The sequence below is a fragment of the Grampus griseus genome (genome assembly GCF_964374135.1).
Source record: "Grampus griseus genome assembly, chromosome: 13".
Lineage (NCBI taxonomy): Eukaryota > Metazoa > Chordata > Mammalia > Artiodactyla > Delphinidae > Grampus > Grampus griseus.
In genome coordinates, this window is record NC_139007.1 from 64181460 (window position 1) to 64325638 (window position 144179).

Consider the following 144179-nt stretch of genomic DNA (forward strand, 5'->3'; position numbering starts at 1 on the left):
CAGCTTCCTACCCTCCTAGTTTCCTTCCCGCCCACCTTTCCCCTCTCTCTGCTTAGAAATAGATCTCACGCCCACGCCTCCTCACCCATCACTTAATACTGTCTCCAAGTGTCTGTAGTACCAAGGATGACTTCATTTGTGCTCAGCAGACAAAAGATTCTTAAGCTGAGTGATCCACCCTCTTTACAGGGTGGCAGATGGATTTGAAATACTCGGTTTTTATTTCTGTCACGCACACAATGTTGTCAACCTTAGTATCGAAAGCACTGCTGGGTGAAGATCTTAAATATTGTTTTGTAATCTCAGCAGCTAATCACAGGTACTGGGAGATAGAGCATCAGTGCAAATGGTTCTCAGTGCTCTTTGACTGGTGTTGGGCAAGTAGATTTCTCATCTGTGCCAATCATTCTCGTTTTGTGCCTTTTTATCTGCGGGGATTTAACGTTATCCTTTGCTATCTGGTGTTAGTCTCAATCACCGAGCTATGGAGACCCTGCTGTCACTCACTTGACTGGTTCACCCAGGCTGCCCTGAACCTGTTGATGAGGAAGCTGGTCATGGTACAAAGAGCTGGAAAATGCCACTTCCCTTTCACACCTCTTTGAATATTGAAGAAAAATACTTCCTTCATAAAACCAACCATAGAAGCATTTACATTCTTTTTGCTTTTCTTTCCCTTCAAGACAAATCTTGTCACCCCTTTTCATTAAGTGGATTAGCAATTTAAGACTCTTTGATACCAGATGTGTGAATTATGTTGACAACCTCTTTTTCTGTGTGTCCTTTCTTTTTCTATTATCAGGTAGAAATCTAACTCCTGACCATATCATTTTTTTTAAAATGCAGTTTAACATGGAATCAGAACTCATCTCCCAAGAACCCCCTTTGTTTTGTGGTCTTGGGTTTCCGGGGGAACCTACTATAAACTTGATATAACTCTAACCTCTCATCGATTCTATGGGCACCCACCCCTCAGGTTAGTAGACTCTTTTTTTCCCCTCAATTTATTGTTCATTATATTTAATATTAAAGGTGAGCTGAGATATGTACCCTGTAGAGAAAATGAGAATCTTTCAATTGAAAGTGTCTTGATTTTTTAATGTGAATTTTGCCATGGTGAGAATGCCCTTTTAAAACAATATTGCATCCATAATAAAAATTCGAGTTTTAAGAAGGTTAGGTGTTTGCAGCAAAACTTGCATATTTCCTTTGGAAACTGAATAGAAGTTCCCAGAATCTCTCCTCAATGATGACATCTGCTCCAGCAGTTTTTTGGGGGGTTTTTTATTTGGTTGCACCAGGTCTTAGTTTTGGCAGCTGGACTCCTTAGGAGTGGCATGCGGCCTCCTTAGTTGTGGCATGAGGGCTCCTTAGTTGTGGCATTCTAACTCTTAGTTGCGGCATGCATGTAGCATCTAGTTTCCCGACCAGGGACCAAACCCAGGCCCCCTGCATTGGGAGCACGGAGTCTTATCCACTGCGCCACCAGGGAAGTCCCACGCGCCAACGGTTTGAACAATGAAATTGCAGTTGTGTCCCCTCTGTTCTCCCATAGAACTTTATGCATATTTCTATCACATTATAATGAATTTTTCTGCTTAGGCAAAACCATGTAAAATTGCTTTTACTGAACTGGACTTTGATGATAAGACATCAGCTCACACTGAGATGTGCTATAAGAAATAGCCCCACTCCTTCACTACAAGGATATTATTGAGGACGCTCTTCAGGATATCAATAGTATTGCATTTGTAGGATCCTTGGGGGTTTGATTGTTTGGCCTTATATCAGGACTAGCTATATTTTTCTTGAGTAGTTATTCCGCTTTTATCTGGTGGAAGCTGTGGATTGTGTGACTGACCATGTTTCTTCTTTTACAGAGATTGCTAAAAAGCTTAGAGCCAAATTCCTAGTGGATCCTTAGCAAATACATGTAGGCCTTCATTGTATTTTTTTTTTTTTTTTTTCGGTACGCGGGCCTCTCACTGCTGTGGCCTCTCCCGTTGCGGAGTACAGGCTCCGGACACGCAGGCTCAGCGGCCATGGTTCACGGGCCCAACCGCTCCGCGGCATGTGGGATCTTCCCGGACCAGGGCACGAACCCGTGTCCCCTGCATCGGCAGGCGGACTCTCAACCACTGCGCCACCAGGGAAGCCCCTTCATTGTATTTATTTTGTGTATTAGTCCACCTCTATTGTATGATCCCATCATTGCTTTCCCTTTGCCCTTTCTCATTTTCTTCTAATATACTTCATTTTCTTATGCTGCACATCTCTTTGTTCTCTGTAAGTCCTTTTGAAGAAAGACATGAGAATAAGGACATTATCTGTGGCCTTCTCTCACCAGGCTCTGAACTCCATTAGAGTGGACTGGGTTTGTTTCTTCATCACTGCAGTTGGATGTGGCACAGACCTTCATTATATGCTCAGTAAATATTTTGAAAATAAACCAAATGCAGTTGTCATTATAAAATAGAAAAGAATCAGCTGGTAATTTGATCCATGCCTGTTTTCTCTTCTGTGGTAAGACAAAGGGAAAAGACTGTGAATCAAATTGTCACCTATAGACAAGAAGTCAGAAGATATCCCACACATGAGTTAAAGGTAAATAGACGGAGCAAACCTAAAGTTCCTTCTGTTTAACCTGTTCATGCTATGGTCATGACACCTTCGTGACTTATAAATGAACGGTGCTTGCTAGCCATCTATTACAGAGCTTTGCATAAAATTGGTACCAGAAAAATACATGTTGAGTAGTTACATCTACTTCTTTGGATACTAGGTTAGGAAACAGAGTCACCTAGGAGGCTGGGCAGGAAATGTCTGGCACTTCTTTCATCTCAGACTGAAACCTAAAAATGTCTTGAGAAACCATTGAACCCAGGATTGTTGGCTTAATCCAGAGTTGGTACAAAAGATATCTAGCTCACTGGGCAGCATCTTTTAGTGGCAAAATGCCCAGTGTTAACTAGAGCTTTCAAATCTTGATTAATAGTAAATTAATTTTGTTCTTTAAAAGCAAACAAACCGGGCCTCCCTGGTGGCGCAGTGGTTGAGGGTCCGCCTGCCGATGCAGGGGACACGGGTTCGTGCCCCGGTCCGGGAAGATCCCACATGACGCGGAGCGGCTGGGCCCGTGAGCCATGGCCGCTGAGCCTGCGCGTCTGGAGCCTGTGCTCCGCAACGGGAGAGGCCACAACAGTGAGAGGTCCGCGTACTGCAAAAAAAAAGCAAAAAACCAATAGGGTAAATATTGGGTTCTTTTTTACCCTTATGGGCTTTCCCAGAATGGAATGTGCTACCAATTTATTTGTGGGTATTGAAATTCATGGTATCCATCTAAATCAAATAAGATAGTGATGAGATTGCCTTTCTTTAAGGTCAAAGATTTTTGTCTTTAGGGCCTATGATTTCTTCCTTCAAAATGTCTGTCATGTACATCCTTTCCTCTGGTTTCCCCGTTGACCTCCTAATCCCAAACTCTCATGATCTCATCCCCAAAATGATACAGTAGATTTTCTGCTGGCTTCTGAGTCACCACTTTTTCTATCCTATCAGTCCTGAATGTTACTGAATGTCAGACTATTCTTCCAAAAATACTGTTTTCATGGCATTATTTTTTAATCTAGTAACTTGCAATAACTTCTTATACCCACACAAATCAACTTCAAACTCTTGGGCAAAGAAACTATTGCTTCTTATTATCGTCTCCCATTCTGGCTGCCAGCTGTGTACACCAGAGTGCACTCTGTTGCAATCTTCGCATCCGTGTGTGTCCCTGGTTTTGACTGTCTCTTTAAGGTACCCGTATTTGCACACAACAGGAAGTAGTGTGTGGTTTGTTCTTGGATGAGACTAAAGTTGTGTGCTGAAAACAGTTTATCCTTGACCTAGAACCAGCACTGCTTTTAGAAAAAAAAAAACTTGTTTACAGTTAAAAAAGTAGAATGTTAAATAGCATTTACAGTTAAAAGGAGGGCCTTTGAGTAGCAACAGTGAATATAAACTTCAAATGTTCCTGCTAATAAAAATAATAGCTATTGTTTATTGAGAGCTTACTATGTGCTGGGCACTACACAAAAATTATCTGTCTTAACTCTGAAATAGATACCATTATTATCCCTATTTCACAGATATGTTGCCGAAGGTCACACAGCTAGTAAGCCAAGCCTGAAACCTGGGAAGTTTGGCTCTGTGCATAGTCTCCTAACCACACAGCTCTAATAACACTTAATAGAACCTAAATCCAGTGTCCCCTGAAACCTGACGAATGGGTGCTCTAGGAAATAACAAAGAATGTTTTGGGCTTATGTGCTAGAAGCAATTCCATCTATCTGGGAAAAAATTTTTTTTTTCTGGGGAGTTCCCCAGTGGTCCAGTGGTTAGGACTGCACTCTTTGACTGCCAGGGGCCAGGGTTCGATCCTTGGTCAGGGAACTAAGATCCTGCAAGCCAAGTGGCCAAAAAAAAATTTTTTTTTTCTGAACAAAAGCATGCCTTAGCATGGGCCCAAAGCTGGCCTAGGTGGTTGTCTCCCCACCCCTGCTTCCACTTTAGCCTGGATCCTCTAGTTATTGTTCAGAAGTTACATTTCACAAAGAAAACCCACAGTTTAGGAAGAGCAATATTTTATTCCAAATCAGACCGTTCGCCTCAGGACTACAGATTTGAGAGTGCTGTGGCATTACTTTGGAGTGGAGCCCATGCTGTGATCCTCTGTGGGAGCCTCTTGACTAAACCCAATTTGACAGTTTTAATGGTGTAAAAAATGGCACAAGCCAGAAATACTGGAATCAATGTCTCGGCATTTCAAGAAGCTTCTGATAGAAATGTGATCACAGACAGTACATAAGTAGAGACCCCTGACTAGGTGGTCAACGGAACATGGGAAAGCCCCTGCCTAGAATTCAGATATAAAAGGACGTTTTACATATGTTGCCTCAGTTGCCTATGACAGTCTAACCAAGTCCTACTGATTCACAGAGCCAACTGTCACGCCTCTTTATAGCCTTGTGTTCAGTGGCTCATGTTGGCAGCCTGAACTTGGCCATGGTAGGAGCATTTATACCTTGGGCAGGTGCAAACACTGCAAGTCAGGACTCCTTCCCTTCCCCTCCTCAGTGGTTAAACAAGAGCACAGCATTGAAACTACCCCAAGAGCTGCTTAGAACAGCAGCTAGGTACCATTTCTCACAATCCTGTGGCTTGAACGGGCTCATCTGGACAATCCGCTCTATATGGTGAAGCTGTGGTGACTCACACGGCTGCATTCAGCTAGGATAGGATTTCTCAACCTTGGCAGTACATTTGGGGCTGGGATAATTCTTTGTTGTGGAGGCTGTCCCGTGCATTGCAGGATTAACCACATCCTTGGCCTCTACCTACCAGATGCTAGAAGTGACAACCAAAAATGCCCCTGGGGGCAAAACTGCTCAGGCTGAGAACCATTGAGCTAGGAGCTTAGCTGAGGCTGGAAGACAGCTTCTTATCTTCCAGCTGTCCAAGATCCTTTGTTAAGGAAAAATGTATTCCTGAAACTTGTTTAAGATGGTTAGGCAGACTTTATTCAGGGGGACTACTACAAGGGAAGAGAGATTGAGCTCAACTCCAAACACAACAAGAAAAACTAGGAGTTTATAGCCGCAGAGCTCGGTGGGGGTCAGTGGATGGAAAATTACTGAGAGAAAACATCAGGGGTAGGGAGAGTCTGGCTAAACCAACTTGATAGGATTCTTGCTGAGGGCAGGCCAGGGCAATAAGATACTAAGGGTGGGATATTTTTGATAAACTGGCCTAATCAACAAGAGGACCCTGAGGAGTCTGATTCAAGGTTGGTCAAAAGCAAAGAGTCTTTGTCACCTCCTCCATTGGACTCTCATCATTCCACAGTCTAGCTCAGGCTCCTTCACAGCATAATGTCTGGCTTTAAGAGAGGATGAGCAAACGCTGGGATGGGAACTGCAGCAACATCAGTTTTGCTACATTTTTAATTGGCCAAAGCAAGTCACAAGGCCAAGTCAGACTCAAGGGGAGGGAAATAGACTTGGCCTCTTGAAGAGAGGAGTAGCAAACTTGTGGTCATGTTCAGTACATGCAGTACCATATTTACATTCAAGCACTCAGAATGAATATTCTGCAGAAGGAAAGGAAATCTTGAGAGAGAATTCTATTCACTATTAAGCAAAATTAACTCCAGCAACATACATAACAACCCTTATAACTGGACTAAAGGTGAAACTGATTCTTCATGTGATGGCAAAGAAAAGAACTGTTATCATACTCAGAGGGTACAGGAGATTTATTTTCAGATTCTAGAGTATTTATTATAGCAAAAGTTCTGAACAAAAGTTGGACGCTACTTCTGGTTGTAATATTGGTAAAGATGTCTCCCCATTGGAAAAAAAAGTAGTCCTTAGTAGGCTGTGGACACTAATTGTTTTGTTCTTCAATGGAATAATGATAGCATAAATACATTTCTGAAAATGGAAGCAGTATCGTGAATGTTCAGCTGTTTTACATAATTTAGAATTAGTACTTAATGCATCCTTATCATTATAACAGCTGGAGTTTATAGAGTTTTTAAAGATCTTTCCCAAGACATTTTCCAAAGAACTGGTTGCATACAAGAGGGATCCATTGTCTACCTTTCATTTGAATTTTCACCATTGTATTTATTCACTTGAATGCTAATGCTAGAAGTAGTTATTTTTTGCTCAAAGGCACTATTTTCCCAAAAAACTATTTAGCAGAACTCTAGTTTTACAGGATGTTAACGGTATTACATGTAAAGGAATTTATAGGTTGTATAGACTTGGGAAATTCTAAGTTAGGAGTAAGCAGGTTTCTTTACTGCTGGACGTCTTAGGGTCTTTACTATAGCAATGTATATCATGACTCATAAAACATGCAGTGTTTCTTACACTTATTTAACCATAGAAATAGAGGCACATCTTTCATAAGCAGTGTTTCTCAGGATACCCTTGGTAGAAATTGTTCTAAGTGGAAATAAAGGAGGAAGAGGAATCTTGAGAGAGAGTTCTATTTAAGATCAATCAAAATTAACTCCGGAAACAGGCACGCAGTAACCTTAGCACTTAAAAAAGTTGTGTCCTTGAAGCAGGCATTCGGATCCAATAATGTACTATACTGTGTGTTTGTTCTAAACATCAGTAGTGGGTTTTTATTTTTTTTGCGGTTCGCAGGCCTCTCACTGCTGTGGGCTCTCCCGTTGCAGAGCACAGGCTCCGGACGCGCAGGCTCAGCGGCCATGGCTCATGGGCCCAGCCCCTCCGCTGCATGTGGGAACTCCCCAGACTGGGGCACGAACCCGTGTCCCCTGCATCGGCAGGCAGACTCTCAACCATTGCGCCACCAGGGAAGCCCCGTCAGTAGTGTTTTGAATAAGACGACTGAAACAGTTTAAACAAAAATCATTTTGCAAAAGTTTTAAATTCGTGAAATTTAGTCATCAAAGATTGATTAGTTGAAACAGTAATTTAAAAAGAAAGAACCAGAACAAGTCAGTACCTTTTCTCACTCTTTTTGTCATATTGCAAATAAAAATTGTTTATATTTACAGTGTACAGAGACCGATGTTTGGATATACGTATACATTATGAAGTGATTACCACAATCCACCCCTCTTGTCTTATAAACTAAACTTGAAGCCCTTAGGAATTAGAATTTGGATTGCAAGCAATATATTAACATACTTGTGGGCAACTTCTCAGATGGTTTTCAATGATCCCCATCTCCTGGTATTCATGTCCTTGTGTGATCCTCTCCCCCTGAGCGTGGGCTGAACCAGGGACTTGCTTTTAAGGAACAGAGTGCAGCAAAGATGATGGATGTTACTTCTGAGATTAAGTTGCAAGAGACTGGCTTCTGTCTTGTTTACTCTCTCCTGCTGTCTCACTTGCTCACTCGGATGAAGCTGCTGCCCTCTTTGGGGACTCACATGACAAGGAAATGAGAGAGGCCTCGGGCCAGCAGCCCTGAGGAATTGAATCCTGCCAACAACCTCAGGAGCGATCCTCCCCCCAGATAAGCTTTGACTTGACAGGACTGCATCCCTGCTGACACCTGGACTGGAGCCTCATGAGACACTCTGAGCCTGAGGACCCAGCTAAGCCATGCCTAGATTCCTGATGCAGAAACTGAAATAATGCATGTTTGTTGTTCTGAGCTGCTAAATTGTGGGGTAATTTGGTAGGCAGCAATAGAACTAGTGCAGTATTAAAAGAGGTATTTAGAGAAGACCAATGCTGTATTATTTAAATCAAACCTTGTAGACAGTTGAAGGAGAGACAAAAGCATAGTGGTGAAATCGTGCTTTAGGGTGGCAGTGTAGAAAAATACTGATTTAATTGGGAAGAAACAAAGAGGATCTTGAAGATGAAATCTAGGTGATGAAAGAGTCTTGGAATTTTCAGTGCCAGTTTGGGAGGAGATATAAGGTGTCGAAAGTGATATTAGCGTGGTCACTGCAATTGCTGAAGAAGATATGGCTGTCATAGGGCTCCTTGCTATACAAAAGCTAGTCTCCTTTGGATTAAATATTACACTAGCTATGGGAGAAGGATGTTATGTCTACCAAGAACATAGTACTATGGTTTTAGAAGACTCTTTCTTCCCCCACTTGACCTCTGGTTTGAACTATTCTTTTCTGGTGTTCTTCTATATGTTCTTTTATTCCACAAATATGTGTCGAACACTTACTATCTGCGGGGCACTGTTTTAGGCCCTGAGGATTCAACAGAGACATCCTCACCCTCTTGAAATCTACATTCTAGTGAGGAAAGACAGTAAACAAAGTAAATAAACATTAAAATATATCATATAGTAATAAAAATAAAAATATATAAAAAAAGTAATAAAAAATATATCATATAGTATTACTATATCATATAGTAATAAAAATAAAAAGTAATAAAAATAAAAATAAAAAAAAGTAGCATAGTAATTAAGTACTATTGGGGAAAAAGAAAGCAAGGGAAGGAAAGAGGGCGGGTGAGTTCTAGCTTTCTTAGCAGTTATCAAGGTTTGGTCTGTAACCAGCTGTGTGTCCACTGCTGCACTGGGCCCATTGTGATCTGATTGTTCCAGCTCCACCTGACAAACACTAGAGTGTCTACACCTTCCTCTCTCCCCTTTGTATGCTCCATACTTATTCTTGCTTTCATGCCTTTTAAAAAGGCTGATCTTCAACACTTTCCAATGAAGACTTCTTTGACAATGCTAGCCTCTGCTAACCTATCTCCTGGGGACCTGAGGGGACCACTGTATGAGAAAAGAAGTGTTTCCATTCAGGTTAATAGGTGATTAATTTTTTTTGTTTGTTTCATATGTGTTTGTTGTACTTGCAAGCAAAGCACTCTTGATGGTAGGCTCATCGGAGGAAATATAAAAGATGAGATATGGTGCCTATCTTCAGAGAATTTAAAATATAATGGGAGAGAGAAAATGCTCTCCCTGTGGTGAGAAGACCTTGGAAAGAGAGCCTGTATAAAATCTGATACTTCATGGTATGGTATAGCAAGTGACTTTCAGACTTTTTTGTTGTCATTGTTCATTTGTCTGCACCCACAATGAGAAATGGACTTTACATCATGACTCAGTATATATATATATATATATATATATATATATATATATATATATATATATATATATATATATATATATATATATATTTGTTTGGGTTTGTGTGTGTGTAAAACTAAATTTTACAAAATAATATGTATGTTTTACAAAACAATACTTAATTTCTATATGCAATGCATTCTGATATTTTCTCTTCTATTCCAATTTACAAAAAATCCTTAGAGAAACCCTCTGAATTAATTTTAAAACCTGTCAGGAGAATATGACCCACAGTTTGGAAAACATTGGTGGAGCCAGGTGGTAGGCACACAGAGGTGGAAAATGAGAGTATGGGGTGGTATGAGTCCAGGGAAATCTGTCTTGCAAACGATTATACTTGACCTATTCCTTGAAAGGAGCATCCTGTTTAGATTACTGGGGTCCAAGACAGTGTTAATGCTGAGTTGCGACAACAGTATGAGCAAAGAAGTCACTGAAGTGGAGTCAGCAACCAGTACAGGGGTCACTGAGAGCAGAATTCTGACCTTTTATGTGACTGCTTTTGTATATTATGGAAATAATGTAAAAGTCAAACTAAAGGCCTGAACAGAGATTTTGAGGGGACATATTTGAGAAAAAATTACTGTTGATAATTGGGAATGACCTAATAGGAGAGCAGATCTATGACATTTAATAATCCATATTATTATTTATATTAGTATTCCATTTTTGTCAAAGTTCTTTGTAATCACAATTATCATTATTCCTCAAAGTAAACCTGTGGGCAAAGGAGAAGCTACTTCCAGAGGAAGAAACTGGTGCAAAGAGATAATATACATTGTTCAAGCTATATTTACTTAAAGTGATGTTAGCAGATCAAGCTAACTCTGGCCCAGATGAGTTAGTTCACCCTGAGAGTTCAGAAGACAGGGACAAATTTCAAACAAAAAAACCAAACAGAATAAGAACATTGAAACAATGACCACTTAGTCTCATCCAGCCCTGAAGATTAGCTTGTTCCTTTTCTCCAGGGTGTAAATTGTTTACTTTCGGTGACCTTAATTTGTTGCTGTGTTTTATTGAATTTTGCAAAGACCTGGGTGATGGAGCGAGTGATGATGTTTGGAGAAAGGAAAGCTTGGGTAGAGGTACGATTTTTCTGAAGTTCATTTCAGAGCACATGAGTTGATCAGGGAAATTAAAGAAAGAGAAGCCAAGTGTGGCTCTACAGAGCTCAGTGGCTTCCTCAGTTTTCCTAGAGTTCTTCCCCCGGAAGCATCTGAGGGGAGGGCTTTGTGACATCTCTTCCATCTTGTGCTTTTTAACCTGGTTCTCTCTTTCTTTTCTTTCTGTCCTTCCTCCGTCCCTCCCTCCCTCCTCCCTCTCTTTCTCCTTCAGAAATGGTGGGGAAAAGGGAAAGATAAAAGGGCTAGAACGGTAGGATTCCTGTGAAATTCCGCATGTTTTATGCAAAGTAGAAAATGGAATCTTTTAACTGTACTTAAGTTTTGTTTTTAACATCTTGAATTTAGTACATTTTCTTTGTTGTTGCAATAAAATCAGAACTATTGCCTGTGTGTCAAATTTGACTAAGGCTAAAAATAGACTAGCAAGGTTGGGCATGGAAGAAGTGGCCCGCTTCTCCTTCCTCCTTTTCATTTTGTTTCAGTTTGAATGAGAAGGAGGTGGCTTACACAATGAACAAGAACAGCAACTGGCTGGGTGTCTGTGTGCTTTGAGCCAATTATGATATTTTTGTGGGAAAGTTTCCAATGCTGAAGTCTCAGTTATGTAGAGGTGGGAGGCAGCTGGTGGGAATGTCTGTCTGCAGGGTACATGCACGATTACTCTGATTAAATATGGCATGAGAGCAATGCGCTTATTCAAGAAAAGAATTATCTAAATTTTCCTGTACTTTAAAGCTTCTTCATCCTCACCGTTAAAGAAAAAACCAAAACTCAAAACACTTAAAGAAAAAAAAAGTCAAAGCCAAAGTTACCAAAATATTTTGAGATCTCTCAGCCATGTCTAGTGAGGGATATCAGTAATGAAATTAATCTAAGTCCAGTGGCCCACATTAACTCACTACATTTCTCCACAGCACCAATACCCTCCCCTTGAAGTCTTCCTTTCATTAACTACCATCATCCTTTCCTCTAGTATTCGGAATTTCTTAACTCTCTCCTTCATCCCTCACGTCCAAGTGGCCACCAAATCCTGCTGCATCTACTACCTTCAAAGCATTTGTCCATTTAGTTATTCATGTATTTGTCATGCATTCATTAAATACCTACTGTGTACCATGCACCGCATTAGGTACCATGGATATAGTGAAGACTAAGACAAACAGCTTCTGCCATCACAGAGCTTATATAGTCTAGTGGGGGCCCAGACAAGAGACAAGTAAATAGGCAATTTCAATACTGTGTGTGCAAGCTCTTGTGGTGGGCAAGGTACAGGGAGCACATGGGGATGAATCTAACTTTGGGGTATCAGAGAAGGCTTCCTAGAGAATTGATGATTTAGCTGAGACTTTAAGGTTCAGAAAAATATATCCAGAAGAAGAATGCTTTAGGTATCCTCCATTCAACAAAATTTTATTCAACACTAACTGTGGGTCAGGCTTTATGCTAGACTCTGCAGAATTAGTTAGAAAGATAGACAATCCCGGCTTTTCTAGTGCTTAGGGGAGTTGGGGTGGGAGAGAAATAGACATGAAAGTATAGGCACAAAATATCTATTATAACTATGAGGTGGCCCTCTATAAAGAGTCATTTTCCTCAAACAAAATTAGGGAATTAAAAGATTCATCACTTCCCTACTGAAAAGTCCAACCACCAATTGCTCCTGAGTATCCAGTGCTCTTTCCTGTAGCTCCAGGCTCTGGAACAGACTCTGCTATAAATGCTATAAATGCTATAAATGCCCAGAGTTCCCAGTCAGAGTCTCTGCGGGTACCTCCCTGTCTACCTCTTTATGCTTCAGAACACAGCCTAAGATTCTTTACTGGAGAGCTGAGTTAATTAAAGAAGATCACACTACATAGGAAGGGAGAACTGTAAATTGTCAGCTAACATAGTTTTCGCTCCATAGTTTATGGGGAGAGTACTTAATTTATGCACTCAACAAATATATGCTAGCTGTCCGCTGGGGTGCCCAAGACACATAAAATCTCCTACCTATGGAGCTTTCATTTGAGAAGCAGATAGACAGGAAATAAGTAAACTTATACTTTGACAACATAATTAGAGATGGATGAGGTGATACTTCTGATAGCTCTTCTGGGGAGGTGTGTCAGTTATATCATCATGAAGGAAGTGATGTGTTTGAGCTGAGACCGGAGGGTTGGGAAAGAGCTGGTTTTCCATAAAGCAGAAAAAGAGCTGCAGAAAAAGAGACCATGTGAAACTCTTCCCAGGGTCCCCTGCCCCTCAAGTCCACCTGCCCCTTATCACAGGTGTCACCTTCTAATCTCCACCTGCTCACAACAGTGGCCACCTATCTTTCAGGACAACTCAGTCCTATCCAAGGGGATTGGGTTTCCCCTCCAGGCACTACCTCCAGGAAATACCTGCGATGTTCAGTAACATCCCTGAATGGTGGGTCCTGTTTGAGAGAGCGGTTTCACCACTAGGCTGTTACGGCCTTCCATTCACGGACTCTGCTGTGCTCTCCCATTGTCTAGGAACTCAACTCTATTTCTTTAATTTCTGAATCTACGATTGTTTCTGAATGGCAAAGCCTTTCGATGGATGATTAATTAGAAAACCTCTGCTTTCCATTCCTGTTCTGGTTGCCCGCCTATTTTTCCCAGACCATATTGTTCTAAGCCTCAGTTGCATGAAGGTCAGGAGGCCCCCGACTAACTCCAGATGCCATTGAATTGGCGTTCGGGGCCATTTCAGGAAGGTCGGTCCGCAGGCGCCGGGGTGCAGCAGGGCCCCGGGAGCGAGGGCGCCCCGATGACGTCACTCCAAGGTGGCCGGCTCAGCGCGGGGCGTGACGTCACGCGGGCGGGCCGGGCTACCGTGAGGTCACCTGGTGGGCGCGGCCAGGCCGAATCCCCAGTGTCGTCACGGGAGGAGGCGGGGCCAGAGCGTGTCAGCGAAGCCGAATCAAAACAAGCCCGAGACCCGCCTTTTCCCTCCGGCTCGGGAGCGTCTAGCTTGCGCCCCGAGCCCGCGGCGCCCGCGCGGCTGCGAGCCTCGGGTGGCCGCGCGCCGGCTCCAGGAAGCCGGGGAGGGCGCGGCGGCCGGGATGGCGCGGCGCGGGCCGCGCGGCTAGACGGGCGCCAGAGGAGCCGCCGGCCCGCGCCCTCCGTTCTCGGCCTCCCGGACCGGGCGCCGAGCCGCTGGGAGCCGCCTTCGCCGACGCGGGGCACCTGGACACTCGCGAGATGCCCAACCCCAAAAACAGTAAAGGCGGCCGCAAAAACAAGCGCGCCAACAGCAGCGGGGACGAGCAGGAAAATGGAGCCGGCGCCCTGGCAGCGGCGGGCGCGGCGGGCGCGGTGGCCGGGGGGGCCCTGGCGGCGGCGGCCGGCTGCGGAGCGGCGGCGGCGGGCGTGCCGGGCACCGGGGGCGCGGCGGGCGCGGGAGGCGCGGGGCCCGGCGCCGCGGCCGCGGCGGCCGCCGCGGGGACTGCAGCCGCTGGTGACGCCAAGAACGGTAAGACGGGGCCGGAGGGGCGAGCGCCAACTTACTCGCCGACGGGGACGGCGCGTCGGCGGGGCCCTGGGTGGCGCGGGCGATGCGTGGACAATGCGAGAGTCAGGAAGTGCTCACCCCGCCCCTCCGCCCCGCCGCGGCTGCCCCTTCCCGGTCCCCACGCCCGGCGGCGGCGATCGATCGGCGGCCCCGGCTCGGTGTCCGCGCGGCGCACAGGTCGCGCGCCCCGTGCAGCCTGCGCCCCAGACTCCAAGGGACTCCTGGGTGCCTGGCTGCGGCGGCGCTCCGCTCGGGCCCTGCCCTTCGTGCCCGCGCTGGCAAAGCCGAGCGTGTGCCCCGGACCGGGGAGAGAGAGAGGAAGGAAGGAAGGGAGGGAGGAAGGAAGGAAGGAAGGCAGGCAGGAAGGAAGGAAGGAAAGAAGGAAGGAAGGAAAAAAAGAGCTGCCCAAGTTGAGAAGAATGGTCCGATTGAAAACTTAGGCACCAGTTCCATCTTGCCTCTGCTCCCCTCACCCACCCGCCTTCCCCTCCCCAGAGTGAAGGAGAGCCTAAAATCCCAGAAAACCGAGGCTTGTTGTGTCGATTGCCACAGGTGAAGAGGCCCCAAGACATTTTTACTGTAGGGTGTGTGTGTGTCGCTGGGGGTGGGGGTGTGCTCTTTAATTCTCTTGCTCGCTTGAGGAAGGAAGAGAATCTGAACTTGACTTCCGTTCTCAGCCCGGAGTTAAAAAAAAAATCATCCTCTATTTAATTCTGCTTCACATTTTTAGAAGGAAGCCTAATAATCTTAGGTAGTGCCTGAATGCACCTTCTGAGGGTGCATTTAAGGAATAGTGAAGATGTAACAGGATTGCTGTTGTCACTGCAGAGACATAATTTTAGTTATAGGGCAAACACTTTTTCGGGCAAACACTTTTTCGGAGTTGGACTGTTCTTTGAATTCCTCTGGTCAGGCAGTTTTTCAGGACAGGGAATATAGGTGTATTTTAATGAAGGGGGATTAGGTTCTTTATATCTGGCTTTTAACTTGTAGGTTTCAGCTTTTGAAGCCATTCTTTACGCAGATCACTCACTTTTTAAACAGGTTACCTGCACTTAGAAGAACCTGACAGTGATCTGAACAGAGGAGATTAAAGGTAGCCTGTTAGGAGCAGAACCTTAGGCCCCATTGGCTGTGTCTCTGCAATTTTGAAATGGGAAGTTTTTTTTTTTTTTCCAGAAACATCCCATTTGTGAATGTTTGAAAATACAACTTTTGGCCAGACTGTATTCTCCATGTTCTTTTGTTTTCCTCGCTCTAAACTTCATTTTGGTATTGATGTGGCAAAAGGAAAGAAGACAGACTCCTGGCTCAGCCATTTAGAGTTTTGTCATCTTGGGAAGGATGGTTTTTCTGAGCCTCAATGTCCTCACCTGTAAAATTGGGGAAAAGAATTATATACTCATTGTATTGGCTCCCTCATAAGGTTGTGAGGCTCAGAGTGTCCCTTCCCTACCCAGCCCCCAGTACTTGTTTTAAAGGCTTGTTACATTTGTAACAAGCTTAGTAAAGTTTCTCAAGAAAAGTAAGTGATCAGTGAATGATAGCTATCATTCACTCATTCAAAAAATATTAAACATTTACTGTGTTACAAGTGCTGTGTTAAGTATTAAAGGAGAGGTGGCAATCAAGAGAGGACATCTGCATGGGTCTGGTATTCCCAGGGTGTTTCTGGCTTACCCTGCTGTTTTATTGTCCGAGTGGAAGCTTCAGGTTGACTGTTTCCTCTTCTTCTTTCTCCAAAAGATTAGGCCACTTTAAGGCGGTGTGAGGAAGTGTTTTTCTCGGGCTGGTGGTGTCTCCTCATTCGTAAACATTAAGCTACTGGTTATGGTGTCCCTATTACTGCTCTCCTCTGAAGTGGCAATCTAAGGTATATTTAGCAGTTCTGTATATATCTGTGTGAAGGTATGTATTTCTGATTTGGAGCTTGTTTTATTAAATGAATGGGGTGGGGGGAAGGAAGAAATGGGGCAAACACTGCAGTAATTACAGTTAGAGAAGGTACAAACTTGAGTTATGTTAGAGCAGTGAGTTGAATTTTATGTTGCCAAATTCTTGGTTCTGACCTGGTGTGAAGTCTCAGTGAATGATGCACCTTAATTTGAAGAACCTTTCACTGCAGTTGATGACAATTAACATAGATGCTGAGGCCTCCTGTGTGCAAAATTGGTAAATAAGGAAATTATAAATGCTTTTTTCTGTTGTTTGTTTTTTGCTGTTTAAAGCTGTGCTTTATAATGTAGGGGTGGGAGAGGTGCCATTGGTGAATTTTTAAAGGAAGGGGCAACTGATATGTGCAAGCTCTCAGAATCAACTGATAAGGCCCAATTATTTTTAAATTTAAAAATGACATTAATCAACTATTATGGTATTTCCAAGTATATTTCAATATTTTATTTAGCTGTGACATTAGATTTTGTGATTATAAATATTACCAATCAAACAGTTATTCCAAGGGTGTAGTAAATCTACATTCTATTAATCTTTTAAACAGTTTGTTCTCACTGTTCGAGTCAGTTGTGATCTGCATCTGCAAACATGCAAACTTAATGACTTCACCTAAAGTTAATAGTGTTTGTTTGTAGTTGTATGGAGTTTATAGAATGGTTTTATGTCTTGTGGTTCTTGGGCAGCATGGACACCAGGGTAGGATAATATTAGTTCTTAGTTTTTCACTGTTAGTCAGTAGTTATAAATAACTACTGATTCTATAAAAAAAGATTTGCTAGTTAGGGAAAGCTTGGGGAAGCCAGGGCGGGGTTGTAATTGAAGGAGTTGAACTAGTTGCAGTTGTGCTCCTTGGGTAAGTTGCATGTCAATTGTAGGGACTTTATAGCCCTAAAAAGAAATTTATTAGTATTTTTAGAAATGAAGCTTTATTTTAGATATGAAGGTTTATTTTGTTTTTAGATATGAAGGTTTATGAAGATTTCTGTGGGGACTGGAGTAAAAGCGCTGTCCTCTTCCGATATAGTAAACATCTGTCTGCACATATTGCAACATTTTGATTGTAGGTGGACAAGACTTGCCAGTCATTATTTTTAGGATCTAGTAATCATGTAGTGGGTTATACCCGCGTAGTTTCATTCTGGAATTCTGGTTCCATTAGGCCACTGCTTTTTTGCTTGAGGCCTAAAAATATATGAACCTTGGTCGTAGTATCTACTTTTTAATGGGCCTGGATCCCAAGTCCTTTTATAAATTCCTGTTTTATGGATGACCATGGTTCACCACTCCACTCATTCCTGACTGCCACCAGAACCCCTGGGCTGCTGAGTTTGCCTTCATTCATTCAACAGTTCTTTGTAGTAGATGGAGTCAGTTTACCTGGTGATTGACCTTGCATTCAGTAGACCTGGCTCCTCAAATTACTTGCTCTGTGATCTGGGGCAAGTCATTTGACTTCTCTGAGCCTCAGTTTCTGCATATTTAAAATGGGATTATAGTACCTACCCATACATACATAACAAGATATCTATATCTATTATGTATTATTTATATATACATATATATACATATATACCCACACACACATATATATATACATATATATACACACACACACAGTGACTGACTTATATGATATGAGCTTGCTAAGGGGTAGCCACTTGTCTTAGATTCTGGAAATAGCGTTTGAGACAAAGATTTACCTGCCAGAGGTTTACTGAATGTGTTCTTGGAATCGTTACTGGTGGGGGAGTGAGGGAAGCAGGGCCGGGCAGAGGGAGGAGTTGAACTGTGATGCAGTGATTACAGGTAGCTCTGGAGCTAGGATGGTCCTGCAGAGTTATCTTACCTTGAGGCATGAGGGCGGGCCCTCCTCCCCCTCCCCCGCCATGGACTGGTGAGTGACCTGGGGGTTGGCATCTCTTAGCTGGAGAAGAGGGAGTGACCTGGGGGGTGGCATCTCTTAGCTAGAGGGCCTCCGTGCAGAGGGAGCTGAGAGCCTTCAGCGGTGAGTGAAGGAGAGCTGCTGGTCATATTAGGTTCTTCACTCAGACCACTAGTGCCATTCACCTAAAATGCAGGCGTGGGACAAATAGTTCTCAGGAGCGACTAAATCTTCGCAGAACAGGCCAGGAGGTAACCATCATAATACAGTAACATTGTTTTGATGGAAAATGTGTTCTGAATTTCATACGTCTGCTTACAAATAGATTTTTGGAGTGCCACCTCTTCCCCGTAAACACGAATTGTATTTTTCTCATACTTAGGCCATCAAACACACTTTTATAGTCCTAGGTTTGTATTATATTTTAAATAGTTTCTCTTTTCAGGTGTTTACTTAAATGTTTACTACATTTATTTATTTATTTTTAAAGTTTCTTTATTTTATTTATTTACTTACGGCTGCGTCGGGTCTTCGTTGCTGCGGGCTTTCTCTAGTTGCAGCGAGCCGGGGCTACTCCACGGTGGTGCGCGGGCTTCTCATTGCCATGGCTTCTCTTGTTGCAGAGCATGGGATCTAGGCGCAAGGGTTTTAGTAGTTGTGGCGCGCCAGCTCAGTAGTTGTGGCGCACGAGCTTAGTTGCTCCGCGGCATGTGGGATCATCCCGGACCAGGGCTCAAACCCGTGTCCCCTGCATTGGCAGGCGAATTCTTAACCAGGGAAGTCCCTCTTTACTACATTTAAATTACCTATATCCATCAGAAGGAAAATGCAGAATGTTTGCCTGCTATTTATTTTAAAATCAAGGAATATTTATTTGAGGGTCTAAGATATATAGAACACCATTGTCCTCTTGGAGTTTTCTTACCTTATTTAAAAGTTAGTTTTTTATGTCTTTAAAAATATCTGCTGGCTTTAGACCTTGTCTTTTGAAATCCACCTTTGTAATGGAGATTGGTAGAAAATATTCCCTCATCCATCAAAGCTTCATGTTGTGTACTTTGTATATTATAGTAAGAACCATTCCATGCTCTGCTAATGGTGTCTTATGCACAGTCCTTACTCTTTCTCTTTTTACTTGTTACAGGACCTGAGCCTTCAATGTCAGCTTTCTTATAAGTCCAAGAATATATATCATTCCATAGAGAATTGAAAACAGGAGATAAAGTGGGAAATATCTTGCAGCTTAATCCTCCTATGAACTTACTGCAGGCTGTTAGCTATGTACAATTTAAAGAGTTTGAAGGTATCAAAAGGAAGACTTTAGGAAAAAAGGTCTGTGTTGATTGATTTTGATCACCAGCTCCTTGGAATTTTTAAGGAGTTGATTTAATTAAAAATATTTCGTTATTTTATTATTTTGCCAGTAATAGAATGGGTGTAGTGGAAAAAAATTTTTTTTAAATAGAGAAGGTAGGCAAAGTTCTCTTTGACTTTCTAGTCAAGCATGTAATCCTACCACTTAGATCACCATTGTGATACATATTCTTATAGCCTTTTAAATTTTTTTCTTACAGACTTTTAAAAGTACATATACAGTTTTCAGGGAAAAAAAAGATCAGATCATATATTTTATAATCTGCTTTTAACACGTGTAATATTTTGTGGACATTTTAGCAGAGCGGTAAATGCAGGTGCATCACTATTTTTAATGATTGCCTCATATGCCATCTTATGTCTGCATCTTGGATAAACTGATCATTCTGCTGTTGTTTGATCTTTAAGTTCTTATTTGTACATCTCTGGGCATTATTCAGTTACTTCTTTAAGATAAATTCTTACCTGTAGACTTGCTGTGTCAAAGAATATGCACATTTTTATGACTTTTAATGAATACATGCTTACAGATTGCCCTGTGGAAGGGCTGTGGCCAGAGTGCCCTTTCCCCACAGCCTCTTCAGTTCCTAGTTCTTATTGTTTTAAAGGCATGCTGGAGAATTGCTGATACCCCCAAATGTAGCAGCAGTAGGAAGGCCCCATGTGGATCAAGAGCCTGGAGCAGATGCTGCCACACTTTTCGAAGGCTGCATTTATTTCCCCTGTGCTCTCTAGTGATTTGCTGGCTCACAAGGATTCAACGAAGTACCTAATAATGGTGAATGACATTTTAGCAACTGGTGATAGTTAGTGAAGATGAAAGCATAAGCCTTTGAAATTCTGTCTGCACCATTATTCTAATCTTAAGAAGTAAGGCCTAGAATTTTTAAAGTTTTAGTCAAAAAGCATGCTGTTTCAATAGACCTAGGTGTAACCCAAGGTGCCACAACTTACTGGCAGAGTGACTTTGGGGCAAGTGACTTAACCTCTCTCGGCCTTCATTTTCTAAATGCAACCCTTTGGAATGTTTTTGCAGATTAAGAAAAACAGTGTATATGAAAGATCTTGGCATAGGGTCTGGCAGATATGGACACTATCAACAATATCTTTTATAAGTTTTGTGATTTGTTCAGCCTTATCCAATTACAAAGCTTGTTAAACTATTCTGTTGAAAACAGACACTGAGAGACAGTAAGATGGTTTCTGTGTTAATATAGAAAAAGACTGTGGTATCATACAGGTTCTTATTCAGGCATTGATTTGACTATACAGGGTCTTCTCTTCTTCCCTCATCATCTCTCTCTGATCATAGTTTACCTTGAAAAATCAGATGATTTAGCCAAAAGAAAAAAGTTAAAAACATAGTGTGAGAACAGTTTCCTCTTCCTTTCTTCATTCATTTATTTATCCATCTCATATGTTTTGAGTGCCTGCTATTTGTCAGGCACTGTGTCAGGCTCTGGCATTACAAGGACAGAAGAATTGGGCCCGGGGGCTTACGGTCTAGTTGGGAGTCTTTATGGAAATAAGTGCAAGTAGGTTATTGCGTGTACTACACAAGGGCAGCTGTGGAATAAAGAGCAGGAGCTTGTGAGCTGGTCACATACTGGATTAAAGCTGGGGATTGTGTCTGAGGACAGGGGCAAGTGAACTGAGCACGTGGAAGTGAAGGGTAGCTCAGAGGAGGTGAGGCACTGAGGGTGTTCTTTCGGGATGAGCCGGGGCTTAATATTATTGAGAAGTAAACAAAAGACCCTCCTCTCTCCCCAGGTAACAACTTGAAAGTTCATTCATTAGCTTGTGCTTTCGTTTGCTCATTCACTATTTTGTTCATGTATGCACTCATGCATTTACTAAACATTTATTATGTGCCTACTGTCTTCTATGACTGGAAGTGTAATGTCGAATTATACTTGGAGGCCTCAGAATCTGCACCCCCCTGGGCTTATGGTGGAGCTGGGACAGAGACATACAAACATTGGGAGGTGTGATAATGAGTTATGGGTGCCCAGTGGAAGAAAGGACTCGTTTCCTGGAAGAGGGGACATTTGAGCTGAGTGCTGCAGGAAGAGACGCAGTAGCTCTGAAAGCAGAGGAAGGATGTTTCAGCAGGAGGTGGTGGGAAAGAGCCTTGAGTTCTGGTTGCTGCCAGGAGTCTGTGGCTGGTTTGAGGTACGGTGGTAGGACATGGGACTGGAAAGGGAGTGGGGCCAGACAGTCAAATCTGGATGTTTTCGTCACCAGTGCAGAACCATCCCTGAGGTTTATAAGCAAAGGCATGGTCAGCTGAGCCTGCAAGGGGGGATAATCATACGTTGTTGGCAAGCTTGTAAAGTTATTGTATATTTTAACAGAATGAGTATCTTTTGGCAATCTTCCTTTTAATACAGCTAATCAAGGTTTGGTGGTACAACTTGTTGCAGACTGTTGATTGTGATTTTTCAGTAAAGTAGTGGGCACACTGCACACACTGCCTTTCTGCACAGCAAGATGAAAGTGTCACAGCACCCAAGGCTGCTGTTTGGAAAGTCCGTCCTAATTTGTGGGCACCAGCATCCTGATGCTTTGCGAGCCATGGGAGGTTAGCTAATTGAGGTGAACTTCAGAGAACCTAACGCCAAGGGAGGACTTGGGGCCATCTGAACAGAAGGACTTTCTCTGGAGGGAGGGGCTGTCCCTGTGGTTTATTTTTCATATCTTGGTAGAAGAGTATCTGTCTCTGTGCCAGGTTGGACTAATTATCTTTGTCATTTTATTTTTATCCTCATCGAATCAGTTTTAAAACGATAAACTGGGGCTTCCCTGGTGGCACAGTGGTTGAGAGTCCGCCTGCCGATGCAGGGGACACGGGCTCGTGCCCCGGTCCAGGAGGATCCCACATGCCGCGGAGTGGCTGGGCCCATGAGCCGCGGTCGCTGAGCCTGTGCGTCCGGAGCCTGTGCTCCGCAACGGGAGGGGCCACAACAGTGAGAGGCCCGCGTACTACCGCAAAAAAAAAAAAACAGAAACAAATGATAAACTGGTGAGGGGGGATGTCATTGTTTTCTACAAAGTGACTATGTGTTTTTTTTGTTTGTTTGTTTTGTTTTGTTTTGGCGTGTACGTGGGCCTTTCACGGTTGTGGCCTCTCCCGTTGCGGAGCACAGGCTCGGGACGCAGGCTCAGCAGCCATGGCTCACGGGTCTAGTCGCTCCGTGGTATGTGGGATCCTCCCAGACCGGGGCACGAACCCGTGTCCCCTGCATCGGCAGGCGGACTCTCAACCACTGCGCCACCAGGGAAGCCCTGACTATGTGTTTTAAATCTGTGTGTTTCAGAAGGCTTTCACTTCTCAGTGGTTGGTGAAATAGTAACTTGCTTTATTTAATCAACAGGATGCTTTAGCTTGATTGTATTTGAGAGGTTTTTATAAACTGGCAAAAAATAAGTAGCATTTTTAATACTTAATAATTATATGTTCTGATTTATCAGAAGTAGAAAGAAAAAACAAATTATTTCTGCTAAATTATACTTAAGAGGATAATACTTGAAAACAATAAGAATTAGAAATGAAAGATATTAAGAGGAAATTTAAAGAAAAGTGAAGGAAGAGGAAAACCTAAAAATGAAGTGTTAACTGTTAATCTTATAACTGTTTAGAATAATTAATAAAAATGTTAGCATGGTTCTCATATGCACATATAGTGCAGTGTATTTCACTGAATTAAATTGTCAGGGAGGAAAACCTTTACCCTCTTAGGCTTATGGATTTGGGGCCTGCAAATTAAACTGACAAAAGACAGAGCAGCAAGAGAAAAGACAGATTTACTCACAGAAGAAATGTGACTCAAAGGGGTGGTTATAATTTGTGGCTTATATACCATCTTAATAGGTGAAGGGGAGGGGAGAAGGGCACTTCTAGGAAAATGAGTGGCTTCTTAGAGTAGGAGAGGGGGAGAAAGGACACCTATAGAAAACAAATGACTTTTTTTTTTTTTTTCTGGTACGCGGGCCTCTGTTGTGGCCTCTCCCGTTGTGGAGCACAGGCTCCAGACGCGCAGTCTCAGTGGCCATGGCTCACGGGCCCAGGCGCTCCGCGGCATGTGGAATCTTCCTGGACCGGGGCACGAACCTGTGTCCCCTGCATCGGCAGGCGGACTCTCAACCACTGCACCACCAGGGAAGCCCACAAATGACTTTTTGAAAAGATAAATGGGCCCTAAGAGAATAGATGGGCGATGATAGTTTCGTGACAATGTCTGTTTAGGTGTGGTGTGGAGAGTTATCTCTGGTGGTAAAAGTCAGTCTTCCCAGGTTGCTTTTTGGGAGGGGCTTTATGACAATTGAGTTCTTTTGAGAGGCTTTGCTTTTAGGCAGATAAGCGATTTCAGGAACTCAAATGCCTTAAGTTCAAAATAATTTTTAGCCCACACTGGCATATTCTGGACCCCTTCAAAATTTGTTGCAGTTCAGTATCACCCCTGTAATACCAGTTACAGATAGATAGCAAAAGATAGTGTCATAAATCCGGATTTCTATTTTTCATTTTATTGGAAATTTATTAGAAATAGATGGCCTTAAGGCATATGCCTTTATAAAACTGATAGAATGACTGTAGGCAAAAGTTAGCAGGGTATCAAGTTGCTCCTATAAGTGACGGAGATATTTGTCTCCCTCACTTAAAAAATGGATGTTTTTCCCAGGGGTTAGCATAGGTTTGATATCTTAGATGATGTCCCTTCAAGTTATAAAAGCATCTCAGGAGAGTCTTTTGATGCTAGTGTTGAAACTAAATCACAAACTGTTTTAGGTTTCTAAATGAGCACTCCTGTGTGATGACTATGTCAATATAATATTTAGTAGAACTGTAGTATTACAACATAACTTCTTATTAAAGTGACACATTACTTGTTATGCCTGACAAACCTCAGTGTCTGGGCAGAAATGGAGACTGGGGTATGGGGGGAATCAAGGTCTGGCTATTTTTGTTTGTTTGTTTGTTTTTTGCGGTACGCGGGCCTCTCACTGCTGTGGCCTCTCCAGTTGCGGAGCACAGGCTCCGGACGCGCAGGCTCAGTGGCCATGGCTCACGGGCCCAGCTGCTCCGCGGCATGTGGGATCTTCCCGGACCGGGGCACGAACCCGTGTCCCCTGCATCGGCAGGCAGACTGTCAACCACTGCACCACCAGGGAAGCCCAAGGTCTGGCTATTTTTGATTGGCAGCAGGTGCAGTCTGTAATCTGAGAGGCTGAGTCTGGGATGCTTGGTGACTGTTGTTAACGAACAGACACAGTGCTGCCAGAAGCCATGGAGAGAGCCTGACACTGGGAAACGGGAAGCATGCTTCCGTGGTAGAGGCAGAAACAAGCACGTCTGATACACAGGGCAGCTCCAAGAATTCTTCTGTTTCCAACTCCTCAGATCTGTTCTTATTGGGCAGTGCTTATATATTGGAGTTAACGTTAGCCCTATAATGATATGATTCCACTGTATTAGGCATTTAGTTTTACAAATGCCGACGATGTGTTGCAGTTCAGTAGGAAATTAGGTAAGATACCTGGATGGTAGGTGTGTTGGGGCTACAGAACCCATGGACCCATAGGAAGGAGGAGAAGCTGTTGCCAGCGACAGGAACAGTGATGATGCTGACTCCCTTTATGGAGTGCTGACTGGAAGCCAAGCGGGACACCTAGCCGTCTGCGGTCTGCATTGGAGGATGGTGGCATTGAGCTCCAGGGAAGCCTCCTTCCCTTTTTGCAGAAAAGGCACACTCGTGTCCGAGAGATGTGCCTGACCCTGCTGTGGCAGTTGGATCCTATGTGATACTGGCTCCATCTTGACTGATACGCAGACATGTGTATGAATAATGAACAAGTATTTAAGTAGAGGGCTTAAATTTAGTATAAAACCATTAAGGAGGCAATAGGGCTATTTAAATTACTTTTAGAAGGCCTCATGCTTATTATTCTGGTACTTGAACTGAAATTGAATTTGTGAAACATGAAAACACTTGACCAAGGAAGCACTTAGCTGACACGTCGTACGCTCCTGGTCGTATGCTCCTGTCAATCTGATCCTTCTCGTTATGACACGAGGACTTCCTGGTCTTGGGATTGTGGCGATAGTGAACATTTGAACTGACACTTCCTGTTCTTAATGGATCACAGTTCATAGTGAGGATGCGATTATCTTCTTTAGGCTACAGTCCTAGAAGTGAGATCACTGGTCAGCAGGCGTGTGACTTTCAAGGCTTTGATACATGTTGCCAAACCGCTTTCCAGAAAGGGTTTCCCTGTTTCCACTAATGCTGGCCCTGCATGGAGTGCTTCTTTCTTCTCACCCTTCCACAGGGATTTTGATAGCCATTTTCACCTTTGCCAATCAGATAGATGAAAAATCACATCTCGCTGTAATTTTTATCTGCATTTATTGGATTGCCAGCCAAATGAATGTCTTTTTATATGTATATGATTCATTTGTATTTTTTCCATTTGTGATTTTTGTCCATTTTACTGATGGGATAGTTGTATTCTCATTGTTCTAAACAAGGTCATTTTATATTTAGGATACTTTTTGACATATGTTTCCCCTGGCTTATTGTTTATCTTTTTGCCTTGTTTAAGGTGTTGCTGATTAGACATGTTACAATTTTGTATGATCACAGAACATCCACATAGAGATAGAACCTCAAGAGAAAGGGGAGAGTGGAGAAAGTTGTCTGTGAAATTACTTGTAGGAAAAGCAGTTTGGGCCTGGCATCAGGGTAGTGACTGAGTTCATTTGGGTATCAGTGCACAGTAATGCTGTTACATTTGTGAGGGTCTGTTTCCTTTTTGTATTTAATTTGCAAAGCTCTGTTTCTGGGAATTGGTTACAGTTCCTGCCGCCCTCCTTGACCTACTCCCTGACCACTGCTGTCTGGTTGACAGCTGAAGCTCCTGTGCTCAACACCTGTCATTTCCTGCGCATTCCTAAAATCCCCTGCGGTTTTTATTCGAGCCAGTTCCAAGGACTTTGAAACTTGTAGATAAAGACTTGTTATTTACTTATCGCCTCTGCTACAAACTGAGGCCTCTTAAGGCTAAATTACCCATAACTTCCTTGTGATAATGAACTTAAATCCTGAATCATAAGAAAGTTCTCACTTTTGTCTTTCTGGCACTTGTGCTGAAATTACATTTCTGTGTTAGTAAAATGAGAATGTGGTACTGAATTAAACCAAGAGTTTATTTGCACCCTGTGTGTCACGCTGATCCAGTCTGCCCTGTGCTTCTCAAATGTCTGTGGCTTGGAAGAGGTTCCCAAACGCATTGCTTGTTTAAAGAGTGTGAGATTTGAGAGACACAGGTCATAGCTTGAGGTCTGCCATTTTGCAAGGCTGATGAACCTTTCTGACCCCAACTATTCTTATCTGTGGAAAACGAGGATAACATGTTATTGTTTGTGACTAACTCTTTGCAAAAAAACCATAGATCTGTTTGAAAAAGCAAATGGTTGTGTCATGATTTGGGGTTTTTTAGTGTTTTCCAGTTGGGTGTTTGTTTTTTGTTTGTCATGTGGTGGTGTGGCTGCTTCCCTTAGTGATGAATGCACACTCCGATTTGTTGAAAGAACCCAGGGCCAACCTGGGCTTTGCCCCACAGAGTTTGAAGTGAATGTTACTCTTCCAAAATCCTTATTCTGCTTCCTTGGGGGAGCCTTTAGTTTCTCTACAAGTTCAGGTCTGGGAGCTCTCGCTATGTGGATTTTCCCAGAGAATATGCAGTGCTCACCTGCTGGTCTCAGGGCAAGCCCAACTCCTTGAGTGAGCTCCTTCTAGAGTTTCTGACCCCACTGTGGGGAAGGACTGTGGAGGCTGAAGCCTTTGGGAGGATGCTTTCACCAGCCTGAGGAGAGCTGACTTGTGTATGGTTTTGTTGTGATCTGTGAATCATCTGTCCCCAGGTTTCATTATAACCGCAGACTGTATTGTGATGTTAACCATTTGATTAACAGAGCCTTACTCTTGGCCTGTTGTACTTCATGATTTACACTGGTGTGCCTGTATCTGTAATCACACTTTCTTTAGTTTGTATCTGCGTTCACTTCAGGCCTTTCTGCTCTTTATCTGCCTCTAGGGTCCTATGGAGTAGGAGTTTGTGTTGTAAAAGCACGTGGAATGCTTACTTAAGACTTTCAGTTGTTTCCTTACCTCCCTTTCACATTTTGCGTTTTAAATGTTTAAAGAATTGTGAATGTACCAAACCGTATTATGGATTTTATCAAAATAACTTCTTCAGGCACGTGATACTGGGTATGTATCTGTATCAGTGTGTTTATGTAAATGTATGGATGTGTTCTTTAAAATCATTGTTTTTCTTGGGATTTGGTTGATTAAAAACAAGCCTCCTCTTTGAGATAGTCAGATTTGAAATTTTTGACTTTGGAATATATCAGTTTTCCTCATAATTTATTTTTTAATGTTCCATGAGATATGTGATCTAAAGATGACTTGGAAGAATTTTTAAAGAATTAATTTGAAATGTTTTTCTCTTGACAGATTTGGAAAAACTGTTTAGAATTCATATGCAATATAATCATATACATTTGTATATATTTATATATTTTAATAGAACTATATTTAACTGGACAAATTCTCTTATGGCAAAAGACAAATTTCTCGATATTTTTGGCTGTGTTGGGTCTTCGTTTCTGTGCGAGGGCTTTCTCTAGTCGCGGCGAGGTGGGGCCACTCTTCATCGCAGTGCGCGGGCCTCTCACTAACGCGGCCTCTCTTGTTGCGGAGCACAGGCTCCAGATGCGCAGGCTCAGTAGTTGTGGCTCACGGGCCCAGTTGCTCCGCGGCATGTGGGACCTTCCCAGACCAGGACTCGAACCCCTGTCCCCTGCATTGGCAGGCAGATTCTCAACCACTGTGCCACCAGGGAATCCCTTCTGGATATTTTTGGTAACTCTTTTATAAATGAGTTTAGAAATGAATAGTTTAGAAATGAATTGTGTTTTTTAATAAATTTATTTATTTTATTTTATTTTTGGCTGCGTTGGGTCTTAGTTGCTGCGTGCAGGCTTTCTTTAGTTGCGGCGAGCTGGGGCTACTCTTTGTTGAGGTGCTCGGGCTTCTCATTGAGGCGGCTTCTCTTGTGGAGCACGGGCTCTAGGTTTGCGGGCTCAGTAGTTGTGGCTCGCAGGCTCTAGAGTGCAGGCTCAGTAGCTGTGGTGCATGGGCTTAGTTGCTCCGTGGCATGTGGGATCTTCCCGGACCAGGGCTTGAACCCGTGTCGCCTGCATTGGCAAGTGGATTCTTAACCACTGTGCCTCCAGGGAAGCCTAGAAATGAATAGTTTTGAGTCTTTGAAAATAGTCATACTATGAAATTATATCTGTGTTCCACAAAAGTTAGTAATTGGAAAAGGAATGAATGTCTAGTTATAATGACATCATTGGCTTAATATATCACTGGGCTCTAAACGTCGAGCTTCCTCTGCAGTAGGAACTTTTATGGCATGCTCTCCTGAAAACAAGTCATATTATAACAGCTGTGTTGAGTGTGTATATATGGTGAACTACTGGGCTTGGACATAGACATAATTTATTTTTGAGTTTCATTTTCACTTTTACTGAGGTCTGTATAAGACTTAGACACGCCTCTCCTTTGACAAGTCTTTCCTTGTTGCAACAGATTCTATAAGTTGCTTGTTGGTTGCTGATGCATCATTTTAGAAATAGGCTGAGTGGTGTGGCCCACAGGCAAAAGCTTTGTCTTTTCTCCCTAGATCACAGCAGAGGGACGGCCAGTGTGGGAAGGATTGCTGTAAAGCACGGGTCCCCAAACTCCGGGCCGTGGACTGGTATCAGTCCCGGCCTGTTAGGAACTGGGCCGTGCAGCAGGAGGTGAGCGGTGGATGAGTGAGTGAAGCTTCACCTGCCGCTCCCCATTGCTCCCCATCGCTCGCATTATCGCCTGAACCAGTCCCCCCCACCATCTATGGAAAAATTGTCTTCCAGGAAACTGGTCCCTGGTGCCAAAAAGGTTGGGGACCACTGCTATAAAGTATTTTCCCAGGTTTATTTTGATGGGAAGGCAGGGGAGCTGAAAGAGTATATTTTTCAGGGAGTTCAGCAGGACAAAAAAGGCACGTGGAAAACAAAGGAGTGTAAGGATTTAGTTTAGTTTAGGGTACAGATAGAGTACGGAAATGAATTTAACCATGTTGTGCTGGGGGTTTATTGATTTACATACAGTAGTAACCCTAAAAATCTTCTTGGGGATTGGCATGTTGACCCAAACAGGATTCAGGAGAAGCAGGTTGAGCTTCTGTTTCTCAACATCAGTGCTCTTTCTGCTGCCCTATTCGATAGTCTCCATCCTGATAGAGTGCCGTTTCTTTACATGCTTTCCAAAAAAAGTTGCTTTATTCTCATTAAGAAACGAGTAAGCCTTTGCTCATGGTTTATTTATTTATTTATTTTTTGAAATTAGCAGTTCTGTTAGCTAGAGTAGATTTACCTCATTGTCTATCTTTGTTTTTAAGGAGTGCAAAGATTGGGAAACCTTTATATTGTAATTGGGTGTAAACACTTGCTTTTTTAAATAAATGTATTTATTTCATTTATTTTATTTTTGGCTGTGTTGGGTCTTCATTGCTGCATGTGGGCTTTCTCTAGTTGCGGCGAGTGGGGGCTACTCTTCATTGCGGTGCACGGGCTTCTCATTGCCGTGGCTTCTCTTGTTGCGGAGCACGGGCTCTAGGAGCGCGGGCTTCAGTAGTTGTGGCTCGTGAGCTCCGGAGCACAGGCTCAGTAGTTGTGGCGCATGGGCTTAGTTGCTCCGCGGCATGTGGGATCTTCCCGGACCAGGGCTCGAACCTGTGTACCCTGCATTGGCAGGCTGATTCTTAACCACTGCGCCACCAGGGAAGCCCTAAGCACTTGCTTCTTTAACTTGACTTTCTGTAGACCTAGTCTTTAAATAATTCTGAGGATTAATATGGACACTGACCATATTGAATAAACTTTTGTGTAACCAGATCATAGTAAGCAGTTCTATAATTTTGAATGAGACACTATTCCAAATTATAGAACTACTTACTATGATCTGGTTACACAAAGCTGTTGGTCCCTGCCTCCTCTCCTTATAAACTGGCTCTGTGTTCTTTATTGATCTGTGTGCAGTGTGGGTGGGAATGGAAGAGGGAAGGCCCCTTACCAGCTGAATGACTTGGGCAGATCACTAAAGAATCCTCTTGTGGGCTCAGGACGTGTTTGTAGAATCTGAACCAAGGGATTGTCTTATTTCTATTCTGGTATTTTGTTTTGTTTTGTTTTTGCGATACGTGGGCCCCTCACTGTTGTGGCCTCTCCCGTTGCGGAGCACAGGTTCCGGACGTGCAGGCTCAGCGGCCATGGCTCACGGGCCCAGCCGCTCCGCGGCATGTGGGATCTTCCCGGACCGGGGCACGAACCTGTGTCCCCTGCATCGGCAGGCGGACTCTCAACCACTGCGCCACCAGGGAAGCCCTATGTTGGTATTTTTAAGAGACATTCAGGGAAAACTATGAAACCATTATCTTCATCCTGATATTCAGCCTAAACCAGACATATTTTGGGTCCATGTCCTTTTAGGTCTTGACATGGCCTTTGGTAGACAAGAAAAATATGAATTTTCTACTTTAAAGTCATTATTTATACAGATTTCTTACTGATGTCAGAGTGTTGGAGCCAGAATGGAAATTTAAAAATGGGTAAAAGAGAAGGCTGTAGCTTTCTGTTTAGTTTGAACTTGAGGCTGGGTAGGCTTGTGAGTTTAACTGAATGTAAGAAAAGAGTGAGTCTAGAAGACTAAATCCAACATATTAAGAGAATGTTAAAACCCCAAGTTGTTAAATATAGTTGAAGAGCACATTGTTGTTTTGTTTTTTGGTTGAGGGAGAATGTGAGGCTTCCATGTTTATTTGGATAGATTTGTCTGAGTTTGTCTGAGTGAAAAGCCTTGTGTTTAAATCCTACTCAAAGCATAAAAACATGTTTAACTGAATGTAATCTCCTTGTACTCAACTTGCTACCCTCTTTGGAACAGTCTCACACACTAAAATAACATAAGGGAGGATAAACTAAATCAGAGGTTAAGACAGATATGCTTAAGTGAGCTTTACTATAGCTCCCATACTAATTAAAACAAGTTGACAAAATGTTTTGAAAGTATTAGCTTCCCTTTTGTACAGGACTTAAGAGTCTTTTAAAATTTTTTAGTAGAGAAAGATCTCAAAATATTTGAAAACATTTACTTTAAAACTTTTTTAGTTTTCACTTCAAATACTCACCAATTAATCAAGAAATGAGTTTTAACCCCCTGGTGAGTTTGAGGTATGGTGTGGGCACAGTGGTCTGGGTCCACTCCTTCCCTTTCTGATCTGCACTCTGCACTGCCCCACAGGGAGGGATGGCAGCTGAAGCAGAGGCTTGGGGCGAGGGCGTGGTGGGTGACCAGGTGGGAGATCCAGCCTGGGGACCTAGTTTTGGAGCTCCTTGATCATAGCCAAAGGACATGGGGCTTCAGTCTGGGAGTTTCCGAGGTTCCTGAATGTGTGTATGATGTCGTCAAAGTGTAATTTTTAGAAGGCTGACTTGAAGGTGGTGATAAAACTTTTTTGCTTGTGTATCCTCTAAAAGAATTTGAGAAAACAAAGTTTCTTTTGCATATTAATACTGTCACACCCAGTTTTTTAAAAGGTTTAAGTAAATGCAGAGGATACAGTCTCCAGTTTATTGTAAATGGTGTCATTTTAATGTATTTAAACAGAATCCAAATATCATAGTAACTTGCTAACCATTATCAGCCATTTAAAAGATAATGGTCAGAAATTTTACATTTTTCTTTATTTTTAAATTCTTACCCAGAATCTGTCTGATCCGAAGAAAGAGTATCGTCCTGCTTGAAACTCTCTTATTGATCATCTTATCATTTTTCTGTAACAAAATATGTATTTAAACTTAAATCTATATTAAGAAGCACTTCTGGAATGACAGAAGAAGGACATCTAGAAATCTGCCTTTCCATAGAAACAATGAGAACACTGGCAAAAATGATCAAAATCAACTTTTCAAAATTCTAGAAATTAACTAAAGGCTTGCAGTAATCCTAGGAGTGTTTATTTGGGGAAATGATTGAATTGTAGTAAGAACAGTGAATTTTGTTTTCTATTAACTTGCTTTATTTTCCCATTCCTTCTCCCTAGCTCTGTGGTAGCTTTGTTTTTTAAAAGTTATATATATATTTGAAGTATAGTTGATTCACAATGTTGTGTTAGTTGCAGGTATACAGCAGAGTGACACCTGAATCACTCTGCTGTATATATGTGTGTGTGTGTGTCTATGTGTGTGTGTATATATATATATATATATACACACACATACGTATGTATGTGTGTATATGTATATACTTTTCAGATTCTTTTCCATTATAGGTTGTTAACAAGATAGTGAATATAGTTCCCTGTGCTATTCAGTAGGACCTTGTTGTTTATTTTTTATATAGTAGTATGCATGGTAGCTTTAAAACAAGCAACCTTGTAGTCACTAGAGGGAGAAGGACAGGTTTGGAGCTTCCCCAAAAGCCCTAGCCCTAGGGAACTCTCACCATTTGACCTGGCTCAGAGGTCGCCCAGTGTTCTAAGCCCTCTTAGGCTGTCTGCTGAAAACACTCAGCAGCAATTATTTATCATTGCAACTGCCTGCAGCAGTGATACCAGTTGGAGCAAACAAGAAATGGGTCAAAAAACTTAAAAAGAATGTCTTGGAAGTAGGAGGTCCGTCAGGGACTTTGAGAAGCTCTGGTATATTCCTGGTGCTCTAGAGGACTGTGCACATGGCAGCGCTCTGAGCATGTCCAGGAAAGACTTGAGGAGGCCCTCATTCTCACCTCTGGCTGACCTTGAGGCTCTGAGTAAGCAGAGAGTAAAGGCTAAGAAAGGTTGTAAACTGTTGAAGCATTGAAGGCTTGCCCAACACACACACAGCCCCTTGGCGAAGGATGGGACACTTATTGGTTTAGGGCATTTAAGGAAGTCTCTGTCCAGTTATTAGCTGACCACTAAGCTAACTGAGCAGAAACTTCAGTGGCTACACGTGATGAAAAAATAGAGACTTTACAGAATTAAACGTCACTAAACAAACAGCAGTAACAACAACAGAAGCATATCCTGCAAGGAGAGAGAATCTGATTTTGAGTTGCCACTTTATGTTATTTAAAGTGTCCAGTTTTCAACAAAAAAGTATAAGATACTCAAAGATATAGGAAAGTATGGCTTACAAATTTATTCAACACTTGCAGCCTCTATGTTAGACTCTGAACGGGGCACATAACAGGTGTTTAAAAACGTTATTTGAATTGACTTGTTATTAGCTGATTTTCAGAGACCCCATGTATTTTCTTTCTTCTGTAGTTAAGTGTTTAACCCTAAGACAAACCCTGGTGTTTTTATTACGTCTTCTAAAACAGGGTCTTTATTAAATGATAGCTACTAAAAGAAGCCATACATTTGCCCAAATGAGTGTTTATTAGTATCCTGGAAAATTTGAAGGCTCTTTCTTTAGGTAATTATGTATAATAAACCTGCTAAGAAAACTGACTTATTCAGAGACCAGATCACTTAGAAATATTTCCTATATGAAGTTTATCTGTATAGTTTGAGTTTTTACAGCATTTTGAGAATATAACTATTGTACTGTTTTGCAGATGTCCAGATCTCTAGAGACCTGTAGTCAAATACTCATATTATCCTGTATTTGACTTCTTTATAGTAAAGATTCAGAAGATTTTAGTGTGTCAGACCTAGTAAACTGGTGTTAAGTCTACTTATCAGGATATGCTGATTAAAAAAATCTGGCCTCAAATCCATAATATTTGCAGATGAAAAACCTTTACCATTTTCATGATCAATTGCGACGATGGAAGAAATTCAGGGTTGTCGTGCACTGTATTGATGTTCCCTGATTCATTCCAGGAGCAGAAGGAGGAAAGCAGAAATGCTGATGGCATCACATCTGTGCACAGAGTGGAACAATATATCCTGGTTCCAAATACTCATTTGTGTATATTTTTCTATATTTTTTATCATTCTTTTTTGTTCCAGTGTCTGTAAAAAAGATGAAGCAAACCTGCTGGACCCGCAAGCTTCAAAGCCCTGTGTCACTGCAAGGAGAAGATGTTCACTGAATTTGCTTTGATGCTAAGCAGGGGGGCAAGGGATGATTAATATCTTAGAGAATGTGGTCAGAATTCCAAAAGGTGTTGACAGATTCCTGCCATGGCTAATGCTGAGCTGGCCAGTATTCAAAGAGTGACATGAGGAAGGGCAACCCATAAAGCAAACAGTTGTTTACTGGCAATTGTAATTGCCAAAAGGATGGGTTTACTGTGGATCTCGAGGTTCAAATTTAACTGTTTAAGAACTTGGTTAGCAAAAGCAAGGGTCTTTTGTTGTTGTTCACTGTGGAAATAATATTGCATCTAGAGTAGGCGTGTGCGTGTGTACACGTGCATGTGTATGAAATTACATTGATAAGGTGATATCTAGTTATTCATAGATATGCTCATGTACACATATATATGACCACATGTGCCTTATTTCACTTGGCACCTGGTATAAACTTATTTTTTCTTATATTCTTATATGTGAGTACATGTATCTATGATTAGTTTACCAATGAATATGACTTTTATGATTAAAACAAGTTGTCATTATAACTGCTAATGCCATTAATAAAATCGAGATGACTACAGTAATCTGCTATTCTTGCTATTAAGTTTTTACATTGGCGTTTTTTCAGTAGCCATCCTAGGAAGATGGGGTTGGTTGGATTCTTGTAGTTGTCAGTGGTGATGTGACCCTGCAGCAGGTTCAGATTGTGTGGCCACATCTGTAATACTTGCAATTTCTCAGTTCATTGCTCTCTTTTCTGCCTCTCCCCTTAGAGCTAGTCTCTGCAGTGAACATGGGATTCTCCTTTTCATATTTTCCAGAACTGAATTCCTGGGTTTGCTAGGTGAGGGGGGAGAAGGGGAGAAGGGGAGGTAATTAGGCTGCTGTTGGGAAGAGCTAAGCGGAGGCAAGACTGGGCCCACATGAGGATGACAATGCCCGGAAGAGTCTAGACTTTGTGGGTTAGAGCCCAGGAGAGAGACCCCCCTCCACACACCCCCAGAAGAAGACAAGGCGGGGTGGAGTTGGGGGGGAGTCTGAGCCCACTTCACCATGTATAATTTCACCAGTGAGGCTGGGAGCAGGTGATGGGGGAGGCACCTGCACGGTCCAGGTGGGGCAAGGAGGCGAGAGGGGCCAGGTTGGCTGGCAGAGCCAGCCCGAGATGTGTCTGAGAGAAGCCAGGTGGGCTGGGAACAGTAGAGGCCTGGGTGTGAATAGCAGAGTGGGAAGCTGGGCCCAGGGGAAGTGGGTGAGAGGCATGGGCTGTGGGATGGGGGAGAGGCACGGAGCCGATGAGCAGAGTGGCTCCAGGACCCACCGCTTGTGCCGCAGGCAAGGCAGAGGGGGCAGCCTTTCCTGAAGGTGCTATGTCTGTGGAGCTCCCGGGGTCGTGGGTCAGCACCGGCCTCCCCTCTCACTTTGCACCCTGCTATGGCCGACTTTGGAAAGTGAGAAGGGAGGGGAACACCTGGGCCCCCATCAAGTCCAAATTTTGACACGTATTAGGCAAAGCTGGTTTGAAGGTTATGAGGAGAGGTGGGGAACGGATTTTTGTTTTGATCATTTATAGCCTCCTTCTTCTAAAAATAAAGTGGCTTTCAAAAATACATGTAATACTATAAGAAATAATAAATAAGTGAGAATATTAGTAATAGAGATGATACTGTTGGGAAAAATAAAGGACGTCTTGAGGCTTTACAAGAGGTAGGTCACAAATGTGGCTTTCAGATTTGTAGCACACAGAGGAAAGAGGCAAACAGAAGAAGTGGCCTGCACTACAGTGTCCATCAGATTAACAAATGAAGCAAAACAAAACCAGTGACTTATAAGATGTTATAAAATACTGAGCAATGTCCATGACAATGTCCCTTCATAAATAAAACAAATTTATTAGGCCTGCTCACGTCATTCAAAACAGCCTGTCCAGGGAATAAAACAATGTGGTCCAAGTAACCAACTCTGGGACACCTGGCTTAACTAAGGGATAGCTTTTATCTAACGCAGGGCTCACGCACCCAAATGAATCTAGGGTCCTGGCATATGAGTAAGTATATGAATGGGGCTGGAGTGGAGGCCTGGATGACCCAGAGAGGGCATGATACATCTAAAAGGCACTTAACACTTCATAACAAAAAACCCTGTACTGGTTTAATAAGGCATTGCAGGCCAGACCACCCCACTGGAACTCTGATCTAGAGGAATGTGTGGACATCATCTATGGACTCTTTCTTAAAAATTGTTTCTCTCAGTTGAGCTTTTGGAAGACATTGAACAGCAGTGAGTTATGGATCGTATTCTTTGACAGGTACCTGGTCTGCAGATAACCCATGTTGCCAGTTAATCATGCAGCCATATGTTTTACCTGTTGGACAGACTGAGGGGAGGTGAAGCCATTTGTCTTTAGCTGAGGGCTTTGGGAATCCAGAGGCAAGGGGAGGGGCCAACTCCACTGTGGCCTTTGGTCTCCAGGCACCATTCTGGGTGCATCAAGAGAGAAGTAGGTTAATGTTTTGAGCACACTGTGCTTATAACTTAGGTGGTAAAATGGGAATTACATGTAAAAAATATGATTTAGGAGTTTTGATTATGGCCATATTTTGAGTATTTGTGCAGGTAAAGGGGAGGCCACTGACAAGGATAATCAAAATCAGGTTCTAGAGTGTTTCAGAGAAGCAAGGAAAATGCTTTAAATTTGGATTATAGTACTTGAGGATGACGTGAGGTCTTTTCTGGAGTCTTTGACAGTGGGATAGTTTAACAACTGGGCAGTCTCTTTGCAGTTATATGCGTGCACACATACAGGCACACATGCACACACTAGTGCACATACACATATACTTAATCTGGAGTTCTGTTCCCATCCTATGGTATTGTGGTTTGGTTCCGAGGGCTCTTGGACCGACGTCTCCTTCAGGGTGAGTGCATGCAGTACATGAAATGCTAGGGTGCTGTGTAGTTCTCCCTGATACAGCGCGCTCAAGATCTAAATCTCCAAGCAGGAGAGAAGGCAGGCTGCTAATTTATTTCCTAGTACAGTGTGATCCCATTATATGCGAACTGAATTATGCAAATTTCAACTAATGACACATAAATAATAATAAAAGCTTCACATTATATGGAAAATTTCAACAGACACATTCCCCCAAGTTATGCATCAAGCCATCTCATATTTTCAAAGCCAGCAGGTCAACTGAATTATAAAAATGCTTTGTTACCCAATGTCATTACCTTTTCTTTTAAAGAGAAATACCTACTAACCCTTGGCAATATTATGTGAACTCTTGTTGTTTATAGAACTTTTTCATGGATTTTGGTGACATTTGTGTTATGATTTTAAAATTAACTTATAATTTAAACCTTTATTATAGCTTTCAAAATATCCAAGTATGCTAATACTGGTGCTGAAAAACATCCTGAAAATCTGTAACTTTGGAACAGAAATGTGATAAAACACTATGATATGCCATGCTGTCAATTTATGAGGCACAACTGAGAAATATTAGAGGTAATGCTGATATTAAAAAGCACCAGTAAAGCAAAAATACAGCACACGGCTGCAGATTTATGCATTCTGAGGATGCATTTCCCCACACTCTACCCCCAGACTAGGGGATAATCAGTCTTGAATTATGTGAGTTCTTTAGGAACACATCTCATGAATCAAATACAGCCATGCCTTTTATGAATCCCTGTTCCAAGCTTGGAAAAGATTGTTTAGGTTGAAAAATACACATAGCAAGATACTTATTTGTCTGACACTGAGTAGAAAATCTTTAAGGGGTTAGAAGAAGTTAATTTTCCTTCTTCTTTAAAACTTGTCAGTAGATATTTAGTGAATTATTTTACGCACACCACCCTGCTTTGTTCGTTGTAGGGAAGCAGAACATTTCTTGCACTTATTTACAGACGGAGAAAGGAGGACGGTCACTTCCTGGTTGTAGCTTTGCTCTAAACACTTTCAAAGTCCTTTGGTTTTTCCGTCAGGTAATATAAAGTGATAAAGCTGTTAATAATAATTGCTTACATTTAACTGGTGCTCATTATGTGCTGGACACTGTTCAAACTGCCTTAATAACTCCTTTGATTTTCATGGCAACCCTTTCAGGTAGGTGCTCGCTCTTATTTCTGCCATTTTACAGCTGAGAAGATAGAAGCGCAGGGAGGTTAAGTGACTAGTCAAAGGTCTTAAAACTAACAAGTTTAGAGCTGAGAGTCGATGCAGGCTGGCTGGCTGGCTCCAGAGTCCGTATCCGCAGTCACCATGCTCTGGCCTTGCAGGAAGCTCAGCGATGAGGACCCTCTGGTCAGAACCGTCATACCCGGAGGGGAACTTGCTCTGCAAACAAGGGGATGTGTTCCCATGTAAGAAGAATTACTGTATGGAACAGATCCCTGTCGTAAAATAGTTGTTCAGAAACCCTAAAGTTTGCACTTGGTAGCTGGATGCCAAAGGAGGGTAGAATAGATTATGGTAAGTCTGAGGAAGTGAGGGTGAGGGCCAGGCTCTGCCCCAGAGAGAATCCTGTGCTGAGTCTAGAAGGCCTGCTGCGACTCAGGGGCGGAGCAGTGGGCTGTACTCCCCAGTGGCCACCTTCCTCCCCTGCCCCTCCTCCAGCACCCAGTCGCTGCAGAGTCCTAAATCCGACTGGGCCGTACTTGCCTTCAACAAGACGTTTGTTAGGCACGATACAATCTTCACGGTAGTGGGTTTACAATGATGAAAATGAGCGAGTCCCTACCTTAGGCTTTGTCTAGGAAGCCTCATGTGACTTCAGAAGGCCCTCCTCGCCCCTCCACCCCGCCGAACTCCCCATCTTCTTGTGATGCCTGAAACTACTTTAAGAGTGGTGAAAACAGTAAATTTCACAGTTGAGAAGCTGAAAATGGCAGTGTCTGCTTTGGGGGGTTGCTGTTAGCGTGGATGAGTGTGTCAGGGGCTTTGGGTTTGTTGGGCAGCCAGTGTAAATGACTACAGTCAGGTCCTTCCCTTTTACTGGGTGGGGGAGGACCGAGGCCTGAGTGGGGAGGAAGGATACAGGATGAGAAAGAGAGTGACAGACATTGCCCAAGTGACGTCAGCCTCATTATCTTATTGTCCAGACTTGAAACTACTTGAGATTTTTGCCCAGAATAAGGTGAGCCCTGATTATTTTCACTTGGGCAGGGAGAAATACAAGCTGAGTATGGAATATTTGGCGGTGAAGCCGTAGAAACAGGTACTGGAGTGTTCCTATACATTTTTTTTTTTTTTTTTTTTGCGGTACGCGGGCCTCTCACTGTCGTGGCCTCTCCCGTTGCGGAGCACAGGCTGCGGACGCGCAGGCTCAGCGGCCATGGCTCACGGGCCCAGCCGCTCCGCGGCATGTGGGATCTTCCCGGACCGGGGCACGAACCCGCGTCCCGTGCATTGGCAGGCGGACTCTCAACCGCTGCGCCACCAGGGAAGCCCTCCTATACATTTTTTAAAACCATGCTGACTTTGTATAAAGGAACCTTTTGTCATTTTGCTTGTTAGTCAAGCTATCACAGCCCAGACTAATGTCCCAGGGGAGGTGTGTAACACAGGACCTCACTGAATGTGGGATTCCCTTCTTTCCACTTCCCCCTTAAAGGTTTGGTTGTATCAGGTGTTTGTACTCCATTTATACCTTTGTGGGCCTGCTATTCTTAAGAGCTAGGAACTTTGTAAATTTAGAAACAGCTTTCAGGAAACAATCAAATACATTTCTATAATATGGCTAATTTGTTATAGGTGTGATTTTTGAATGCCACCAGTCCTGTTTTTTACAGTTAAAAAAATGTTGGGCTTCCCTGGTGGTGCAGTGGTTGAGAGTCCACCTGCCGATGCAGGAGACACGGGTTCGTGTTCCAGTCCAGGAAGATCCCACATGCCGCGGAGCGGCTAGGCCCGTGAGCCATGGCCGCTGAGCCTGAGCGTCAGGAGCCTGTGTTCCGCAGTGGGAGAAGCCACAACAGTGAGGGGCCCACGTACCGCAAAAAAAAAAAAAAGTTTCCTGTATGTTTCTGTAAATTGTAAGACTTAGGAATTTGAAAAAGAGGCATGACGTTATTCATTTACTTACTTTCTAAACACCTAGTCTGTGAAATGTGAAAATACTTTTAAAAGAAATATCAAGTCCATCTCAGCATTTAAAATTTAAAATTTGGGGTATCGTGAATACAAAGGTACTGCTAGGTCATTCTTTAAATTTGATTTCCTTAGTCCTGGGTTAATATCACTTTGGTTATTGCCATTGCATTACAGAGTCACTGCCTTTGAGGCTGTTCCTCTGAAGGATTAAAGATAAAAGCAACTGAACTTCGTTTAATTGACTAACATTTTAAGATACTAAAGGTGTCTACATTTCAGGTGACTACAGTTAATTTGCCCAGTATACATACCACTCTTCTACTTTTCAGTGTGCTTCCCTGCGCTAGTCTTTCTGCCTAGGATTACAGCCCTCTCTCTTCCTTCTGCTCTGCTTGTCATGTGTGGGTTTCATGTGCCAGTGTCTTTTCGATGCACCTTTATTCAGCACTGGATGTGTGCAAGGCATGAGCCCAGTGGTGCCAGGAGCACAAAGCTGAGTAACAGGCGTCCTTTCCTGAGTCATCACCCGGTGGGGACCAACCACAGTGGGGACTCAAGTAAGGTTCAGTCCAGAACCTTCCTGGGGGTGGGGAGATCAGGATGCAAGGGAAGAGGGGAGTCCTGGCATCTAGAGATGGGCCTTGAAGACTGGGAGGAAGGGGAAGAGGTTTACTACGTGCCAGTCCCTGCTCTAAGCACCACCTGTGTATCTGTATATTTCATCCTTTTAAGAGCCATATAAGGTACATTCAGTTGTTACCTGCATTTTTTACAGAGGAAGCTGACACAAAGAGAAGTAAAGTAACTTGTTCACTGAGCACACAGCTCATCAGTGGTACTGCTGGGGTTCTAACCGAGGTAGTCTGGTTGCAGAGTCCACGCTGTGAATTGCTACACTGGACGGTTGGGGTTTGGAGAAGTGAAGATTAAGCGTGTGACACCCGGGAGGTAGATGGGGAAGCCACGGTGATCACGGGGATAGACAGGTCAGTTTGGGCCATTTTGCTAAGTTCCTGGAATCCGACACTGAAGGGGATGATTTGTAACATAGCCATAGGCTTTGTGGGTCCCATCATCTCTGCCGCTTCGTTTGGTGGCATGTTGTATTATATGAGGCGAGTCTGTCTTCTTTTCTCTGTGGTATTCAGTATAACCTAAATCCCGTGATAGTGTTTCGAGGGCCCTTTTGGAGCTACCACCTGAACTTGTTGGTTCAGTGGCTCCATCATATTTCCTAGTTCACTGGAGTGATTCATTTTGTGTGTTTGTTTTTATAAAGTGAATGGTGTGGGTTTTTAAAAAAAATTTCATTTTATTTATTTTATTTTTGGCTGCACTGGGCCTTTGTTGCTGTGCGCGGGCTTTTCTCTAGTTGTGGCAAGTGGGGGGTACTCTTCGTTGCGGTGCTTGCACTTCTCATTGCAGTGGCTTCTCTGTTGCGGAGCACGGGCTCTAGGCGCATAGGCTCAGTAGTTGCGGCTCGCGGGCTCTAGGGCGCAGGCTCAGTAGTTGTGGCGCACGGGCTTAGTTGCTCTGCAGCATGTGGGATCTTCCTGGACCAGGGCTGGAACCCGTGTCCCCTACATTGGCAGGCGGAATCTTAACTGCTATGCCACCAGGGAAGCCCCAGGAGTGATTCATTTTTAAAAGAACCCTGAAACTGCCTTTCATTACACCCACGTCTCAGGAAGACCTCATACTACACTGTTACAAGTACTGACATATGGCTAATTGCACTGTGAAGGATTTGGACTTTTTGAAGCTTACTGGTATGTTTTTCAGCAGAGAACGGATAATCAGAAAATAAATTCCCTTGGTACAACATCACACCAGAAGAAAATGGTGAATGTTTTTGAACCCTGTCTGGTGTTATTCCAGTAGTAGAAATCTCCACACCAGAAAAATCGTACCTTTGGCGTGAATGGGCTAAGGTGGGATGGTAGCTTTGACCTCACACTTGGCCGTGGGCTGGAATCCCACAGACCGCTAGCTGACTTTCTCTCTCTCTCTCTGTTTCTCCCCAGAAGCCCCTTGTGCCACGCCGCTGATCTGCAGCTTCGGGAGGCCGGTTGACCTGGAGAAGGACGACTACCAGAAGGTGGTGTGCAACAACGAGCACTGCCCTCACAGCACCTGGATGCACCTGCAGTGCTTCTACGAGTGGGAGAGCAGCATCCTGGTCCAGTTCAACTGCATCGGCCGGGCCCGCAGCTGGAACGAGAAGCAGTGCCGCCAGAACATGTGGACCAAGAAGGGCTACGACCTGGCCTTCCGCTTCTGCTCCTGCCGCTGCGGCCAGGGCCACTTGAAGAAGGACACGGACTGGTACCAGGTGAAGCGGATGCAGGATGAGAAAAAGAAGAAGTCGGGGTCGGAGAGGAACACCGGGAGGCCCCCCGGTGAGGTGGCAGAGGAGGCCAAGAAGTGCCGGCCGCCCACCAAGCCCCAGAAAGGCCTGAGCCACGACCTGCCCCGCCGGCATTCCATGGACCGGCAGAACTCCCAGGAGAAGGGCGGCGGGGCCGCAGCCTACGGAGCGCGCTCCCCCTGCGGCTCCCCGGGCCAGTCCCCGCCCACCGGCTACTCCATCCTCTCCCCCGCCCACTTCAGCGGCCCCCGCTCCTCCAGGTACCTCGGGGAGTTCCTAAAGAACGCCATCCACCTGGAGCCTCACAAAAAGGCCCTGGCGGGGGGCCACGTGTTCCGAAACGCCCACTTTGACTACAGTCCGGCCGGGTTGTCAGTTCACAGGGGGGGCCACTTCGACGCGCCCGTGCAGTTCCTGCGGCGCCTGGACCTGTCCGAGCTCCTCACTCACATCCCCCGGCACAAGCTGAACACTTTCCACGTGCGGGTGGAGGACGATGCCCAGATGGGCCAGGGCGAGGATCTGCGGAAGTTCATCCTCGCGGCCCTCAGCGCCAGCCACAGGAACGTGGTGAACTGTGCCCTGTGCCACCGGGCACTCCCGGTGTTCGAGCAGTTCCCGCTGGTGGACGGAACTCTGTTCTTAAGCCCCTCGAGACACGATGAGATCGAATACGATGTTCCCTGTCACCTCCAAGGTACAGGTGTTCGCTCACCTTGCCTGTTTTCTGTTTGTGAGAAGTGAAAAGCCAACAAGAAGGGATGGCTCTGTTGGGGCTTAATTTTAACTGATGACGTGTTTTTGTTCTAGTCAGGAGCTAGCTAACTTTTGAATGTTTCAGCTCTGCCCAGTGAGGTGGTGTCCTTTCCTCTGATGTCACACTATACCAAGTACAGTGGTCCTGGTGGGTAATTTTATGTTTCTGTCTTGCTGTAATTTGAAGAGAGGATTCAGGTGTATAGTTTTTCGTAATTGGGAGGAACTTTAGAGAAGGAGTTGCATAAAAATGTTTCACTTGCTATAAAGTAGGTGCCTTTGAAACCTATGTTACTGTGCCCAGCAAGCTGTGTATTCTCTCTGATCCTTGTAAACATAACACAGCGAGGGAAGGGTCAATGTGTTTTTAGATTAGTTGAATTAATCTTGAAATGTATGAAAGGTGAGACTTTCTTGATAGCAGCAAAAGGAAAATGAAAGCTCAGATATTACCCTGGTGGAGAGGCGTGGGGAGCTTCTTACTATTAGCGCTGTGGATGACGTACAAAGACTGGGACATTTCAGCCAGAAAATGAATAACGGGGTGGGTCAGTTGACAGAGAAATCTGTCAATTCATGTAAAACTACTGAATTTATATAAATATGGGATCCATGACATATAACCCGTTTATAACTTTAAAAGTGTGCTTTAAAAAGCCTATAGTAAAAATGATATATCTCCACCTATCTTCTTCCCACCCACCCCTGCTGTCTCACTTCTCAGAGTGAGACACTTTCAAATCTTAACTGATTCTTCAGGTTTTTACCATCATAATTTTAAAGCTGCTATCTTCATTCTCCGATTTTACATATTACCTCTAGATTTACTTTTAAGGTGGATGATGGTTCATGCTTTCTTGCATCTTCCCCTTTCTCTCAGGATAATCCATCACAATTCTTAGTTAAATCCTTAATGATTTTGTTACTATGAGTATATAAATATTTAGTGCTGAGCCAAGAAGTATAGATGTATTTCCTATTTAGAGAACTGTATGTTCTGGGACTCCTTTTGTTTTTATCAAAGTTAATAATTGCTTCACATTTTCATTTGCTTAGCCTTTTTTTTGAAGCTTTGGCTGGTGCTTCTAACTCTCCAGCAGCTCTACAAACCACCTTTCAAAAACATGTCCACATACCTGTCAAACATTTTTATGAATTATTTTCTAGAAATTTCTTTCATGGAGCCTTTCATCTTCCTGCTCCTGTCTGTCCTGCTGCACTTAATGCCTGCTGTACTACATAGCTGTCCTTCTAGGAATTCTTTCATCTCTTTCCTATTTTTTATCTTCTGTTGCCTAGATCCCATACTCTCTTTTTTCTTGGTAAATTTCCTCAGTTTGTTAAGAAGCATCCCCTTAGGAGCTTTCTGAGAAAGGAAGCATGGGAATAGATGTTTTGAGTTTTTGAAAGTCTGGTAGTATCTTGATTCTATCTTCACACTTCCAAGTTATAATTATTTTCCCTTTGGAATATTTTCCCATAGTCTTCCAAGTTATAATTATTTTCCCTTTGGAATTTTGAAGGCATTACTTCACTGTCTCCTGTCTTCCAGTGTTGCTACTGAGAAATCTAATATTATTCTTATTCCTGGCCCTTTTTTTCTCCTTCCCATCCTCCAAAGGTTTTTAGATTTTCTCTAGTATTCTGAAGTTTCACCATGATGTCTTTTTTTCCATTTGTTGGGCAGGATGCTTTCTTGGCTTTTTGATTTTGTAAACTTATAGTCTTCAATTTGGGGAAATTTTCTTTTGATTTATTTCTTTGATGATTTCCTCCCATTTTCATTTTTTCTTTCTTTCTTTCTTTCTTTCTTCCTTCCTTCCTTCCTTCCTTCCTTCCTTCCTTCCTTCCCTCCCTCCCTCCCTTCTTTCCTTCCTTCCCTCCTTTCTTTCTTTCTTCTCTGTAGAACAGTTAATCAGATGTTGGACCTCTTAGATTGATCCTTTTTTTTTTTTTTTTTGAGGAGGGGGGAGATCCTTTATTATGTATATTTTTGGCCCTGTTCATCTCTTTATCTTTATTCTGCTTTCTGGAAGATTTCTCTGATTTTATATTCCAGTATTTTTACTGAGTTTAAGATTTTCTGTTATCTATTATATTTGTAATTTCCAAAAGTTCTTTTTAATAGCATCCTGCTCTTGTTTCATGCATGCTATTTCTGTTTCATCTTTCTCAGCAGGGGAAGGGAGCTGAATTTGCGAGGGGTGGTCTCATTCATTTTCTAGAGTTTTGCCTACTGTCCTGTGTCTTTTAGCCTTTGTTATAGGGCAAGCCACTCTAAAACTTAGTGGTGTAAAACAGTGATGATTTATAATTTCTCACAATTCTATGAGTTGGTTGGTTAGGATGGCCTCTCACACATGTCTAGCAGTTGACAGTCTGGTTGGCCTTGGGAGCCTCCGCTAGAATGGCTTATCCCTGTTTATATATCCTTTCATCTGCCGGTAGACTAGCCTGGGCTTTTTCACATGGTGTTCTCAGGATAGCATTAAAGATGGTGAGAATGGAGCTGCATGGCCTCTCTCTCTTGAGGCTTAAGCTTGGGACTGAGTAACATCACTTCCATCACATTCTGTTCTTCAAAAAAATAAGTTGTAAGGCTATCCCAGATTCAGGGGATGATTCAACAGACTCTGCTTCTTGATGAAAAAAGTTGTATAGAATGTGTGGTTATTTAGTAATTTGTTATACCCCACGCTTTCTCTTTCAGCACCTCATCTCAACCTCCCCTGTGCTTGTTTTCCAGTTTCAGAGCTAAACCATTTATTACTTCTCCATCTAATTTCTGATCTCATATTCAGGTTTGCAAGTACCTCATAGTTTCATGGAAGATGGAATTTGTATTTTGTTACTTGTACTTTATACTGCGTGGGGATAATTTTAGAGGGAAGTAGATGGAAACATCTTCACTTCACCATTTTATGATTGGAAATATTCTTTATGAAGATGAATGAGGGTACAAGGGTACAGGGTACATGAGAGGAGAGTTGTCCTTTTTCTATTCATGATGGACAAATCCTTTTCATTTAATCTGTTCACCAATCAATCAAACTTATGAATTGCATACTTGTACTGGGTACTATCAGTCCTTGCCACTCATCAGTCTATAATCTTAGGATATAAGATGCATTTGCGAAAGTGTAACTAACTTTACCAGGCCTAAGGCACTAGTACCACCTTTGGAACTGGTATCGCCTGGATATTATGTACGTGAAGCAACCTATCGTTTCCAAAGAGGAAGGGGACACTTTGGCCTGGGTAGTCAAAGGAGGTAATGTGAAGGCAGATGTCAAGAGGGGCACTGGACTTTGATAAGTACACGGTCTAACTACACTGGGGGTTTGTTGATAAGGAGTAATGTAAGCAAAGGAGTAGTTGTTCATAAAAAGGTCAGGAGACAGTGAGAGAACCGAAGAGCACCATCTGGTTGGAGCAGAGGTTCTAGAGTAGGAAATGAGTAAGGTAGGTGGAGAACAGATTGTGGGTCCTTTCAAGCCATAACAAAGAGCTTTGCCATATTGATGAATTGAAGGGTTTAACAATTTTTTTTTTTTAAAGCCAATGGTTGCTTGGGGGAAAAGTTGTTTTAAAGGGGTGGAAGCTATACAGTTGAAACTGAAATCTGTATTCTAGATGCAAGGAGAAGAGAGACAGCTGGGTGGTGATGGTGGGGATTGAAAGGTGGGAACAGCTGTAAGAGATTATATTAAAGGGAAGATCACAGCTTTGGAGACAGCTTTACTCTACGGGATAAAGATGCGTCCTTGTTGGCTCGCTTTGGCTCTAGACCAGGTAAACAGTATTGTCACGAACAGGAGAAGAGAAAGTTGGGGAAGGGACCTGATCTTAGAAGAAGGAAGATGGGGTACTTGTGTGTATTGGGTTTGAAGAGATGTTGGAACTTTTGAGTGGAGGTGTCTTTCACAAGCGCTATTAGAAATAAATATTTAGGATGAACACTGAAGCTTATTTTATAAAATTAGTGGGTAAAAGAGTGGAAGAGGCCTTGAATGGGGAGAAAAGAGAAAGAAAAGGAGGAGTATATGACAGAGCCCAGGACCAGATCTTAAGGGTACCCATCAGAGTGGATGGAGAAAGGTAAAAATTGGACAGGCCTAAAAATTCTGTGTGTGTGTGTGTGTGTGTACACACCTAAGTACATACACACATTATCCAAATAGATAATGGATGCGTTAGGTGTGCACTACAGAAGTCTTGAGAAGTTTAACTGTTGACGATAAAATCTGAGGATCTGGTTGTTTTATCAGCACCAGACAAGTCAATGCCGTAAGTGGGGCCTTGGCATATGTCCGTGTTTTTATTGCCACATCTCGAAGTCCATGCCATCGTCTTTTATAACAAGCCAGTGTCAATAACTTCTTCCATCACAGAGTTTCAACCATGTATTCCTTAAAGCATTTTCAGTTCCAGTAGGAAGGCACATTCCAGGCCACAGGATTCCAGGCTGCAGTTGATTACACGCTGCTGAAATAATGTGTAATTTCCAGTGGTGGGCCGTGTGGATCGTCATTCCCTTGCTCTGGGCCCTTTCCCCCTCAGTGCCCTCCCCAGCCTCCAGCTCCAGCCTCTCTTCCCTCATTTTTCCAGAAGAAGATGTTTTTGTTTGGTTTTAATAATTTATTAAGGTTGAGCGAGTTAGGAATTTCTTTTGGTACAATAGTTCTTTACCACTTAGAACCATAGGTAATTATTCGCTCAGAAATCTGCTTTTTGTTTGAACTCACAACCCTAGAATTTAGAAATTTTAAATTCTCAGTATTTAGGACAATATATAACAGTAACTGAAACAAATTTCCAGCCAGGAATTCCCGTGATGTAGCCTGGAGGTTGAGTCAGACAAGTCTGGACTTTGCTATTTATTATCTTTTTGAGCTCGGGCAAGCTATTCCAGCTCTCTAAGCTTCAGTTCCTCCTATCTGAAGTGGGAATAACAGTAACGCCTACTTTAGAGGGTTGGTTGTGAGGGTTAAATGAAAGGATTCACGTAGCCTCCTAGCACAGTGTCAGATCCTTGGTAAGCACTCAGTGAAAGTTCCCTGTCAACTTCATCATCATGGTCATTGCTACCAACATGTGACTTCTCCGTCTGTCCCTGTCCCCACCCTTCTTAGCAGCCACCTTGATGTCTTTGAATGTTTGAGATCTGCAGTGTTTGAGAACTCCGTCTAGGACGGAGATTGGAAATGAAGCCTTTTCCAGTGGCTGCTAGATATTGAAATGACATCCTGAAATGCCCCAGGCCACTCTGAGTGTGAGATTGTTTTATTTTCAGTGCCCTACAACAGAGGTGGGCAGTATTGTAAGAAGCTCTTGTCACCCTTCCCATGTTTTGGCATAGAGACCTCCAAGGTTTTAACGTCTTAGGCTGTTAATATATCTCATCCATTCATGTAATGTACAATTATGGAGTGCTTTCCGCGTTCCAGATATTGTGCAAGACACTGAGCCTTCAAGGAGGGCATAGTTCCTGCCCTCAGGGAGAGGGAGAGAGAGTCTCGTAAATGAATGAAATGAAAGATTTCCCTGTGAGTACTGTATACCCCTTTCTAATGTGTAAGGAGCAGGCTGGTCCTTAACCACTGAAAATATGAAGAGCATGGTCTGGCTGGTGGCAACGAGCAGCACACTCTGAATAAGAAGTCACTTAGGAGTATGTATTCTGCTGCTGGTAGTTTTTTATCACAGTGGGACCCCGATCCCCACATAGAGAGCAGTGTTATTGTTGTTACACATTGCCCAGACAGATGCTGGACATTCCAGCTTTTCCCCGATTTGAACCTGAACCCTTCCATATAAACTAGCGTGACATCTTTCCTTTACAAGCGTTAGATATTGATAAATAGTGGAGGAATGGGCTTATGACTTTCAGGAGCCCAGTAAATAACAAGACATTGAACTCCTTTGAAAAGAAAAACAAAACACACACAAGTAAGATATAATTCTGGTTCCTAAATTGGATGTGGTGATGGATGAGCAATTTTGGAGACAAGAACAGTTAACATGGTAATTCTGACTATGGTGTAATTCTGGGCTACCAATACCAAGACAGACTTTGGACTTTTTCATGATGGGACTTGTTGATGGATGAGAGCCCATGAACACAGACCAACATTGCTGGTTCAGCCTCCATAATCCACAGTAGATCTCTGAGCAGAAAGTCCTGCATGATCACAGCTGCTTTTGAGCATCTGTGGCTTGGTCATTTTGAGTTTGGACGTCCGTATTATAAACCTGGCAGCACTTTTCAGAAAAATGAATTGAAGCAGGTATTTAATAAGATTGAACTTAAAGTATGTGTCCCATTGACAATAGTTAGTAATCCATCATTATTGTAAAAGGACAACTTGGGAATATATGATAAATATCATCTATTTTGTTTTATATATTTATTCAAATGATAAAGTTTTGCTTATAACTGTTAGATGAGCCATTGTTTTAATCCCCTTTGGTGACAAAAGGTGATTTCTTGGCCAGCCACTCTCAGCATCGTGTCTTCTGTGTACAGGGAGGCTCATGCATCTGTACGCAGTGTGCGTGGACTGCCTGGAAGGGGTTCACAAGATCATCTGCATCAAGTGTAAGTCGCGGTGGGATGGCAGCTGGCACCAGCTGGGCACCATGTACACCTATGACATCCTGGCCGCCTCTCCATGTTGTCAGGTTGGTATTTACCCCTCAGAGCGAGTAGTGGGTGCTCTCAGGCTTCTGTCCCCAGATGAATGCAGAGGAGTTAGAGGCAGCACTGCGGTTATGTTGGAGGAGGTGGGAGGGTGTGGAGAACATGCTTCAGGAGTGAGCAGCCGTGCGACTCCCCAGAGTCCAGCAGTGACGGTTGATTTACTGCAGCACGGTGCTGCTGTTACTGGAATACTAGGCAGTCATTAAAAGGGATCTTGTAATTATGTGGGAAATATCTTCAGTATTTTAAGTCAAAAAAAGCCGCCTTTAAATGGCAGAATAACATGCTTCCATTTGTAAAAAGTGAACATGAAAAGGAACCCGCTAGCCTATTACCAGAGGTTGTCTCTGGGTTGTGGGGTGCTGAGTGGTTCCTTTAGTTTTCTTTTTGCTTACTTATATTTTTTAATGTTTTATATGATTAACATAGTTTCTAGTAAGAAAAAGTTGTCATTTCAAAGGAAAGAAGAAAGTTTCACTTTCTTTAATAGACAGGATTTTCTTTTTGTTTCCTTTCTGTGGGACAGTGCAGTTATCCAGGAACTGCCTGCGCTGTCAGGTGTTTGAGGTTGACTTGAAAGATTTGTAGTCCTTAAAGCTCTGCTAAGGGGGGGCATCTTCTGATGCTAAGAAAGCATCTGAACTTTAGCTGTCATGAGGAAAAGAGGGAAGTATTAACATTGGAAAATGCCTTACATAAGTCCATAGAAACACAGGAGACAAAACAAAATCCTTGGAAGTATCTTGATTTATTTCCAAGTGCTTTGGAAAAGAAAACACTTGTTATATAATTCTTTGATATTCATGGATTGGAGAGGTATTTTCCTTCCCTCTTAAGTGGCTAAGTCTTTAATATAAATACCTGATAAACATTTCATTAGTTTTATTACACAGTTTTATATGTTTAGCATTATGGTTTGACTTTTATAAAGAGAATATCCTTACCATTATTAGTTTATTCAGAAGATAAGCTGTGTTGGTTGAATTAAAAGGTTGGCACAGTTGGTATTTCAGCTATGCTGTGTCTGTACTAGTGATCTTAGAAGAGAAATATGGTCGTGAGAGACCTGAATGGCCATCTGTAGCCTGTCGTTTGATTCCAGATAGGATTGACTCCTTTACGCTATTCTCATACATGGACCACATTTCCATTTAAAACTTAGCCTTGGAAGTGAGATATCATCGTCTTTTAGTTATTCACTGTAGCATTTTATAATACCCACTGTTCCTCGATGCCAGCTCTTGAAATGAGAGGAACAAAAGGAAGGGATGCCTCTCCCACACACACCAGACAGGGTTATCTTTTAAAGAAGTAAGGAAGTGAAAGGATGTGTGGGCCTGTAACTCATAGAGTGTTAGCACTGGAAAAGACTCGTATTTTCCACGTACAGTGGAGGCCTAAACAATTAGAATGTTTTTCCCAGGTCTACCCACACGTGTCACAGCCGTGACCACAGCCTCTGTCACTCCCAGTCTGGTGCTCTTTCTACTCCACCACTGAAAGGCACTGGGGTTATTTCCTCATCTTCAGGGAGAAAAGCAGAATGGCATCCTGCCACACCCAGCCTGCTGTTCCTCACTATATATTTCTTCCTTAAAACAATTTAAGCCCAAACACTTCTTTTCTGGCCCCTTCCTGAAATGGAAAACAGGTTTGATTACTTTTGGCTTAAAAACATATCAATTAACTATGTTCACTGAGAAGGTGCAAGTGTTAGACACTATTAAGGCATCAAGGAGTGTCTTCCGATAAGACTTCGAGACCAAAGTAAGCAGGGATTCATCATTAGAAAGGAGTAATAGGTTAAAGAGAGCGGTTTGCTTAGAATCTCACTTTTAATATTGTTCAGAGAGATTAGTCAGTTAAAAGGGCGTTTTTCTCAGGTTACAGAAAGGTAGTCCGTGTAATGGCTAAGAGGGCAGGCTCTGGAGTAAGCTACTGTGGTTCAGATCTCAGCCTTTCTGCTTTAGCACCATGTGCCTTAGTTCCATCATCTAAAATTCATGTACTACTACCTACCTACAGGAGCGTTTTGAGGACAAAATGAGATGATACTTCTCTCTTACCTTTTTAGAATGAGTCTGAATTGAGAGTCTGTTATAATTTCTGGTTATTCACTGAAGTCCTTGGACGTATTGCTGAAAGCTTGGGTCTTGTGCTGTTAGAGGGAGGCTGGGGCATGAATAAAGGTACGGTGTGCTCGCAGGTTCCAGAAGCCTCAGGGTAAAGGTGGCCCTTATTCCTGGATCCTCAATTTTACTAGAGTATTTTAGGGAAATTTTATTTTTACCCCAAAGAAAGCAGAAATGTAGTAACCAGTAGAATGAAAAATGTATATGGATTTTTAAAATAAACAAAAAAAGTCTTCAAAGAAATTTCATGCAGATTTGGATGAGGGAAGTTGGTTTCAGTCACTTTTTAAAATCCAGGGGGTAGAGATTTCCAATTGTTAGGGGAACTTTACCGGAGAAGTTTAGGTAGTACAAGTTGAGAATTTTCTTCCCACCAGTAGTAGTAATTACTAGCAGTGCTGCACATCGGGAGAGAAGAGTCATTAATCTGTCAGGCTGATGGGTGAATATTTGAGTGTATATCTCATGCTTATCTGATGCTCTGCGTACCCTGTTTTGGGTAATAAAAGGGATGCTTTACTAAACTCTTGATCAGTTTCCCAGGTAGAGCAGTCTCACGTTTTCGTTGGTTTGACGTTGGCAGCGCTGGGAGGTAGAGGGGTACTGTGGCTCATGGCATCTTGTGTTCCCCCCCCCCAGGCCCGCCTGAACTGTAAGCACTGCGGGAAGCCAGTGATCGACGTGCGGATTGGGATGCAGTACTTCTCCGAGTACAGCAACGTCCAGCAGTGTCCACACTGTGGCAACCTGGACTACCATTTCGTGAAGCCATTTTCCTCCTTCAAAGTTCTCGAAGCTTATTGATGAAAGCTTTGCTTTAGTAATAGCTATTTTATTGATATTATTACTTTATTACATATCTTTTCTAGGGAAGCCTTCTGTGACATTCATTTCTTTTCTAATTGAAAGGAGAGTTCCTTTGTGTATGTGTGCCACTAAAAGGGGGGCTGCCCCTTGCCTTCTCTTGACTCCCGAGTGTTAGTCTGTGGTCATGACCAGAGCCCAGCCGGTACTCCTGTGAGCTTGGGGGAGCGGTTAACTATCACTAAGAGTCTCTCGGGCAGCTTTTAGGGTGGTGGGGAAGACAGGGTGAATCTAGGAAAGGGATTATGTGGTCGTAAACTGAGAGCACGGTAGGAGTTGGGAAGAAACTCTTACTAAAATGTTAACTGTCTAAAGACCCACTTTTAGATCTTCTCTGGGCCTTGGGAAAAACATGTGACAAGTGAATGTAATCTGTGCCTGGAGACCTGATGGTGTGTTTGTCCACCTTGGTTTGGCGTTCCGCAGTGCATGCTGGCCTGCAGTTTCCCCTCACTGACAGATCATTGGAAGGTGGACATGAGCCCTGATTCTATCCCTGTTGTAGTTTAGCAGCCAGTTTTCATACTGAAAATAATATCCAAATTATAAGGCATATGAAAGTATATATTTTTAGGTAAGCTGACCTATAACAAAGAGAATATGCTAAATGAATTTGGAAATGATGCAGACTGACTCAAGAGGGCAAACAGGCAGAACGCTGTCATCTGAACTGTGTCTTTGAAGTTGGTCAAACAAGCTCTTAAGGAGAATCCAAGAATAACATGATTTGAGCGGTACTGATTTATACAGCTTGCACTGTCGAAGTGCCATTTGACGTCAGATCCTTCTCACAGGTAAATCTCACAGCCACAGACCCGGACTGGTGAGTTTCAGAACCAATTGCCGTACTTGTCTTCCCCCCAAATTGCTTATGGCTGCATTTTACCCCGTTAACGCTGCGTTTCCCAAATCAAAGATTTTGCCCTACGAAGGAAAGGAAAAAATTATTTGTGAACCTTTGAGGAAAAGAATAATTTTAGTATTTCTTTTTAAAGTGTTTCATTTTGGGATATCACTGATTATAATGCACAACAATATGTTTGAAAATAGATTATTCTGAAGATCTCCATGATACCTTACCATTGGTGAAGAAGATGATACTTTACAGAACTTGATTGGTCAGAGCACTGAGCTTTCCAAAGTCCCAGCCTTCTGTTTATTAGAGCTTTCTGATTTAAGTAGACTGACACCCCATACCTTTAGAGAACTGGGATTGGAATATGAGTTCTCAAAAATGAATTTGATAATTTCAACTATAATACACATATATGCTAAAAGAATGTTGAAAATATGATCCTTTTATGGGCAGCTAAATTTGGGGTTATGTGAATATTTTCTATTATTTCGTTTATACCATTTTTTTTTCCTCAGAAAAACAGTTGTTTTTCCTCTCAGAAGTGTTCAGGCATCATTGCAAGTGAGTTTCAGTTCTGCTACATGGAATATTTGATGTTTTGTTAGAAAGAACACAGCTGACTGTGAGAGATTGACTAATATTCTTTATCTTTCGGTTTGCATGATTGTAATTCGGCTGACAACATCCAGTTTGATGTTTGATGATCTGAAGAGTATCACAGTGAGGGGAAATGCTGAATGTCTGTAAGAAGCAGCAAATTGTCATTGCTTTCACAGTATTTGATGCAAGGAAAAGAGGTCTATAGGACACATCCCTTGCAAATTTATGTTTAATACACAAAGCTGTAACTGAACTAGCTGTTTCGCTATTGATTCTCTCACGTACCCAGTTATAAAACTTGGTGAGTTTCTCTTGTCTTCAGAGTACCATTGGATTTTATTTCTGAATTTAAAATGAATAGTAAAATATTTGTTCTTTAACCCACCTCAATTTCTAAAGAGAAACCTGCTTGTATTGTTGTTCTGAAGCTTCAAGTTTACGTGTAGATCACGTTCATCAAGCTCCTCAGCCTATAGCTTCTGCAAGTGTAGCGTCTGATGCGTTCACTATTTTCTCCTCATATTGTTGTCTACTCTGAGAAATAAGTATGAGGAAGTTTCACTGTAAGTGAGTAAAATTTCCTTTGGGCCTTTATTTTGATGATTAAGTTAGGATTCTATGGTTGCTGAATTGATATAAAAGGAGAGGCACAGGTATCATATCCAAGAGTATCTTTTGCCTTTAAGGCATTGCGTTCTTGTCTAAAATGGAAAATTTGGCTGATTTGAGAATAAAATGTAATTGAGTATGCAGCCATGTGAAGAATAAATTTCATTTTGGAAACTGCTGACCTTAATATGTTCTCCACACTTTCTCAAAGTACTTTGCTCTGAGTACCTTGATAGGAATTGGAATATATCAGAAAAGATGATTCTTTTTGTTGTGGTTTGGATATTAAAGGGTATTAGTCACCCAAGAGATCCACTTTCTGTTTTTCTGATACAGTGTTCAGTAACATGAACCTACTCATGAGTGACTAATAAGTGATTTTTATCTGCTTTAACTTGTTTTAGTTTTAAGAGTTATACCTTGAACAAATAAAATCACCTGCTTTAGTTTAATGGGAAGACTGTTTCTGAGCATCTCATCTTCTTCTTCTCAGGCCAGCTCCGTTCTTCACTCTCTTCTGGTTGCGCTTGAAGCAGTTGATATACTGGGTTTACACCTTAAAAGATAGACATTTGCTGTGAAGTTAGGGAGTGGGGTGAATTATCCCATTGTAATTAAGAAAGAGCTTTCCCCAAACAGTCTTTAATTCCCAGTTTTTGTAGAAGAAGCTCATTCATTTTCTGAGTAAAAAGTATTTTCGTATCTGTCTGGGGGGAAATTAACTCATCAGGAAAATATTATTAGGTGTTTAAGTCCTAAAACTAACAGATTAAACTGATAACGTAACTTATTAGATCACCCAAACTGACTTGCTGAAATCTTTTGTTTTGTCCTGTAAGATCAATGCTTAACATGCAGTCTCTCCTCCTGTGCCCAGGTCAGTAACTCCAGGTTGCTGTTCTCTTTAGTCTCATGGTAGCAGCTGTTGGGTAGTTTTAGTCGGAGGTTGGGGAGGAGGTGAGGAGAAAGTGCTCTTGTTCAGTGTTTTGTTTCCTATAAAAGGATGCTGCCTAACCCAGCTCATCTCTGTGTCCTGTTGACTTTATTATTATTCCAGGTAATTGCAAGAAAATATAATGAATGGGCATCATTAACACCAGCTCAAAAATGTATTCTTATCAGTGAAGATTTCTTGTCAAATGTCTTGGATTGCACTTTTGTTGAGGGAAGACAGTGTAAATAGTTAAAGAATGTTGATAAAATTGAAACATTTGGTTATGGAATTGTGTGGTGTTAGAAGGTTTCTGTTTGTGAAATGTATGTATTAAAAATAATAAAATTTCAGAAACTAACATTGTATTCTCTCTTTAGTGTGTCACTTTATTTTTTGTTGGGATTCCAGGTTTTTGAACTTGGGATTGTTTGATAAGAAAAGGTAGTAGAGAAGACATTCTGAGGGTTTGACCACTATTCAGGTAGCCACTTCAAAGTCACTACTGCAGCTAATAAAAACTACGAACTTTTTATGCTGTTTGAAAGTGATGTACCACGTGTAAATTCCCTTTGCAACAAAATAAGCATTCTGTATAACAAAGGTGGTTCCATGTGGATAATCCACAATTATTGTTCTGGTTATAGGGAATCCTATTGACTAAGTACACTTTGTTGTTGTTGCTTCTAGGCCTGTAACAGCTTTCATAATAAAAAGACTGGATTATATCCTTCTTCATTATAAGAAAATGAGAACTGAGTTGCTGTTAAACTTCTTGCTGACTTGCACTGTGATCTAGTTTAGCTTATCTTTCAAATTTCCTCGTCCCCTTCATTTCAGGTATTATACTCAGCCAATGGATTGAAATCCACAAAGTCATAAGAACACAGGAAACATGGTTGAAGAAAGAGTCTCCAGTGGATTCCCAGCCTGTCTTACCATTATTTACTACAGACATCTGAGGCGTAAATTTTATTTCATTTAAAGCCTTAACAACTTGGGATATTACACTTGTGATAGTGTAATTTATATCAACAAAATTCCTTTGCAATTGAAAAGAAAATACAGTTCTTACTATTATAGAAAAAAACCAAAGTTAAGCAGTGATTATTAAGAATTAAGTTTAATGGAAGAAAATCTTATTTGTTCTTAGTGGTTTCCATTTCTTTAAACCTTGCTTATATTGTTTTGACTTCAATTTAGCAGCAATTAGATTGCTAATTATATAGGCTGTTTCTCTAGTAAAGAGTTAAATTTTGGAAGAAAAAAAGCTTTTCTTGAGCTTTTGTTCTTTTCATGTTCTTTCAGCTCTCTATACACAGGATAAATGTTATCTACTGAATGTGAAATACCTTTGAAGATAGTAAAGTGTTGTATAGATGTACTAGAAATAATGTATTTTTAAAGAATACTTTTCTTCTAATGGCAGCCTTTAGCACTGTGATAATCACTTTATATAAGCTCGATTTGGTATTGCTAAGCCTCAGGGACAGCAAAAACATTGTAAAAATAAGCAAAGTACTTTGTCTCATGGTGTTCAGTAAAAACATTGATTACATTTGTCAGTGTCCAAATGGAATCTGCCCTTATAGCACTGTTTCCTGGTGATGGACACCATGCCAAGTGGTTCTGATACACTTGTTTGAAAGTTTAGATCATATCTGAAAGTCAAGTTTGGAACTAATTGCATTTCTCACAAGCCTCAAAGTATTATAGAAAACTCATAGCCATAAAGCCATAGAGTTAGAGATACCAGAATTTAAAGCAGGGACTGTGTTTTTTGTCGTATTCACATAGTGTGTGTGTGTGTGTGTGTATTTTTTTTAATTGAAGTATAGTTGATTTATAGCATTATATTAGTTTCAGGTGTGCAACAGTGATTCTATATTTTTATAGATTATACGCCATTTAAAATTATTGTAAAATATTGGCAATATTCCCTGTGCTATACCATATATCCTTGTAGTTTATATATTTTATACATAGTAGTTTGTACCTCTTAATCCCTTCCCCCATCTTGCCCCTCCCCCCTCCCTCTCCCCGATGGTAACCACTAGTTGGTTCTCTGTTTTGTTACATTCATTTGTGTGTTTAAATCGTATTGACTATTGTACTCATTGTAGAGTTAAACTGAGGCCCAGAGAACTTAAATCTATATAAATAAGTCCGTGTAGTTCACGGCTGACTGGGAATTAAGTCTGGATTCCTTCTCCTAGTCCTCAAAATGACATCAGCGGGAGGGTATTTTTTTTTTTTTTTTTTTTTTTTTTTTTTTTGCGGTACGCGGGCCTCTCACTGTTGTGGCCTCTCCCGTTGCAGAGCACAGGCTCCGGACGCGCAGGCTCAGTGGCCATGGCTTACGGGCCCAGCCACTCCGCGGCATGTGGGATCTTCCCGGACCGGGGCATGAACCCGTGTCGCCTGCATTGGCAGGCGGACTCTCAACCACTGCGCCACCAGGGAAGCCCAGGTACTTTGTTTTTGGTTGAGAACTTTGGGTTTGTTTTTACAAGGCACTGGATGTAAAAGGTACAGTAGCCCTTGCTTCAGCAGCCCCGGTGGAATTAATTCTGAGGGGCCTTGCTGAGACCCTTGCGTGAGGGTGAGCACATTTGAAAGCACCCCTGTTTTTAGAAAGAAGAAAACAAATGGAACACTTCTAACTTCTAAAAGAGAGAAATAATATTTGAAATCAATAGTTGTGTCTTTTACCTCATTTTTTGTGCATTCATTTGTTGACTTCTATTCCCTTTTGTTAAGATCAGTCATTGCTTGAGAACTGCGTCTTAGTGTAAGGTGACATTTTAACAATCTACACTAAGAATCCATCATTCTGTTCACTTTGGGATCTGACTTTGAGATGTTTCTGGATTCAACCCTGTCAGGCTGTCGGATCTGACAACCCAATTGGGGCAGAGTTTTCCTTTTCAAACTTTTCAAACAGTTGCCCTTGGTGTGTTTCACTTTGAGTTTCTCTTCAGTACTCTTCTGTCTGAAGCTCTGGTATTTCAGACTTTTTTGAGTTGCTAAACCTGGTCACTGTTTATTTGTAGTGCTGGTTACATGTCTGAGACAATTAAAATTTTTCATGGTGTAGGGGTTATCTCTTGAGCTAATAATTAGTGATATTCCTAGTTATTGCAAAACCATGGGTTGGCAATCAGTGCCTTACACTTTCTTGTTATTTGCATCACATTAACGAATCACATATTTTTCTGAAACTCTGATGACACAGCAAGTGGTTGATGAAGAAAGTAAAGCCAGGGGAATCCCCTAGGCTAGGGTTTGTCTGAAGCTCCAGAGCCTCATGGCTCTAAGAAGAAAGTAGTTTGGGCTGAGAGTGAGATGGTGGTAGTCCCGGGGGCTATTGTGAATAATTCAGAAAGCTTAAAGGAGATCAGAACATTGCCTGTCACAGCTGCACAGAATATCTAAAAGGTCAGTTTATTTTTGGCAGGAGTTGTAGCAACCTTGGTTATCTCATACTGCTCAGAAACACTGGCAGTAGTATATGCCTTTGATGAATAATATATGAGAACATAAATGAATTAATACCTAATAAATGTTGTTTATTTTACAGAGGTAACCTTTCAAAACAAGATAGAGTTGTATTAGGTGGGGGTGGTCTTTGGTGATGGCAGAGTTGGGAAAAAAGCCATTTTTTGGAAGTGTCTGCTTTTCCTAATCATTTTCCTTTTACCTGTTGTGATATCTCTGTTTTATCTTTTTTGTACCCACCCATCTCTCTTTCCTATCTTGTCCTTTCTCCTGCCTCTCCTGTTGTATCAAGTTTCTTAACCATTGGAATACGGTAAAAGCCACCTGACAAACCTAGACATGAGTTGGTCAGTAAATCAAAAAAGTTAGTTACGGACTTCCCTGGCAATCCAGTGGTTAAGACTTCACCTTCCAGTGCAGGGGGTGCGGGTTCGATCACTGGTTGGGGAGCTAAGATCCCACGTGCCTTGGGGCCAAAAAGCCAAAACATAAAACAGAAGCAATATTGTAACAAATTCAATAAAGATTTTAACGATGGTCCACATCAAAAAAAACCTTAAAAAAAAAAGTTAAAAAGAGTAGATTCCTCCAGTTGGCACAGACATACACAAGTTGATCAATGGAAGGATAGAGTCCAGAAGTAAACCACACTTACATATATGGGTTAATTTTTGACAAAGGTGTAAAAAGAATTCGATGAAGAGAAGATAATGTAACAAATGGAGCTGGAAAATTTGATAACCACTTGTGAAAACCAAACCTGGATCCACACTCATACCTCATTAAAAAAAATTAAAAGTGGATCATAGATCTAAATGTAAAATCTAAAAAATGGATAAATTGAATTTTACTAAAACTAAGAGCTTCTCAAAAGACATTGTTAGGAAAATAAAAAGACAAGGCACAGACTGGAAGAAAAGGACTTGTATCCAGAAAATAATGAAAAACTCCTAAAATGTAGTAACAAAACAAATGACCCATTTTAAAAAAAAGTGCAACATATTTGAACACTTTGCCAAAAAAATGAAGGTGACAAACACATTGTTAGGTATTCACCATCATTAGTTATTAGGGAAATGCAAGTTAAAACCACAATGAAATACCACTACACACCCATTGGAATGACTTAAAGAAAAGAATACCAATTGCTGGCAAAGATGTAAGCAAAGTAAGAAACACTCATACACTGCTGATGGAAAACAGTTCGGCAGTTTCTTAAAAAGTTAAACATAACTCAGCCATTAAAAGAAACAAAATTGAGCTATTTGTAATGAGGTGGATGGACCTAGAGTCTGTCATACAGAGTGAAGTAAGTCAGAAAGACAAATACCGTATGCTGACACATATATATGGAATTTAAGAGAAAAAAAAATGTCATGAAGAACCTAGGGGTAAGACAGGAATAAAGACGCAGACCTACTGGAGAACGGACTTGAGGATATGGGGAGGGGGAAGGGTGAGCTGGGACAAAGTGAGAGAGTGGCATGGACATATATACACTACCAACATAAAACAGATAGCTAGTGGGAAGCAGCCGCATGGCACAGGGAGATCAGCTCGGTGCTTTGTGACCACCTAGAGGGGTGGGATAGGGAGGGTGGGAGGGAGGGAGACGCAAGAGGGAAAAGATATGGGAACATATGTATATGTATAACTGATTCACTTTGTTATAAAGCAGAAACTAACACACCATTGTAAAGCAATTATACTCCAATAAAGATGTAAAAAACAAAAAAAGTTAAACATATACCTGTTTTGTGTCCCAGCTATTCCACTTCTCTGTATTTACCCAAGAGAAATGAAAGCATGTCCACAAAAAGACTTGTTTATGAATGTTTCTGACAGCTTTATTTGTAATAGCCCCAAACAGAAACAGCACAAATGTCTATCAACAGGAGAATGGATGAACAAAATATGGGATACCTGTACTGTAGAATACTACTCAGCAATAAAAGGGAACAAACTATTGATACAAGCAACAGGGATGAGTCACAAAATAATTACACTGAAGAGGAAGAAGCCGGGATGGGTGTGGGAAGTCTATACTACAAGATTCCATTTATGTGGAACTTCAGGAAAGGCAAATGAACCTGTATTGGCAGATCAATTTTGCCTGGGGATGGGCGGAGGAATATTAATGGGGGAGTGTAGAGAAAATGATTACAAAGGGGCATGAGGAAATTTGGGGGGTGACAAATGTGTTCATAATCTTGATAATGAGGATGGTTTCTTATATATATGTCAAAACTTACTGTATACTTCAAATATGTGTAGTTTATTACATTAATTATACCCCTCCATAAAGAAGTCCCACCCCCAATGACTTACGTACCATAAACATTTTATTTAAATCAGGAATACACATTCATTGGACAGATTTGCTTCTTTTGTTAGTTTTCATGTGTGATTCCTGCACTTGTAGGGCCATGCTGCCTTTCTTGCAAAATCTCCTTTTGTGATGCATTATCTAAGAAACCCCCCATCTCGTTCTCTTCAAAATGGAATAAGAACTTAAAGACATATGAGAAACAGTGTAAATTTACCAACTCTCTAGACTTTGGGGATTTCTGTCCCCTAATCTTTTACTGTATTATCTCCTATGTTTAACTCAACAGTGTTTTTGTGTGTGTATGATTTGTCCTATCGTTCCAAAGCATCCTACTGAGTTACTGAAATAGTATTTTCTTTATATAATTATATGTCAGTGGTTTATGTACTATTTTTATTAAATTACATTATTGCAGTGCCAAGTGTAACTGGCATAAACAAGGTTGGGAACAAACATGAGTAACTTTTGGTAAGCACACAGCTTTGCAGGGGGAAACTGTATGCAGACCCTGCCTACTAGAAGCTACCAGCCGCTAGCATCCACTGTACTGAAGGCATTCATCACAGTGCAGTTTTACAAAATGAATTGGAGTCAGTGCATTTGCTGGATTGGCTAAGGAAAAGTTGATTGAGGAAGATTCTACTGCTCAAGCATGCTAATGCTGACTTTCCTCAGCTGTAAGTATTAAGAGTCTCTGCCTGGGGATAGGGGTATTATTAAGGTTTAAGTGAAGTAATGTAAATAAAGTGCTTAGTGCAATAAAGTGCTTTAGCACTTATCCTGGCATGTAGTAAGTGCTAAAAATGTGCCTAATTTTGATCATGTGTGTTATTTCAGAAACCATCTTTATAACATTAGGGCAGGAAGGACCTTAGAGATTGACTCAATCCGTTTATTTTACAGATGAGGAAAGTGGCTGAACAACACACACATTGGCAAGCAGGGCTGAAGGTCGCGCAATCGCCAACAAGTTGATAATCTCAGGATGCTTCCCAGGAGGCTTCTTCCTAAGGGGCTTCTGAAAATCTAGAGAGTTCTTTAATACCAGGGGAGGAATTGCACACTTTGTCAGACTCATAAAAGAGCTTCTTTTGAGAGCAGCCTTACTTGTTCAGAAGGCAGATCATCTTCAATAGCTGTGAACATCTTTTAAAAACATTTGCTGAATTCTACTTTTGAAGTGTCGGTATTCCTTCACACAGCTGAAATCAGTGGGTGTGTGAAGCGAGCTAAAACCAGGCCTCAGTGAGCTGCGAAGGGAGTCAGGAGGTTGTGGGACTAATAAACAGATGAAATCTGATTTAATAAGGTGGGTTAGAAATTTTATGAAACCCATGTTTGCTTTTTCCCACTTGGGTGTAGCTTCAAACTAGGACCTACGCCTTCTTGGGCTGGAAAATGATCCATTTTTTCCCCTTCATGGTGAAAACAAACCGGCCTACCAGTTGTGCTATAGGGATTGTATTTTTCATCTGAAGTTTGCCCATGGAGGCTGGCATCCACACTCCAGACTTGGTGCAGTGAACATCACTTGCAAATGCTAACACTTGGAATGTGACGGAAACAGATCATGGTCACCCTGTGCTGGCCAGGATGATGCCCTTCGGTACTGGTGTTTGCCTCTACTGGCCCGATGCAGCTTGAGGGATCCAAGTTGCAATGCACCTGCTGACATGCTGCAGGGTCGTTAACCCCTGACAGGCATCTGAACTCACTCAGCCGACCAGGGCCAGTAACCTGGCTTCGGAGGCAGGAAGCCTGGGTTTAAATTGTGCCTCTCACACACTCAGGCCCATCACTTAACCTTTGGAATCGTGCTTTCTGTTACAACAGGAAAACCTAAATACCAACTTTCTAGCATTCTTAGAGTGAGGTTTAATGAATTAATAGCTTCATGAATTTATAAACTCTAATGAGAAATAGACACAAGAGGTTATTAAAGTGAGCAAGTCAGTAATGACTCCATTTGCTTCTACTTTAAAAAAATATGAAATGAGAACACTCCCTAACACCACACACAAAAATAAACTCAAAATGGATTAAAGACCTAAATATAAGGCCAGACACTATAAAACTCTTAGAGGAAAACATAGGCAGGACACTCTATGACATAAATCACAGCAAGATCCTTTTTGACCCACCTCCTAGAGAAATGGAAATAAAAACAAAAACAAATGGGACCTAATGAAACTTAAAAGCTTTTGCACAGCAAAGGAAACCATAAGCAAGATGAAGACAACCCTCAGAATGGGAGAAAATATTTGCAAATGAAGCAACTGACAAAGGGTTAATCTCCAAAATTTACAAGCAGCTCATGCAGCTCAATATCAAAAAAACAAACAACCCAATCCAAAAATGGGCAGAAGACCTAAATAGACATTTCTCCAAAGAAGATATACAGATTGCCAACAAACACATGAGAGGATGCTCAACATCACTAATCATTAGAGAAATGCAAATCAAAACCACAGTGAAGTATCATCTCACACTGGTCAGTCAGAATGGCCATCATCAAAAAATCTACAAACAATAAATGCTGGAGAGGGTGTGGAGAAAAGGGAACCCTCTTGCACTGTTGGCGGGAATGTAAGTTGATACAGCCACTATGGAGGTTCCTTAAAAAACTAAAAATAGAACTACCGTATGACCCAGCAATCCCACTACTGGGCATATACCCTGACAAAATCATCATTCAAAAAGAGTCATGGGGCTTCCCTGGTGGCGCAGTGGTTGAGAGTCCGCCTGCCGATGCAGGGGACACGGGTTCGTGCCCCAGTCTGCGAAGATCCCACATGCCGTGGAGCAGCTAGGCCCGTGAGCCATGGCCGCTGAGCCTGCGTGTCCGGAGCTTGTGCTCCGCAACGGGAGAGGCCACAACAGTGAGAGGCCCGTGTACCGCCAAAAAAAAAAAAAAAAAAAAAGAGTCATGTACCACAGTGTTCGTTGTAGCTCTATTTACAATAACCAGGACATGGAAGCAACCTAAGTGTTCATCGACAGATGACTGGATAAAGAAGACGTGGCGCATATATACAATGGAATATTATTCAGCCATAAAAAGAAATGAAATTGCGTTATTTGTAGTGAGCTGGATGGACCTAGAGTCTGTCATACAGAGTGACGTAAGTCAGAAAGTGAAAAAAAAAAAACTATATGCTAACACATATGTATGGAATCCAAAAAAAAAAAGATGGTTATGAAGAACCTAGGGACAGGACAGGAATATAGACATAGAGAATGGACTTGAGGACATGGGGAGGGGGAAGGGTAAGCTGGGACAAAGTGAGAGAGTGGCATGGACTTATATATACTACCAAATGTAAAATAGATAGCTAGTGGGAAGCAGCCACATAACACAGGGAGATCAGCTCAGTGCTTTGTGTCCACCTAGATGGGTGGGATAGAGAGGGTGGGTGGGAGATGCAAGAGGGAGGAGATATGGGGATATGTGTATTTGTATAGCTGATTCACTTTGTTATAAAGCAGAAACTAACACACCATCATAAAGCAATTATACTCCAATAAAGATGTTAAAAAAAAATAGCATCTGGGACTTTTCTGGTTGTCCAGTGGTTAAGACTCCATGCTTCCACTTCAGGGGTGCAGGTTTGATCCCTGGTCAGGGAACTAAGATCTTGGATGCCACATGGCAAAAAAAAAAAAAAAAAAAAGCATCTATCCCTGCCTTTAACTTTTGGTGTTAAACATCTGTGACTTTCTCACTAAAATAAATCTTTCACATGTCATTCTTGACATGCTAAATGCTAGTCAATTCAGCATTTATTGAGCACATACTATGTGCAGGCATAGGAGCCAAAAGGAGTCATGATTATTTGTTCAGAAGGCTGATCACCTTCAATAGCTGTGAACATCTTTTGAAAACTCTGCTGAATTCTACTTTTGAAGTGGTGGTATTCCGTGAGAGGTGACAAGACTCCTCGAGGTATGTACAACTAAAATACTTCTTGCTCAAAATTACTGAGTTCATCTGTGATTACCCTAACACCGAAATGAAATTGTAAATGTAGATCCTTTTTAAAATAATGAATTGAAGTTCTAACAAAGCGTTTGACTTACAAGGTTTGCGTTTTTCAATTAATAAGAATTTTATTAGATTGAAAACATTCTGAAAGAGAAATTTCACTCCTGGCATGTCTCTTGCTTACATTTTTATCAGGTTTATTAATGCATATGTAGCATTTTGTGTGCAGGGAAGCAAGAGCTTTTTGAAGAATTGTGTTGGAATCGCAGTGATGTTCCAGATGTCTTTAATCTGGTGTCTGTGTAGGCGGGATATAGGCTCTGGTTCTTATTCTTTTGAAATTGGGATTTTAACTTTAAGCATTTATATGATGCTTAGTGTAAGAAGTACTAATGTTTTATTATAGCTTTCGAGGTAAAAACATTGCAAAGGAGGTGACAGGCATATTGTTTCTGTTGCTAAAAAGTTTATGATTTCTCTCAAAGCTGATGTGCATATTTGGATTTGCACTAGTTGAAAGTTTTAAGAAAATATCTCTAGCAGATCATCTAAGCTATGGAAGAAAGTGTATTCAAAATTGCTAAAATTCAAAAGAGATGATTTTATCTAAGAAGAATGATGTTTAAGATAGTCAAGTTGAAGTTTTTTCTTTTAGAACTTCTATTTTGAGATTGGAACAAGTACTTTGGTACTACTAGTTTTCTTGGTTTACATATAATTTTAATTAACAAGATACTAATTATGAATGTAAAGATTTCCAAATTTATCATTAAACCCCAAAGAAAGAAAATCAGAAATGTCTTGAAGTAAATGGTCTGCTTGTGAAGATGTGCTCATTTTGAAAGTATACACTTCCGGGTCAGATTTCTAATGTGGGCCAAGGAAGTAGGCTTTCAACTCTTCAAAAACAATACTGTCTCTGCAGCTGTCAGGGGGTGCAGGAGCGGGGAGGGCAGAGCCAGATGAAAACAGAGCTTTATACAATTGCAGTGTCAGCATTTAACAAGGATGCTCTTATTGTTATGAAGTTGCCCAGATGTGGGGTACAGAGATGATGCTAGACTGTTGTGCTCTGGAAACCATGTGATAGGATTCCAGGCAGATACCACTCTGATTATGCCCTGAGGGCCGGCCCTCTGTTTTCAACATCTTGTATTCATAATGCCCAGGACAGAGCCTTACCCATCAACTAAATGAACAGTTGAATGTACTAGCAGCTCTGCATGCCAGAGACACGAAAGAGCTAGTTGTGGGAGAATTCGAAGAGTTTTTCTTTTCACATGTTATACCATAGCACACAGTATCCTGTGCTCCCTGGTTTTGTGTTTTTGATGCCTGCTCCTTTGGGAATTCCTTTTAGAAAATCAAATATCAAAACATTAAAAGGAAAGAAATACCTAGGTCATAAGAACTGACATTTATTCTGGGGCATTGGTAAAAAGTCACTTCATCTCTCACATATTTAGAAGAAAGGCGATCATGTTTATGATTGTTTAAGTGGTTACGATGAAAAACTCAGAATTAGAGAATGTCAGAAATAGAAGTCACCTTAAAAATCCTCTTTGTCAATCCGCCTCCTATAGAAAGGGAAACAGATACAAGCATCACTTAGAATCGAGGGCTTCAGAGCCGTCCCATCCTGTCCAGTGGCCAAGAGCCACAAGTGGCCATTCTAATTAAATTTTAAAATATTTAAAATAAAAATCCCCTTCCCAAGTTGCACTATTTTAAGTTCTCCATAGCCATGTGTGGCAGTGACTATCATACTGGGCTGGGCCAATTGTAAAACTTTTGCCTCATTGGAGAAAGTTCTGTTGGACCTTGCTGGACTAGACTTTTTCAACACAACTCTTTCCTCTCCACCATGAAAAACCTTAATGTACAGGTTCCTGAGGATTGGCCCCTAGCACTGGGTCATATATTTCAATAAAGAATTTAAGATTGGAAATCTTGTGTGAAATGAAACCTTGCGTGAAATGATTCTGTTACTTATTATGCATTTTTGGTTCTCCTAGGAGGGAGGTGTACCCGGGAGCGCCATGGAGTGTGTGTGGTTCAGACATCAACAGTCTTGAATGAGCAATCAAGGGCATGTTCCCCAGACAGAATGGAAACTGGCTGTTGGCCCTTGCCTGCCTCATGTGAAACACCAAGTTTAATTTCAGGTCTGTGTCATGTGAAAGTAACTTCCTAATGCTGGTGTTCTTATTTAGCAAGTCTGCTTAACTAAGCCTCTTCTATGAGTAGCTAAACGTACACGTAATTCAGTTTTCTTTTTAATTTTTAATTAATTAATTAATTAAATTTTGGCTGCGTTGGGTCTTTGTTGCTGCGCACAGGCTTTCTCTAGTTGAGAGCGGGGGCGGGGGGGGTACTCTTCGTTGCTGTGTGCGGGCTTCTCATTGCAGTGGCTTCTCTTGTTGTGGAGCACAGGCTCTAGGCACCCAGGCTTCAGTAGTTGTGGCACACAGCCTTAGTTGCTTTGTGACATGTGGGATCCTCCCGGACCAGGGCTCCAACCCGTGTCCCTTGCATCGGCAGGTGAATTCTTAACCGCTGCGCCACCAGGGAAGTCCCCGTAATTCAGTTTTTGATAATCTATCATTAATGGCTTTTTTTTTGAGTTGATAATCTCTTATGAACCTTCATAAGACTTAATCCAAGATGAGTTTTCTTTGTTGAGTGGTTCTGATAGATCACGGTACTAATTGGATTATCCTGAGTAACAGTGAAATAAGTGGAGGCTGAATCCTGGTTTTTACTCCTGGTTTATTTATTCAACTAATTAACATCTGGGGACTCCTTTAAAGTCACAGGTCTTGTAGATATACTTGATTACTTAATGTCAGCTGAGGGATGTAAACTAAGGACATTGAGGGAAATAAAATCTTGGAGTATAGTTTTAGCTCAGAAAGCTCTTTACAGCTATTAATCAAATGTCACCTTTACAAAGCCTACCCTGACCCCCCTATTTAAACAGCAATCCTCTGGCATCCCTGATTTCCCTTTTCCTGCACTATTTTTTAATAGCAGTCTTCACCTTCTGTCTTATTTATTATGCTTATTGTTTATTGTGTGTGTCGCTAATAAAATCTAAGCCCCTTAAGGGCATGTATTTTTCTGGGGTGGGTGTGGGTGTCTGTTTTGCTGGTAAATGCCAAATGTCTAGAATAGTGCTTTGTCACAGAGTAGGTGCTCTGAGTAGTTATTGAATGAATGAATAAATAGGTGACCAGGATCACAAAGAGTGATGTTTTCATTTGATCACTCCATTAAGACTATTGCGAAGTTCATCGGTGACCTCCATATATTAAAGCTAGTGGACATTTCTCAGCCCTCACTGTACTTAAATTATGAGCATTTAATACAGCGTTCACTCCCTTTGTCAGGGCACCATGCCACAGGTTCCAGTTTTTCCTCTTACCTTACTGGCTAGCTTCCTCTCAATCCTTCCCCACCTGGCTCTTTTCATCTCCCCACTCACTTAACCGTGAAGTACCCAGTGGTCACTCTTCGACCCTCTTCTTTGTTCTATCTATACTCGTGGTCTCATCCTGTCTCCTGACTTTAAATGCTAACCATATAGTGAGGATACCTACATTACATATCTAGCCTAGACTTCTTCCCTTAACTCTAGGCTGCATTAGTTCAAAAACAAATGAACCCCACATTTCAGTGGCTTTTACACTGACACACATTATTTCTTGCTCGTGGGTTTGTAGTTCAGCTGCATCTCAGCTCCAGGCTATAGGTTGGGTTCAGATTTTTCCCTTGTTCCATAGCTGGATCTTCTCTGTCTTCTCATTCTAGGTACCAGTCTGAAGGCACCACCTCTGTCTGGTCTGGTCTATTCTCTTGTAGCAGAGAGCAGGAATGAAAGGGTAGGTGGGGATTTTTGATGGCCAAGACCAAAGTCAATAAAATAGGGAAGTATACTCCATCAGCTGAAAGGGAGAGAATGATGTCGAACAATACAATCTAGCCAAATTGTCTATTAGACATTTCAGGCTTCACATGTCCCACACCGAGTTTCTGATCTTTCCCTCCAAAACTGCTCCTCCCACAACCCTCTCCGTTTTAGTTACTGGCAACTCCAGTTGCTTAGACCAAGATCCTTGGGATCATGCTGGGCTCTTCTTCTGCATATTCTATATCCAATATTTTAGAAAGTACTGTCGACTCAGCCATTGAAATATGTTTGGAATCCAATCACTTCACACAGCCCAGTGCTGCTGCTTGGTCATTGTCAATGTCACTGTCAAGAGACAAAGTCATTGTTTCTTGCTCAGCTCGTTGCAGTAGCCCTCCAGTCCCTCTTACTGCTTCTGCCTTGCCCTCTCAGTGAATTTTCAGCATAACAGTCCCACCTGAAACTGTGTAATGCTTCCGCCTTTCTCTTAGAGTAAAAGTCAAAATTCTTAGACTGGCCAACAAGAAACTACATGGTCTGGCCCCCAGTTACTTCTCTAGTGCATATGTTACCACTCCTTCCCTTGTTTACTTTGTTTCAGTGATGTTTCCTTGCTATTTCTCTAACTTACCAATGTGTTTCCACTTGCATTAGTTTTCCATCACTGATATAACAAATGACCACAAACTTAGCATCTTCAAACAACATAAATTTATTAGCTTACGGTTCTGTAGGTCTGAAGCCTGACACAGGTTTCGCTGGGCTAAAATCAAGGTGTTGCCTGGGCTGCATTCTTTTCTGGGGGCTCCAGAGGAGGAACTGTTTCCTTGCCCTTCCAGCTTCTAGAGGCTGTCCACATTCCTTGGCTCAAGGCCCACTCCCTCCATTTTCAAAGTCCGCAATGGTGAGTTGAGTCCTCCTAATATTGCATCACTCCAACATCATTTTCTACCTCCCTCTTCCACTTTTAAGGACCTTTGTGAGTACATTGGGCCCACCCAATAATTCAGAATAATTTCCCTATTTTAAGGTCAGCTGGTTAGCAACACTGCTTCCGTCTGCATTACTCAGCACCCAGTTCTACAAGGGTTAAGTCATAACCAGCTGCAGTTGCTAACTGACAAGGCACCCTGAGAAGAAGTTAAGATGATGACAGGGTGAGGCCCTCTGTGCTTTGGACAAGAAGGCCCCTTAGGCAGTTAGATGCATATCTCAGGAAGAATTTGAATGAACCCAGATTCTTGCATCTTCCCATACATAGAAAAGCACTAAAATCATTAACGTGAGATATTGGTTCTTTGTGATTAGCAGTAGTAGCCTTTTACCAAGATGTATGCTTGACTGAACGTATTCCCTTGCCAAAAATCATATATAAACTGGTTTCTCTCTCGCCTCTTCAGAGCAGTTCCCTCAGAGCTACTGAAAGGCTGTCTCCTGGGCTATACTCCTCAGCAAGACCCAGAATAAAACTTAAACTTACAACTCTTATGTTGTGTGTTTTTCTTTAAGTTGACAGCTGGAATGATCGCGAGGAGACATCTGTCAAAAATAAATGTAAAATGTGTGCAGGGTCCCAAAAGCCAGCTACATGTTATGATGGAGATGACATACTTATTGGGAACATTTGACTCAACATGGATTAGGATGTGATGCAGAAATGTGGAATCTAGAACTACACTCTCCACAAGGTATCCATTTAACAAACCGGGCTGTGCAAAATAAAATTAGTTAAATAAAATAAAACACAAATTTTAGTTCTTTGGTTTCAGTAACCACATTTCAAGCACCTACTAGCCCAGGGAGGCTGGTAGTTACTGAGTGAGGCGGTGCAGCTGTAGAACATTTCTGTCATTGCAGAAAGTTGTGTTGGATGGTGCTAGTCTAGAGTGCAGGCAGTGGTCACGTCTTTATACCATGCACTGGTCCTACCACATCAAGGATATGGTTATGCTGGGTCTGAGTAACACATTTCAGAGGGACATAGACCAAATAGAGCATCTGAGATTAGAGGGCCTGGAAAATGAGGGAAATGAAAATCATGCCCTACGAGGCACGTTGAAGGACCTGGGTAATTAGCTAGGAGAAGGGACAGTACCTCCTCTACGCTGAACATCAAGGCTAACACGAGGAAGAGGAAGGAGTTGCCCTCATGGCCCAAGGGGTAAACCAAAGACTAAATTAGTGGACGTTAGAGGAAGCAGGAATCGTTATGCTATGCAAACTCAATAATTTAGAGGGGTTCTGGAGTCAGACAGCCTGTGTTCAAATCCTGCACTGAATCTTCCTTTTTGGATGAATTTGGGCAGGTTATGTAACCTCTCTAAGCTCCATTTCTCTCATCTGTAGAATAGGACCATATTAGTATCTTCCTCACTGCTTTATTGAGGAGAATAAAAAATATTATATATACAAAATTGAATATCTAACAAGTTAACTAGTATTATTATGTCATATTCTGGCTGATATAAGGAAGTTCATCTAAACACTGAATGAGCTGCTCTGGGGTTATAAGTTCCCGTCACTGGAGATGTTTAATGTGATGACAATTTTGGGGCAGGGGGTATAAAGGGCACTGAAGCTCTGAGTAAGAGGCTGAGTTGGAGTATTACGTTTCCTTCCTGTATAAGCATGTACGGTTATTTTGTTTTGTTTTGTTTCATTTTCTATTTTCACCAAGGCTGTCCCCAAGTCTTGAGCATTTTTGACTCGGTCAGGTGACAGTTCATACTTTCTTGCTGACCTTGAGGGATGGAGCAGGAGGAAGAGGAAGGGAGGGAAGGAGGATGAATGAAGGCTGAGCCTCAGCCTCTGGGTCCTGCCCAGTACCCACCAGTCGGCACTCCTCAAAAAGAGACTAGAGAAGCATAAGGCCAGTCCTCAGACCAGTGCAGGTATTCTGGAAAGAACGAGGGCCAGAGCAGCCTTAGGGTTCTGTGGCAGGTTCTGAGAGAAGTCCAGAGTGGTGTATGCCTGTCCTCCCAGCAGCTCACCTAATGGCTAACTGTGGATTTGTAGTAGCTGATAGTTGCTGTAAGTGCCCTGTCTAAACTGAATTGTAGGAATAAGGCATATAAGAAATTTTATCAGGTCAGCAGTCAAAATGATCGGATGGAAACATTTTCAAAACTACTTTGCACAGAACCTTGCAAAAAGAAGGGGGTTGGGATGGATGGAAAACATGATGAATGAATCTTTATGGGTAAAAATAGGAGCTAACATAAATATTTAATACCTAATACTCAAGTTATTGCTCACCTGGACTGTATTCAAAAGTAAAATCATAGTATAATACCAGAAACTTTAGCAGGGCCTCAGATACAATTCTCACACTAGTAGCTTAAGAAGTTTTAGTTTGTGAATGTTCATTTCTCCCTTAAGTCTATGTATCTTGCATCCAACAGGGCACTCCTTTGCCCATTTCCTATCATTTGCATTTACCTGGTCTCCTCCCAGTGGAGGAGGCTCACCTGTACAGCTTATTAGAATATGCCCGGATGATGGCTGTGCCTCATGGCTAAAACACCAGGATCTCTCTGTAGGGAAGGGGCCCCCCGGGGTGTTCAGGTTCTGCTGCCCAGCTGCAAAAGTGTGACCGCATCACTGTGTGTTGGGGTCTTGACTTAATAGGGTGTTTACTTACTAACTAGCCTAATGTCTGTCTGTATTTTAAGATTTCCTGATGTCATTAGGCACTAAAAACGTTTAAAAATGTATTTTACTAATCATTGTCAGAAATGTCCTATTAGCACATGTAGAGGAGTTTGTGAATACAGGGAAAGGATTTAGCACTTTGAGAGTTTTCCTGGCAAGATTTTCTGAAAGGCAGGCCAAGAGGATGCTTAGGGCATCTGCAAAACAGTTATTTTGAGAACAAAATTCCAAATATTTTATTTGTTAATTGGTAACTCAAAAAACAAAACAAAACAAAAAAGAAGTCATCATGACTTTTTTTTTTTTTTTCATCATGACTTCTTAATCTAAGTTTAGTGACAGGGGGTTATTTAGAACACAGGGAAAGATGGGAAACCTGGATTCCCCCCAGTTCCATACTTTGAGATATACTCTGTGGAGTGAATTGTGGCTGGGCTCCTCGAGTGGGTTTGCCAGTTGTGGAGTACAGATACAGCTTTATCATCTTTCTGTTGTTGGTCTAGTGTAGATCATTCATCCTTCTGTCCCTAGTGCCTCACCCAGCATCTGGTTCAGGGTGAGTCCTTAATAACTGGTCTATGTCAAACTCTGCCCTGGCTGGCTTGCCCACGGCTCACTTAAGTGGAATACAGCCTGGATCCCAACTGTAGTTTAGTTTCGTTTGTTCAGAGCAAAATAAACTTTCTTGAGACTTTTTCAGCCTAACCACGGTAAACAATCACTAACTCTGGCAGAAGACGAGGCCGCCTTAACCTCTGTATAAAGGTGGTTCAGGCCCGTGGCTGGGTGACGGGCCGACCCGGCTAGCCGCGACGCCGGCTACATCTGCAGTGCTCAGTAGGTGGCGCTCGTGCTCTCTTTGTGCCGGAGCCGGCAGCAGCCAGCGCGGAGGCCGTGGGTTTGGTCCAGATGGTCAACTCAAAGCAGCTCCTTGGGCAAGCAGCTGCACAAACCCATGATCGGCGCGGTGGCAGCCGCTTCTGACTGTCCCTGCTCGCAGGCTGGTTCAGAGTAAAGGCCTTTGGAATCTGTGAGGCTGGAGACAAGAAGCGAAGCCACTGTCTAAAATAAGCAGGTTAGGAGTCTGCTCTCTGGTTCCCTGTAGGAGAGTCCGGGAGCAGCTTGGAGGCTGAGACCACGCTGCAGGGAGGCTCTTCCCTCCTGTAACTCTGTCTGGAAAATCTCATCAATGTGGCCAACTCTCTAAAGTCCTGTCTTGGAACCAAATTAGTGAAAATCAAGAGCATCTTGAACCAGTGACAGAATTATATTTTTTATACCTATGTGCTGGCTTCTGGTCAGTCTTAATTTCTAACATTCTGTCTTATTGCCAGTATAAGAGCATTAGCCCTCCTCAGACAGTGCCTCCCTCTATTTGGGGTATAGAAAATGTGGTCACCATAATTACCCTCCATTTTCTGACAGCTGAGTCTCAAGCAATGTTATGGACTGAATGTTTGTGTTCCCTCCAAGTTCCTTTGTTGAAATCCTAATCCCCAATGTGATGGTATTTACAGGTGGTGCCCTTGAGAGGCGATTAGGTCGTAAGGGTGGAACCCTCATGAATGGTATTAATGCCCTTGGAAAAGAGGCTCCAGAGAGCTTTCTCACCCCTTCCACCAGGTGAGGACACAGTGAGAAGATGGCCATCTATCAACCAGGAAGCAGACTCTCACCAGACACTGAATCTGGTGGCACCTTGATCTTGGGCTTCCCAGCCTCCAGAGCTGTGAGAAATAAATTTATATTGTGTATAAGCCACTCAATCTAAGGTATTTTGCTATAGTTTCCTGAATGAACTAAGACAACTGTATTCTATGTCAAACTCTGCAGTTGCTGGCTTGCCCCCTCTTCCTATCTAATTCAAACTTAAACTCTTATACAAGACGATGGGAAACCATCAGCCATTGGGATCTGGTTTTTGCTAGTCTCAGTTTATGGGATGAGTACCTGCCATGTTAGCAAATCCTTGTCTACCTTGAAGAGAGAGGCAGTAGCTGTCTTTTTAAAATTTGAATGGATACAAAGCAACTTCTCAGAGAGATGAATCCACTTGTGGATCATCTCCTTTGTGTCTGACAAATGCCTGGCAAATACACTGCCACTACTTCTCTCTAGGGTGGGCATTATTCATTTATCGTGGCACACTTTCCTGCTGGACCCGTTGTGGCTTCAGGTGCTTTGGCACGTGGGAAAAAACTTGTTTGGTTTCAACTATGGTTGATCTTTAATATTTTCATTATATTAGATAATAATAAAGGTCAAAATATTAGCTGAAACAAAAAAACAGATCCCTTAGAGTTGGTTCTTTAAAGAAACAGAAACTCTAAGGAAAGCCATAGGGCATCATTTAATTTTAGAGCTCAAAGGAAGTATGATGAATTTCCAGAATCTCAAGATGATAAAGTTGATGCTCAAAAGACAAGCTGGGTGAGAATTCTGCTTCTGGTGAGGGTGGAATCACTTGTTGCAGGGTAACCTTCCCTCCAAGAACAACTAGCAAAGATGGAGAAAATGCATAGAATACCTGTGTGAAGGCACTGGAGTGCTACTCAGACAGCAAAAATTTGAAGGGACAAGGCCCTTAAGAAAAAAAAGAAATGAAGTGACATTTGGACTGGTTTTCTCCCTCAAGGCACTTGCAAATATCCAAGCTGTGGCTTAGAGGCTGAGAAGCTAAGCTATGCTTCCAATAGTTTTATGGGGCACGAAGAGCAAAACTTGGTGTTTAGGGACAGCCAGTGATCTAGGGTCTTGGCACCACTCAGGTTTTAGGTTGGGACCCTCAAATTACTATACCATAGGAAATAGAAGACTCTTTAAAAAAAGTCAGAAGCCCAACTTCAAATCACTTCAATTTATGATTGGGTAAGATAATCTGTTCCAAGTTAAATGCCTGTTGGAAGCAAAAATAAACTCCCTTCAGGAAGATAATACAATCTAGAGCTTTAAATTATCTCAAAAATTTTTAATAGAAAATGCCCTGCATTCAGACAAAAATTATCTAGTGTACCTCAAGGGAAAATTACTGAAAACTGAGTGGGGAAACACTCAAGAGATTTGAATATTGCAATTATCAGGCATGGAGGTTAAAATAATTGTGATTAGTATGTTCAAGAATTGAAATGATGAGAGAAATTGCACAGGAAACTGTAAGAAATCAGATGGAATATCTAAACTTGAAAATTAATATCTAAAATTAAGATTTCAATGGATTCGTTTCACAATGGCTTAGATATAGTTGAAGAGAGAGAACATAAACTGAAAGATGAATCAGGGGAAGGCAGACAAGGATTAGATGGAGTTAAACTGGACTAAGGCCCTGCTTTGGCCAGAAAGTGGTAAATTTAATACTATTTATTAGACTTTAATAGTCAGAGATGAATGCTGAAATCTCTATGGTAACCACTAAATACATAATGCAACATTGTATAATTAAAAATAGCCAGGTAAAGAGGGAGAAGTGGGATAATAAAAATAAGAAAAATTCATAGTCTAAAGGAAGACACAAGAAGAAAGGGAAAAAAGAAACATAAAGCAGAAAGAACACATTTAAAACAAATAGCAAGATGGTGAGTTTGATTTTATATATATCACTTATTGTATGTAAATAAATAAAAATTCTAATTAAAAGAGAAAAAATATCAGAATGAATAAAACAAATAAACAAACAAAAAACCAAATCAAAACAAAACCCAGCTCTACGTTGTGCACAAGTGCATGTTGCAAAGTATAAGAATCCAGGAAAGTTGAAAGTAAAAGGATGGAAAATGACATAGCATGTAAATATTAACCAAAAGAAGCTCATTTACCTGTACATATATCAGATAAAGTAGACTTTAAGGCAAAAAGTGTTAATAAAGATAAAAAGGGACATTTCATAATAAGAAAATGGTCATTCCAACATAAGAATATCACAATTGTAAATTTATATACACCTGGTGATGTATAAGGTAATGCTTGGTAGAACAAAACGGAGAAATATGAAAATCTGCAATTATAGTAGGAGATTTTAACATACCTCTCTCAGTAACTGATAGAACCAGTGACCAAAAATCAATCGATCAGTCAACCAGGATAAAGAAGATTTGAACAACATGATTAACAAAATTGACCAAACTGGGACTTCCCTGGTGGCACAGTGGTTAAGAATCTGCCTGCCAATGCAGGGGACACAGGTTCGAGCCCTGGTCTGGGAAGATCCCATATGCCACGGAGCAACTAAGCCTGTGTGCCACAACTACTGAGCCTGTGCTCTACAGCCCGCAAGCCACAACTACTGAGCCTGCGTGCCACAACTACTGAAGCCCGCACGCCTAGAGCCCGTGCTCCCCAACAAGAGAAGCCACCTCAATGAGAAGCCTGCGCACTGCAACGAAGAGTAGCCCCCGCTCGCCACAACTAGAGAAAGACTGTGTGCAGCAATGAAGATCCAATGCAGCCAAAAATAAATAAATTAATTGATTAATTTAAAAAAAATTGACCAAACTGTTGTATACCGAATATATAGAACATTGCACTCAACAACTACACACAGAACATTTACCAAAAATTGACCTATGCTGAGCTATAAAGAATTTCAACAAATTTCAAATGAATTAAATCCTACAGAATATGGTTTATGACCATAACAGTATTCAACTATTAATTAAAAGCTTAAGAAAAAATAAATAGAAAATTTTCTGTTTAGAAATGAATCAATATACCTTTAAACATATGTCAAAGAAAAACTAGTGAAAATTAGAAAATATGTTGAATGATAATCTATATAATAGATCAAAACTTGTGGAATACAGTTAAAGATATTCTTAAGTAGTCTTTAACTCATATGTTCATATGTTAGAAAAGAAGAAAGGAAGAAAGTAATCTAAACATCTATCTCAAGAAGTTAGAAAAAGAACAGCAAATGAAACATCAAGAAATTAACACAAATTAATGAAACAAAACAAAATGTGCAATTAAAAAAGATAAAATAGATGAAACAAAAAGCCAGTAGTTGGCTCTGTGAACAATATGATTGATAACCCTCTTATAAGACTTATAAAAGACATAGGGAGAAGGCATAAATTACCCGTATCACAAGTGAAAAATACTACAGATATTACAAAATTTTTTAAAAATTTAAGAGGATATCATGAATAATTTGTGGCAATAAATTTGAATATTTAGGTGCAATGGATTAATTTCTTGAAAATATGGCATTCAGTAACTGATAGAAACAATGGGAACATTTATTAAAGAAAATTAAATCCATAATTTAAATCCTTTTCACAAAAAACTCCAGACCCAGATAACTTAACCCAAGAATTCTAATATTTAAAGATAGAAGAACACTTAACATACACAAACTCTCCTTAAGAATAGAGAAATAAGGAACACTCCCCAGCTCATAATGACAAGGACATTATAAGAAGAAAAAGTTAAAGCAATCTCTCTCATGAACATAGATGCAAACATCCTAAACAAAACATTAGCAAACCAAATCTACTAATGTAAAAAGGATATTACTTCATGATGGAGTTCAATTTATTCCAAAAATGTAAATTTAGCCTAACATTTGAAAATCAATCACTGTAATCTATCACATTAACAGAAGAAAACAAGAAAAATCATGATTGTCTGAACAGATACAGAAAAAACATTTTATAAAATTCATATCTATTTACAATAAATATTCATAGCAAACTTGAAATAGAAGGAATCATACTTAATCTTATAGAAAATGTCTACAGAAGTCATAACAGCAAACATCCTATTTAATAGTGAAATATGTGTTCCCTTGAGATCAGAAACTAAAGAAAGAAGACTGCTATCACCAGACATATTCAAATTCTATCAGAGGTCCTTACCAGTACAATAACTTAAGAAAAATGAATAAAAGGTATAATGAATGGAAAGTGAGAAATAAATGACATTATTTGTAGATAACATTATTGTGTGCTCAGAAAATCCAAAGGCATCTAAAAATGGCCTATTAGAATTAGCTAGTGAATTTGATAACCTTGCTAGCTGCAAGGTCAATATGTAAAAAAAATTATATTTCTATGTAAAATCAACAAACAATTAGAAAGTAAAACTTGGCTATGTCGTTTTCAATATCATCAGAAAACACCAAACACCTAGAATTAAACCTAATGAAAAATGAGCAAAAACACCCCCAAAATGATAAATCGTTATTGGAAAATATTTAAAGAAAACTGAAATAAATGGAAATACCACATTCATGGACTGGAAAACTCAATATTGTAAAAATATAAATTCTCCCCAAATTGATTTATAGATTAAATCCAATCCCTATGAAAAATCCCTGTGTGTGTATGTGTATATACATGTGTGTGTAAATTGATAAGCTGATTCTAAATTACACATGGAAATAAAAGGCTAAGAATAGCCAATACTACCTTGAAGAACAACAAAGTAGGAAGACGTAGATTATCAGCTATAAAGACTTATTATAAAGCTACGGTAATTAAAACAATGTGGTGTTCATGCAAGCATGAACAAATCCATCAGTGGAACAGAAGTCTAGAAAAAGACCCACCCACATATGGACTTTCAATTTATGACTAACATAGCACTAAAGCAATGGAGAAAAATGTTTTGCTTAAATAAGTGGTGCTTGATGAATGGGCTATCTATGTAGAAAAAAATTGATCTGCCCCCTATGTCAATATTTATTCAAAAATTCATTCTGGGTAGACTGGTAATTCTGGTAAACACCAGAGCTTCTGTAAGATAATGTGAGAGAATATCTTCAATATTTGGGGGTTGACAAAGGTTTCTTAAAGAGGACACACTTGTATTTGTCAAAAGGTAAAATATTGATAAATTGAACAACATTAAAATCGAGAAATTCTGTTTATCAAAATATATCATTAAAAGAATAAAAATTCACAGAGCCACAGAATAGGAGAATTGATTTGCAATTACAGTTATTAATAAAGCATTTCTTTCCAGAAATATGAGAATGTTACAAATGAACAAGAAAAAGACAGATGACCCAACGGGAAAAAAAGGGAAAAAAATCATGCATGTCTAAAAAGAGGATATCCATCCACTTGGCCAGTAACTATAAGAAAAGATGTTCAACCTCATTAGTCATCCAGGAAAGGCAAATTAAAATGACAATCAGATACTGTTACACACACCCAAATGGCTAAAATTAAACTGCCTGATGATACCAAGAGGAGGACATAGAGCAACAGCAGCTCTCATACACTGGTTGAAATAATTGGTACAATCTCTTTGGAAAACGATTTGGTAGTATCTCCTACAGCTGAAGAGGCACATGCCATATAACCCAACAATTCCTCTCCTAAGTATATAGGTAGGAAATGTCACAGCAAAGTTATTTGTAGCAGCCAATAATTGGAAACAATTTAAATGTCAGCCAGCATTAGAATGGATAAATAAATTGTGGAATAGTCATATAATAGATTACTGTATGACAGTGAAAATGAATGAACTACTACAATCATGGATGTGTAACATGGATGAATCTCACATGTATAGTTTCGATCACAGAAGAAGACACAGAAGAATACCTTTATAAAGTAAAAAACCCCAACAACCACAACAGCATACATACACATATATACACACAGAAGTAAAACAAATCTCTGTTGCTGTACGTCAGGAAGGTTGCTCCCTCTGGAGGTGTGGAGGTGAGGGAACTTCTAGGACACTCGGCTGTGTTTTATTTCTTGACCTGGGTGGTAGTTTACACGAAAGAATTCTCATTGTACTAATTCAGTATTTTTGCAATAAACAGATTTTAAAGATATGTTGAGAAATTAAAGAGAAAAATGAGATTTTTAAAACATTTTGATGTAAGTTCAATGATTATCATTGTAAACTCTTCTTTTTGGTGTGCCGCACTTCAATTATTTCAGCTTTCTCCTCATCCTTCTTTCCCAGGGCTCTCTGAGTGCAGATGGGCAGCAACCTGACTCACACCCTCTTAAACAAAAAGGGAAATGCTTGATCTGTAAAGGCCAACTGGATTCAGGGGCTCAAATATGGTTATCAGGATTATGTCTGTTCTCTCATCTTGCAACTCCACTCCCTTCCTCTTTTTTTTTTTTTTTTTTTGAGGTACACGGGCCTCTCACTGTTGTGGCCTCTCCCGTTGCGGAGCACAGGCTCTGGACGCGCAGGCTCAGCGGCCATGGCTCACGGGCCCAGCCGCTCCGCGGCATGTGGAATCCTCCCGGACCGGGGCACGAACCCGTGTCCCTTGTATCGGCAGGCGGACTCTCAACCACTGCGCCACCAGGGAAGGCCCTCACTCCCTTCCTCTTGACACTATTCTGCACGAAGACTATCTTCACGTGGTAGAATTCCAGCAGAAAGAACCAAGAGGTAGATTTCACTGGGCTCTTCCGGGTAAACTTAGGCACACTGAATTCAAGGGGCTTCAGTACCCACAAACCCCAAGATAACATAAGAGTAAAAACAGTGTGGTTGCCATGAAGCAAATGCAACTTCATGACATGTCAAGTAGCCTCCCGCCCCTCTTTACAGCAGATTAAAACCCCTCCTCTGTGGAAATCCTGGAGCTGCTGCTGTCTGTGAACTAAATACCATATGGAGTGTGATGCTGCTTCAGGCTGCCCTGGAGGCTAGGATGGGTGAGGGGGCCTAAGGGTCTGTGATTGACGGCCCCACCTAGACTCTATGTATCCAGGACACAGTGCTTCCTCCAAAGAAAGGATGCGGGCAGGCAAGAGCCATGTGTCCACTCTTTGCTAAATAATTTTTACTTTTGCACATTAGAAAAAGTGTAATGCACACTGCCAAAATGCCCAAATGGACAAGAAAAAGACAGACACCCAATACTGTACCCACAGGTTATGACTATTGGTTTGCGTCATCCTTGCTAATATTTGATATTATCAATATTGAAATTTTTGTCAGTCTAATGAGCAAAAGTGATAGCATCTCATTGTTTTACTTTTTATCGGCCTGATGTGTTTCGGTCATTTGCATTTCTTCTTCTATGAACTGCCCATCCTATTCCATGCCAGTGGTGTACAAATGGGGGATGGGGCACACAGCAAGAGTGATCATCTCTGCCAGGGAGGACAATTTTACCACTGATGCTATTCAGGATTGCTGTGCATGATGATGATAAAAAGAAGACTGGCTTGCAGCTGGTCTTATTACCATTTTAAAATTCTCTATAGACAATGCCCCCTCTCCCTCATCGCTGGTGCCTGGGTGGGGTGCTCCTACTGTCTCTCCCACGTTCTTCTGAGTTGTTTGTCTTATTGCTTTGTATGATTTCTGTTTGTATTTTTTTTCTTTTTTTTTCTGTTTGTATTTTGGACATTAATGCTTTGTTGTATTTATTGTGACTATCTTCTCCCATTCTGTTCTTGTCTTTTAATTTTATTTATGGTTAGGTGTTTTGTTCCCTTTAACTTTTTTTTAACATCTTTATTGGGGTATAATTGCTTTACAATGGTGTGTTAGTTTCTGCTTTATAACAAAGTGAATCAGTCATACAGAAACATATGTTCCCATATGTCTTCCCTGTTGCGTCTCCCTCCCTCCCACCCTCCCCATCCCACCCCTCCAGGCTGTCACAAAGCACCAAGCCAATATCCCTGTGCCATGCGGCTGCTTCCCACTAGCTATCTACCTTACTGCGTTTGTTAGTGTGTATATGCCCATGACTCTCTCTCGCCCTGTCACAGCTCACCCTTCCCCCTCCCCATAACCTCAAGTCCGTTCTCTAAGAGGTCTGCATCTTTATTCCTGCTTTACCCCTAGGTTCTTCATGACCTCACACCAGTCAGAATGGCCATCATCAAAAAATCTACAAACAATAAATGCTGGAGAGGGTGTGGAGAAAAGGGAACACTCTTGCACTGCTGGTGGGAATGTGAATTGGTTCAGCCACTATGGAGAACAGTATGGAGGTTCCTTAAAAAACTACAAATAGAACTACCATATGACCCAGCAATCCCACTACTGGGCATATACCCTGAGAAAACCAAAATTCAAAAAGAGTCATGTACCAAAATGTTCATTGCAGCTCTATTTACAATAGCCCGGAGATGGAAACAACCTAAGTGCCCGTCATCGGATGAATGGATAAAGAAGATGTGGCACATATATACAATGGAATATTACTCAGCCATAAAAAGAAACGAAATTGAGCTATTTGTAATGAGGTGGATAGACCTAGAGTCTGTCATACAGAGTGAAGTAAGTCAGAAAGAAAAAGACAAATACCGTATGCTAACACATATATATGGAATTTAAGAAAAAAATGTCCCTTTAACTTTTGAAGATCATCAGTTAACTTGTATGGTAGGCAATTAATTTGTTTTAAAAACTCTCACTCTCTTTCCTTTGGGCATTGCTTTAAATTACTCCCAGACTGAATTGGAGGACTTCTGGATCCATTTTCTAATGACTGACAAGGGAGCAGCCAGATGGTCTAGCTATGACAGCATAGCTCGTCAATACTAGATATTTTGGGGAGATGAATTGTATCAGAGCAAAAAATCTCTCTGCGCAAAGGATGAGTCATGGGCATGACTGACTGGCTGCTAGCATCTGCAATCAACTCTGGTTTGCTACCCTCTGACTCACTGATTAAAGCATAAATAGATTGGGCAGGATCTTGGCTTTTAGTTCAGAGAAACTTTCTTGATATTCAGGGGGTTGGTAGAGGAGATTATAACTCTGCCTCCAAGGATGCCGCCTTTGTTAGGAACGGTGACCACGTGAGAACTTTCTTTTGCATGTAGAAAGACCAGAATAAAGTTAGCCTTTCTGCTGCCACTGCTTATGTTCCTTGCTCAAGCTATGGCTGGTCTTTGTGAATTTCCCCGGACATACCCGTAGCCTTGCCTGAGGATGGGACTTGTGAGTCAGTGGTGGCCATCACCTTGGGCTGGTGGTGTATGCATGTATTTCATGAATAGCTGCCACTACCACTTACAGCCTCACCTACCTGCATGTTTGTTCAGAGGCAGATTGTCAGCCAAAAAAGAATGAGCCCTGTGACACTGCAAGCAAAAAAAGGATTAGCTGTGCAAACAGAAGTCTGCAACAAGACATGATCCTCTGAAAAACAAGCCAGCCACATGCCTAAAACCTCATCTATAGTATTTCAGCTTTTCCGTTCCCAGCCTCATCGCGCACACACCATTAACTTGCACACGCCAGAAACTCTCACACAGCCACACACTTATGTAGGCTCACGTCAACTTAATATGCAGAAATATAGTCACATACAATTATAAACATTCACATAGAACTACATTCATACCACACACCTGCACAAAACTACACACATACACTGATACATGTTGCACATACATCCTCATACATGCCCTCACATACAGGTACGCACTCACACACATTATACATTCACACACAAATAACCACACACACATTTCATATAACCTTCCTTCTCTACCAGGAACACACACTTTCTCACCTGGAGATCTGGGTAGCATTTGTAATAAAAATGCTCCCAGAAGTTTCCTTCCTGCTGTTTGGCTGCTGAAATTTGTGGGACAAGTAGTGGGAGGGACACTCAGGCCTGAGTCAGATGACCAAGTGCTCTGACTGGGAGCTCTGACTGGTGCTCTGACCAGGGGCGACCACAGAACCTCACACACAGAAAGACTTCAATATTTATTGAGAAAAATCAAAGAATTTGTGATTTACCCCATAACCTTTTCTTTGTCTAAATTTTAAAATTAAAAACAACTTTTTATTAGAGTAATTTCTTGTCTCTTTCCTCTTGCCTAACCTCTAACAGACATGCCCAAGGTGATATGCAGATCTCTTATACTAAAACCCTCTCTGGAGAGTAGAAAACCCACATAACTTCCTAAGTCTTTTGAGAATGTAATCGGAGCTGTCAGAACCTTAGAGCTCATCTAATCCAAGGCTGTCATTTTATAGATGAGTGAACTGAGGCCCAGAGATATTAAGTGATTTCTCCAAAGTCACCCTGCTGGTTGGTAGCAGAACAGGGACAAGGGACTCAACAGCCTGATTCGTGGACCAGAGCTATCCTACACTTTTCACTTTGGACTTGACTGATTTTATTCCAGGGAATAACTTCTTGATAAGACTCTTAAGAAAACAAGTCTTAACGTATAATATACACTACATTACAGTAGTCTATGAGGAATTATACTGGTTAGGGTAGAGCATTAGCTGTATTCTAATAAATCTTGCTTATACTATCACACTGCCAGTCCTCCAATCTGACATATGTTTAACCTTGTGACTTTAGATGTGATGAAAGCATCCCTGTTGTACTATTTCTATAAATTTCAACTCTGACTTTCTTAGTATATGGGATCCCTGAATATTCCATGGTTGGTTGCATCTGCCTGGTAGTTATTAGAACAATCTCAGGTCACAACAGTTTTTAGCCTTGCCCTACTTAATAGATATGCTATAGACAGTGATGGTGACCATCATTTCATTAGAGCAACAAAGCCACTAACTGTCTCATTAACTTTAAAGAGATTAGATTTGTTTTAGATCATTGACCTTTATTTAGCCAATGTAATGATTTATGGTATTATCATATGTTTCCTGTTGCTTCATAAACTGGAGTTGGACTTTTTTTTGTTTTGTTATTTAAGGCATTTGTATTTCTCTAGAGTTGGTTTCTGATATTTATATAATTTTTTGAGCTGTGTTAAGTTTAGACGTCTTACTCTAGCCCATGTCCAGTAGATTTACTTGGAAATTTGTGTATGTGCTGTGGGACGTTTAAGTGCATTGCATGGCATAACTATTTCAAACAACATATAAGTGTGCTGTGTATCTGTATTTGCACAGTCATGATTATTCTAAAAATAGTATAATATGCTTCCATGTAAGCATATAAAATTTGAATAACAGTGTGAAAGCACAAAGCTGGCAGCTGTTAACAGCTATTACTCTCCCTTGAACTACTGCACCTTCTCCCAAAGACAAACTAACACAACGTTAAATAAAAAAGGTAATTTAAAATACACTATGATAAGAGTTCCCTGGTGGCGCAGTGGTTAAGAGTCCGCCTGCCAATGCAGGGGACAAGGGTTCAAGCCCTGGTCCAGGAAGATCCCACATGCCACGGAGCAACTCAGCCTGTGTGCCACAACTACTGAGCTGGTGCACCACAACTACTAAAACCCTCGCGCCTAGAGCCTGTGCTCCCCAACAAGAGAAACCACCACGTTGAGAAGCCCACACACTGCAACGAAGAGTGGCCCCCACTCGCTGCAACTAGAGAAATCCTGTACACAGCAACGAAGACCCAATGCAGCCAAAAATAAATAAATAAATAAAATAAATTTATAATAAAATAAAATACACTATTATATAGTGAATGCTGACAGTGGTTGTTAGGGTGATAGAGTTGGGTAAATCTTCACTTTTCTCTATTTTCTAAATGTTCTATAATTTTATTATTTTAATACTAAAAAGACCACATTTATTATTTTAAAAGAAAGGCAAACAAGAAGAAAGAATAAAACAACAACACTGAGAAACATGTTTGTAAAAATTTCCCCAAGTTGACATTACAGTGTGGAGGTGTGTGAATGTCATTATGGTTCTTGCCCTTTATTATAATCCTGCTTTCACAAAAGGGACCACCAATTGATGTGCCACTTCCTTTATCGCTCTTAATAGTCTTAAAGTTTTATCTTTTTATTTTTTCTTTTATATAATAGCTCTCTCTCCTTCTTTCTTCCCCTCTCTTAACATGTCTTCGTGCTTTTCTTGTTATGGTAGTTTTGTGTTATTTTTTATGTCATCCATTGACTGTCAGTTCTGAAATAATCAATCTGACACCTAGGTATCTTTTAATTATGATATGAGGTAATTGAACATTATGATATGCCACTTAAAAAAATTCAAAGTTAAAATATAAAATATAGCCAATATTTTATAATAACTGTAAATGGAAAGTAACCTTTAAAAACTGTATAAAAATTTTAAAAAGTGGATTTAATTAAAAAATTAATTTGGGGTTAAAAAAGAGTAAAAAAAGTTTTTAATATTAAACAGTTCATTCATTCATTCAAAAATATTTGCATATATTGCAAATAAATAAGTTAATTAAATGGGATCAACGCCGGTGTTAATAGAAAGTCTGAGGCTCTAATATCCAGCAGGAAGGACTTGCATTCAGATTTTGCCAAGGTTGATTGTCCTGCTGAAGTGATTTGTCTTGTTTCTTATCTCCAGATAGAGTGAAACAGCTTCTGTGAATAGTTTTTCTGCCATGGATCAATGAATTTGTAGGTTGCTTTTGCTAGTTAAATGTTTCTGTCAAATATCCTTATTCATGAAGAAAATGATTCCTTTTTATACTTTGTCCTTGTCAGGAAAAATGATAGTAGGTATCCTTTGAAAATACAGGTGTAAAGACTCACCTATAGGAACAGAATTAAATCTGTGTCAAATTTTATACATGTGTGTTGTGTGCATATGTGTGTGTACATTCACACACATATGCATCAGTAACTAGCATTTGTGGAAATTCTATCAGGGGATACCACCAAGGAGACGCGACTTCAGGTATTGAGGATACAACTGAACAGTGTTGAGGAAAACCTTTATTGCTATCACTTATGAATGTTTCTATTCTCACGGAATGCTCTCATGGTTGATCTAATGATAACTTTAATTTTCAGGTTCAGAAACGGAAATTAGTTAAGGCTTGTGAAAATTTAACCTATATACTCTACTTGCCTACTTACTTCCTAAATCCTATTTGCCAGTTTATGATGGGAACAAATTTTAGAGACCAGAGTTATCATTTTTATTTCATATCTTCTTTTAGTGAATCCTTTACATTTTAATTACTTTCATTTTTTCTAAATACTGGATTTAACTACTGGTTAGAGCAGGGGCTAAGGAAATTTTCCTGAAATGATCTCTCTCCTCGCTATCTCTTAGTCTTATTGAAAAGCAGCTTCAGTTTTGCAACATACACATAATATTTTCATTATTTAAAAAAAAAAGAGCTATTTTAAAAATGTGTATCTATACCATATGAAAAAAGCAAGGTTTAATCTTTTTTTTTTTCATTCTAGCTAAGCAACCCTCTTCTCCAAGCATGCTAGGAAATGCTGCGTTCCAGAAGCCCCTCCCGGATCAAGATGGGTTGGGGAGAGGGAATAAGCAAAAGGCAGAACAGTGGGCCTCTTCCGATCTTGTTAGAGAAAAGTCTTGAAGCAGGTAGAAAAAGGAGAAAATGAGCTGACACCTTCTACACTCCCTCCCTTACTCCTCAGAATATTTCTGTGAGGGCACATGCCAGAGAAGTTTGTGGAAACATGGTCTCACGGGAGACTGGAACTGAAGTGTGATAGGTCTGCTGCAGCGGATGGCCAGGCCGAGGAGCCTGGGTTCTGCTATCTCATTAGGCCTGGGCCGTCACATTCTCTCTCTCTCCCTTCCTCCTTCCCTCTTTTCTCACCGAGCGCACGTGTGCGCACACATCCACACCAAGATTTTCAAAGTGTTCATTCCATGTACATTCTACTCATAGACCAAAAATTCAACCAAGAGAATATAACCACAATCTTTGTTAGGTATTGTTGAAACATAGAAGTAACATAAGTAAAAATAAATATAAGTGAAAAATTTTAAAATAAAACCAGTACTGGAGCATTTGGGAAGAGAAGTGCCTTTTTAGTAAATACATAAATTATAGTTATTTAATTTAGAAAACACCAATAACTTCAGTGTTTCTGGAAAGTAGACTTGGCATCTCTAGAAATAGTTATATGACCTTGATAAAGAACAGAAATTCCTTACTCTTTTGGGCCTTATGAGTTATTGTTATAATTAGTAAGGCCAAAGGACTATAATAAAACATTCTTTGAATATTAAAATAATTCTTCCAAAGCCTATATTAAGCCTTGCAAATTTCAGGCAAGTTATTGTATCTGAAAATCTGCCCAAGATATACACCCTAGTGAGTAACGTGTTGCTATGAAAGCTTTTGGATTGAAAAAAAATGGACTTTTTAGAATATTTATTAGAATATTTGATTTACTGGATTTCGGCTCCTCTCCTGCCTGTTTCTCTTGCTAAACATTCAGAGTGAGACTTTACTATGATTATCTAATCTTACCCCATTCTTAGAAGTTCAGCCTCTGTAAATAATGGGAAAGGAGACCCTCCTGGATTGCTGTAGTACATATTTGGCTCTGAATTAAATGAATGTTTAAATAGCTAAGATTTTCAGTTAATGTTGAATTTGGCTGGATACCCTGTGGTTATAAAATTTTAAGCCTTTAAAAATACATGGGTTCTGCTATCTTCCTGATTTTTTTTTCCTGACTAGCATTTTGTTACTACCCTCACTGTCTGCTTCAAACAAATATTATGTAGTTTACAATTCTTATAGCATATGGTTGCTGCCTACAAGCACTTTGTGTGCTTTAGCAGACAGCCACATGCAACACTAAAAAATGATTTCTTGGATGAGTAGTAGAGAATCTTGCTTTAAATCATTTTTCTACTTGAGTTCAACTTTTAAGGTAGGGTTGGGTTAGATCTGTTTTTTCCCTCGCTCCCTCTCTTCCCTCCTATTTCTTTGTTGCAGTCTCTCTTTACTCTAGATAGAGTAATTCATGCTGTCAGTATCATTAGAGATTCTTGTCACGCAGTAATAATGTAATACTCATGTAGACAACCCCAGGTGTTTCTAGCTTTTGCATCTCCTAAATCCTCACCTATTTTTCAAGTCATTTTGAGTAGGGACCCACTTGTCCTTTGCTTTGAACTTCTGGCTGTACAGAATTCATCAAAGCAGAAAATGTGTTGGCTTGCAAGCCTCATCACTCATATTTAAACCCTGTGTGGATTTGTTTTGGAAAAATGATAGCTTTTACTAAGCCATAATTGAGATGAGGGCTGAATGTAATTTCCTGCTGCCAAGGAGAGGGTTGGAAAGAAGGAGCAGAAGCTTTGAGAATATAGATTAGGGCAGTGACAGCAGGAGGTGGTGGGGAAACCCTCTGGAGAGAGTGGTACACAACAGGGAGGCAACTGAAGAGTTGGCAGGGCCAGGTGAATATGCTCTCTCCAGACCTCTAGCTCAAAAGCCGGGGACCAGAGCACACACTCTCAGCCTGAGGGCCCTCAATCCCTCTATTCCCACCTCCCTTTCCCACTTCCAACCCTTTCCTTGCAGGAAGGCGTGAGTGGGCTGCTTCACCACATGAGGGTGTTGCAAGGCAAGGGGCCGAGTTGTGTAGGAGAAGCAGCTGCAAGAGGTGAGCAGTCTACTGCTGTGATTGTTCCCCCATTTTTTAGGGCCTCTTTTGGCCATCTTTGTGTCTATGTGCTCTGTATAGCCTTGCAATCTAACCCAATCCTGTTCTGTCATTTAATCCATTGGTTGAAATTTATTGACCTACCATTGGGTTACTTATTTTTACCCAACATTATGTAGCCTAATATTTGTGTTCTGAACCTATTTCTAATTCACAGAGCATTAGTCTACTGTAGTCCCAGGTGCAAGTAAGAGATAATTTTTTTGATAAGCATCTAAATATTCTGCATGACAGAAAGCCAAAAAGAGATGATAGAATATATGTGTAATATATATTTGCATACATGTGTATAAAATATACACGTGTATATAAGTGCATAAGCACATATATGTATATATTCATACATATACATATACACACACACAATGTATATAATGTTTAAATGGAACCTGGTCATCCATTACTTACTATGGCACTTATTAAACTCTATGGAAATAAATAAAGCATCACATTTTCAGTATTTCTATATTGTGATGGGAGTCTTTAAACACCAAATCTTACTGTTAAGAAATTGAATTAAGTACCATCTTAATGGCAAATTAATATAAATTTGCTACTCGTATGTTTTGTTGCCATTTGAGAAAATTATCCTATTAGTGTTAAATAGAAAAGCTCCACATCAGTTATAAGTTGAGAACAAATAGCAAAGGCTGAAGGTACTCCGCATAACATATTAAAATGTCTTGATTCTAAATAAGTCTCTTCCATTAGACGTCCCCAGCCCTTAACGCCTCTTTCAGGAGACAATCTGTTAGGACGATGGAAAGTCGGGAAGAACAGCCTCAGAAGGCAGAGGAGGCTTAGTCGACTCCTTCGAGATTGGTGTCGGCCACTTTGGGCAGCGGAGGCCCAGCTGAGGCCCCTCCTGGCAGCCCCTCTGCTGCTGCTGCTGGGGGCTGCCTCCTGGGCTCACATCTAGACTCCCCAGCTGGCACGTGCTCTCCCGCTGCGGGCGGGGTGGCACGACCGTCTGCCTCCATCACCCATCGAAAAGCCTCTGCTGGAGGCTCCGGGGCCTGGCCGGAAGCTGCTGCCTCTGGCTTCCGGGTCTGCCCGTTGGCTTCCATCACCGGTAGAAATGCTTCTGCCGGAGGCTCCGGGGCGTGGCTGGAAAATGCTGCCTCTGGCTTCCGGGGCTGCTCGTTGGCCTCCATCTCCCGTAGAAACGCTTCTGCCGGAGGCTCCGGCGCCTGGCTGGAAAATGCTGCCTCTGGCTTCCGGGGCTGCGGATCAGCCTGTGGTGCAGCAGGGGGGCCATTGCCTTGGGCCTGTGCTCCTGACCCTGATCTGAGGGGAGGTTCTGCCTCGTTGCCTCCCTCCGCCTCAGCCTGAGGACTTGGGGGTTGCAGGGGACTCCCTGAATGGCATGCTGGGCTCAGAGGGGATTGTTCCAGCTCCTTGAGGGCCGTGCCGCCGCCCCCTTGAGGACTGCTGACTTCTGTTTGGATTTCTTCGGACGCATCGAGGGTTGACTCTGGACGATGAATGACCATGAAGGCCGCGGTCAGATTTTGCACAGCATTGTGAACACTGTTGGCTTCCTCCGCATCTGCCTCTTCACCCACGGAGGTATTTGACTCCGGTTCGTCGTCGTCAGAGGTGAGCTGACCTTGGTCATCCTTTGCAGGCATTTTTGTTTCTCTAATTTTTTTATAGAGTTCGTTTCTCTCCTCTTGTAAAGCTCGACAGAGGTTCTCTAGCCTTCCAATTTTCATCACGAAGCACTCATATTCTTTAGCTCTCAGTGCTTTCTGTGATTTAAACAGACACACACACACTTATAAAACGACATGAAAAGCAAAATTGCCAGGATGCTCTATGGAGAGAAGCAAAACCATTTGTCCAGGAATTTGTCTGTCAGGCTCTGACCACAGGGTGGTGGCTGGACAGATACTCTGTCAGGGACATCACTTCTAGTTTTGTACTGTGTTGGAGACTCTGGTAGAATTTTAAGCCACGTATTCTTTTCTTTAGAAAAGAAAGATAGCAAAGCTTCTCTCTACTTCAGTCTAGGGCTTTTAAAATCTTATAATGAATTTCCTGCTTCTAAGACTTAGAAGGCATAAGTAGAAGTTTATGACAAAATGATTGAGATGGACTGGGTCTTGGCCATCAGCAATGCCTTATCTGTTCTGTAGATAAACTGCTATATGCTAATCCAGCAACTGTTTGATTTATGTTTATGAATAATAAGCACATCTCTTTGGAATTGGTTGCAATTTGGGATGAATTGTTAGAACAGTAATTATATCCAGAGAAACTCACCACACACTCATTCATGATGCTGCTTGAACTGTTCAATTCTCCTTTCCTCTAGAAATGTTGGTGTGTTTGTGCATGAAATCATCTTACTCCTTCAGCCCCACCTTTGTGCTACTCTGTACCTTTTTTTCCCCCACTTCTTTACGTGGAGAGGCCTTCACTTGAAAGCCCTGCCTCTCAGGTTAAGGACCATGTATCTTTGCCTTTATGGTCTCAGAATCTCCAGAGCCTGATGTAATATCAGTATTTAAATGCCTGTTGGAGGAATTAAACAATATATCTCTGTATCTGTCTATAAAATAGCACATACCCTGGGTGCTTGGGCTAGTGTCTTCTCTCAGTTATGTTCAAATCAACTAATTAATTTATTCTGCGCCTGTATTGTGTCAGGCACCAGGGAAATTCAAGGACAGGTAAAACACTCATCCTGCCTTTAAGGAATTCACGGTCCAGCAGGTGTGGTGCTGCTTTGGGGACAGCTTTGGAATCAACAAGTAGGCGTGTGACTTAGGGTCACAACACTCTTTATGAGTCTGGACCTAAGACTAAATTACTAAATTGACGTTTGCTCTAATTATTTTTATTACAATATCATATACCACATCCCAGAAAAATTCAGCTCTTTTTCAAAAGTAATTATTTTGTGGTATTAGACCATAATTATTTTCTGAGTATAAATATATTGACTAGACAAGGGAAGATGAACAAGGGGAAAAACTTCCTCACCTCTTCAATCATGTCCAACAGAGCTTTGTTACAGTTCTCAAACCGAGCTTTCCACGTGGCTGTGTCCTTTTCCAGCTTCTTCATTTTCTTAGTGGTCTACAAAAATGAGTGTTTTAATGTTAATTCTGAAGAGTTAATATATCAAAGAAACTATCAGTTCCCTATGTGACTTCAAGAAAAGTCCTTTCATTACCAGCTGCTGAAGCAAGCAAAAATTCGATGTCAAGAAATGATGACTGAGTGGAGAGAGTCATGATTTATTTTTGAATCATCTAGGTCAGTGGTGAACAAACTTACTTACACCAGAGCCAATTAAGGAGAAAGGAAAACTACTTAAGGCCTTTCTGTTTTGTCATTGCTTTTTCTTTTTCTTAAAATAAAAATAGCCTTATTGAGTTCCAAGAATAAGCTTGAAATTTAGATTATTTACTGTACTGAATGGAAGATTATTAGTGAGAAGGTCGGCCTGGCTTTTCAGATGTTAAAATGTTGATAATATCTGGGCACATCTGAGAAGTAGCCACACAAAGGCAACTTTCTATGTTCTCAGCCTTCACATTTGTAGAGTGCAGTAGGATTCACAGAATGTGATTACATGCGTTATTGCTTTCATCCTTGAGACAGTCCCCCAAGGAGGGTTCAGTTTTCACTTCCACTTTATAAACGGGGAAACTAAGGTTCAGAGAGGTGGAGTAATATTCAGGTGAGTTAGCAGAAGAGTAGGGCTGGAGTTATTTCATTTAATGCAACATGTGCAGAGTGCATGCTAGTTGCCAGGCCGGGCTGGGTGTAGGGCATCCAGAAGTTACTAAAATGAAGCCTGGCTTTTTCAGACCTGAAACTACTCACGTTCCTGGTTATAGGAGCTCCTCCTCCTCTCTGCTTGCCTGAAGGACAAGGCGTGTGTTCAGGTGCATTTACCCTGGATGAACCACACCTGGGCACTGGCTGCTTCATGCTAACCTGCCTGAGGCGGGTCTGCTTGGAGGCTAGAGGCTGGGCCCAGGCAGTTGGCCCCTGGGCCCTATAGAGAAGCTATGTGAGCCTTGAGTGCTTTTTTATTTTGATCATTTCTTAACTGACTTAAACTTTTAAAAGTCATCAGCACCTTTAGGAATTTGATGAAATCCATGGGACCACACCTAAAGAAATGCAATATGCATATCAAATTTTTTTGCTAATTCTGCTAAGAGTCTATAAATTAACTCCAGATAGAAAACTCCTTTAATATTTATTCCAATCTTAAAACTATGTAATTTTGCAATAAATAACAGCATTTTTACTACTCTAATATTTATTCCAAATTAAAACTCTGTAATTAAAAAAAATTTTTTTAAATGGATGGATCCATCGTGGAGTGAGAAAGCTGTAACTTTTAACAAATGTTGGCCCTTTAAGTTTGCTCATGAATTGTGAAATTTATCATATTAGTTTATGAAAATTTTTTCAAAGAATGCTTTCTACACTTAAAAAGGGTTAATGCCAGTGCCTGTTCAGAAACACAGTTCTGATGCTGATTTTATTTTGGGAAGACACTGAATTAAACAAAATATAAACAGTATGTCCAACAATAATATTAGCACCTTATATCTGTAAAAGACTTTTAAAAAGTTTAAGACCCTTAAAAATACATTAACTTATTTGAACTTCACAATCTTGTCAAGTAGGCAAGGGAAATCGTTTCTTAATTTATAGATAAGGGGGAAGTTAAGTGAATTGTTCACTGCTACTTGATGAGTAAAAACACACCCAGACTTCATCTCCTCATTCAACGCCCTGTCCGTTATATCTTATTACATATATTCTCTTCTGAGAAGGATCCTATGAAATGGTATTTTCTACTCTAACATTCTGCTTTTGCTTATTTGTATGAAAATTAATTTTTTTAATCTTTAAAAGATTAGTTTTTAATTTCAGTATAAACAACATAATATTAAATTTCTAGCTCTTATCTTTTCTTTTTACACCTCTCCATGGCCTAGAAAATGAAAATATTCTTCCTCAGAGTGAAAATGTATCCTAGTGTTTTCAGACTCTTCCTAAGACTAATTCACCAGATACTTACCGATAAAAAAAATACAGTCCAAATCTCATTTGCATGTATAAATGTTTCATTACTTCATGAAATGCACTGAAATATCTTAGCAAGAGAAAAATGAACCCAAAGGAGTGTTGCGTGTCGAACTAGAAGATGTCAGTATTTCGTGGGGGATAAGCAATACTCACTTTCTCCATTTCCTGTTTGAAGGTGGCAAACACCTCATTGCTTTTTGCCAGTGTGCTCTGAAACTCTTCAAACCTTTCAGAGTAGACAGTAAGCTGTAAACGGGGAAAGAGTAGATTTGTTTTAGGACTGCTTTCAGAATGCTTCCAGAACAAAACAACATGTCATTGTTTATTGTTTGAGAACAAAAATGATATAAGGTAATTTTTAATACAATGTTAGTGATATGTTCAATTCTTTTTACTATGAGATCAGCCTAGGTCAGTGAGTATGATTGAAGTACTTCTTTAAAGAAAAATGAAATAATAAAATACATCATCACCATTTCATTATAACTTTTACCAGCAAACATTTTTTGAGCATTGAACATAAGCACTGACTCTGTGTACAAAAGCATTTAACCTGTAGTTCCTGTTTTTGAGGGACCTGCACTCCTGACAGGAAGATAATCCCAAAGACAACTTGATTATAGGACAGTGAATACAAAGTACCAAGTCAGTTAAGTACTGATCAGAGAAGGAGATGAGTGTGGCAGGTGATCATTTGAGCCACAGTTTTGTGGAGAAGGTGAGCCTTGTACCTGGTCTTGAAGGAAGCAAGAATGAAGACAAGTATGGGCCAGACATGGACGAGGGTTGCTGCATTATGCAGGTTGTGCTATCATAAGCAATCGTCATTTCCCTTTTTGACATTGTGGTTTTGTGTATTTATGAATACAGTGTTCTAGCCAACAGCAGTTAGTTGTCCCTTTTCAACAAAATCGGTTTATGATACCAATTTTTTTATAGATGGAAATAATGAGTCTTGAGGGAGAAATGCCTTTTTCTAATTTGCACCAATAAAACATCATAAGGATTAGCCTGGGAGTATGGAGAAGCTTTGTACCTCCACATCCTTAATTCCGAGGCTTGTATTTGGGGTAGGAATAGGGCAGGATAGGGAAGAAGAGTGCATAAATCCTTGATTGTTACTGACAGTGATACAATAATAAAATCTTTTGAAAATAATTTTAGGATAGCACATTTTGAGTGAGTGGAGATTTAATATGGATGATTCTTGTTTACTAACATGGAAAGTTTCCGTTTTCAAATGAGACTTTGGTACTCTGTCTGGAACAGTCTCAAGTCCTCAGTTGGGCGCCAGCTGGCTGGTGGTACTTGTGAGACTGTCCTTTCAAAAGCAGAGAAGAGTGACTGACCGAAAGCCAGTAGGTTGGAGAGTTCCCAGTCTTGGGGATGGGAGTTAGAGGAAGGGTGTGGGAATCAAACAACCCCTAGAACCAAGAAAATTTGCTTATCTAGAATGGCTCATTCTCACATGATTCAGAATAGCAGGGTTTTACTGCAGTACACAAGAACAACAAAATAACGTAAAACTTTTCATAGGACACAGATTTTCCCAAGTCAGACAACAGTTGACCATCATTTTGAAATCAATCATTACCTCTGTGGATATGTGATAAAACTTGAGGTAACTCTAGTGGCCTAAAATTCTTCTCATGATTCTTTGGCATACAGATTTAAAAAGACTGGGTAACGTGGCAGAAGGGAATTCATGGCCAGGAAGGTACCCTAGGGTTTTACACACATAGTGCATAAGACAATACAGCTGACCCTTGAACAACTCAGGGGGTGAGGGACACTGATCCTCCATGAAGTGCAAAATCTGTGTATAATTTATAGTCAGCCCTCTGTACTCCCGGGTGCTCATATCTGCGGTTCCCCATCTGCAGATTCAACCAACCTTGGATACTGCAGTACTGTAGTGTTTACTATTGAAAAAAATCGACGTGTAATTAGATCAGCACAGTTCAAACTCATGTTGTTCAAGTGTCAACTGTACTTGATCATTATATGCAATGCACTCTTGATATAGTCTATTTAATTGTTTCATTTTTTCCCAAAGTACTGGCTGAGATCCACTGAACCTTGATTTCAGGGTGAATGAATAGGTCAAGTCCCTCAATTTGAGTGTAAGCTCCTGTGGGACTGGCTGCCTGTACTGCCCATGGTCTAGTGGTATAGGGTGGGGACAGCTACCCCCAGCTGATCTTCTTCACCTATCACAAAATCCATTCATTTGTATTTTTGGCCAAGCCTCCTGTTAACTTCTTTTCCTTACTTTCTCCTCTTTCTTTTTCCAGCTTTTCAGTAATTCCAGCAGAAGTACAGGGGGTTTGCAGATATGATCTCCTGAGCTGGTCCTCCCAGACCCTCTCCTGCACAACTAGACCCTCTCTCTAGTTGTAGGCTGCAGACAGGAAGGGAAGGAGTGGGCACGTGTGCGGTGCATTTCGCCTGCACAACCTTGACAGGCTCAACGGGGGCAACCACACGCACCCCGGCCAGCTCTCTCCTTATTCTTTGGGCAAAATGTTCTTTTGGTGTATAAATTCAGCAGATTTTGTTTCCCTTCCCCATGTTTTCTTGTGGCATGGAGAAGACAGATATACCAGAGTTCCAAGGAGTAGTGTCTCACTTCATTACCACTTCTGGCTTTTTTCTAGTGACCATCAACTTTTTCTCTCTTTTCATCTTTTAAATTGGGTAAAATACACATAACATAAGATTTGCCATCTTAGCCATTTTAAGTATATAGTTCAATATTGTTAAGTATGTTCACATTGTTGTACACCCCAATTTCCAGAACTTTTCATCATGCAAAACTGAAACTCTACACCTGTTAAACGATAGCTCTCCATTTCTTCCTTTTAGTGACTGTTTTTAATAGTCTGCTTTTCTTCCTATTTGACCTCTTTGTCATAGGTGGCAAAACCTGTATGGACTGTACTTTTCTCAAGTAACCAACTCTGTCACTCTTTATTGATACGAACTAAAATGCACACTTCCTGTTTACTTTATGGATATGTGTTTGGTCATATTTTCCCTCTTACTATTATGCTGACATGATGCATGTTTTTTTGTTTTGTTTTGTTTTTTGTTTTTTTTTTTTGCGGTATGCGGGCCTCTCACTGTTGTGGCCTCTCCCGTTGCGGAGCACAGGCTCTGGACGTGCAGGCTCAGCGGCCATGGCTCACGGGCCCAGCCGCTCCGCGGCACGTGGGATCTTCCCAGAACGGGGCACGAACCCGCGTCCCCTGCATCGGCAGGCGGACTCTCAACCACTGTGCCACCAGGGAAGCCCGTGATGCATGTTTGATGTGTCATATTCCCTCTTTCACTTTGGTATTTCAGGGAAGCGTGGAAGGGACATCCAGAGGTCTTCCTCAGTATTTTTACCAGAGGCAGAAATATAAACAAACTATTCTAGGGTTAGTAACAACAACAGTTGCCCTGACATTTCACTTTTAAATGGGCGGAGCGGCACACACATTCTTTTACCTGAGCACAAATTTTAATTACAAACATTCATAGCATATATGAAACAGAAACGTGTCCAGGAATTGTCTTAGCCAACTTGGGAGATTTGGTTTGGGAACTAGTCCAATTATAATAGTAATTGCAGAGGAATCTCCTTTCATCTTATATAGATAAGGTGAGGCCTTCTGAGATTAAAGACTATGAATACCCATCTTTAACAGTTGACTCACTGATCTTCCCCCTGGGGTAGTATTTTGTGTCCGTGCTGCTGTGTTTTGTGGGTATTGCTGACTTCCCACATCTACTACCATCTTCATTCTTATCGATCCAATGAACACTCTATTTGTAGCCACAATTGTATCCCATTGATCATCTCTGACATTTACTCTATTGCCTTGGTTTGTATAATTGAAAGCTAAACATCTCTTCCCTAAGTGAGAATCATGCCCCAGATTGGCAACATGTTGTCTTATGACTGAAAAGTGACTTCCGCCTAGGAAAACACAATCTATCCTTGATATTTCCTTTGCTAAGACCATAGAAATGGAGACTAAGGCCTCTCCTTCCTACCATCCGACTCCTTTCTTTCTTTCTTTTTTTTTTTTTTTTGCTGTATGCGGGCCTCTCACTGTTGTGGCCTCTCCCATCGCGGAGCACAGGCTCCAGACGCGCAGGCTCAGCGGCCATGGCTCACGGGCCCAGCCGCTCCGCGGCATTTGGGATCTTCCCAGACCGGGACACGAACCCGTGTCCCCTGCATCGGCAGGCGGACTCTCAACCACTACGCCACCAAGGAAGCCCCATCCAACTCCTTTAATTGTCAAACCAAAGGAAGTGTTTGAGTGCCTTGCAAGATCATCTGTGATAGACTTTGTTTTTCAAGGTTTAAACATTTAAAAAATATAATGCTGATATTTTTCAAGAGGAGCTCATTTAAACATTATTACACATAGGGATTTGGGGCCTCTGTATTCTTCGTGATGATTAAGTAATTATTGCAGTTCTGAAAATGCCTTGAAGACAAAAGAGATAGACAAGGGAGGGTCCTTACAGAGAGAGCCACGTGCCATGGAAAGCAAGGTGATGGAGGAGGCAGGGTTATCTAGTTTAGCTGAGTTCTTCAGCTCTGGATATTCTCTACATTCATAAACTAGAGCTGAACGTGGTTTTGAGATCATCTTTTCCAGTGGTTCTTAAACTTTTTTTCAAATAAAGACTTGTTTTGTCTCATATATCATTATGTGGATCTTTACCTATGAAATAATACTAATGTTAGCGCATACACTAATCAGTTGTTAGCATTTTAATTAATATTTATCACTAGATTGTGAGTTTAATTAGGCAGGGATTTTTGATTCTCTTATTAAGTACTATATTTCTAACATCTAGAACCATGCCTAGCACTTAGATGCTCAGTAAATATTAGTTGAATTAATTATGCTTACTATGGGGGCAGGCACTAAGTGTTTTTTTTTTTTTTTAATTGTTGAATGTGTCTACTCTTTTGTTTTTTAATTAGTTTATTTTTATTTTTGTCTGTGTTGGGTCTTTGTTGCTATGAGCAGGCTCTCTCTAGTTGTGGTGATCGGGGGATACTCTGTTGCGATGCACGGGCTTCTCATTGCAGTGGCTTCTCTTGTTGCAGAGCACAGGCTCTAGGCGCGAGCTTCAGTAGTTACAGTACACAGGCTCAGTAGTTGTGGCTCGTGGGCTCTAGAGTGCAGCCTCAGTAGTTGTGGTGCACGGGCTTAGTTGCTCCGTGGCATGTGGGATCTTCCCAGACCAGGGCTCGAACCTGTGTCCCCTGCATTGGCAGGCGGATTCTTAACCACTGTGCTACCAGGGAAGCCCTGAGCTAAGTGTTTTGAGTGCATAACTTGAAAACAAACTGCATATACTACATGTTAATTAACTCATTTTCCTTCTATAAACTTAATCAAACATATGAATAACTGCCATCCATGCTGCTAAGCAAAAGCTGATATAATGTCAGAAACAACTACATTTTAGATAGTAGCTGCTGCCTTATGTGCTATTAGGTTTTGGAAATACTGAAAAGTAATGGGCCTCCCAGAGGTCAGAGGACTCCAGCTTGGGATCATTGATCCGTTACAACATCCTTATTTTACAGACCAGGAAATTTAGGTCCAGGGAGGTTTAGGTGAGCTGCACAGAATCAGACAGCTTCACAGTAGAAGAGCCAGGACTCTGACCCTGGTCCCTGGGTTCGACCCAGTATTGAGGGATGAACGAGGAACACTGGCAAGTCTAGAACCCTGGGTCATACTTTTTCAAACTTGAGTGGGTATAGGTGGGAAATTGGATCACACCTTTATGTTATTTCACAGGTCATTAAAGACCTAGATTCTGATACCAGCCAAATGAGTCACTCTCTAGCCCAGAGTCTAGTGGTATTAATCTATTCTTCATTTAACATAGAGGAATAGAGATTGCTTATAACAGATGGAACAATGAATAGCTTCAAGTACTGCCTGTTGTACCCCTCAAGGCTCTGTGCTGTGAATGGGACAGGGATAGAGCCAGAAGCCCTGACTTGCTTCTCTGGACTCTCCCCCACAACAGCCCCCCCACTGGACAGTGAGGTCACACCTCCTTTCCCCCCTGCCTGCCTCTGGTTAGAAAACTGCCACTGCCTGCCACCCACCCCACACCATGATATGATGTGTTCCGTGACTGCCTAAAGGATCACCTTGAGTTTGTAACTTTAGAGTTTAGTCCTTCGATTCTATTAATAGTGAAAAAAAATTACGGTTCGTATTTCTATGTAATTAATATTTTTAAACTATTTTGATCTACTAGTGGGGGAAACAATTCATCATTGGGTTTTGTACACACATTGGAAAGGTGTGCTTTAGGAAGGTTAGATATCAAAATGTTATTTTGTTTTTGTCTGTGTAGTGGTATAATTTGTGATTTTAAGTTTCTTGTTTTTCCTACTTTCCTTTTTAAAAAATGAACACGTAAAAAAAAAAATGAACACGTATTCATTGAACTTGTTCATTCATACAGTGAATTTTTTTCACAATGAACAAATATTCAGCAGTCAGCACATAAACATTTACAAGTGAATTATTCAAATCTTAAATTAATGCTGCCCAGTTTGGAAGGCTTCTGATTTTCTCGCTTTCTGTGAATTTGCTCTGTGAGATTTTACAGTCCCTTTAGCACTTGGGCATTTCTCCCAGCAGGGGAGCTAGAGCCCCTCTGTGGCCCGGCCTGTGGCAGGATGGCTCTCCTGGAAACTAACAGGGAGTGTTTGCCAGCAGGGGCAGAGCCCCAAGGGCACCAGAAAGATGGATAGGTCTGGCTTTCCTCCAGAGCCAGCTGTTGCATGAGGCTTTATTTTTGAGCCTGAAATACGAATTCCCATAGTCTAATCAAAACATACACATAACATCACGAAGCCAAATCAAAATGGTTTCTGATGTCTGCCATCTTTAATCGTGTGACACTGACAAGGCCAACCTCTGATAGCACAAAAACGTGGGTGCTGACTCTATTTTTCTAATTTCCTTTTATTATAAATAATGTCAAACAAGTAAGGACATTTTCAGTATTGACAGTTATAGATGGTGCATCTGGACAGTTACATTTTACCCTTACCCTGACAGGTTAATGGGGGAGGAGAGAGAGGACATATGAACAGGTAGGCAAGGACCTGGCCACCAGCTTATTCTGGTTGTCCCTCATTTGTATTGATAATGTCAGCAGACCTTTTGACTGGAAGTTGTTGGTGCAGAGCATTTATTTTTCTTAGGTATAACATTGTACTTTTATTTTTACTTAAAAATAATAAATATGAAGTTATTCTTCATTTCCAACTTCTGTCCCTACTTCCCCTCCCACATGGAAGGCCTCTTGCTGACTACCTTTGGTTCACAGCAAGGAGGGCACACCCATGCATTGTTGTACCCCTACTTCACCTGAGCCTGCAGGACTGTCTCTTGTTCCTTCAGCACTTTGGCCTGAAGTTTCCACTCTGCTGCCTGGTTCAGCAACTGTGAGAAGAGAACGCATGGAAAGACTCATTTAGATTACCGTTTGTTGTAACTTGTGTGTGAACTTAATTACTTGCTAAGTAATCCTCTTAAGTAATTTTGGGGGAACTTTGCAAAGAATCTAAGAAAGCTAAGAAAACAACTAGTTTAAAAAGTTTGATTCTCAACTAAAAATTAGTGATTCCAATGGAAAAAAAAAAAAAAGAGGAAAAAAGTCTCCAACTCAAGCATGAATCACACAAAATTCAACCTCCCACCAAATTCTGGACCCGTCTGTAGAAATTCTGGCCAACTATCATTCAGCCTCTGCTTGAACATTTCCATAATATTCCCACCTGGGGCATTGTTGTGAGCAACTGTTCCTTTATATTAAACCCAACTGTTCCTTTATATTAGACCACTGTTCTCCACCATAGTATGCATTGGAATCTCCTCAGGGGCATGTTAAACTGCAAATCCTTCTCAGAGAAAATAAGTTAGGAAGTATTAGGGCGTGATTAGAATCTGTACTTAAAGCAAATACCCAAGATGGTTTGGATATTGGTGGTCCATGGATTATACTTTGAGAAACACCAGGTTAGAAATTTGACCTATTACTCCAAATCCTATATAAGGTTTACAAAAGAAGCCTCACCTCTCTTCTATAAGGCAGCCCTTCAAATACAACCAAGGCCCTCATGTCAAGTACGATCAGAACTGGAACTCATGGGTTAAATTGAAAAAGTTGTTTTAGGTGTAAAAATGACACATACATATGTAAGACATGTTATTTTAACTTAAGATGTATGTTCATTTATTTATCAATTTTGATGTAGGGCTGTGATCTTTGTTTTGGGTATGGATCTTCTGATTGGAATTCGGAGGGTTTTTGCTTGTTTTTACAAAAATCATATCTATAATATGGCATATAAGATTTATAATTTTTTTAAAACAATACTGCTAGAACCTAAAGACCTAAGATATTTGTAAAGCAGCTTGATTGGATAATTCTCTAGAGTTTTACAACTTTCTTCCAGTCTTTTATAGTTGCTCACATCTAAGTTGACAGTTTTTTTTTGCTATTGGCCTACATCTAGGCTTTCAACTCATTAAGCATAGTTTTTTTTAGAAACAACTCTTTCTTTTAACACATATTTCATCAGTTTATGTATCATTCTGTTGATTTACATAATACAAAACCAAGGATAACTGGGAAGAAAAGGTTTGGGAGCAAAGACCCGATTCTTAGTAAGCTCTATCTTACTTAACATGGGCAACCACGGGTAGATATTCCAGAGTGGCTAACTAGCCCCAGGATTCAGCATGCTGTGGCCACCTGTCAGCGTGCTTCCAGAGAACGGTGAACATCATGGATAACCTGGTTAGTCAGTCAGGTGGCTGTCAGTTAAGAAGTTTCTATTTTATTTCAAGATAGGCTGATATAAATTTCTTTTTGTTTATTCATGTTGTAAAAAATAATGTTCATTTTTGGTATCAGAACCAAAAATAATAAAATCATTATTTGTAAAAACTTGGAGGCATCTTTTTTCTTATCCAAGTTAGTCTTGACCTCTCCATTTGTAAAAGGGGGTTGTATATGTCCCTCCATGCCTCCCAGTGAGCAGTGAGGATCAATTATTATAGAAGTGCAATTGACTCACTGTAAGAGAGGTCTGAGGCAGCCGCGGAGTGGAAGACCTGCAGCGCCCCCTCTGGCCATCTGAGCTGTGTGGCTGCAATGTACACGGCCGGCCCCTGCTTGACCACAGGGGCCCTGTTGTGATGGGTGGTTCCCGATGAAGAAGGAAGAAGGAGGCTGCCTGTTCTTGAAATGAAGAACGGCCCCTCCCCTCCCCTGCAGCTCTGACTTGATATTTCATCACTTTCAAAAAGAAGTGTCAGAGCTGGAACCCAGGAAGGTAGCCGCTAGCTTTGAAGAACTGAGGGAGACTACCTTTCTTTGACTTGTACCTGCTGTTTTGCTAAATCAGGGAAGGAAAAGAGGGCAGCATGCTAGTTTCTTGCTAAGGTTGAGTCACTCTGTGTCTGCCCCCCAGTCTCTCTCACGTGAATCTTTGCCTGGTTGTTCCTCTCTCATGCCTCATATATTAAATACCAAAGGTACTGATATTCTGTAGGAAGCATATCTTACCTGAGAGTAATTACATCAACAGTGGAGTATCCGTTTTCTTGGATTCTGAATAATAAATAAATGCTTTACTTCTTACTTTGAGAGCTAGGTTGTAGATGGATTTAATCAATTAATCTTTTTATTAAGAGCACATGGACATCTGATTTGAAATTATGCAACGTCCACCAGGTTATGTTCTCCAGAATTTATCCTTTTGTTGCCAAGTTTGAAAACCGAAGTTTTAAAAAAATTCCTATTCTAACAAATTGAAATGATTATAGTCTGATTTTAGGCAAATGCAGAGCTTGTGATCAATTGTTAAATGGCTACATTTGAACAACTGGTCCATTGACTGTGTCAAATCTCTCTCTCCCCAGCAACAGACACTGCTTTAACTCATGCCTCTGAAACACATCTCTGAGTGTGATGTACTATCACAGAGCTTGGGCTTTGGGGACAGATACACTGGAGACGTGACCAACACATCTCGGTCACTTAGTAGTGTGTGACCTTAAACAAGTCACATATCCTTTTTGAGCCTCAATTCTCTCACCTGTTTTGGAGTGTTTGGGGTTAATGAGTTGTCAGTAAAAGCCACCACTCAGTTTCTTAAACCAAAAACTCAGGAGTCATCCTTGACTCCTTCCTTTCCTCACTGTCACCATCTTCCTGTTCAAAGCATTGCCTGTTGGTTTTACATTAAAAACATAACTTTTATCCACATCCAGCTCTCCTTCTCCACTGCCACCTCCCCAGTCCAAGCCGTCGTCAGATCTTGCCCAGATTGCTGCCTAGCTCTCTTCTTGCTTTCTTGTCCCTCTTTAGTTCACTCTCCACCTACGAGCCAAATTCAGCTTTTACAGATGCAAAGCAGATCATGTCACTTCCTTTGCTAAAACTACCCAGTACTTTCCTATTACATTTAGAATAAAATCCAAACTACATTTCAAGCTTACAGAGCTATACAATTTGGCCCCTGTTTACGTCTGCAATTTTATTTTGAAATTTTCTCCCATGGGTCAGCCTGCTCTTGCCACCCTGACCTTTTCCAATTTCTGGAGGATGCCATGCCGGTTCCAGCATTAGGATTTTTGTCTCTTCTGCAGACACTGCTGCTGGAGACCTCCTCTCTGACTCCCTCTTATCAGGCAGGGCGCAGCTCAAGCGTCCTCCTCTCGGTAGGCCTTCCTAATCACCCAGTCTAAAGTAGGTCCTCTCCTTCTGCCCCATTCGAGGTTCCTCCTTATTTCCCTAGTAGCACTTACTATTATATGAAATTATCCTTCCTTATTTGTTTTGTTGTTTATTGCGTCTCTTCCCAGTTAGATTCATGCTGGAGTGTGGCCTTCTCCTTCTTGTTCACCGCTACACCCCAGCACCTAGAAGGGTGCATAGCTCATGAAAGGTGTTTGAAAAAGGTTTGGTGAATGGATGCATGACTGTTTTAGGTAAAAAACAGTGTAGTACAGTGTTTCCTACTGGGCTAGCCAATTTCATTCTCCAGGGAAGTTTAGGCTCTTTCTCCATCAGTCTAGTGCTCTATGACTGTTGTCAAAAACAACATTCTCAGGGGTTCTCTGACCCCAAGGCAGACCAGACAAGCACACAGACTCAGGTGATAAGTACATATTCCTTTTCACGTTTGTGTTGCTCCTCTGCTTCCTTCATCATTTCTTGCGCCTGCTCGAGTTTTGCATCCACCAGCTTCTGCTGCAGTTCTCTGTGTTTAAATATTTTGTCCAGGTGCTAAGAAAAAGAAAGCGCACATTATCAAGCTTGACTTATTATTGGTGCTGAAAACAATGTAAAAAAAAAAGTAATGTTGACATAAACACGTGTTCGCTGGGTTTTAAGATTTAAAAAAAAAAGAGGAGAATAAATGCATTGGCATCGCTTATGGTTTTATATGAAAGTCATAAATTGGTGGAGTCCCCTGCATTTTGCACTACACAAAAGTGGCTGCAAAAGGTGGAGGTGCCAGAGTTCAGCAGTGCTAACTCCAAAAGGTCCGAACAGTATTTTTCTAAATTTGGTAAATATTAGATATGGCGCTAGTAATTATGCTAGGCAGCACAGACAATGATGTATGTTGCAAGGGCTACAGCACTATCACTTGGTATTTTGGTGCTTTCTGTGAATATAAAACCACTTTTAATCACAACATTAATTCACTTTATCATGGTGAATTCTCCTCTACATGCTTGCCTCAAAGGGTGGTGAGGAAGCCCTGAGGTAACAGCCTGTGGCCTTGGGTCTGGGACTGAAACAGGAACCCCTGACATCAGCTCTGTTTCTCTGGTGGGCAAGACGAGGCTGAGGGTCACAGGTGAATTGACACGCAGATGTGCTACTGCCTCCTCCATGCCTTTTGACCTCTTGAAGAGAAACTTCCAACTTTACCTCAGTGTGGAGAATTTCTTGGTCATTAGGAGGTCCCACTGGCAAGAGGACATGTGGAATTCCATCCTTGGGCCTTACCTAGAACCAATCCTTGGAATATACAACTAGTCTACCAGGCCATTCCCATATGAGATCTCTCTGAAGAGTATGGACATTTTCTTTTTAGCTCCTTCCCTTTTGTTTTCTCCTGGACCTCCACTTCGGAGCAGGATTGGTCTTCGTGACAAGATAAAATGGTAGCATGGCATTATGGCTTACTGTGAGGAGTTTCTTGATTTACCTGACTGCTATTACCACCTTCTATTGGCTCAGGTTTTTTCTTGATAAAACCTTAGCATGTTGCCAACAGGGCTACTTTGACTATGTTATGTTACATTTTAAGGCAGATATTTAAAATTTGGGTGGGATGGGAAAAGGGATATGATATATCAAAATCCTGAGGGGGCATCTGGAGTCTTAAAAACATATTGAATATTAAAGTTTAATTTTGGAATAATAAAAGATCCTTATAGTCCCCCTAATGTAAACCATTGACAACAAAACTCTTTGGCTTTTGTGTCTATGGATAAGTGATTGAATCTCGTAGCCTCTGCTTCCCATCTATAAAATGTGGATAATATGTTATCATCTGGTGCATAAGATCGTTGAGACAATTAAATGACACATTGTATGTAAAGTATAATACTTAGCACATTGCCTGGCACAAGCTAAGCATAAATAATAATGCCATTATTACTATAATTACTATATAGTAATATTTTATATATTATTTGATTGTGGGGTATATACAATGCAGACTTTTAATTAAGGTGACATAGTAATTCTTAAGAGGGAGTGTGTGAGGTATTTCTTGGTTCTGTAGAGAGTTTCAAAAAGGCTGAGAAATACTATTTTCAAGAATAACTGTGTTCACGGCCCACCACTTTCTATTTGTTACCTTTGCTTTGCAGTGATTCCAGTTTTGAAGAAATCCTGTATGACTTTCAGCCAGGTACTTTGTAATACCGTCTGTTTTTATTTTGGCTAGTAAAAGAAATCCAATCCTAAATATTAATCAATCGAGAGGGCTGGCCATAACTTTGTCATTAACCAAGTTCCCCACCTTCACAACCCAGATCCGGTTTTATATGCAGTGCTTCTAAGTTGTTTGATGTGGTTCTCACCTCCTCTCTGAGCTCATACTGATCAATGATGCTTTTTAGTTTCTCTGCGAGCTCAGTGTTCTCCTGACAGAGCTTCATATTTCGCTCACTCTGCTGCTCGATCTGGGCCTGGATATCTGTGAGTGTGCTCTGGAAATGACTTGTGATCTCCTTCCTTTTCTCTTCTTCCTCACGTGCCCTCTGAAGGGTTTCCTCCTGTGGATAGAAAGCAAACTCTTGTTATGCTGGTTTACACGCACCAGGGTTTACAGAACTCAGGGTTTGGTCAATGAAAGGAGATTAGTGTGCAGGGTAAGAAGGATGTTTTTTCCTCAGCTCTCTAGAGGTAACATTGCTCAGCCCCAAAATAAATGCTTGAGCAAAGGTTTTAGCTGTGAATAAACGGTCACTCAGAGCAGGTGCAGCAAGGGCCTTGAATTTGATAGTTGGTGATGAGTAGACTTGTTTTAAAGACAACGGGTCCCCTGTTGAGTGAATAAACTGCAGGGATTTCTAACAGACATGCAGCCCTAAGGTTCTGATCTCTTGGCTGTAGCCTGGAAAAAAAGGCCACTTGGTTTTACTGATTGATGGGACTTATCATGTGTTCCTTTGGTTTGGTATAGAAAGAAGAACAATAGATCTTATGCCTCTATAAAAATGATGGCATACTAATCACATAATTGTATTGCCCAAGTTTTTTAAATATAAGTGATCACAGTATAAATTTTTTTTAGTTAAAAAAAAAAAACTTTCATCAAAAAGCTTGAAAAGGAAACTAAGATAACCATAGATGAATTACAGCAATTCAAGAATGTAAAAGGAAATCTTAGAAAATATGCTGCATATTTTTTTTATCTATATAAATTTATGTATTTATTTTTGGCTGTGTTGGCTCCCTGTGGCTGCACGTGGTCTCCCTCTAGTTGCGGCGAGCGGGGGCCACTTTTCGTTGCGGTGCACGGGCTTTGTGGTGGCCTCCCTTGTTGCGGAGCACAGGCTCCAGGCGCGCAGGCTTCAGTAGTGTGGCTCGCGGGCTCCAGAGCTCAGTAGGCTCAGTAGTTCTGGCACACGGGCTTACTTGCTCCACGGCATGTGGCATCCTCCCAGACCAGAGCGCAACCCATACCCCCTGCATTGTCAGGCGGACTCCTAACCACTGGGCCACCAGGGAAGTCCCCTATGCTGGATATTTTTTGAAGGAACAATCATCCATGTGTCTCATAGGGTAATGGAAATGTTCAGTGTAAATTTTGAATTTGAAAGCAATATTATGTTTCAAATCTTCTTTAACTCTAAAATGAAATATCTAATATTCTCCTCTTCTACTTTGTTAACATTTAAGAATTGAAAATTAACTTTTATATCATTGCTGTTCTCTTTTCTCCTAAATCAGAAGTCCCCCTTCATTGCTAACTGCTGACAATGTACCCAAATTTTCCCCATATCTATATTGAGAATTATTTGCGTTGTACTTATTCCTCCCATTCTTTTAAAATAAAAGGGCTTAATCTTGCTACATCATACCGAAGATAGAGACACTGCTGACAAGTGTTACAGACATTTTAGGATTCCTTTAGTTCTGATTAATTGTTATTATGAAAGCTTGCTTCATTGTTGGCAAGTAAAATTATACTGCATTTAGTTGCCTACCATGATCAAATTATGTAACAGGATTTTTAAAAAGAAATGCCGATTGAAACAGAAGTAATTGTGCAAATCTTTATTATTACAGTAGAATAATGTGATCAAAATAAAAGTTGATGCTGAAAATACATGCTCTGGAAATATTTTAATTTATCATTACGTATCCCCTTTCTTCAATATTTGCATATTTTCTAACTCTAATATGACTCCTGATATCAGAATCATAATTTATTCATAGTATAAACATTTATTGAGTGGAAATTTCTTAGGGATATTGTAGAAGAAATCTACACTTCCTAATCTGAAGAAATTAACTATTGGAGATGTTATTTCCCTGAACTTTGAATGCTAACACTTACTATATGTATTTCACTAAAAGTGATTTTGGCGTCTGTTAAGAGCAGTTGAATATACATGTGATAGTGATTGTCTCCTTATTGTTCCCGATTAGTTTAGAAGCCTACAACCTCCTAGTCGTAGAATTATACTCCATGATCTGAATGTCATTTGCATTTATAACTATTCCATCCATGAATGAATGAGTAAATGAAAGGACCACCCCATGCTACCCAGCAAGTCTGAGTTTTTCACTGGCCACTGGCTAGAGAAAGAAGGTATGGCTGTTAATATGGCATTAAACACATGTCAAACCATCATAGCACCCAATCCTGGCCCACAGAATGGCGTCTTGCATTTTACATTACATTGTTTTTCAATGAGAGAAAAATAAATGTACTGCAGTCATAAAATTTGAGTCCACTGGTAAAGAAAATGCAATCATTTGGACAATGTCTGAGATAAAATTTTCTTTATCATGCACAAAATTCAAAGTGAAAATTAATAATGCAAAGAAAATTGAGGGACAAAATCTGAAATAACTAAGAAAACTTTTCAAGCATCACTGTGCATCTTAGAACCAGTGCTGTGCCTGGGACACAATCCATGGGTATTCAGTATATGTTTATTTAATGAATCAATAAATTATTAATTTACATATAGACATATGAATAGCTTGAACTAGAAGATTCCTATAGTCAAAAATTGATGTAATTAAAAGAAAGAAGTAGGCAATTTCACAATTATAGGAGGAGATTTTTTACACCCATCCCTCAGCAATTGATAGAGCAACAAGACAAAAATTCAGTAAAGACATAAATGATCTAGAGCTAATTGTTACTTATGGAACATTACACCTAATGTGTATGTAAAAGCACTCAGCACAAGTCCTGGCATAATAATGCTAATTAATTCCATTTCCATAACTGGAAGCCATTACTGAGGGTGTGTGGGTATAGCTACAGGATCTCCTGCCACTTGCGTCATTCTGTCTTTGAATGCTGTCCAAAGAGATCAAGCCACATCATTCCATCCACATCATTAAAGGAAATTTAACTTTTATCTCCTTACTATACAACGCTACTGAAAGCCAGGAGATTTATGTAAGCACAGAGTGCTATTACTTGATTACATATCTGAAGTTGAGGATGATGACCCCATTCCCATATAACCTGGGTTTCGATTGTCCCAGTGCAATGATTAAAGAGATGTCAGAAGCCCATCTCCTACAACTCGTAATTTGAGAGTTAGAGTTCATCACACTGGCCTCTCATTTCCCAGATATCGGAAAACAGTTTTGGGATATGAGGAGCCATTATCCTCTTCCATTTTTCTTCCTAACTCCATTGTAAAAACTTAGCGATGATCTTAATCTCTCTGTTTCTTAAAGTATCTTCTTTTAAACACGTGTAATAATAACTATCTCACAAGAATATTGCTATCTAATTAATTCTTGTTTGTCAAAAGCTTTAGGATCTTCAGCTGGAAAGGGGATTGTGGATGCATGCAGTATTATCTTGGAGAGCCCTGCATCTTGCTTCACTGGATGGAGCTAGTGTCTGTGTGTAATCAAATTAACCACACTGCTAGAGGCTTACGCTGTAATTAATGAAACCCATGCAGACTGACTGAAGTGATCAGTCTATTATTTTTAGATTGAATAATTAAGCTTGAAGAGCTTCACTGTTTTTTCGAGTAGCTTCTTTTTTCAGGTGACTATTGACATTTTAGCTCTGAATCTTGCCTTATTCTGTCAGTTAGCTTTGTGTCAATTTATTTCATGTCATGCAGATTTCATTATCGTACAAAAAATGTTGAATTTTTATAAATTTGTATTTTAAAGAGTAGAACTAAGGCCTACCTTAAAAAACAAAACAAAACAAACTCAACATAAGGAAGAGGAATGGCACACATTTTACTAAAGGTCTGCTCCACATCAGGTACTATGTGAGCACCTTACATGTGTGGCCTCATTTAATTTTTCCCTGACCACGCAGCAAAGTTGGTATAATCTTCATTTTATGGATGAGGTAACAGGCTTGGGAGGTAAAATAATTTATTGCAAGTTACAGGTGAGCAAGTGGCAGGGCTAGTATTTGAACCCAATTCTCTCTGATTCTAAAACTCACACCCTTACCGTAAGTAGCAGAAGCTTGTGCCTACAGAGCATGCAAGAAGGTGTGTTATGTGGGGCCTCGGTGACACATACCTTCAGTGTCTTGTTGTGTCTCTGCAGCTCCCGGCACAGACCCTCCAGTTTGCTTCGTGCAAGGATAGCTTTGCTGTGTTCACCTTGTAACTGGTCCTTTTCTTTTTGGATCTGTGCCTGTTTCTTCTGTAGGAGTTTTAACTTCCTTTGCTCAGAGCGATGCTCATCCAGCTGGATGTGGGGATGCAAATGTGAAAGAAAACGGCAGGGATCTCTGTTGAGTTGATAGAAAAGGACCCAAAGAGGAAACGCCTAAAGACGGCCGTATGGTTGTTTGGAAAATGTTTTGCTATTATCACTGTCCCTCTGGAATCAAAAGAACTTCATAAATGTTAAGTTGGCAGTACTTGCAGATATGGTTTTAAGAGCATAACATTTATGGGTTTTGTTCCTTCATCATTCTTATTATTGATCTCTTTTGCTTTGATCTTCTTGGTGGTCTAGAAACAGTTTTATCTTTCTTGAGTCTAATGAAGTCAGTCAGTATAGAAGCATGTCTCAGAATTCATGATAATGCCTTGCGTTAGGAGGATAGTCAGTGGTGTGTCTGCTTGGTTTACATTTAGTTTTCACAATTCTTTCTCAAGACAAGCTTTAGTAACTATTTTTAAAAGGAAAGTGAAAAGCAGCTTCCTAGCAGACAGAAGATGAAGTCTGTGGTTATGAGAAAGGGGGAGCGGAGAATGTACCCCTCGACTACTTAAGGATTGATGATCTGTCACCAAAGTTTCAGAAATAGCCACTGCACAACCCAACAGCACACATGGCAGGTGTCCTTAACAAGCCTTGCTCCCTGCCCATCTCCCTCACCCTCTGTACTTATGGTGAATAAACCATGACACTTGTATCTGCTGAGCACAGGTGGGGCCTCTTCTCTCACTTCTCCAGCAGCCACAGCTAAAGTATCGAAATCAAGGGCGGCATGGAGAATGAAACCAATGAACCCCTGGGCTTTCCATCTCGGGATGCTAAAGTTCTGAGGTAGGGCTGCCAGGTAAGATGTAGGACACCCAGTTAAATCTGAATTTCAAATAAATAGTGAATAAGTTTTTAGTAAAAGTATATCCAAAGTATTGCATGGAAGGTACTTTTACTTAAAAAAAAAAATGTTGTTGGTTTACCTGAAATGCAAAGTTAACTGGGCGTTCTGTATTTTTGTCTGGTAAATTTGGCAACACATTTTTATGGAAATCTTGTTGGAATGGGGGGAGTTGGGGGTTCAGCCTCCAGAGACTAGCGTAGTAGGAGTGTGGATCCCAGATTGATGATCAGTGTGGCCACGAACAAGCTGGAGCCTTTTTCCAGACCCATTTCCTCTGCTGCACTTAGTTCCCTTAGAACCTGAATGGTGCATAGGCCAGGAGGGTACTCATCCTAATAATGACCTTCTTGGCTAATGAAGAGGAAAAGGCCTGGGAGCCTCTGGGTGCTTCTGGACCCCAGGTGCTCCTGGTACCTCGCAGAGCCAGATGCAAATGGATACACACACAGCGTGAGCCCTGATACATGTCTCACTTACCCTGTCTTGAAAAAGCATTTGTTCTTTCTGAACTAGATGAACAGGACTGTCACACTTTCTTCAGTTTACATCTTATTTTAATCCTTTCCTCCCTCCCTCCCATCAGCCTGAAATGTCCATGATAAACCCTTGCCAGATTAAGCTGGGGCTATTCATACATGATGTTCTATCTTCATACTTCAGGACATTTTTTACTTATTAGTGAGAATTAGCATCAGGAAAAACTAAGTCCGTATTACTATAAATATCGATTGAAATTGGTATCCTTCTTGAGGTTCAGTTGGAAAACCAATTATATTTTATTATATATTTCTCGTGCTAACCTCATGTTGCACCATAGTTATTAGACAGGGGTGAAACTTCTCATACTTGTGTTCATACTTTACATGACCTATTGTCCTTTCTTGACATTTATATGTTGTTATTATTGTTATTGCCATTTTGGTTCAGACTTTACCTTTGGAAGATTAAACCATTTGTCAGGGTTTCTCAACCTTAGCACTGTTGACATTTGGGGACAGATCATCCTTTGCTGTGGAGGCTGTCCCCTGCATTGTAGGCTGTTTAGCCGCATCCCCGGCCCCTACCCACCGGATGCCAGTGGCACCCCGAACTGTGACATCCAGAGTATCTCCAGAGACATTGCCTACTGGCCCACGGTTGGCAAAACTTCCCCTGTTTGGGGGAACACTGCCCTATGTGTGGATTTATCTGAGCATCAGGAGGAGGATACCTTGCATGTGTTTCATAAGTTGGAAGAGAGGATTTGTGCTATACCTCACTGGCCATTTAAATGTTCCAGTTTTAAGGCAGGATCATACACATCTGAAATATAGCTAGGTCTGTCTTGCTTTGCTCTAAATAGAACCCCTTAACTTGCTGACGATTTTTTTTTAGAGTGTGGCTAATTTTGTTCCATACTTCAGATTTATGTGAATGCATATGGGGTTTCTTAATGAATGAAAGCAAACGTATTGCAGCTGGGTCAACTTCAGTCAAATGCTGGCCTTGTGATTTAATAATACCCTTAGACATGTGTCTTCTGTACAATTCTAACAGGCATATAAGATTTTTATCTGGAATTTCTCTTGTTCTCTCTTTTTTTTACTATTAAGTTAAAAAAGTAAAATTAATGCCAAGTAGTAACGTTGTAACTACTTTTAAATGGAGGAAATTTGCAAAAAATATTTCTTCCAGGTCATTTCTTAATTTAGTCATGAGGTGTCCTTATTTATTAATGAACTTATCCTTATTTATTAGTAAATACAATAGTTGATGATATTACAGGATTTAGAATCTGTAAGGATGAGTGAGCTAGGGTGACAGTTTGATTCACAGCCTTGAATTTAATGATTTATTCTATGTTAACACTTGTATTTCAGACACTCTCCGTATTAATATCTGAATCAGTGAGCAGGGAAAATAGCTTTTAAGTGTCCAAGTAAAAGATTGAAATTCTTCATAATTTTTCCTTTCTGAAAAGGATATGTGATGGTGTTTGGGGGTCAATTTTCTCCTATTCATTTTTTCTAGAATGATATTTTGAGTTTAACAGTTTACTATAGGGTATGATACAAATGCCGAAGTATAGTAAGACTTGAATTGAGTAGAATTTCTGGAAAAATAACCTCTGTGGGGTTGACTTCTTGGCTAGGAGAGTGAGTGGGCTTGGGGAGTTCCTGGAGACCAGGGTGAACAGCCCTGGCTCATGAAGAAAATCTTGGAAAGACTGGGTAAGTGGTTTTTTTCCCGATAATCTGCTGTGGGGCTACAGCACCATAAAGAGTAGTAGTCTAGAAAGATGCCCGGTTCATCCAAGTATGGAACATGGCACTAGGAACTAAATATGAATGGCCTTGGTATGAGTGAGTGAATTGAAGGGCAAAGGGAAATCAATGTAGTAATTATTGAAAAGAGCAAGGACGGACAGGTGAGGATGGGGCCAGATTTTGGGGAAAAATATTAAATTTGACACCTACCATTTTATGGCAATGAAATTGCTCATGAGTGGTTAACAGCCAATGTTAAACAAGTTGCAATAAAATTGATACACTAATACTTGGTTTATAAATTTCTGCCATTCTTTTGGAAAACAATATGGCCATTAAAAAAAGCATTTATACTGCTTGATTTAGTAATCCCAATTCTGAAACTTTTTCCTGGGATCATAAAAGAGAACGAACAGATCTCATGCATGATGATGTTCACTGCATGAATGTTTGGTAAAACAAACACTGGAAGGAGTCTAAATGTCCCCAAATTAGAGAACCAGTAGATAAAGTCAATTAATGGAAAATTACATAGCTTTGACAAAATATAATTATGAAGACTACAAAGTACATGGGAAAATGTCTGTCATATGAGCCAAAAAAACAGATAATAAATTATATGCACCTTATGATGGTAGTTATACAAAAGGTATCTCTGAATGTATGGCAGAACTGGAAAGGAAGACAGATAAATCAACGATTGTGTTTTAGATTGTAGGATTAGAGATATTTTTACTTGTATATTCAGCATTTTCCTTATATTATTGTGATGTGGTTTATGTGATTAAAAAATAAAAGTATTGTTGGTAGGGTTAAGCAATCACTAGTCATTCAGGGTTTCAGAATTTCTCTGGGTCTGTTGCGTGACAATTCAGCATAACAGGACGCATCGAGGTACAAGGAAGAAAGGAAAGAATAAATAGGGATCACAGTGCTAAAATTAGAGTAAAAAAAGAAGGAAAACAAGTCACTCACTAAACTCTACTCCATCAGTAGGGATAAGATGCAGCCAGAGACCTGAGGGGTTTGTGGGTCTCAGTTTTGGAGACCTTCTTTAAAAAAAAAAAAAAAGGAAAAAATTTAAAAAAGAGAATTATGTTCAGGGCCTCAGAGGGGCCCATACAAGTGAGAGGCACTGACTCTTTAAGCTTCTTTGCTGTAAGGTAAATCTGCCTTCAGGGGCAGTTCAATCTACTGCCTGGAGGAATTGTTTTGTTGTGTGTAGGGGCTTAAGTTTCATTTTCCTGTCACTGCTTCTCCAAAAGAAATAAGAAAGTGGAAAAGAAATGAGGGAAAGAAGCAGAAATGAGAGAGAGGTACATTGCCCAGCCTCACTTGAGAGGACACCACATCTCCTCAGTGGGTCTCGTACACCTCAGGGGTGGTGCACGGAGCTCAGGTGCCACTCCTTTAGCCAGTTTTTGTGAGGGTTCACTGAAACTAGGGGGGCTGGCTTCACTAAACCCTCCTCTTTCTTCCAACTGGCCTATTATAAGAGTACTGGCGAGGAGACCATCCACTTCACAGATTCTCTGAAGTCTGGGAGTGGCTTCCCTTCCTGCCAGTGGTCCTACCTTATAGAGAGGGAGACTGCATGGGAGGACCTATAACTGGAAACAAAACAATCCATGTCAAATGCTTTGCCATCGTGGGGGACAAGGAGAAGAATGTAGATCAAAGAGAATGAGTGAATGAATCAGTCAATAAAGTCATCAAGAATAAATGAGAATGTGTCACAAACTGAGGGGTGGGATTAACCCTCTGCCTTCTTGAGGGGACCACCCCCTCAAAAAATCTGTGTACAAGAACCGGATGAAAGTTTGCCTTTATTCTAGTGTATTTCTGTTTTATTGCAAAGGCAAAAAGAACTTTTAAATATTCACAATTTTTAATTATGATTCTTCCATCTCCCAAATTATGCACATAATTGAAGGTGGAGTAGACTCCAACTGTATCCTCTTTCTTCCTTTTGCTGTTATTCCTCAGTTTTCCTGTTTCTTTTTCTTTCTTTCTTTCTTTTTTAAAAATTCTGCCTTTATGAATTCTGGCTTTGATTTGTCTGAGGTAACCAGCTATAATGATATACCTGAAAAACTAACAGCATCCTTTTCTCAGCTCTAACCAGAGCTTGAATCTTTCTGACAAAAAGGGCTAATCAAAGAACTTACCAATTCAGCATACTTCTTGAATAAAAAATCAAGCTTTTCCTCAGGAGTTTGCAACTTGTTCAGATTTTGCATTAGCAGATTGGCTTCTTTGCCTTAAAAGAAAACAAAGACCATAAAGACATTTTAAAAAATAAGTGTTGAACTTGATGTCAAATGATAAGAGTTAGAATCTCAGGTTGTCTGCTTGTTAGCTGCTATCCAAGCTTGGCCAAGCCACTTCACTTGTCTGAGCCGCAGATGTAATTTTGTTTTTTTTCCCCTGTATGAAGGAATGATACCTATTTTGCAGAATAAGTGATTAGATGAGAAGTTTGTAAAAATGTGTGGTACAGTGTCAGGCTCCTGGTAGATTCTCAATAAATGTCTGCTATAAGGGTAGTCCCCAAATTTTCATCCCCAGAATCCATTCTTGTTACTTCCCCCCATGTTCTAAATATTCCAAGGGATTTTGAACATTCTGAAAATATTCAAAAGAATAAAAAACACTGACTTTATGAAAGAATAAATCATCCACTTCCCCATGTTAATTATCTAAGAAAAGAAGCAAACCAGCCTATCCAAATATCTGACTACTGTGAAACAGCCAGCATTAATACATGGAGCTGTTAAAATTCCAGCCCAAAGCAGAGAAACATGACAGTTTAGGCTGCCCCTTTTTTTGGTTTTGTTCCTTTAGTACCTCTTTGCTCTTTTGTTGGGGGGGGGGGGGACCAATTCTCTTGTTTCTGTGCATGAGCCTGCTCCATGACGTCTGGGTGGAATGACTCTGGTTGTATTTCCTAACAAGTGGGGAATAAAGTCAAAATATGGAGAAAATGGACCCAAGACATGCAGGGCCTTTTTCATAGGCCTTTTTGTGTCTCTCTGGCTGCAGATTTAGCCTCCCTGGGTCTTCCCTTCTCTCACCCAGGTCTTAATCTCTGTTGGCAGTTTCATTTTGTTTCCAGCTGGAGTTTATGCTACATTTAAAAACTCATCTGTTCCTGATTATTTGACAGTGAGCCTCAGATTCTTTCTTTGCTTTCCCCATTGTTCTTCCTTTTGTCCTCTTCAGCTCACACTGCCTGGTTAGCCTTTCTGTGATGCCTGGAAATCTTGTCTTTCAGTGCCCACTGGGCTGAGCATTGTAGGCAGGAGCCAGACCCTGAGGCCTACGTGTATGTACCACTGAATGTATCTTTGCAAACAGGAGGGCCAAGGTGGAGCAGCTTCCCCATCCTCACCCACCTGTGACGGCCACCCTTTCTAATCAGGGTTGGGAGGTCAGACCATACAGTGGAGCCCAAGTTTCCTGATATAAATCTGCTTAAGAATATTAACAACTTTGACAACCTCTCCCCCAAGAACAGCCATGTCTCCTTCGCTGGAATTTTTGCTTTCATCCTGGAGAGGCAGATATATCATGGAATTAGGATTGCCAGATGAAATACAGGACATGGGACACACTCGTAGTAAAAAATAATGGTTTGTTTATCTGAAATTCAAAGTTCCCTGGGCAGCTTGTATTTTCATTTGCTAAAACTGATAACTCTAACTGCATCAAAGAATTTTAGGTCTAGAAGGAACTTCAAAGAGCACCCAGACAACTGGTTAATTTTATAGATTAAGAATCGAAAGCCCAGAGAAGTCCAAAGTTACATAATCAGTACTGGCAGAGCCAAGGCTTGAATCCAAGGTTTGTCTACTTGCTCTAAATCACTCCACTCCCATGTGGAATTTTGATGCCAGGGAAACCTAGAGAAATTAAAGGAAACTTTTTTTGAAGAAAGTGACCTCATTCCTAACAGCTGGTTTCATCTATATTTGCCCAGTGAATCAGCTCAGATTAGAGACACAGTCTGAGACAGGGGAGAAGGTGGGGGTGAGTGGTGCCCCACCAGCAATCCAATATGGCCTGTGGCATAACGCTGCCTTTAAACTGGTAAGCTCTGTGCTCCGCCGCCACCAGGCGTGGCCTTGAGTGATTTCTGTAGCAGCAGGGACAGACTTGTGTCGGTCAGGCCATCCCCTCACCCTGTCTTCAGTTTGTGCTCACATGCTGACTGCTGTCCTGAGTTGGAGGATCATCCACTAAAGGCAAGCGCCTGCACTGTTGGCCAGATTCGGCCCAGGACCCCACACAGTGTTTGGCCCACGGCAAGTGTTTAGTAAATCTTGGTAATGATGGAACAAAGCCAACCTGTGCACTAATATCATGTAAGTCAGGTAAACGCTGTCCAGAAGACAGCTCTGTGATCAGCTAGAGGAAAGGCAGGTCTTCCTCTCCCCTGTGACATTTAATGTATGCTTAGCATACCTCTCAGCGTGAGTATCGACGTAGAAAACCCTATCGTGTCTTGAGTGAGTCCAGTGGGCCTCTTTTTCTCTCCACATTCAGTATCTTCTCCCCCTTTTGTTTTCTTTAATGATGAGAACAGGTGTTTTTTGTTTTTAATTGTCACACTCACTGAGGTGTCTTTCTGCTCTCATACTTCTTTTGTATAGAAGTTTAACATTCAGATGAATCAGTCTGCCCTTCAAAAATGATTTCAACAAAAAAATCCAAGAAACTGGAGACAAGCATGTATGGAATACGTAACTTTGTAATGTCAGAGAGCTTAATTTGTAAACTTCCATTGGTTTCACTGGACTAGAGTGCTGTGTGGGATTATGTTGAGGGGGATAGACAGAGACCCACTCATCTTCTAAGAAAGTCTATAATTTACAATTTTAGGAAATGGGGTCATTTGGTGACAGTGTCTGACACAAGAGGAAAAATCGGCTTTATGTGTTTAAGGTGCTAGCAGTTTCTTAGCTATAACTAAAGAAAACTTTCTTAAAAAGAAAACAACTTTGAGCCTAATAATGAGATTATTCCAGGGAAAACAAAATAAAGCAAAACCTTACAATAAAAAAGAATAATATCAGAAAAAGCAGTAAGAAATAAATACATCCATTCCCAACTTGGGTCAGAAGAAAGTACTCATCATTTTTCCCAAGACAAATTTTTCTTTTCTCTTACTTCACTTACTCCTCCAAACCCTCCTTTCCTTTCAGGATCTGGCCTAAGTTTGAGCTTCTCTATGAATCTACTCATAGACCCTTCAGTCTCTGTGGATTCCTCTCTCTCCTAAATTCTTCTGGTTTTCTACCATTTCTTCCAGAAAATTTAGTATTTATATCAAAGCAACAGTTTATTTCCTTCTCAGAGTGAAACTAGAAAAAAAATCAAGCTAAAATCTTATAAAATAGACTGCCTGGGAAGGTGACCATTCTAAGGCAGAGTAAGTCAATGGCCAAAAAGATTTTAGAAAATCAATGTCCTAGTCAAGATGCTACTCAGAAGGTAGAACTGAAACTCACCTGTCACTGGAAAGATGAAACCAATTAACTGAACTGTAGCTCAATTAAATGCTCCTCAACCAACGTATCAATTATTTTTATATATCTTTGGCCCTGTACTATTAGTGACTTCAGGTCTGCACCTTGCTTTCTTTATGACTAGTCTCACAACCACATCAATTAGTTGAATAATTTTTTTTTGGCAGACTTTAAAACTCTCTAGGCTTTAATTTCCCTCTCAGTAAATCAGTGAGTTGACTAGATAGATTCTGAGCTCAGAATGGACCTGTGGATCAGCTTTGTTTTTCTCGTGGGTTTATGCTTCAAACCTATGAATTCCTACTCAATCAGTTATCGATCTAAATATCAGAAGGGATATTACATTTTATCATTGTTTTATGCTTCTTACTACGTGGGACTTGTGCAGCCCACGTAACGCTGACAGAGAAGAGATTAATAAGACACTTGTGAGCTGGAAGATGGGGTGGGGGAAGGAAGGGGGACACTTAGATGTTAAGAGGACATGTCATGGTGCTGTCTAATGTGGAGTCTGTTTTTTGTTTTGGTCAATGCCAAGGAGAAAGTGACTCCACCAACTAAAGAGATTTTAAAGTGTTCCCCCAGCTGCTCCAGTGTATAATATGTTAACTGTGGGAGTATATGCAGCCTGTAAAGGAAAAACAAGCCTTGAGTGCTTGTGTTGTAGAGACATTTCCCAAATATTCAGAGGTGTTCTGTGAAAGATGGGTGTTTTTGGTCCAATAAATTTAGGAAATGTTGTAAACTGTGCCCATCACTATTGGAGATTTTTCACTATTGTATATATTAGAGGTCAGAGAATTCTGGCAGTTAGGAGACAAGCTTGGTCTGAAATCTCAAATATCCCAAAGTATATACTTTGGAAAATTTGGGGTTATTGAGTGAGAACATTGATACATCTCAAATGTATCAATAAAGCAAATGTTATCTGATAAACATACAATAATTAAAGACTCATCTTTGATCAAATATGTAAGCAAAGACTAAAGATATATCTTCAGGTATGGATTGAATGACATACTAATATTCTATAAAAGCTTCAAATAGTTTCTAAAAGAAGACCACAGCCGGCACTTTATATTTTCTCCACATGGGTGGAGGAAGAACTTTCTGAAGCATCAGAACCATTGCTTCCGCAATCTGTTTGTGTCAAAATTACCCAGGGTGCCTTGGCCCCAGTCCAGACCTACCAATTCTGAATCTCTCTGCTCAGCAACAGCATTTTTGACAAATTCTGCATTTGATTCCAATGCACAGTAAGTTTGAAATCATTGGTCTAGACCATAGTGTAGTATCATTTAATTGAAAAATAGCCAAGAAACCTGTTAAAACCACTTGCAGATAATTGAAATGATTTAAAAATATTTAAATTAGCTTAAAAATATTGTTTTGGGCTTCCCTGGTGGCGCAGTGGTTGAGAATCTGCCTGCCAATGCAGGGGACATGGGTTCGGGCCCTGGTCTGGGAGGATCCCACATGCCGCGGAGCAACTGGGCCCGTGAGCCACAACTACTGAGCCTGCGTGTCTGGAGCCTGTGCTCCACAGCAAGAGAGGCTGCGATGGTGAGAGGCCCGCGCACCGCGATGAAGAGCGGCCCCCGCTCGCCGCAACTAGAGAAAGCCCTTGCACAGAAACGAAGACCCAACACAGCCAAAAATAATTAATTAATTAAAAAAAATTGTTTTAACCCATAATATAGCTGAAATAGTACAATGTTTAGAAGAATATACTGATAGTGTTCAGAGGAACAGCATGAAAGTGTCAGCAGCTTATACACATGTAATTAGAGTGGACCCACCTGGGCACTCTGATCACAAACATTGGTTCTGATAAACATTCAGTTGAACTTTGGTAACTTATTGAAAGTGGCAGAATTAGTTGTGAAATTTTTTCTTTCTTTAAGAATTTTTTTGATTATTTGGTAAGTATGCGGTTAATACAGACTTTGAAATAACTTATGGAAGACAGAATAGAAACCAAAATTGGTCATGTTTAACTTCACCCCTGCTTTCTTCATACCTATCCCCCCATTATAACACATAGGAATTCCTATGTAGAAGTAGTTTCAAAGTGATAAAGCCAAAGAACTTTCCTGGTTAGGAATACTTAAAATCATTCACCTCTGCGATGTGATTTTGTTTTATCTTACGGAAAGTTTAACAATGACTAATGTAAAAGGTTATTTCTGAGATGCCTTGGATAGGGAAGAAAAAATAGCTCTGTAACACAGAGCAACTTTATTCTGTTTCCCAGAGTTCCAAAACACTAAAGTGATTCTAATCTTGCACTTTAGAACTTGGTGTTATCTGGGTTCATCTTTATGCTAAGTAGGTAAAGTAGCTGTCTGAATGTGTCCTTTAGCCCTTCTTGAAAGCATTGCCAGCAGTGGTTTCACGCGCCAAAGTGAGGTCCTATGACAGCATAGACATACTTTGGGGTTTACACGTAACTTGTCCACTGGAGTCTGACTCCAGTGCCCATGATCTTTTACTCTCCCGCACTGTCTTCCAGAAACGAGTAAGATGGGACCACTGTCTCAATAGATTTTCCCTCCAGCTTGGGAGGCAGGTATATAAACAAATGATTGCTGCCGAAAATTTCATGGAGAAAGACGGAAGGTGATGCTAACTCTACCTGGGCATGTCAGGGAATGTATCACATAGGAGGTGGTGATTGCAGTGAGTGGTTCAGTGAAATTCACCAAGAGAAGCAGAGGGACGCTCCTATGTGCAGTAACATGCTCTCACTTATAGCTAAAAAATTAACTCTCTCATCCTTCTTTCACAGCCATTTTTGGTGTTACCAATCCTCCGTGCTCTCCTAACAATTTTCCTGTGCCTGTTGTAGCACTTATCCTATATAACAATTAGTGTACATGTTTATTTTTCTCTCCAGACCTAGAGCTCCTTAACCAAAGACTTTTTTATCTTTGTGTACCTCATAAAGACTAGGCATTAGTAAATATTTGCTGAACCAGTGAACTAATGAGAGTAAAATTGTTTTCTGAGATTTTCAACATTATATAATTAATACATTTCTGAAGAGCTTTGTTAAATTAAAAAATATTTTATATATGTAGTAATGGAACACACTACTAAGGGGCTGAGGATATGTACAGTAAGGTACTGGTGATCCTGAAGGAAGCTATTGTGGTAAAATCCAGATATGAGATGTGGCTGTTAGCAAGATTGGAGGAAGTGCCCCTTTTTAGGAATAATTCAAAGAAAAGTCATACATTAGAATGTAACTACTTGCCTAATCCTTTTAGAATTTTCTTCTCCAGTTTTTGCTCTTTATTGCTGACAGGCTCTTTGGACGTGGGCGGCTCTCCAGAGGCTGGAGGTTCTCTCTCCGTCTCTTCAGCGGCCTCCTCGCAGGCCCTGTCCTCATTGTCAGGTGGTGCTGTGTTCTCAGGCTGCTCCTTGGCCGTGGTGGGACCCTCTTTCCCTGCCGTGCTGACAGCAGACCCGTACGTGTTAATGATGTCTTCCAGTTGTCGGTTCAGTTCTTCAGAGATATCATGGGCTCCCTGTTCAGGCTGCACATCTGCCTCCTCCTCAGGTGCTAGGAGTGGGGTTGAGGAATCCTGATCATCTTGCTTCTCAAGGCCATTTTGACTGGGCAATACGGAACTGTCCCCCACAGGTGTTGACTGTGGCTCCCCCGACAGCTGTACAGACTGATTGGTCTCCATACTGGGAGTGGTATCTGGTGGTAAGCACAGCCAGCGTTGATGTGGTTAACCCAGTTACAGGTAAATGGTAAGGCTATTCCCACATGGGCACCTACTAATTACAGTTTCTAACATAGAATGAATGTACTTCCACAAACCGTCAATATTGCAATTAGTTGAGTAGGAACAGTGAGAAGCATCTTTCCAAATCGAGTCATACCATTAGCATATTTTTGGTTTTGGTCTTTAAATTCCGATAGTATCTCCTATTACTGATGTTAACAGAGTAATTCAAGATACCGTTTTTCATGGTCATATTTGTCATTTTGCTTAGAATAGCCAGTTTGTGTTACCATTCTCTTATATAATTCTATGTAGATTTACAGCCGTTATAAATACATAGATATATACATTTAACGTTTAAATTTAAATTGGTGCTTTTTTCCCCAAAGTTAAAACATTGAATGCAAGAGCCATTGACCTTACTAAAATCATTCATAATGATAACATTCTAAACTCTATTTTAATCCATATTGATTAGTATGAGTCCATTAATATAAATGAATTATTATATTGGATACAGGAGATACTTGCTTGTCTGGTATTTTCCTTTTCCCAAATGAGCAACATGTAATTATCAATCAGAAAAACACTTTTTATTTTCTGAGGTTCAAACCAGCCTCATTTTTGGAATAAGAGAGAATGAGGAAAGGTATAAATTAACTAATGAACTTGTATGGAAACATGGTGATGCTCATAATAACAATCCCTTGAGTTTCTGTACCTTTTTGTTCTGGTATAAAAACTGACTTTCTTTTAGAAAAAAAACAGATTGCAACTTTCCTGTCTCAGTCAAGGAGCTCTAGGATAACAATACTTTTTAAGAAGTAGAAATGTCTAAAAAGCAGGGAGGGAATGAACTAGGGGAATAATCCAGGTATAATATGGGCTCTTTGGAAATAGGGGGTGAGGAATGGGCTGAGGGTTTCTGGCTATCACCATTTCTAGTGTTGCAGTACCTTTGGCTTAGACCTTTAAGTTATGGTGCGCTTTATTTGTAAATAATATTTAATGGTGATGCTGCTAATTAGCAGCATACAATTACGACAGGGTCCTAATAACACACAGGTTTTGCTGTTGTGGTGGCATGAAAGCGAAAACTAAAACATACTGCTCCAGGTACTATGCAGCTTCCTCCTCTGGTTCTTAGGGCAGGCAATGTCAAATGCTCGAATGCAAACAAGAACAGAAAATTCAATGTACAGACATTGCCACCTACCTGTGGCCCTCACCAAATACTCATTAACTTTGAAGGAAGTACTTTTTTCTCTCATTTATTTTAATTCACCATCTTTATTATCAAACGATGCAGTAAACAGCTTCATTGTCTTCATCACTGGAATTCTTTATCCTGACCCCTGCTTGTTGGGCACACACATCTATATATAACTTGTGCTTCCCCTGAACTTGGAGAAAGACACATGGCACCTGCTGTCCAGCCAGAAGTTATTTTAAGCTCTTCTAAAAGGAGCCCTGGCCTTTAGCACTTCGTCTTTGGAAATCAAGGGAAGAGAATACTTTTTAAATCAAATTGAAAACAGTAAACATTTATTGGTTTAAATCCATATGTGGGTTTTAAAGTGTTAGGGAGCCTCCTGAGGATGAAATAAAATCTAAAGTAAACCAAACTTTAAAGCAATGAATTTAAAACTGATTGTCCATAGGAATTTTAGTGTGGTTAGTCTAAATGCAAGCGTTTTGTTTGTATTTGATTTATTCTTCATTCATCAGAGGCCATAATCATTGATTTTTTTAATATTAAGTCCATGGATCTCCTTTAAACTCATGCTCCACATTTACTTTAAAACAGAATAACTGAGTTGTTGTAAACCACAGGACAACTCAATTCCTAAAAGTAGCCTCAAGACAAATCCACAAGAGGAAAAAACAAAGAACTCTGTTACTTTTAAATTCTCTTTCTATATCAATCGGTTTTACAGCAAGGAATTATTTCTGTTTTATTTTCTATAAACTTCATTGCCCATCTTTTGCCTCCTCTGAGAGAGAATTTTTCACTTGTCCTGGCAGTCCCAACAGATTACCACACACACATCCCTTCCTGAGCAACACATTTTAATTGTAAATAAAACAATGGAAAGTTCTTCAACAGTTCACTGGCAGTCTCAAAGTTGCAAGTTTTGAACACCACAAACCGCACCCTACATCATCTCACAGGGCTTGGGGGAGTGTTTTTCATACTTACCAGAAGGCAAGGTGCTAAGCAGAGAGAGAAAGGAGAGGCAAGAGGCAGCAAGCTAGTCAAGCAGCAGCAACAGCAGGAGACAGGCGGGGGCTGAGTTCTTACCAGGGAGAGAGAAACCAAACACACACACACGCAGCAGGAGAGCAGGGAGGGGGTGGGGAGGGGAGAGGAACATCCTGTGACACAGCAAGAGAGAAATACACTCAAGCTTTAGTAGCTGTCTCCTGGGCAAATGTCTTAGAAAAGAGAAGCAGCTGGTACATCTTATCAGACTCCACGTTTTGTCCTTTAAAAAATATTTAAACTCTCAGTACATAGCCCCTTTGCTAGCGCAGTTTTTCACCATTGTTGTTCTTCGGGGCAGAGATCAGTTTTTCTTATTTCTTGGTTTATTTCCAGTGTGGTCTATGATTCATCTTCTTTTTTTACCACCTTCTTATGCTAGCTTAATTAGTGTCAAGTTTCTTATAGGAATCAAGGAAAAAGAAGAAACATGGCATAACAAAAAGGAGATGGTAGAAACACTTTAATTCTTATGTCATTGTTTGGTTTTGTCCTCAAATTTGAAATAAAAATTTAGACAGCTCTTTTGGCACTGGGTTTAGTGCCATCTTCATGTACATGCTAATTGGCGTGACCTCAGACCCCACGTCTTACTCAGGTAACTGCCTTTACTCAGGTAAGCCCTGGGGAAGCAGTTGCTTTTTCTTTAGTTGCAGGCTTTCCCACCTTCCACAGTGACTTTTCCAAGTCTTTCCCACCATCTCAAGCCTTCAACCTGTTCCTTAATCCTCCTCAGAAAAATAACCTCCTCTTCATTCACCATATAATGCCTCTTTCTCTTAACCTACGTCCATTCCCCTTTTCTTCTCTTTCTGGAGAATGTGTTCCCACACTTTTCCAAGTTGGGTTCCCCCATCAGAGTTTCTGCTCTTGGGACTGGCTGGGCATATTGATAGCCACTGTGTTAGGCAGAATCATGCCACCAGAAAGACTTCCACATCCTAGTCCCAGGAACCTGTGAATATGCTATGTTACATGGTGAAACAGACTTTGCAGATGTGATCAAGTTGAGGATCTTGAGATAGACACACTATCCAGAATTACTTGGGTGAGTCCCTTGTAATCACAAGGGTCCTTGTAAATGAAAGAGGGAAGCAGGAGGGTCAGAGTCAGAAAAGAAGATTTGATGATCCAAGCAGAGGTCAGAGTGATGGAGGGACACAAGCCAAGAAATGTGAGGACCCCCGAGAAGCTGGGAAAGACAAGGAAGCACATTTTTCTTGAGATCCTCCAGAAGGAATGCAATTCTGCTGACACCTGATTTTAGCCCAGTGAAACTCATTTTGGATTTTTGACCTCCAGAACTATAAAAGAAGAAATTTGTGTTGTTTATAAGCCACTAGATTTGTGGTAACCTGTTATAGTAGCAAAAGGAAACTGAAATAATCCTACTCTCCAACTTTTTTTCACCCCTTTCTCCAAGTTCAGGGAAGGCATAGGTTATAGATAGATGAGTACCCAGTAAGTGGAGGTCAGGATAAAGAAATTCCAGAAAGGAAGACAGTGAAGCTGTTTACTGCATCATTTGATAATAAAGTTGGTGAATTAAAATGGGTGAGAGGAAAAAGTACTTCCTTCGAAGTTAATGAGTACTTGGTGAGGGCCACAGTGAGTGATATTTCATATTGGATTGTAGCAAACCAGCCCGGAGAGATCTCTCAGTAAATACAAACAATAAGTCAGTGCTTCTCAAATTTAAGTAATGCACATATTCTCTTAACAGAATAACTTAATGTTGAAATTAATTTAAAGGAAGAAAGAGAACTCACCATGACTGAAACAAATTATATTATTATTTGTACCAATATATACTGATGTAAAAATAGGTATAAACTTCTGATACTTAGTTATTATATGATACAATTAAAAATATTATTTAGAAAACCCTACAGAACCAATAAATACAATTCAGAATAACAACATTACTTTTATGTGACTGATAATATTTTGCTGAACCCAGATTGCTACTTGCAACATGAATATGGTACTGGCTACTGGTCCTTTTGAGTTCCTGGCACTCTTCTACAATAGGCTTTATGAAATGACTCAATTTCATCAACACTTGGTCCATTCAGATTACTACATAAGTTTCATTCATATGACCTGCCATAATTTCAACTGGACTTCCTTTGATATTAATGCATCATTTATTGCTCTTTCTCATCTTCCTGCAATTATTAAAATAATTGGTGCTAACTTAACTAGATGTACACATGATAATGAAGGCACAAAATGAACGATATACATGGTAACACTGAAATGACAATTTCAGAATCCAGAATTGACTTACACAGGCATACCTTGGATATATTGCGAGTTAAGTTTCAGACCACCAAAATAAAGCTAATATTGCAATAAATAAAGTCACATGAACTTTTTTGTTTCCCAGTGTATATAAAAGTTATGTTTACACTGTACTGTAGTCTATTAAGGATGCCATAGCATTATGTCTAAAAAAAACCAGTGTACATAGCTTAATTAAAAAATACTGTTTTGATAAAAAATGCTAGCCGTCATCTGAGCCTTCAGTGAGTTGGAATATTTTTGCTGACAGAGGGTTTTGCCTCAGTGTTGGCTGCTGATTTATCAGGATGGTGGCTGCTCAAGGCTGGGGTGGCTGGGGTAATTTCTTTTTTTTTTTTTTTTTTTTTTTTTTGTGCGGTACGCGGGCCTCTCACCGCTGTGGCCTCTCCCGTTGCAGAGCACAGGCTCCGGATGTGCCATGGCTCACAGGCCCAGCCGCTCCGCGGCATGTGGGATCTTCCCGGACCGGGGCACAAACCCGTGTCCCCTGCATCGGCAGGCGGACTCTCAACCACTGTGCCACCAGGGAAGCCCACTGGGGTAATTTCTTAAATAAGACAACAGTGAAGTTTGCCACACTGATTAACTCTTCCTTTCACAAATGATTTCTCTGTAGCATGCAATCCTGTTTGATAACATCTTACCCACAGTAGAGTTTTCAAAATTAGAGTCTGTCCTCTCCAACCCTGCTGCTGTTTTAGGAACAAAGTTTATGTAAAATTCTAAATCGTTTACTGTCATTTCAACAGTCTTCACAGCATCTTCACCAGGAGTAGAGTCCATCTCAAAAAAACACTTTCTTTGTTCATACATAAGAAGCAACTCCTTATGTTAAGGGTTTTACCGTGAGATTGCAGCAATTCAGTCACACCTTCAGACTCCACTTCTAATTCTATTTCACATCTGCAGTTACTTCCTCTACTGAAGTCTTGAACCCCTCAAAGTCATCCATGAGGGCTGGAATCAACTTCTGCCAAACTCTAGTGAATGTTGATATTCTGACCTCTTCCCGTGAATCATGAATGTTCTTAAAGGTATCTAGAATGGTGAATCCTTTCCAGAAAGTTTTCAATTTACTTTACCCAGATCTATCAGAGAAATCACTATCTATGGCAGCTATAGCCTTATAAAATATATTTCTTAAATAATAAGACTTAAAAGTTGAAATAATTCCTTGATCTATGGACTGAAGAATGGGTGTTTTGTTAGCAGTCATGAAAACAACACTAATCTCATAGTACACCTCCATCAGAGCTCTTGGATGACCAGGTGCTTTGTCAATGAACAGTAATCTTTTGAAAGGAGTCTTTTTTTCTGGGCAATAGGTCTCAACAGTTGGCTTAAAATATTCAGTAAACTATGTTGTAAATAGATGTGCTGTCATCCGGGCTTTGTTGTTCCACTGATAGAGCACAGGCAGAGTAGATTTAGCATAATTCTTGAGGGCCGTAGGATTTTTGGAATGGTAAATGAGCATTGGTTTCAACTTCTCTTCCTAACAAGAGAGTCAGCCTGTCCTTTGAAGCTTTGAAGCCAAGCATTGACTCCTCCTCTCTAGCTGTGAAAGTCCTAGATGGCATCTTCTTCCAATATAAGACTGTTTTGTCTACACTAAAAATCTGTTTAGTGTTGCCACCTTCATTAATTATCTTAGCTAGATCTTCTGGATAACTTGCTGCAGCTTCTATATCAGGGACTTGCTGCTTCACCTTATACTTTTATATGATGGAGACGGCTTCTTTCCTTAAACCTCATGAACCAACCTCGCTAGATTCAGACTTCTCTTCTGCAGCTTCCTGACCTCTCTCAGCCTTCATAGAATTGAAGAGGGTTAATGCTCTGGATTAGGCTTTGGCTTAAGGGAATATCGTGGCTGGTTTGATCTTCTATCCAGACCACTAAAACATTTTCCCTAACAGTGAGAAGGCTGTTTTGCTTTCTTATCATTCATGTGTTCACTGGAATAGCACTTTTACTTTCCTTCAGCAATGTTTACAGGGCTTCCCCGGTGGTGCAGTGATTGGGAGTCTGCCTGCCGATGCAGGGGACACGGGTTCGTGCCCGGGTCCGTGAAGATCCCACATGCCGCGGAGCGGCTGGGCCCGTGAGCCATGGCCGCCGAGCCTGCGCGTCCAGAGCCTGTGCTCCGCAACGGGAGAGGCCACGACAGTGAGAGGCCCGCGTACCGCAAAAAAAAAAAAAAAAAGAATGTTTACATTCACAACTTGTGCATGAGACTTAGCTTTCAGCCTATCTTGGCTTTCAACACGGCTTCCTCACGAAGCCTAGTCATTTCTAGCTTTTGATTTAAAGTGAGACATGTATGACTCTTCCTTTTACTTAGAGGCCATTGTAGGGTTATTACTTGGCCTAATTTTAGTATTGTCATGTCTCAGGGAATAGGGAGGCCTGAGGAGAAGGAGAGACAGGGAAACAGCTGGTCGGTGGACAAGCAACACTTATCCATTAAGTTCCACATCTTATATGAGCGTGGTTTGTGGTGTTCCAACAAATTACAATAATAACATCAAAGATTACTAATTACAGATTGCCATAAGAAATATGATAATAATGAAAAAGTTTGAAATATTTGGAGAATTACCAAAATGTGATACAGAGACATGAAGTGAGCAAATACTATTAGAAAAAAATGGTACCAATAGACTTGCTAGATGCAGGGTTGCCTCAAACCTTCAATTTGTAAAAAATGCAATATATGTGAAGCACAGTAAAGCAAAACTCAGTAACATGAGGTATACCTGTACATATTAATTACAATTAAATGAATATACAAACACACTAACTAGTGGCTCCCAAGAATCTGTCTGTAACGTGGTAGAGGCTCAAAGAAGGCAACTAAAAAGACAAATCAGTAGAGCTCAGTGCTTTATTATAAAATCAATCTTTTTTTTTTTGCTGTACGCGGGCCTCTCACTGTTGTGGCCTCTCCCGTTGGGGAGCACAGGCTCCGGACGCACAGGCTCATCGGCCATGGCTCACGGGCCCAGCCGCTCCGCGGCATGTGGGATCTTCCCGGACCGGGGCAGGAACCCACGTCCCCTGCATCGGCAGGCGGACTTTCAACCACTGCACCAGCAGGGAAGACCAATATAAAATCAATCTTGGAGCTACTGTAAGGAATAAATTTATTTTTTGAAAATAACATTGTTATGTAAGTATTACAAGAAAATAGTTGAAAATGATACTAAAAAGCTTATCACGAGAAACGGTATTCCTTTGTTCTCCCCACTATCCCTTCCTCCAACTTTGCCATGCTCCCCAAAGCTCCCCAGGCAAAAATATTAAACTATTACAGATATTGCTTCTGTGATTTACTTCCTCATTTGTAAATAAGATGCCTAGATTGCTATCTGTCAACTCATCAATTTTTGACATTACCTATTGTCTTCCCATAATGATAGGTAAAGATTTAAATTATTTACACCACTTTTCCTTTCCTTATTTCTCAAGAAAATTACATCTCAATTTTTAATTCATATCTATGTTTTCATTATTGAAATAAAGTTCAATGCTAAATCAGGTAGAACACTGTGATAATAGGTCCATTCTTTTGCAATTTTCTGTTTTTCCTGGAGTTAATGATTACCTTTTCTTTTTATGTGTTTCGTATTGAGAACACTCTGTCTTCCCAACCTGTACAAGAACTCTGTAAAATACCTCTCTATGCAATTTCCTCCAAGATCAAATCTATCAGGTAATTTTATACATTCTAATATTTCTTGGAGATATCACTTCCACATACCAACACCCTCAGAGCCTTGACTTCCTGCTCTGGTCCAGTTTGGTAACTTTCTTGGTCTGCTGCACAGCTGTGGTCCTAGCACTTCCTTTGCTGTCATCCTGGGAATTCCCTTTACCTTTCTCATGTTTCCTAATTTCCATTCTTCCTCTTTCTTGGTTTACTTCCTCATTTAGTGAAACATATTGTCTATTGGCTTCCTGAGAAAGCATTTATGGGAAACTTTGTACGCCTCAAATGCCTTTTTGCTACTCTTGTACTTACTTGATTAATTGGTTAGATATAAACCTTTTTACAAAATGTAAAAAAAAATTTTGGATGAAACGTTTTTACATCTCTATCAAAGTTTTTAAGGCATTATTCCCTTGTCTATTCATTTCAGATTTTTTTCTTAAAATTTTATTCCTGGTCCTTTGTATGATCTATTTCTTTTTTCCTCTCTGGAACCTCTTAGAATCTACTCTTTAACTCTGATATCATGAAGCTTCACAATAATAAAATTTGATGTGGGCCGTTTTTCATTGATTGTGTTGGGTGCTTAGTGGGTTTTTAAATCTGGAGACTCATGTATTTAACCTCCTTCCCACTTTATAATTTGTTCTCACCTTGTTCTCCTCTGGACCTCATATCCCTGAGTCCAGAACCTTTTTGGTTAACTTTCTCCAGAGAACAATCCTCAGGTATCCCAAAAAGGTGGAGAGAGGTTACTTGACTTTGTGATGTGGAGTTGGGAACCCTTCGGTTTAACTGTTCTCCTAGTTAAAAAACCAAATACAGAAACTAAACAAAAGACTAGCCATCAAATGATCCCATTGTAGTCTCCTGCCTTACTATTACTTTTGATAGTATCACCACTTGCTGAGTATTAACTTGAAATTCTTTAGCCTTTTCAGAGTCTACCAGGCAAATTAGCTTGCTTTTCACTTTCTCACTGCCTTTCCTGTGGCCATCCAGCCCTGTTTCTGTCAAGCACACTTTTTCTGTGGGATCATTTGCCATTATGTCTTGTGTTGTAGTCCTCATTCATTGTGGTTTGGGGTTTATGGATTCAGTTCTTCTGATTTCATTGATGTTAGAGTTTCTATTTCTGTTTCTTGTTCTTGTTTGCTAGTGAGTTTTAGAGGAGAAAGAGGTCAGAAAAAAATCTTTATAATGTCATCTTGGATTCAGGGAGATCTACTTAACCATTTTAATAGTCCAGCAATGAAATGAACTATCTTCCAAAGAAAGAAGCTCCACTTTTGGAAATATCCAATAAAGCCTGGTTGTTCTTTCTTTTAAAGATTCTGAAGAAGAAATTTCTGCATGGTGGGAGCAGTGGGGGAGGATTAGATTAAATGACTCACTTATGATCTCTTTCAAATATAAGAGTTTATGAATTCTACCACGGGCTTAAGAGAAGCAGAAATCATATAATAATTATGGCTATAATCCTGCAAATTAGGCAGCCTCCATATGAATTCCAGTTCTGTCTTTTACTTAGGCTCTATTTTGATTTCTTCAGCTTTAATTTCTTACTCTGTAAAATGGGACTACTATTTTATACGGTTGATCTGAGATTAACACAGTAAATGTGATCTATGTAATGAACACTAAGTTAACTAATTCCAGTAATGATGCATTTAAGACAAGCCTGTGAAATGGGAATTAATATTTTCTGAACTAATAGCATTTTGAAATTGTTGCTGTTTAGAATCGAGTTTAAGTGTGAGAATCTATTTTATCATTTCTTGGTCATGGTATATATACACTTGACCTGGGTTAGATTTGTCTTGGGGTAAGGAGCAAGTCTGTACACTCTGTTTTCCTCAGCAGACATCACCTTTGTGTTTCTAGAATAGGAGAAAGTGTGGGCTTGTGGTCAAGCAGAGATTATTTTCAATTAGTCTGAATACAAAACCATGCAGCAAGTTACAATATTCGATTCCTATGGTGATACCTCTTTAATTTGTACTAGCTGTGTGTAGATGGTCTCCAGAAGTGAAATGTATGATTCACACCCTATGAAAAGAATTTAGTTTTATTACTTTAAAGTGAGAATTAGTTAAACAAGGATTGTCTCTGTTAAAGGGCAATGTGAAGTAGCTTTCACAAATAAAATAAATCATTTGAAATTTGCATAAGTATTGGGTGCCACACTTGGAAAGAAGAACTCCACTTCTTAAGTGTAAAAATACTTACACTTAAATATTTTTTCATGATAACAATTTAATCATGAATTTCTTCTTATAAATAATGCAGATAAATTTTAGAGTAAGCTCCTTTACACAGATTCTCTAATCTCAATTAAAAAGATTTGCTGCATGCATTCCACAAGGGAGATTTGGCTCATGTCAATATTTTGTTCAAGGAAGGTCAGAATAAAATCTGTCATATCGCAGTAATATTGGATTCATCTCTGAAGACTCCCTCCCTACTGCATTGCTGAATGTAGTAGAGACCCAGGAGCATGGGACTGTGTACTGCCTTGTTCACATGAAATGTGTGCACTGAGGGTAGAGCTGAGTTTTCATGGCCACCAAGGACTGCAGCAATGGCATTCTCCAGAACAGGCTTCACTGTTCTAACCTGCCGGCAAGGGGGCTGGAAGACCATATGGCTGAAGCATGGTGATGTTTCTCCCCTCCATCCTGTCTAAACCTGTGTCACCAACAGTTTATCCAGCCGAGTTCTAGGATACTATTTTGGGTAGTGGTCTGCTTGTTGCTGCAGCTTGGCAGGAAAACCCTGCTGGCATTCGAATACTCTAGCATAACCCTGGGGGCAGAATTCCCGAACTCCAGGGTTACAGTCACTTCATGGTGTCCCCCTTCCTCTGGCTCATGTTCCCCACAGGAGACTTGGGAAATAGATCCCTTTTGAAAGAACTCTGGTCATAAGATACCAAAATTAATGACAAGAAGGCAATGATGCAGACTGACTGAAATGTCAGTTGCTGATGTTCCCAACTTTGAGGACCTGTGGTTTTGCACTGGGACTTGACTGTCAGGTGTATTTCTTTCCTCCATCCCCTCTTCTCATTCCTCCTTGTTCCGGGGTTTGATGGTTATAGTGGCATCTGCAGAATCTTGGCAAGGGAAGGGATCCCACAGATCATCTTCCCACCTCCCTTGGACTCAGAGGTCCTGTCCAGAGCCACCCTGATCCATCCTCAGGTAGATGAGATTTGATGAAAAAAAAAAAATCAGCCCTTCCTAATAAGACAGCACTGCTTGCCAATAGTTAAATAAAGGAATCAGTTCTCCAAAAATGATAGATCCATGGTGTTTTGCCATTTGAGCATTGTGCCTCCTTTCAAAGGTTTGCCAAAGGCATCTCTTTCAAATAGCTTTTTTTTTGAGGTTCGGTAACTAACACTTTTAGTGTTAGTTTTTTGTTTTTTTGTTTTTTTTAAGATGTTGAGGCTAGGAGTTTATTAATTAATTTGTTTTTTTGCTGTGTTGGGTCTTCGTTTCTGTGCGAAGGCTTTCTCTAGTTGTGGCAAGCGGGGGCTACTCTTCATCGCCGTGCGTGGGCCTCTCACTATCGCGGCCTCTCTTGTTGCCGAGCACAGGCTCCAGACGTGCAGGCTCAGTAGTTGTGACTCACGGGCCTAGTTGCTCTGCGGCATGTGGGATCCTCCCAGACCAGGGCTCGAACCGATGTCCCCTGCATTAGCAGGCAGATTCTCAACCACTGCGCCACCAGGGAAGCCCCTAGTGTTAGTTTTTGATTGATTTGATTTTGATTTTCTTCTCCAAGGCTCATGAGTTCTCCTTTCCCCTACCTGGGTGTCATGAGGCTCCACTTCTGCTGTTGATCACAAAGCAATTCTAAGAAGGGGTCTAAAGTTGAAATTATGTTTAAAGGAAAGCCTTTCATTTTGATGTGTTAAAAAACAGGGGTGTGGTGGTCACCTAATTACGATGCGGTGAGTACTCTTTTCCTTCCTTCTTGCAATGCAGTTCTTATCAAAGAGTATGGACCTATTTTTAAATTCTGAGTGTATGGTCTTTTTCTCCACAGTAATTTGATAGAATCTGGAACAACAGAAACCCTGAGAAGGCAGAGGTGGTCAGTGGGTTAGGAGGGAGTGAGCAAATGGTTAGAACTCTGATCCTTTGCTTTTTAATCCTCTTTATTATGTCACCTCCTTACCTCCCTCTGTGTTGCACGGATGCCTAGGCTTTGTTATTTTAGAAACAGAGTATTAATTGAGTTTGTCTATCTGCCTGCCTAGTCTTTAAGAACACTTTCCTGTTCTAAATGTCTTTTGTGACTGGTTGTCCCTAGATTCGATTAATTTACCATGTGCGGGCCTTGATTCAAGTTCAGGAACTGGAAAGGAAGCCCTCACCTCTTCCATTCATCTTTGAACCATTTTGTAATCCATTCTGTATCAATTTGAGTTGTACCAAATTAATCATGTTAATCAGTTAATCTTGTTTATCAGTTATGATCCTAAATTGTAGCTGAATCCTGACAGAGCTGCCATGTTGCCTAACTCCAGGGGTCACTGTTCAAACAAGATAAATGTGGGCCCCACTGGTTTTCTGCAGTATGATGGTCCTAGACTCAACCTGGAACTGTGGCCAGAGGCAGTCACGGTATCCTTGAAAGGACAAATTCCTAACTGCCTTCCCCACAGATATGCAAGAGAGATTGCAAAGTCATTAAAAGCACAAAGAAAAAATGCAGGGGAATCCTCTCAGCTATCTGTATGGTGCCACCAAGTGCAAAAGATGACTTCTTTAAAGACTTTCTTGTGGGAAAATGTAACTATTATTAAAAAGTAATGAAAACCCAGCTGTAAACTTCCACTCGTAGCCCCAAATCTACCTTCCTATGAGGTCCCCATTGGTGAAAAGAAGTTTTCTATAGATTGTCTGGAAATAAGATTAAGTCCCTGAGATGGATCACTACCTCCCCATGGATTAGAAGAGCACAGCCTAGAAGTAATGGGTTTGGGTCCTCACCTAAGGAAGTGCAGTCCTGCAGTGTCCCACACAGAACGGGAAAAGGGGCCTCGCCAGGAGAAGTCTGTTCACAGAAATCAACACTTCCACTGCCTGAACCTTACTTTTAGAGTCACAGGGTGTAGATAAAAATGGACTAATTCCCCCCAGAGTACATATTTAAATATGTATAATCATAAATAACTGTGTGTGCATTAACAAAACAAAACAGAAAAACAAGAAACAGAAAAGCAAGACAAAACAAACCACACTTGGCAGGCTACTAATATATTTAACGTTTTTAAAATTCAAAATGTAAAATTCAGAGATCTTAGAATCTAAAGAATGAGTATCTTTTGAGGGGGGGAAGCAACAACAAGCAAACAATGAAACAAAAACCATACGCTTAATTGAAACTATGAGGCTTTATTGGTAAGAAGCATATCTGTAAAATTGGAATATTTTGCTTGAATGTGTTTTGTATATTTAGCTAAAAAAATAGGATGACAATATAAATTTATGTATATAAAGTTAAATATTATATGAACTAAGCTGTTTTAAATGAATACTTTTTTATATCAGAGACTTAAACTCAAGAAGAGAAATTTAACTTTGTACAAATAAGAAAAGAATAAGGTCATGGAAAAGATCGGAATCTTGGGCCTGAGTCTGAGAAGGGAAAAATGTGATAGTTTGAAAATCTGTCCTAAATAGTAAAAGTCCCAGTTATAGAAAAACAGGGGTTGAAAAATAGCAACAACAAAAATTAATCTGGTGGGTTTTTAAATAATATTTATTTCAAAATTTGGTGTTTTTTAAATTAAAAACCTGTTAAAATTTCAAAGGGTAACCACACCTATATTGTATAATGGAACTGGTAAATTAAATGTGATGTCGTGTTTTTTCTCTATAAGGATAAGTGACAGAAAAACTGAAGTGAAGATATGCAATTACATTATGTAAATGTACATAGTATTTCTATTGAACTGTCTCATTTTGGTGCATTCTGCTTGTTTTCTGATATTCTAAAGTAGTTTCTGGAAGATTGAAAAATGGAGTCCAAGACTGAAAAATTGGAGTTCTACACCAGTGTCATCTATAATTAAAGATATATGTGTTTTTGGTACATGAAAATTTATCAGATGATATATTCAAAATAAATGAATTTTGGATCATGGGTCAGAGGAGAGACTTTTAGTCTAAACTTCAAAACTCTTGAGTTTACACGTAATGTTATTTGCACGTGAGGTCTTTCTTTGATCTTCCTGAAGAAAATTAAACACTTTGAACTGGCCCGGGCTGGATGGAAGTGGTATTCACTGGGACAATCACTTAGGTTCATTAATACAAATACAACATTCCATGATATATCAGTTTGCCAAGGGAATGAGAAAATGTTTTGTGGTATATACAAGGAAGTGCTTTTGGCTTAGGAAAGAGACCAGGGTACATTTAAAGAGTTTTATGATAAGGGCAAAATTTAGGAGAGCTAAATTTTAATTTAATTACTAGAAATTAAAGAGAAATGGGAAGAATCAATTTGCCCAGCATCCCCTTGGATAAATGAATTTGTACTTTTAATTGTGCAGTAAGTTATAATGGACCACATAGGAAAATTTTTCCATCCTTTCAGACTGAACTAGACTAGCTGTTGGACTTTCTTCCAAAACTGGGTATTATAACCAAGAAGGGTAGTGACCCAAAGCTTCTACTTCTGACAGTGCAGAGCTGGCAGTGATGAGGATGCAAAAGACCTCACTCAAAACCAGTTGAAAAAAAAGAAAGAAAAAAAAAGAAAAAGAAAAAAAAAACCGGTTGAAAAAAGTGAAGCAAACTATCTGTCGAACAAGCACCTACATAGCCACGGAGAATGAAGGCTGAAGAGTGAACCTATAACTGAGTAGCTGGAAGGATCCCATCCTTCCTGGGATCCCTTCTCAAAACAAAACGGCTACCCAGAAAGCACTGAGTTTTCGTTAGTACTTTATCATCCATATTGATTTTGGGGTGGGTATCTTGGAACTCTTAGTTCAGTAAGGAAAATAGGAATTATTCTTGCTTGTGTAAGAGAAAAAGTGCTACAATTATAGAATCCCTCAAATTACATAGGAACATTGTAATTCTGGAACAGAATTAGAAATATCGATATAAACTTTAAAAGAAAAATTTGTACCTTTGATACTGCAATAACCTAGGGACAATGGTACCCCATGTTGCACTCTATCACCCAGTTCTTGCTCTCTGTATTTTTTCACTAAAGGAAACTAAGGATCCTTGGAGAAATATCTCAGTCTATGCTTGGCTTAGAAATATACCAGATAGCTTGGATCATCTTGTGCCAGAAAGCAAGAAAGCTTTCAAAGATTAATAAACTCATACCAAAAAGACATAGGAACCTACCTAAAAATCTACCACTGAAGCTACTGCTGGCCAAAGTTGTGACATTAAAAATTATAATAAATCTTCCAGTTAACTTAAACACATTTAATCTATTAAAAAGCCGTGATTCCCCAATGATGAACAAATGGAAAAAAAAATTACATTAAGTTTTGGAAAGAAGATGAAGGGACTAGAATTTATTACTGCTCAGCCTTGTCATTTATTTGGTGTTCTTGGCTCATTTATTGTGTCTATAAAGAGTATAGAAATTAGCTAATGCTAAATATATCAGGAGGCATTTTCTGACACAAGGTGGGATTGTCAGTAGAATATTCTGTTATGCTGTGCCCACAAGTCAGAAAAACACCACAGGAAGTAGCCACAATTCATTTGTATCAGTTTTTAAATGATGTAAAGAATGTGAAAGAATGCAGTGCTGCAAATGTTGTTCTAGGTAAGTGGAAAAAGCAAACATTACCACAAGGCAAAAAAGGAGGTCCATTCAACCGCAGGAGCAGAAGCCAAGCCTGCAAGTGCATGTTGAAAACACCAGGAAAGGCCCAGGACAGGACAGCTCTTCAGATAAAAATAAATGCAAACAAAAGAGAAAAGCCTGAGGTGGCTAATGAAGAAACTACAGGAGACTCCTGCAGAAAGCAGAGTGGCTAAACATGAAGTCAGTCTGGTCTCTGATGAAGCAAGTGAAAAAGAAACCAAGTCCAGCTGTGTAAACCAAGTCTCACCAGTGATCCTCATGTGTTTCTCTTTTTGTTAATCTCAAGGTAAACATTTGTATCAATTCATTTATAAATGCAAATATTTGGTAGCTCTGGCAGGACGTTTGAAAGGGAAGAATCTCACTTCTTACTCTATGTTTTTCTTTTTAACATATTTAGGTAGGTGGGTTTGTTTTGTTTTCTTTTTTTCTTAGTGCAAACCATTGTTAAAAAAGTGAATACTGTTTTCTTTGTCAACTTAGCATTCGATGGGCTGCAGAAGTGCAGTTTTAATAACCTACAATATGAAATGTAACTAAATAGCAATTTGAAGTCATAATCATGCATTCACATGACAAATACTTTAAATGACTTACCTTTTTTACCCATTTTTAAAAGTAGAATTGTTCCCATGAATGCTTGCCTCCTGTCCTTAGCTCTTCCATTAGAACTGTGACATCTCTGATACTGGTAGTCCAGTTTTCCTTATTACTTTAATAATGTGTTGAGAAAGATTGGACATTTTTGAGCATGTGGTGTATATGTATTAAATTACAAGTTGGAGGGAAATTAGGTCTAACAGCTTATCATTATTTTAAAATATTGGTATTTGAAATCCTCTATTTAAGAACAATTTGTCTGCAAATTTTAAGATAGAAAATCATTGGAAATTTGCTATGGATTATAACTCATGAATTAAAAATTTTTCAGTATTAAGAATTATTTACAAATAGTTTCATAACATCTGTGGGCTGATTATGGAACAAAAATTTCAATTATGAAAAAGATTAAGTGGAAAGGCATCTATATGTTTTATGTTGTTATCCGCTTATAAGTTTTTAGAGTCAAAGACATATTTACATAGTTTAAAAATCCCAAACACACCAAATGGATCATCCTGTATAGCAGTTATAGGTTCCTATAGGTAGATGAGAGAGTTATTAGATACTGTAAATCCAGGAAAGTGGACTGGATGATAACCTTGATCAGAGTTATGGAATATTAACATAATAACTATTAGTAGAGTTTGCATGTATCTTCAACTCTTGGGAACATGTATCCTCCGGTGTTGGGAATTATCTGTATCCTCCGTCTGTCTCTAAATAGTAAATAACCTCAGTTAATTAGGAAGGGAGATATCTTTCGTAATAAGTATGCATCTGTTAATCCTCAGAACATTTAGAATTAAGTATGGAAAACTTAAAGAATCAAAATGATTTATTAATATTAGTGTCAAGTAGGGAACTATAAGATCTACCTAGAAAAATATTCATGATTATAATGTTTCATTGAGTTTCATTACAATGATCTATTTACCCATATCACCACTAGACTGTGAGTTCCTTGGGAACAAAGATGGTGTCTTTTATCTAAGTGTTCTCAACACAGTGACGGGCCCAGAGTCAGTGCTCAGTAGAGTTTTATGAGTAAATAAAGTCCTTAAGGTTGTAGACAGATTTGGTTCTTGCAGTATCTTCTTCCAAAGAGATCAGAGGAAAGTCTGTCTCATTTCAGTACTGCTGAGCTGCCCCCACTTTGAAGGCTCCTTCTGATAGCCATTTCAGAATGTAGTGGAAATAGAGGAAAACATTTCTCT

The 144179-nt window shown here is 40.6% G+C and overlaps 2 protein-coding genes across 3 annotated transcripts; one reads left to right on the forward strand and one right to left on the reverse strand.

Annotated features, from left to right (window-relative positions):
* The first annotated feature begins 13884 nt into the window (after window positions 1–13884).
* HECA (hdc homolog, cell cycle regulator) lies at window positions 13885–57223 on the forward strand. Of its 2 annotated transcripts, none has more exons than XM_082668642.1 (4): window positions 13885–14249; window positions 42796–43836; window positions 50422–50576; window positions 53367–57223. In XM_082668642.1, the coding sequence occupies exons 1-4, from the start codon at window positions 13979–13981 to the stop codon at window positions 53529–53531; spliced, it is 1632 nt and encodes a 543-aa protein (XP_082524768.1). In that variant the 5' UTR covers window positions 13885–13978; the 3' UTR covers window positions 53532–57223. The 2 variants fall into 2 exon arrangements, with proteins under 2 accessions (XP_082524768.1, XP_082524769.1); XM_082668643.1 differs by lacking the exon at window positions 13885–14249 and adding an exon at window positions 42456–42540.
* Window positions 57224–87405: 30182 nt separating this feature from the next.
* Window positions 87406–128566, reverse strand: TXLNB (taxilin beta). The gene is made up of 10 exons (XM_082669094.1): window positions 128427–128566; window positions 125746–126198; window positions 119130–119221; window positions 113674–113844; window positions 109503–109697; window positions 107566–107685; window positions 103755–103829; window positions 96493–96585; window positions 94267–94362; window positions 87406–93029 (listed from the first exon to the last, which is right to left on the reverse strand). Exons 2-10 carry the CDS (start codon window positions 126182–126184, stop codon window positions 92079–92081), a joined length of 2232 nt encoding a protein of 743 aa, XP_082525220.1. The 5' UTR covers window positions 126185–126198; window positions 128427–128566; the 3' UTR covers window positions 87406–92078.
* Window positions 128567–144179: the final 15613 nt, after the last annotated feature.

Coding starts and splice junctions, on each gene's coding strand:
- TXLNB (XM_082669094.1), bottom strand. CDS start 126,184: ATGGAGACCAATCAGTCTGTACAGCTGTCGGGGGAGCCACAGTCAACA. Junction 109,698..113,673: donor GACACAACAAGACACTGAAG/GTATGTGTCACC, acceptor TTCTATCCACAG/GAGGAAACCCTTCAGAGGGC. Junction 93,030..94,266: donor TGTTGGACATGATTGAAGAG/GTGAGGAAGTTT, acceptor TTTAAATCACAG/AAAGCACTGAGAGCTAAAGA.
- HECA (XM_082668642.1), top strand. CDS start 13,979: ATGCCCAACCCCAAAAACAGTAAAGGCGGCCGCAAAAACAAGCGCGCC. Junction 43,837..50,421: donor TGTTCCCTGTCACCTCCAAG/GTACAGGTGTTC, acceptor TTCTGTGTACAG/GGAGGCTCATGCATCTGTAC. Junction 50,577..53,366: donor CCGCCTCTCCATGTTGTCAG/GTTGGTATTTAC, acceptor CCCCCCCCCCAG/GCCCGCCTGAACTGTAAGCA.